Source organism: Carassius gibelio, chromosome B8 (genome assembly GCF_023724105.1).
Source record: "Carassius gibelio isolate Cgi1373 ecotype wild population from Czech Republic chromosome B8, carGib1.2-hapl.c, whole genome shotgun sequence".
Taxonomy (NCBI): Eukaryota; Metazoa; Chordata; class Actinopteri; order Cypriniformes; family Cyprinidae; genus Carassius; species Carassius gibelio.
Window position 1 is genome coordinate 19,059,495 of NC_068403.1, and position 144,179 is coordinate 19,203,673.

Genomic DNA, 144,179 nt, shown 5'->3' on the forward strand with positions numbered 1-144,179 from the left:
TATTGACAGAATTATGCAGAATACTTTTTAAAAGGGTAAATAATTTTTATGGATTCTATACCATTGAAAATGAAATAATTTGATTTAGAAAGCCTCAAAAGTGGCAGGAACATTATTATAGCCAAATATTATATATATTTATATATAATATATTATATAGCATTATTATAGCCAGTAACATATTATAGAAAAATAGCTGTTTTGGCATTGTATTTTAAGCAAACTTTGCAGTTGCTTCAGTGTGAAACACCCTCTTTTAGGTTAAATGCAGTACTTTGATCCCATCCATTCATTATTTGATCATGCTTCAAATGGTAATTATATTTCTGCTAAGGCTGTTCCTTTCTTACATTAAACAGCTGCTTTATGGAGTCTAACCTATTTCGAATGAATGTATGAAAATGCAATTTTTTCTACAGTAGTTCTCCGGGGGTTCATTTTTCTCTTTCTCTCTTTCTCCCCACTCTTTCTGGTCTCCTGACAGCCTCCATCATTCATGTGCCCCGCTCTGAAAGTAATTCTCAGCTATAAAACTCTGTATGATGTGCTGGACTGAAAGCTGCCTCACTGTTCTGCCAACTGTGCCTGAAACCCAGATTAAAATCACTGTTTGACAAATATTTCCATCATAATGTGGCAAAGGAAGCAATAATCTCCTTTCTCTGAAGTCTTGCCATACAAGACTTGGAAAAGGGTTTTTTGGTTGGGTACAGAACTGACTGAATTCACACATCACTCCCTTAAATACTCACACACAGCGCTAATGCCAACTGCTGGGTGTATAAATGTCTCCCAATACTGTACAAATAGTGAAACCGACAGGCAGTAACTGTAAATTTTCTTGCTTTTGTGCCTGAGCCATTCAGACAGAAAGACTCAGCGTCATTTCCTCAATCCTGCGTCCTCTAGTCCAGAGGATGGGAAAAAAGTCATAACTTACTTTCCTTTTGCAAGAAGATATACAGTGAGGATCAAAAGTCAGAAAGTCTGGGATTTACTATCCAATTTAAAACTAAAAATGTAAAATGTTGTGAAATAAAATAAATATTCTGATTCTGAACAATTTCTAGGTCACTGTAAGCATAATTATATAGTAAGAAATGATTATGTATAATAAATTCTTAAAAAATAAAATAAAATAGTTTTACCCACCAATATTCTCCTCACAGTGAACATTTCTTGCTTTTCAAAAGACTTTTGAAAGTCAAAGAGAAGAATTGTTTAGTTTCTGATGTCTGGCATCCAGCTATAAGCAGTTATGACTAGTATAATTGTGTGCGTGTGTGTGTGTATGTGTGTGTGCGTGTGAGTGTGTGTGCGTGTGTGTGTGTGTGTGCGTGTGTGTGCGTGCGTGCGTGCGTGTGTGTGCGTTGGTCCAATTGACCTTCTTGCCAGGCTAAAGAAGTGGGTTGCTTTGCATTCATTCTCATGCCTTCTGTCAAATACACACACTCACCATGCACTGAGACCACATTACTACAACACCTGTACAAACACAGAGGAACAGCCAAACTGGCATCACCACTGTTAAAGAGAAAGTGAGAGAGATGATCAGATGCTCAGAACATACAGAATTTCAAACTGAAAGAAATATATTTTTAGTAACTGACTTGGATAATCTGCCATAAATTCAAGATGAAGCAAATACTATTTTTTTAAACAATTCAATATATCGGATTCTGCAACAGTTAATATTTAAAAATAATTTTGTATAAAAATATTTATGACAGTACACTATGTTTTAGCACATAATTATGCTTAAAGGGGACTATAAACCACCTATATACTCTAATTTGTATATGTATTTCTAGTGGGTAGTTTAACACAGGGGAAAAAAGGTCCTCTAAAACTAGCCATCTCTATTCTTTTGCTATTCTATCTGCTTGTTTTCTTTTGTCACAAGCACACACACACACACACACATACACGCACACACACACGCACGCACGCACGCACGCACACACACACACACACACACATCGCCACATGTACTGTGTTAGGATTACAGCTTGTCATAGCACTTGCATATGATTGCTCTTTTGTTGGTTTTGATTGCTTCTATTGTCATAATTTGTAAGTTGCTATGGATAATAGCATCTGCTAAACGACTAAATGTAAAAGTAATTTCTTTTTATCTTGCTTATATCATAAAAAGTATATTTATATGGAATTTTGTAATTATGAAATATTACTGTAGTGCAGAATATATTGACAGGCATTCATGATGAACTAAAATAAACTTTAATGTAATTTCTATTGAAACTTCTTTGTCATGAATTTATTAGATGTATATGTAATTGAACATTTGTAATGATTTGCAAAGTATTATAATAAAGTACTTTACAGTACATGTGCTTTAATATGCTAGCCATCACATCTAAATAAGCATACTTCTTTAAAGCATGACAAAAGATCTGAAATGCATTTTCATGTAAATACAAAGTTAATGACAAAGTGAACTTCTTATAGTTAAGAAAAATAATTATGTACACTTTTTAAGTGCACTTTTTGTTTTAAGAAACATAATCACATCTCTTTTTGCTTGCATGGCCTTTTATTTAATTAATATTATTTTGTCTGCGGATGCAATTTTTAAAAATATACTTTCAAGAATTGAAGCACACTGCAAGTGCACAACTACGTAAGCACGATTTCTTTTTCACAGGGTATGTTTGTTGTCCTCTGTCAGTTAATGAATACAAACTGTTTAAATATATCAACCATCTGCATAAAAAACTAAGTTGCTGCAGTATGGAAGTAAATGAAGCCATTATATGTGTAAAGATTGATGCCAGCAGTGTGACTGACAGTGGTTTGGGGGAGTCTGTGTCTATGTCATATGTTATGATTCTGAGCGTAAACTCATTTAACAAGCTTTATCATAGTTTTTAAACATGCCTGCTTTAATGCTGACATATTACATTGGCTCTTATTTTTCACTCTCGTACCCCTCACAAGGACTCACTCACTCACAGTGTAAGGCGTCCCGCAGACCATTAGCTTTGAATAACAGTAACCAGTGTGCTTAGATTTGACTCTGTTCCCAAGCTGCAGTAGACTCATAAAGCGCAGCAGCTGTAAATGTACTCAGTTGCACTCCTCGTGGCCGGTGTTTACAATGAAGAGCTTTTCTGATAACCTGCCCTCGGATAATTTTACTTGTTCTCATTAAACTTTAGGCCTGCTTCTATGTCTAGCTCTGACAGTTTTCCGAAGCAGAGTTCAAGGACTTTATCGTGGGAAGCTCATAAAACAAACTCCAGTAAAGTAACTGTATTAAAACGCTTACAGCGAGTGCTTTTAATTAAGGGACTTTTATTTCCAAAACAGAGATTATTGTTGCGTATTGGCCACCGATATATAAAGCCGTACTGTTAAATGATTGTAATGTAACACAGTCCAAAATGTACTTGTAGACTTAAAAACAATGTCATTTGGGATGAAAATATGGCATTATTTCGGTTATTGGTATGTAACTGTTTGTGTTAATTGGCTCTATTCTTATATATAAAATAATATTCATTTAATAACACTGTTAATTGTAGTCTTTCACAAATATCAAGATGAATATGCATTTTTCTTACTGTAAATTAAAAATGCCATCTGTAAAGCATCACATAACATATAATAAATAGGAGAAGTATCAAATTCGGCTGATTTAACGTTCATCTAACTCAGGTTTTATGTGAATTGTGTCAAAGGCTCACACACATTCCTCACCTCTGCTCTGCTCCGCTTTCATTCGCTCTCTATCAGATGAAGTCCCAGCTATAAACGCTTAACCTGAGGTGATATAAAAAGGTTGTGGTCACGTTAATTTGACCGGAGGTCCTCTGACTCAGCGAAACTATGGCCAGAAGCAGGTCTCACTCACCTGTCCAAACAGTCCTTCACATACACAAATAAAGACAGCACAAACAGAGCCGTGTTGGTTAAACTGTGTGCCTGTGGCAAGCTTTAGAAGTGATGTTTTAAAAAAGTGGACCTCTCGACCTCAGAGCTCCAGTACAATCAGCAGTCTCTACCCGTATACAGCTGCTGCTCTCTACCCTCTAAAAGAAGAAAAACACAGCTGAATGAAAGGAGCTGACATGAATTATAGCTAATTCAGGTGAATTGGGCCACTTTTGACATTGAGATGACAATCAATGTCATTTTACCTGAATTCACCACCCCGTAGTGCACAGAAAGTGTGCACCCTCGTGAAAAAGGGACATTTTAGAATCCATTTTAAAAGAAATAATAAAAAAAAAACTATGGAAGAAATAATATATACACTTCATTTAATACACTTATTTATAATGAAATTAAAATGTGTATTATTTATTTATTTATTATTACTATTTTTTTGTCTTGCTGACTATTTAAAATTTGAAACAATTCTAATAACATGCACAAATCCACACATGTAGAGACATGCTAGTAAAAAAAAAAAAAAAAAAACTTTGCTGATTGTAATAAATATGGCTATAGACAGTAAATAAGGAGCAAATGTAATGAATATAACTCTGGCGTTGTGAAAGGCCCATTAATTTCACATAGTTTATGTTAGTGTAGAGACTTATAAGATCTCACAGTGTAACCAATGCTAACAGCTAATGACATGCTAGTTCGAACTAAAACTATGTTTGATTGTAAAAATGACATTGTTACTATACAACACCATTTGTCTATTTTCCCGTTTAAAACATTGGTTTGGCCCACCATCAGTCCTGCTACACTAATAAAATTATTCTGTTCTCACAAATTACAACAAATGTGTCACAGAACAGACAGTGTATATACAATCAGACTGACAGCGGACCCTTAAAAGAGAGTGAAAGAGACCGAGAGAGAAAGCTCTATTTGCTTTGCAGACTCCTACTCAGTTGGGTTTTGAGTATCAGGTGTTGGATCAACAGTAGCAGGCTCACTGCACACCATCACAGCACCGACTCAATTACTCCCTACAGGATTCCTTAGTGGCATTAGAAAATATTTAGAGAGCGAGACAGATTTGTGCGCATGCCACGGTGTGAATGAGAGAGAGAATATATGTCCGAGCATGCATGGACTCATCATAAAACTCTTGACACATTTATAATTTTACATGTTCCACTTTTGATTTGGCTTAACTTATATGTTTTTCAGCAGTGTGTAACCTTTAAGTAGTAGTTGTAGTTCTGTCTATCTATCTATCTATCTATCTATCTATCTATCTATCTATCTATCTATCTATCTATCTATCTATCTATCTATCTATCTATCCATCCATCCATCCATCCATCCATCCATCCATCCATCCATCCATCCATCCAGGCAGGCAGGCAGGCAGGCAGGCAATGAATTTGTGAATGAATTTGCCTCCTGGCTTCAGGTTTTCTGGCAGGTATTGAGTTTAAGGCCAACTATTCTGTAGCATAAGCCTGCGAAATATTCACCATTTTGTTCAGCTTTGCTTATTTTATTTTTCTCAGATGATTTATGAAAATCATGGATTGGTGTAAAGTTTTTGGACTATGCACCCACACATCTTTTTTTCGTAAAACTCTATCACACTGGAAAATGGGAATAATTTATCCTCTATTTCACATACCGCCGAAAAAAAAAAAAAGTCTTATCACAAAGCTCTGACTGTTCTGTTTGAATGCTCCCTCCAACAGAAGCGTGCATACACACAAACAGGCAGGAAAAATGTACAGTGTTTATTTTCTATTGGCTATATCCCTCTTCATGGGTTTTGTCCCAGCTGCTCAGAGCTTGTTTTAGGGAAGTTGTTCGGACTTCGGAGAGCTACAGCAGGAGTTTGATAAATGTGAGAAGCAAGGGTTTGTGGCAAGCTGTCAGTCAAAAAGGGGAAAGCTAAAACAAGCCTCTTTTTATAAAACCGTTTCCATGCAGACCTGCGGGTTTGCGGCCTCCATCAAATTAAGAGGAAATGAACCTAACTTCCTGATGAAATTCTAGCTCGTGTACTTATAAGTGATAATAAACTGTTCATGACGATTAGCAGATTGTATGGTTTGTAGGTGATGAGTTCTTGACTGCCATGTCAACTTCTTTAGAGTAGGGAACTCTCCAAGATGCACTGTAAAAAAAATTGAAAGTTTTGAATAATTATTTCATGATTTCATTTTATATATTTTTGTATTTGAGATTCAACATGATATCTTGATTTTGTAGACTTGCTATATGTTTAATTTATTTATTTATTTTTATCCAGCAACAGGCCATTTCCTCTGCCTCTTCTTATGCTCTAAAGTCACTCAACTTCTACACAGAATTGAAATATCTAATAAAATATTTTATTAATTTGGAAGCAAGGGTTTACAGATCACAATGCAAGCCGGAGAAGTCTCATTTTACGTTCGTCACGATCGCAGATTACAACATCCTGGATCAACGCTGTTTATGGGACATTTTGCTTTGTTTTGTTTGGGTTTAGGAAATATAATAAAATAAATTACATTGAATCACAGTTACAAGTACCCCAGGCACATTGTTTTTCCATTTTTGAAGCATAAATCCCATAAAAACAATGCAAGCTTATGATATTTCACTGTTTCTCTATGGTGCTGAAACCTACAGATGTCCGAGTTCCTCTCCCTGTGCAACTGATACTCAACTGCCATTGGCTAATAGTCTGCGTTTGAGGGGAGGGGCTTACCGATAGGTCAATTTGAGGAAAGGTTAAAGCTCTTTAATAGTAATTGAACAGTTGACTCAAAAGCCATTTCATGGACAGATGTGGGCTATTCTTCACTATTTCTACATCAATTAAGCAGGTAATTGGTCTGGAGTTGATTTGCATTTGGAAGCTGTTGCTATGAACCCACATCATGCACTCGTGAGCTTAGCTAAATACAAAGGACATCCAGGGAGGACAACAGTGGTGGATGATCGGAGAATCTTCTTCATGGTAAAGAAAAAACCCTTTCACAATATCCAACCAAGAGAAGAACACTCTCCAGGAGGTAAAACATGTCACGGTCAAAGTCTACAAACAAGAGAAGACTTCACCAGAGCAAATACAGAGGGTTCATCACAAGGTCTGAGCAGACTTTGTCAAAAACAACTAAAAAAGCCAGATCACTTATGCAAAAGGATTCTTTGGACAGCTGAAATTAAGATAAACCAGTACCAGAATGATGGGAAGAAAAAAGTATGGAAAAGGCTTGGAACAGTTCATGATCCAAAGCATACAAGATCATCTGTGAAATATGTGATGGCATGAGCATGGCTTCCAGTGGCACTGGGTTACTGGTGTTTAGTGATGATGTGACAGAGGACATAAGCACCCGGAATATTCTGAAGTGTAAAGGGACATGCTCTCTCCCCAGATTCAGTCAAATGGAGCAAAATTGATTGGACTGAGCTTCATACAAAAATTTGATGACGATGGGCTGGGGTGCTGTATAAAAATGGTTTTATTTCCTAAGCATTTTATGTTAGATTTTTGTTCAACCACTTGAATTAAAGCTTTAAGTCTGGACTTTCATCTTGACTGTTCATTTTAATTCTATTCTGGTGGCATACAGAGCCAAAATTACGATAATTGTGTAAGTGTCCAAATATATACGCACCTAACAGTGTGTGAGTGTGTGTGTATATATACACAGTTAGGTCCATATATATTCAAATTAAAGCCTATTCACAGTAAAAATTACACAAATTTCTAGATTCAATTTTTGGCATAGATTGCTTTTAATAGCACATTCAACACATTGGGCAGAACAGACTCACTTAATATTAAATATGATCTTATTTGGTGTGAAGGGTTTCATAGAGATCTTAAAAAATTTGAGATGAAAATGTGTGCTCAGTGTGAATGTTCACTGTAGCTTCCTGAAGTCAAGTACCATCTTCTTTGCCTTTGACATTTTAACTCCACTAATTTCAATGAACCATTAACTATTTGCATGGTTGTGCTCTATTAATTAAAAAGTATAATCTCCCATGGGCAGTTGCATTACTCTATGGGAGCGGTTCTGTAGACACTGTCCCACTGGAGGCATTAATCCAGAGAGCCTGCGGGGTATTTGGTTACTCCTCTGAGGCAGCTGGGTCTGGGTGGGGGGCAGCTTGTGGTCTGGTCTGATTCTCTTTGAAAGGGGATAGTGGGTGTTGAACCCTGAGTGGATAAACTGGGATGTGTGGTATAGGTTATGCTACGCTGAACAGACGAGCAGGTCTTAGTATGACTCAGTCAACATCCATTTAACAGACAGACAATCATCAGGGAGCGTGAGAGATGAATATCTGAGGTTAATGGAGTGTCTCAGAGGCCGTGAGGGTTTGAGTGAGTGGCTGCTGAAGGGCTCTACACTAGCGGTTAGCTTGGTAAAGTGGCAGTCAGATGATTGTTGGTTCATATCTCAGTCAGGTTTTAACTGGTGTTATAACTGCTGATGAAGGACCGGAGTCAACTGTTGTTGATGTCTGTCAACAATTGTGCACTCCACAAAATTAGCTGCAGATGTGTTTACTGTAACTGAGCTTTTGGATAGGTTGAATCTGACCTTTAAATGTTGAAGCTTATATAATAGAGAAATTACATATACATACATCAGAATATGATTTTCAAATCTGAGAGGTTGGATGTCTTGCAGTGCTTGTCAAATGGTTTTGCTTTAGGATCTAGATTTTAAATGATTTTAAGTGGCAACCCTACACAGTGCCAAAGGTTTTTAATGTAAAAGAGTAAACAATTGTCTTTGGAGTTGTTTCTTTTCACAATTATGTATTACAATTGCACTTTACATCTCAAAACTTTATGTCATAAGTTGCAGCTACGTTGCTCACAGTTGTGACTTTAGTTCTCGCAGTTGCAAATTTCTTACAAGTATGACTTTATTTCTTGTAACTGAGATTTTTTTTTTTGCAATTGCAAGTTTATTGCACAATTTGGACTTGATTTGACACAACTGCAACTTCATTCCAAGTAACTTCTACTGTATTTTACAACTGCAGACATATTAATTAGTTCTTATAATTATCTTTATTTCTTAATACTACAATCTATATTACAATTGTAACTTTGAATCTTATAATTTGATTTTATATCAATAACAATGTGACTTTATTTTGTCTTTTACACTTATTTATTAAAACAAATTATTTATTTATTGGTATTACTGTATATTATTATTATTATTGGTAGTAGTAGTAGTAGTTGCATTTGACAATGAGACTGTCTGTCTCTCATTAAAATCTCCTAAAAATCAAACACTGAAATGTATTAATACTACCATGAAATGCATAGGATTAAACATGAGCTAAATAGCCTTGTAGGTAGCACGTAATTTTTTATATCTATCCGTGTTAGGCATTTTACTATAAGTAACTTTGCATCTATATTAGAGTTATTAGAGTTTTAGACTGTCTGTTTAATATTTGCTTACCCTTTATTTACTAACACACATTCTACTGACTATAAGTAACTGTGCAAGTATGCATGTCAACTTATTCTACTAAGCACAACCTAATATTCTTTTTTCAAAAATAGTTAGTGGTTGCACTTTATTTTACAGTATGTGCACTTACATGTACATGCAGTGTACTTAAAGTGCATTTACCTAAGAAAGTACTGGTAATATAAGGTAACTAAATGGGGTAGGGTTAGGTTTAGGGATAGGTTCAGTACCTAGTTTTTTTTAATAACATTAATAAGTACATAGAATGTACATCAGGAACCAAACTGTAAATAGTTGTATTTGCAACTTAATGATAGTTATTAGAATGTCTAAAGTTTCTAAACTATCGAAATAAAGTGTAACCAAAGAAATCACAATTTATTTAGTATATATGGTTATTTGCATTTCGCAGTTTGCATTGTTTTGGGTTACAAACCACCCACTGAGAACCACTGTTTAAGTAGAGGCTTTCAGGTGTTTCTCCGTGCCTAATAGCACAACCCCTTGCTGGGAGAGCAAACCGATCTAGAAAGAGCAATGACAGCATGCAGATTGGTTCTTTTCGCCAGTCTGACTCTAGTCCGCTTTGCCTGCCTTAGTCCACAAATCATTCCTTTGGATGACAGGACTCATTCCCTCTGTACAGTATTTGGTCTGGCTACACAGTGGATGTGGAAAATAGCTCTGAGGTGCAGTCTTCCTGGCTTTGCTTGGCTGCTGCTCTCCTGTTTTCCTTGGACACCAGTGTTAAAAGATGAGTTGCCTAAGTCGGGGGCAGCAGAAGACCCAGAAGCCTTTGAGGATCAGACAAGGCTCTATAGCCCATGTGTGGAACGTATAAACAGCCCCTTCAATGTTTACATATGGCACATGACTCTCCCAGCATGCACCTCTTCCTCCCACAGACGGCTCCAATCCAGAGAGGAAGACAAAAAGAAAGGAAAAATAGAGGAGAGAGACAGGACATTCCAGAAGGCTGAAACTGGAGTTCCTGTTATACAGAGAAAGCAAGAGAAGCACTGTGTGACCCTGTCAGTTAGTTAGTGGACATAGTTGGCTGCTATATAAGGGCTTTCCCAAATTATACAGCCAATCTTCTTGACTGGAGATGGAAAATATGGAACCAAAAATTCTAATATTAATAAAAGGAATGAATGGATCTCCAAATTCTATAAATATACCCTTACTGCTTCATTTCCAACAAAGAATGGGATTTTCTAAAGATTAATAGGAAAAGGTAGAACTAATCAGTGCAGTTTGATACTTTTTTGCTCCAAATCATACTTGGTCTAAAGTATACAATGATTGTCGAATTCCACTTGTCAAATAGCGAGACTGATATGCATGTATTAAAAACATCAGTTCACCAATGAACAAAACAACTGAGTGTCTTCGTTGAAGAGTCATTGAATCATTCACTCAACTGATTTGCACAAAAAAGCATTAATTGAGGAACAAAACACAGCTGCACGCTTCTCTGAGACACAACAGTAAATTTGCTTTTACTTGTATTTGTCTACAATAAATTACTATTATCTTTGTTTATTGAACTGTTGTATAAAATCAATGTGGCTGAATGAATCACAGCTGTGAAGTTCAGAACAACAGCACTTTTGCTTGCGTGATATTGCTTAGATATAAGCTCATTTCATGTCAAAACCTTATTCTATGCATTTCATCACAATTATTTCCCAAGGTCTTACAGTACAATGTCTTTTGCAGGCAACATACTCAAACCTGCTAACCTAGAGCTGCCAGAAGCTATTTTAAAGCCAAATACACCAACTGACACATGACCCATTATCAACAATAACACATGAAGTTTATCCAGTCTCCAAATAAGTTTTTGTGTTATTTCAAATGTCTCTCAGTTGGTCTGACTCAATCTATGTAGTTTTTGTCATGTGTGTTCTATTTCAACAGAGCCAATGACAGTTGTGACAGCTGTTTAAAGAAATGGCTGTATGGTGAAATTAGTTTCTAAATGGCAATGAGGTGGCTGCTTTTCACCGACAGAATAGAGCATAACGATGATTCTGTGTACCACACAACTCTACACTCACAATGGAATTCAAATACAAAGTTCATACTGGCACTGGATTCTAAATGGCACCACACCTTTTTTTTTTGCTAAACAACAGAACCATGAAATTAAAAGAACACAATTTCAATTAAAATAATAATTTTATGCTTTTTAGAACATTTCTTTTTTTTACGCACTGCTGTTCAAAAGTTTGAGTCACTATGTTTTTTTAATTAATACTTGTATTCAGCAAGTGATAATTTTACAAAAAAAAAAAACTTATCACAACATAACATGTGTTATGTGTTACAGTGTGTGTTATGCAAGAGTGAGTACATGCCCCATGCATTATGAAATAAATATATAATTTATTTTACAAATGGGGCCCATAAGCTATGCTTAATGTTGCCCTGGCAAGTGGTTGCTTGGTTTTTTCACCATCAGCTTGCAATATTATATTTTGATTCTTAACTACAGACATAGTGTGTATAGCTAACTAGATAAGCTTGAGCCATATTGGCTTATGCACACATAGCTTGATTAGATCATTAGCTTAATAACCTAAGAGTGTGACAACACATTGCTTAGATTGCATAAAACGTGGGCTTTGCCAGACCAGATACACATACTGTAAGACACTACATGTTATGTAATGTGGTCAGTCGACCATATACACATAGCATATAGTGCATTAAGCCATTTTGTAAAAAAGGGCCAAGTCACACACACACATATAGTAAAATGTGGTTTTTAATGGCTCTTCTGAGCAGCAGCTATAGATATGTCTTGGCAGTAGATCTGTTTGTTTGGGTGGATGTCTTGTTTACGGTCATCCCATGCATGGGAATATACGCATTTCTACTGATGCAGCAGCTTGTTTCCTTGCCCTCAGTAGCTTGCATATATTGTCATGTATTGTCCATTTCTTTTGTCCCCTGCTTTGTTTGCTTTTCTGTTTTTCAGGTTCTCTTTGCCTTTTTCCCCAGTGTTTTGCCATCTGCGTATAATTCAGGTCTTCAAATCACAGAGGGAGGAACAGGATCCTCTGACCCTGATTAGCTGTTCAAACTCCTGACCCCCTATCAGTCTGATCTCAGATCAGATATCCAGAGCTCTGAAAGCTGCAAATAAACAGTTGGGCTGCTTCAGTAGGCCCGTGTAAGGAAGCCCCCGTGAGCCATTTGGCTCTCTCTTTACATTCGCTCCGCTCACTGTGGAGTTTAATGGTGTGTTTTTTTAACAGCCTCGATCTTTAAGAGAAAGTTTGGGGCGAGTGGCTGCAAACCGCACAGTGGGAACTTGGTCAGATTCCAGATCTTTCATTTACTATTACTGTAGGTACTTTATGAGCGGGGCTTGTACTGTACATACTGTACAAAATGTCTTTGTGAGAGTGCTTAATGCTGATCTAAGATAATCTGTCTCTTATAGGATCATTTTCAAATAAAATCTGATCCCAATTTCTTGGGCACATGATTCTGCCTCAAAGTGAAAAATAATAAATGAAATCGTGAAGTAAAGTTTAATACAAGAATTTAAAGGGGCGATTGGATCCCCATTTTCCACAATTTGATAGGATTCTTTAGGGTCTTAATGAAAAGTCTATAACATACTCTGGTTAAAAATTGTCAGTGGTAGTGTAAAAAAAACAGCCTTTTTACCCTGTCAAAATCAGCCCCATTTTTTTTTATGTTAGTGTAAAGCCCTATTCAGATGGTAATTGTTTCGCGGGGGACGTAAGTGATTTTCACCATTTACTTTGGGTAGTTGGTGATTTTTATGCCATCCCAGCTGAGTTACCTACTGTTTTTGTACAAACACCAAGGTCGTGTGGTAATTAAATTTGCCGTCCAAAATCCACATCTCTGAGTTTACGAGAAGAAATCGATTCAAAATTCAGTGTTTAAACCCTTTTTGAGCAGTCCCGAACACCATAAGGTAACATTGTACTTCAGTGTAATTTGCATACATATCTAAATTTATTTTTACAGACGTCCATATGAGAAATAATTACCATCAAATTCGGGCTTTAGTCCATGTTGCTGTAAATGCTAATGAGCTCTGCTCATCCCGCCCCTTTCTTCCATAGGGTGAAGAGCAGACTGTAAACTTCAGCTGCAAAACTTGCTAATTAGCACATATTCAGAAAATCGATTAGCGAAAAACCCTTATACCCACTTCTTCTGTAGATGAAGCTGGATCACGAATCATTCGCACGAACATAAACGCATTTAGGCAGATCAGGGAACAGCGCATTCCCTGCTATGTTTTTGGAATACTTATTAATTATTGTGATGTTTTTATCACAGTTTGGACTTTCGTTCTGACGGCACCCATTCACTGCAGAGGATCCATTGAGTAAGTGATGTAATGCCAAATTTCTATTCCGTCACATCAAACAAACTCATCGACATCTTGCATGACCATGGATGACCTTGGATGACCTGAGAGTGGATACATTTTCAGCAAAAAGCCATTTTTCAGATGTATTAGAAGCTCCCACGCCTCCTCTGACATGAGTTTAACAGAACACGCAGATCAACAGAAGAATGTCAAGGTTTGCAAAACCCCATCTGCTATGACTCTAAATTTGTCTTGTGTCTCTCTCCTGCACTCTCACTCTCTTCTTGCTCCTTTTAAAACAGAAACAGTCAATTGTCTGTCTGTCTGGTCTAGATTAAAGAAACATATATGTGCTGAAATATCCCATTGTTACTCCCGACCAAAAAATAAATAAATAAAAAACTCAAATTATATGGGCTTTCATATTTCCCAACAGTCAATTTTTGAGAAGACTGTGAAAGTAGAGTTTGGAAAAATGTGCAAATTCCAATGTTTGCAAAGCTACGTACCCTAAGTAAATCTGTATTACCAATTATGGCAATGTTACAAACTAAAGCAAAATGATTGGATATCTGAATATAAGGAATGCTGGAGTATTACTCTACCTCATCCTGAAACATGTATAACAGGAAAAGACAACATGGAGTCTTTTGCTAAATCTGTGTATTGGAACAAAACCAAGAACAAGCAGAGAGAAAGATTTCTATATTTAAGCCACCATGATGACAGGATGGCTTGAACAGCAACAGCGTCGATCTGTCTGAGCTTAGACCTGGATCTCCCAGACACATGTGGGCTGCTCATGGGAGTCCACATGCTTTAGTGTCCCAACAGTGCTGTAAGATGTTCTTATCTTTGCCTTTATTTGTGCTGAAAGACTCATTATGTGTTTTGAATTGTGGGCCACCTTGATGAATTGTATGAATTCACATACAGTATACACTTTCATTCACCTTTCAAAAAGAGAAGTGGCACAAAAATGGTTGCGGTCTGTGTCCCATTACAACATAGGGTTTAAAGTGTCAACACCTGGAGCTATGGACCACTTCACCTGTATGGAGTCTTTGACTGAGCCAAAGGAACCTTACTTTTAACCTGTCAATGCCCACTCATTATCTTTGGTAGTGCATGTTAACGCTCAAATGGGAATCAAAAGGTTTCTCAAGAGTTTTTTTTTTCAATAAGAGATTTAAATACATCCATTATATGCCTTAATCAATTTGATATTCATCATCAGTTCCTAAAACTGATGTTTTATTCAATTTATTCAACTGTGCTAATAGATGGCTTCTTTTTAACTAAAACGAGAGCATACTTTAGTCTATTTTTATGTACTTATCAGCGATATACTTAAATATATAATTCAGTATACTATACTTGGCTTATACTGAGTAGTACTGCGCATTGGTTGGAAGTGATTTTTTCCAGTGCTATTAATCCACACAGAAACAGATCAACATTTGGCTGAATTTATTAATGAATTTATTTGCAACTATAAGTATGATGTTAAAAAGTTAGTCCACCCAAAAAGGTTTTAATTCTGTCATTTGTTTACTCACTCTCAGTGTATTACAAACCTGTTTTTCGTCTGATAAGTACAAAAGAAGATAATTTGAAGGATGAATAAAGTATATAAAGACAAATATATTAGTTTTTATGTGGACTATCCATGTAATATCACTTAAAAAAAGACTTAGTATTCAGTATTCAGAATGAAAGTATTCAGTATTCAGAATGAAAACTATTGAACTGGTAGTTTATTGAGACTATTCTTCTATGTGTACTGTCATAAATGAATGTAAACCTGGACTAATATTCTAGCTCTATGATCCTGTCAATCATGAGCCAGAACAGCGTCTTCTGAGACAAGACCCTTTGTTTGGTTTTGTATGTTTGCCATCCAGTCCATTATCTAATGGCTCATTACAGCGAGGACATGTAGTCCAGTTTTCACACATCTTTCCTGAGCTCCATCTCTCCAGCGTTTATGTGCTATCTCTCTATCTTGCTTCCTCCCTGTGTGTTCCAGCTGCAGAGCCCTCAGAGGAACCAAGCAAATACTTTCCATACCTCACCACAGCAGAGAAAGAGAGAGAGACTGGTTTTTCTTTAACATCTGGTCTGAACATGATGAGGGGTATTAATGAAATAGACGGATGTCTCTTTGGAGAGAGCTGATGGGGAAAAGGTTTAGCTCAACGGTGAGGATTAACCCCTTGAGTTGAGCTCTGAAATGTCGGTTTATTTCTCTGACTTTTTTTAAAACGTGTACCTACACATTATGAAACAAGGAAAAGAATATGTCTGGCACCAGAATTCAATATAGGGATTCATATGCAAGTTGCTTTGGTGATACAGTGTCTGCAAATACCATATATGCCTAATGAAGTGATCACAGATGCTTTTATTTTAGTGCGTGTGGATGTCAAGTGCACACTGCATCACACAAAGCAGTGTTTCCAAAGCAGGAGTACACACATCTTTTACTATAAGCAAAACAAATTCAGCATTAAAATAAAATATTTCAGTTTTCATAAACAATTTTTGTTTGCAGCATACATAAATTTAATCAAGAAATGAATGACTTGATGTATTGTGCTACTTTTAGAGAAAGAAAATTAAATAATGATGCAAAGCACAGTGGAGTGCATAATTTAACTCACAATATATTACTTTACAGATCTATCACTTTTGGCATCCCGCATATAAACGAGTCTCGACCCACGAGCGCCCGTGCCCCAATCAAGTGTTGCCCCGCGCCATACTTTGCTGCCATGGGTCCTGTGATACTGCAGGTCTCTACTCTACTTTTGAATTAATTATAGAATTTTGTGCATAACATAGATAGATAGATAGATAGATAGATAGATAGATAGATAGATAGATAGATAGAAGATAGATAGATAGATAGATAGATTAAACAAGGGGTTTGCAAGTGTTGGTGACACTTATATTTAGATTATCGATATCATTATAATAATTTCTATTCAAATTTTGCAATAAATTTATATATAATAAAGATTTATTATAAATTATTACTATTATTTCCATCATTTCAAAAACAAATGCTCCATTTCGGCTCTCTGAGAGTAATTTTAATCTTGGCAAGCAAACAATATTGAGCAGTAAAACTGTGCTTCGGGTTCTGCAGTAATGAGGGCTGAAAAACTCCATTGTGGAGCACGGTTTGCTGAAATCAGTAATTTTATTCAGTGGCTGTGAATACATTGGCAGGCTTGCTCACTTTGAACTAATCAAATAAATGACACTTTCAATTCAATCTCAGCGCGATTATGACTTCCCTTTTTAAATGAGGTGTTGGGGGGGTGCTTTTGGAAAATGAAATTAGCTTTAGGTTTTTGGGGCAAGATCAGCCTTGCCAACTTCAGTATAATAACTGTAAGACTATTACTACCTGAAAATGGTTGGTTTTGGCAGCATGTCAGAATGAGGGCAATAAAGAGTTGGTTCGTTTGCCATCGTCCCAACTCCATCCGTGGATTGAGTTTCTGAGCTTTTTACCAGAACTGAACCCAAGACCTGAACACCACCCAGTCCAGATCAGCCAAACAGGACTTGTTCACACAGTTCATGCTCATTCCTCTCACTACCTGCTCTCATCGTGAATCAAAACCACACCTGACCTCATTTCTGGCCTGGCACACACAGTTAAACACTGGTGGGCTTGTAGTTTTTTACAGGTAAGGTGTGCATGGGGCACTGTTTCACAGAGCACTGTGTTTCCTCACAGTAATGCTCGTAATGTTTGATTTCTCATTTCAGAATGTACCTGGTGAGTGAGCAATAAATAACACCCACACATTCATGACACTTCCTGTCTGTCAAAGGAAATGGCTGATTTCTGTTAAGTTTGCATGTTTGTTTAAAAATGGAAGAAAAAAAAACAAGCAACCCAAATCATTCCCATCTGCTCCTAAAATGTTAAAAATGTTGCTTATTGTTCAGTTAAAGGGCTAGTTCAATCATGACAACTCTCAGAAGATTTTCGCATGGTGATGGATATGACGATGGTAATGTATTTGGTCTTGGTGGAATATATCTGCTACTCTGCTTCTGTTGGTTATTGCTGTAGTTGTAGATTACTGCTTCTGCTGCTGCAAGCAAGTACTTGCTACTGCCGATGCATACGGCGATAAGGTGCTGTGAGTATTTAAGACTATAGCGACAAATTTTTAGGGTTTGCCCTTGAATCGTACTAGATGTATGCATGTCCTGTCTATTGAGATCTTCATATGATTGATTTTCAAAAGCAGCATATGTGACGTTCGCTGTGTATGATTTGCGTTCGATTACGTGACAAGTTGAGCTAAAAAATAAAAAAGTCATTTAAAAATCGCAGGTGGTGTTCTGTTGGTGTGCAAATGTATGCTTGTGGCCAACTTTTTCATCTTTTGATTTAATTCCTAGCAAGAAAATAACACTGTAATTGAATGTAAGCTTAATTATCACCAAAGCTCTCTCTGTTTACCATTAGACCATCAGATTATCAGAAGCCAGTCCGGAATTAGTTTTGTGAGGTACATTTCTGTGTAATTGGTGCCTGCAAATTCATTGCTGACAGTGAAGACATACTACTCAATCCTGATCCAATTTTCGGCAACTATAAAGTAGATTAATTTCAGATTCATATTCATATGCAGAGAATCTATCTATCTATCTAGAATTATTATTTTATTTTTTCTAGTGAAAGAAAGTTTTCGCCAAAGTCTGTTTAGCAGGAGTTGTCTGAATGGTGCATTTTTTGCATGACTAGAATAGCTGATGGTAGTTAGACTGAGAATTTTTTGGCAAACAGTGCCAAAAAGTCTGGAAATGGCTTTAGGGAGTTAAGAAGACTAAACACATTTACAGGCATACATCTCCAAGTAGTGCCATTCTGCTTGACAGTGTGTATGTGTGTGTATGTGTGTGTGTGTGTGTGTCTATTAAGTGTGTATTTCAACTCAAGATTGCTCTCATATAATTCAGTATGTATTGAAATGCTAGACTGATTTCCTCAGGATGGACATTTACTGTGGTCTTCATGTTTTATTTGGGGAGTGAGTCCTCCTTCATCTCTCTGAACTTTTATAGCTGCCTGCTATGAAATATAAATATTTCAAAAGACACAAAAGTAAAACAAATCCCGAATAAGGAATGTGTTTCAATGGAGAAGTTTGTGCCTGTGTCTATGGTTGTGCCTTCCACCATCCCTTCATCTGTCTCTCTTTTTCTCTCACTCATTTCTCTCTCCTTTCCAAATTCTGGGCTGCCAGCCAGACACCCTAAAAATAAAGACATGAGAAGAATTTAATCCAGCTCAAGAGACTAAATGAAAGCTGGGTAAAGATTAAAGTCCATTTCCAAACAATAACATCTCTGGAGTTAGACAACAATTCCATTAATCCCACAGACCTGCTGCCTTGTATCTGAGACTGTCCTCAAGTCTCGCTCCCTTCTTCTTCAATGGTTCTGAAAATTGATTTTTTTGTTTGGTTCATATCACTTTACACAGTAGCTGGGCCACTGTGGAATTCACCATGCCAAATGTAATTTCAGCAAGAGAGAGGTCTGTTTGTGTGCAGAGAAGTACAGAGGCACTTCTGTTCTCTGCCTCGGGTGTTCAGTAAAGGGTTTTGAGGGTTTGGGCTCAGGGACTAGCCACTATTCGTTTTCAAAAGATAAAGTATGAAGTGGAAACTGAACATGGGTGATTTGTTTCTATAAGAGCATTAGCATGGCCTCAGCCGCGGTGCAGACATCTCATCTGGTGTAATATGTGACTGAGTGACACCATACATGGACTGAAGCTTGTCAAATGCTATCGGTTAAATATTATAAGAGCAGGAAATGTCATTTAAAGGATATGATACAAAGTCTAAACAGTCTACCTTCTACCATTGAGACCGAGTGATGAACAAACATATCTTTAAACATGAGCTACTTTTTGAGCTACTTGTTTTTCCTTTAAAGTGGTTCTAGTTTTAGATGTATGTTTGGCCTCATGTTTTACTTATCAAAATCTGTGTTTGTAATAAAACCACAGCTTGCTTTCTATCTTTAAAGGAATAGTTCACCCAAAAGTTACAGTTTGCTGAAAATGTACTCCTCTCAGGCCATCCAAGATTTAGATGAGTTTGTATCTTCATTTGAACATATTTGGAAAAAAATTAGCTTTGCATCACTTGCTCACTAATGGATCCTCTGTAGTGAATGGGTGCCGTCAAAATTCGAGTTCAAACAGATGATAAAAAAATATCACAGTAATTCACAAATAATTCACAATTGATCAATTAACATCAGCTCAACATTGCATGTTTGTAATAATCAAACCCATTGCTGGCTCCATCCATAATAGTGCTATCTCCAGTGAAAAAGTTGTCTTATCTGAATCAGGAAAGAAATATACACAGATCAAGCAACATTTACAAATGAAAACAGTTATACACAAATATGATGGTTGATTATGATGAGATGGCAATCGGGGGAAGACACATTTTTTACATTATGAACTTGTACTCTGACCAGAAGCAGTGGTTTAAAGGTAAATCCTTAATGATGTACTCTCATTCTCACGGCACCCATTCACTGCAGAGGGACTGGTGAGCAAATGATGTAATGCTAAAATTCTCCAAATCTGTTCTGATGAAGAAGCAAACTCATCATCTAAGTACATTTCCATATGGTGAACTATTCCTATAATTGTCCTTCGGAAAAAGAAAGTAGTGTGTATTCGTGACTCACACTGTCCTGCCTGTCTGCATATGGAAGCCTAAAAAGCCATGTAAAATGTTACTGAAACACTAACTTGTCAGTGGCATCTAGAGAGGGAGTGTATTCATAAACCTTCACAGCAGGTCAAAGTCATGACGTTTGAGTGAAATGGTAAAACACTGCTCTCTTGTGGACGTTTTCTACTCTAGAATGCAGAACATATTATATTAAGTCATGAAATGGTGCTTGTTTCAAAGGTACGAACACTAGTGAATATAATTCTCTGCTGGATTAGCACTAAGCATTGATTTGATGTTGCTGTAAACTCTCAAAATAATTTGTACAACTGCCTAAAATTAGCTGAAATTGTATTTAAAGTGGGCAGCAGGAGAGATTTGACTATGAAGGACACGTCTGTTTGGTGTTTTCCGAAAACGCAGAGGCTTCACTCAAACAAATTGGTTTTGTTGTGGAATGTTCCTCTTGGTGGGGTTCCAGTCTGCACTTGAAGGCTGTTATAATTTGACTAATCCAGGAGATTATATCTTGGCAAGCAGAAACCCCTCATGTTCTCATAATCAGACACTAACCAAAACAAGATTTCTATTGTGTATACTGAAAAAATAGCTAACATTAACTTAGCATATTAAATAGTTATGAACAGTTATGGTGTCCGGGAATACAGCTCCTTTTAAAGAGTATGTGCAGAGCTTCTAAACACTGAAAACATGCCTAAAATGTGTAAGTTTTATGTGAAAGACTATTATTACGAGAAAGTAAGAAATGTATTATATGAGGTTAAAAAAGGAGTGCTGAAGTTTAAGTTTATGGGAAAAGGGAAATGCAACATTACTGAAATATATAAATATATAATATATATATATATATATATATATATTAATATATGCAAAAGAAATGTATTATATGAGGTTAAAAAAGAGTGCTGAAGTTTGTGTGTGTGTGTGTGTGTGTAATTACAATGTATTTTCATAAATTAACTAGTGATATTTTACTAACGATATAGGGCTAAGCATAAGTAATCTTTTGAATGACTTATGACAGATATTATAAAATGTTTAATTTGCCAGTCAATCTGGTGTCTTTTTTCACTCTTTGTCAACTGTGTGAATATATACATACACACACACACACACACGCATATTTATATTTATATATATATATATATATATATATATATATATATATATATATATATATATATATATATATATATATATATATCATTTCTAACTGAGAACATTAGCTATAAAAACATCATAAATATAATTACATTTGATAATAATAATAATAATAATAATAATAAACGCTTCCTGTCTTTTTCTTTTTGAAAATCTAATTTGCTCAATTCAATACCTAAAAGGTCTGCCTGGAACTGAAATAGAGATTTTTTTGTTTTGTATGATGAATATTAAACTTTTCTAATAACAAAAATAATATATATAATGATATACATTTTCCATTCTCAAATCACATGTTATTTAATTTTCATAGTCATACATAATGACATGTCGCAGACCTGTAAACCAACCGTACGCTAAACGTCATCATGTTTCTATAGTGATGATGATGCTTTGCGTCAAATAGCCTTCATTTCGGTTGACACAATTAACTCGCCATCGACTTTAAATCGCCAGATATCTTTACATCTATGATATGGATAACTCGGCATTAACATTTATATGAAAACAGAGTGACTTGTGTATGTTACGTGCGTTTCACCTGCGCCAGAGGCCCTCAGTTTGTGTGTTTTCCTCAGTATCCCGGCATGCACCGCATTATTTAGTGTTGTATCTCCGGGAGATGTCAGACACAGCCCTCTCTCTCTCTCTCTCTCTCTCTCTGCTCCAGCGAGGAGACAAAACCCAGCCTATCTCTCCTCTCAAAAGCCCGCAAACAGCAGAACCGACCCCATCTCTACCACCAGACACACAGTAACCTCAGCCCATCAATCCGGTAGGTGTCGGCCGCTTCTCTGCGCTTCGCTCCCGGTGTAAAGCGCGCTCAGGGGCGGGTCGCGTCTCGGCTGCACCTGCTCCTGCTCGAGCCGCTGACTGAAACAAACAAGCCATGTTTTCAAAGAAAGCCTACTGCACTGTTTGTTTAAGAAAACAATACTGCCACGTATATTTTAAGTACGCAGTTTAGCACTTGCAGTGATGTAGGTTGTTATTGTTTACTGCTTGTTGCGTATTTTCGGACGGATGAGATCATTAGCCGGTGGCTGATTATTATGACAGTAACTAGACGATTGTGAAGATGGGTGCAAACAGATGACACTGACAAATTCTGGTTGATTGGTTTGGATGTCACGAGAGTTGTTCGAAATGAGTTTTAGAACATTCCTGTTTATTCATCATGATAATAATATAAAAAAAATATAAAACAATCCGCTTTTAAGTCATTATCGATTATTTTTATGATTTTCTTTTATTATTATTGTTATTGATGCGTTAACATTTATTTGCTTCGAATCAGTTATTTGAAAATCCATTCATTTTATCTAGCAGATGCAATATTGTTTTAGGACACGTGCTGTCGTTTCTAAATTGTTCTGAGTAAAAACGCAACACTTTCTCTTGTGTCCCTATCCTTGTAAATGTCTTCTGGTGTAATTATATGAATTTCTAGAATGGTGGTTTGTTGATTGTTGCGCCGTCCGCAATGCAGGTGCTGTTTATGATCCTGCTCATCCCCAGCCATTCTCACGTGCATGTGTTGATGTGCACTGGCCAATCAGATGCTGCCATGAAACTCCCATATTTTATTAATCATGATTTTGTATGGCCTTCGTTTATTTAATAAATGGTTATTTCATAATAGGACCAAAAAGCAGTGATGTTTCTAATAATAACTGATAATCAGTTGCTATTAACCTGCTGCTGTTTTTGTGCCCTGCATAATATGTCATCATACTAGCTTACATCATGCAGGAGTATGTAGTGGGTGTGACTACATACTGAAGCACTGGATATTGGATTTTTCATGTTTGTGTGTGTGTGATGTGATGTGAGTATCAGAACTAGGATATAACAGTGTTTAGAGTCTTCTCTAAAGCTGCAGCTCATTGATTATTAATGCAAGAGAGGGAGAGAGATTTCGGAGGGCAAGAAATAGATCCGTTAAGGGAGAGTTGTGAGCGATAGTACGGGGGAAAAACAACAGAGTTGAGTACTCAGGGGGATTCTTTTGTCTCATGTGGAGCGGGGCGGGGGAGGCCTCACCCTCAGGTCAGATCAGAGCAAATGTCAGCATCAGCACTCTAAAATGTCTACCAGCCCATAGATGACTCCTAAAGGAGGGGTGAGGGAGTGAGTCTTCACGTATGCCTTGGAATATCACTTCTGAAGGATGGTCAATGCTCCCAGCGCCTGTGATTCAACGGTTAATTTACGGTAAGCAGATGGATGCGGGATACAGATGGTGATGGGGTGCACTTTGTTTCTGATGCTCACCTGATGCCCCATCAGATTATATCTTGGCAAGCAGAAACCCCTCATGTTCTCATAATCAGACACTAACCAAAACAAGATTTCTATTGTGTATACTGAAAAAATAGCTAACATTAATTTAGCATATTAAATAGTTATGAACAGTTATGGTGTCCAGGAATACAGCTCCTTTTAAAGGCTATGTGCAGAGCTTCTAAACACTGAAAACATGCCTAAAATGTGTAAGTTTTATGTGAAAGACTATTATTAAGAGAAAGTAAGAAATGTATTATATGAGGTTAAAAAAGAGTGCTGAAGTTTAAGTTTATGGGAAAAGGGAAAGGTAACATTACTGAAATATATAAATATATAATATAAATATATGCCCCATCAGCCTATAAATAAGTGTGTTATTATGATTTGGTTATTATACTAGGGTTATCTTTTGAAATATTGTGTGAATTTACAGACTAGTGTGCGGTAAACAGCAAACAGGATGGCTGTGTGCTAAGATGCCTACAAACCTATAAATACAAAACGCCAACATTTCTTTATTTATTTTTTATGTTTCACACATTATCAATACATGGGCAGATTATAGATTAATAAAGAGTTATTTTCATGCAGTCATGTACTCTTTTGAGCACTTGATTCATGTTTATTACGTTTGATTTTTTAATTTTGAAACAAATAAAACAAAGAAATCCTCTAATGTAAAATAAATTACAAATATGTCAGGTGCTACACTAATTCTAGGCCACTAATCAAAGAAAAATATTTGTGACATTGATCGTGTGTCTCGTACAGATTCTTTCACATGCTGGGGATAATACCTACAGTATGATGTTATGATGTCATGGTGGCTGCTGGGAAGCTCTCTTATTTCAGGAAGTGCTCATGTGATTCACTATAGATGACATCATCAATTGCGGTTGTACCTTAATATTGGTATTGCTCATAGGCATACAAACTCCTTATACGCCTCACTTTTCATTATTCATAAATTATTCATAGCTTTTTCCTGCTCCACAGAGCCTCATAGTCTCTCTCTTTCTGTCTTTAAGTAATGGAGGTCGTCTGTCGGTGTCCTTTATTATGTAGCTGCCGTCTTGAGCATAACCAAACACTTTTTAAAAATCTTTTCAAGCACAGCAGGTTTGACCGTGGCAAAGTCATCCTCACTGTGTGAAAAGTCTGTGTGTGTTGTGCTGTGAAAGAAAGATCAGATTACGCTATTAATGACACCCAACTGATATTATAAGAGGATTGCTTTGGTGTCCACATACAAAATGGTTGAAAAAAATGATTCAGGATGTGTGTATATAAGCCATATGGAGTTTTACTGTGTTTCTGTCAGGATTGTTTACTATGTGAATTAGTATTTTCAGTTTTTGTGGACTATGTGAATTATGTTTTTTCACTTTTTGAATTTTAGTCAGTGTAGTGTGTATGTTTGGGTATAAAAAATGATCGACAAAGTAAAAAATTTTAAAGTCCACTCCAAATGGAGATATCTCATTTAAAAAAATCCCTTTTCAAGAACTAGGACTACAACAAACGGCTCGTTTGGACTTTATGAATTATGAGACTACAGTGTTACCATACATTGATTTATTTGTGGTGCTCGCCATGATATCAAAACTGACCGCCACAAATAGATTTTCTAAAAGGCTTTGACTTCATTGAATAAACATGAGCACTGCACGTTTCAAAATCACAAAACATTTTGTTTTTCTGAAGGCGGGCCTTCATCAAACCCGGGACTGATTGAGCCATTTGTGCCAGGCTGGGGAGAAAGGTATTGTAATAATGTAAATTATGTGAAAAATAATGTGTTTTTCCACCAAGCATTAGAGCATGTTCTAGTACACCCCTAAAAAACCCCATTTAAGGAAATAGAATTAGTAGACAGATTAAGTTCAAATAAATATTTTATATATCTGTTGTAGGTGTTTTTCTTTCTTTTTTTTTCTTAAATATGAATGTCCCATAAATTTTATCATAACCAGAACATATGGGGAATGATTGTTTGAAATTACACCTAGCTTTTGTGACAGTTTTATTGAATTTATATTGTTCAAAAGTTCCAAAGTTTTATACACACTGTTCAATAGTTAATAGCTTTCACCAGCGCAAACCCTCATTTAGCATAAAAAAATAAAGTTAGGATTTATTAAAGACACACAGTGGGAAATTAGCACTGAAATGGCATGGACACAGTTATATTTGCAACTCATTTAATATTTTCCCTCTAGATCTGTAAATTTATGGATTACCTTTGTGTATGAAATGTGATATATAAATAAACTCGCCTTGCCTATGGGAGGAGAGTATTTAAATGAATCACACAACATGATTAACTAAGATTTGCACTTGTCAGTTCACTGGTATTTGTGTCATTATTTAACACCCAAAAAGTATGTCTTAAAGCAGGCGGTAATTTGCGCTGCTCTTGGTAGATGGCGCTGGTCATTATTTAAATGATAGTGTTCCTGTAGCTGGTAGAGCATTGCGTTTTCAAGCGCAAGGTTGGGGGTTCGATTCCCCGGGAATACATGATAGGTAAAAATTGATAGTCTGAATGCACTGTAAGTCGCTTCTGCTAAATGCATAAATTAATTTTTTTAATTTTAATTAACATTTTTAAATGAGATGTAGTGCCTGTGTTCTTTAATGTGTGCATTGTCAGTAAATCACAGACAGAATTTCCCCCTCCCATCTGTGTTTTTATCGAATTGCGCTCTAATGCTAATTTGCCTTGTTTAGTAAATCTGGCCCAAAATAGAAATAGTAATAAATAGTAATTAAAAAAATAATAATCATAAAAAAAAAAAAAAAAGTTTTCTGTTGGTTGTGGTTCTCACTTATTATAATCTCACTCTAAATTGAAAGTGAGTCCTTTCTAAATTCAGAATTTTGCCCAACCCTGTTTGTGGGTAGTGTGTTTCTTTGTTTCTGTAAATCTTAACATTTGCATCTGTATTGCATGATGTACTGTATGAATGAGGAGAAATGGAGATCACAAGAAAAAGAGAAAGGACACATGAGGAAGGACGGCAGTAAGTGAATTAATAAAAGAGCTGGGCAGAGTCTACTGACTGTCTTCTCTGTGAGCTCCCAGAGTGAGCACAGCCTGCCATTACTCATTCATGCTCATAGGCTTTTCATGAGTTCCACTGACTCGTAGTCTACCTTGAACATCTCCTACCCTCTTTTTTATCCACGCTGATCAAATATATGTATATACTGTATATGTTTTGACTTTAGAGCGAATCCAGCCTGCTGCTTTCCCTTCCTTTTGTCGTGTCTGTCTGGTGGAGGGCTGTGGTTAGTCAGAATGAGAGTGTGTTTAAGGCATCTGCTTCTGTCTTCTGTTTGAACACACTACCTTTTTTGGCTGCTCCTTTTTCTTGTTTTAAACTCGATCTTATGAGAAAAACATGACCATGCATTTTTTTGCAAGTCTGAAATAAGTTGCCATATGAATCACTGTCCAGATGAACTGTCCACCGAGTGTCATTAAAAGTGACTGATTTTCTCCTGTAAAGTCTAAAAGTCAGTAGTGTTTTCTGTATAGGATTTTACACAACCAGTAGGAATATTTTGTTTCATAACACTTACCCTAAACATAATCCTTAGATTTTAAATGTAATTTTTTACATTTAAAATTCAAACACTTCTACATCATCACTGCTTGTTTCATTTGGAAACTGCTGCAGTTTGCTCCAGCAGTAACATTTTTCATATTTTATAGCATTACGTTTTTCTGGATGAGAGCAGGAAGCTCATTTTTTTCGTCATATAGCAGAATGAATGTGAAGCATGATTAGCAATGCCGACCCTCAACACACCCGCAAGGCGTTCTCTTATCTCGTGTTTCTCCTTTTTCTTCTATCTTTCTGAATGTCAGATTTATTGTGTTGCATTATCATGATAGGAGGAAGTGCACCCAGAGGAGACAGTCAGCCTAAGTTATCTATTAATAATTTAAACTACATAGGGCTTTATGAGGACCCTTTTACTAAATCAAAGCCTTTCTTAAGAAGTCATGATGGGGAAACTTTCTTTTATCTTCTGGTAGAAGCAGAAAAAAAAATGTTGTTAATGAATAAATTAGCCCATAAGTGAGTATATTTGTAGCTGGGATATGATATATTAGGCTGGTGTTTTTAAAAGGGACATATCATGAGAAATTGAATTTTCCTTGATTTTTAAAATTAGAGACTTGATCAACTTTCAGATCTCAAAACTTCAAACTCAAAACTGCCCGTCTTCAAATGTCTTTTATTTAAACTAAGATTCTCATCAAAATCACATGAACAGAGGATTAATCAGTCAAATACTGTTTTTACTTTAAATGATATTGAAACACATTTCTAAACTTCCCTTCTTGTGAGACAAGACAGAATCAAAGACTAATCACAGAAAATTAATGGCTATATAAAAAGCTAACTATAATGGTGTAATAATAAAAACTCCATAATCATCGGGAAGAAGGAGGCGGGAACCGGCGGTCACTCAAAATGAAACTTTAATAATTCAAAATAAACACAAAACAGTGCATCAGCCCCTCACGGACGACTGATCACAAATGGTTAGATACAAAGGACACTATATAATTGGTTATTAAAATATTGCTCAATTGAATTCACCAGCACATTCATTGCAAAAGACCATGAATATTCAATTTATCACCCAGCCCTACTAAAATTTTATGTGGATCAGAAATCATAAAGAGGAAAAAATGAAATATGTATGATATGACCTCTTTTAAGAGCCCTTTGGGATGGGGGATGATCCCTAAGCAGTACAGGGGTCTGTGGAAAGAAACAAGCCCAGCGTTCACCCTCTTAAATCAATACTCCCACATACAATATCTACAGACTGTCCCTTGTTTCTCTGTCTCATCTGAAACACATTACATAGTTTCTTAGCTCTTTGTCCTCTCAGACAGAGGGACATGGATTCGAGGAAGGGATAGTGATATCCGGAGCAAACAATTGAATTGCAATAAATGTGTTTGTGTAAGTACTGTATGACAGTCTCCTGACCTCGCTATGTGGCTGTGACTCCATTGTAAAGATTTCATGTGTGTAGTTTTATCCAGCACTGACTTCACACGTGCAGTTTTATAGAAGCTTGTCCTGGTTTCACAAACACAGCCACATCTATATTTCGCTGCTGGTGAATTGTGACCTCGTGCCAGTAGGAAGAGTGATTTTTGTGTTATGTTGAATTATTTTTAAGATGTACTACAGAGTAGCAGATATCCTGATGTTGATGTCTCAGAAGAGTTTTAATTAAAGATGCTGTAAGTAATTTTTTTTAATGGAATGACGCTCAGAAATGTCCCTATTACAGTACCTGTCAGATCTGAATTAGATTTGTCCTAAAATATCTTGAAATAATGCACTTGTGTCTGTTGCAGCCCTGAATCTCTAAACTGCAAAAATGTGACTACAGTCAAATTCTCTTTTTAGATATTTTTTTTGTGTGTGTGTGTGTGTCAAACATTATGTGTGTTTCATACAAGAATAATTTTTCTTCTGTTGTACTTGGAAACGATGGAATTTACTTAAGACGGTTTTAGTTTGTGGTTATTAGATCTTATTATTCATAATTATATATACACACAACATTTTCCATCATAATCAGTAATCATGTAATGTAGTAACACTGCTTTAGAAAATTGCATATTTTATCTCAAAAACTTGTTTGTGGTGTTTTATTAGTAGTTTTTTAGTATATAAAAAAATAAGAATATTATTATTTAAAAATTAAGTTATTTTATTTTAATATACTTGTTTAAAAAATTTAATTTTACAATCAACCAGCTATAGTAAAAACAAATTTGATACAGAAATTGAAGACACAAATTTAATTCTAACATTTTTAGTAAATTGCACAAATAAGAAGAAACTACAAGTAACACATTAAATTAACCAAGAAATTTTGAAGTAGAAAAACTGAAATAATAATTTCTTGTGAAACGTCCTCCAATAACCTTGGAGCTAGGTATGTAATAGACTAATGTAACTTTTAGTTATAGTGAGCAATAACTGCCAGAAGGCTGAATAATATTCCATATATCTGACTAGTATGTTCTTTTCTTGTGTTTACAGGTCTCCTGGGCTAGTGTGTGTGCAGGTGTGAGAGAGTGAGTTTAGTTACACATGTGAGTGTGACTGTGTACCATCATCAACATGGCCTCGGTGAGTGTGACCTTGGAGAATCAACTGGACAGCGCACAGAAAAACCTTCTGTTCCTGCAACAAGACCATGCCAACACATTGAAAGGCCTTCATGCTGAGGTCCGCCGCCTACAACAGCACTGCACAGGTACATGCATACGCACGCACACATGCAGATACACTGAGCATCATGTAGTGACTGCCACTTACAGCACAACTGCACTTAAGCTACCATCCATAAACACATACATCATTCATTTGTAAAATTTCTACAGGAAATGAAGCATTGTAATCATGAAAAATGGAGTGTCTAATTTATTTAATGGCTCAAATTCTCATTATAATTGCTTTCTTATGTAAAATATATTTGCTGAGCAATTAAGAAAAATCATTGCCAGTTTTAGTGCATTATTATTATTTTATTTATTATTATTTATATATTTTATATCTAGTATTGTTTTATTTTATTTTTGTATTTTTGCCACTTTTATTCAGAAGCTAATTAATATGTGACTGGAAATGAGAGGATGGATGGGGAGGATGGGATTGGGACTCGAGCTGGATTTGAACACAAGTGCCCTCATGAAATATGCCAAATCATATGTGTTACATGATGACTGTCAGTTTAATGATGTTGACATCTTGAGGTCACTTGTGTTGGCATTATAGTAAATGTCTAGATCAAAAATGAACACAAATCTGTGGCCCTTTGTCAGCGACACATACTGCACATAGAGTTTGTGCAGTCCTGTCAACAGGTCACTTCTCTATGTGAAGTAAAACAGTGCCACAGGGATTATTGTTTAGGATCTCATTTTAGACAGCTCAATCCTCATCTAAATTCTGTTTCAGACGCAATGCAATGCGAGAAAGCAACGCAAATCAGTCACAAACTGGGCTTTTAAAATATATAGTCATGATCATGTCTATTTGCTTTCATTTTTCGTACGTTTCATGTTTCACTAATTTTTGTTAATACAGAAGATCTAGACTACAGAGTGAATGTGCTCTGACTCTTATAGAACTTTTTGCACTGAATGTGAAAATTCGGTGCAATGACGCTTTTGAATTGAAACAATGGATCCCTCTGGGGTTATTGACACTAGGCGCAATCATTTGCTATCGACTGTACGTTGATTTGTTCCCCCGTAGATTTGAGCTAAGATCACGTGCAGCTGCTGTTGCATAAAAAGGCAAGAGGCACTGAAGAAGAGTATTCTGAGAGCGAAGAAGATGCTGAGTTCTTGTTATCGTTGGTATCTTAGAAGAGTTTTCACGTTCAGTGTGAAAAGGCCTTAATGCTGCTTCATTCCAATCTCTATGGTCATTCTTTTCTTAAGTAAATATGAAAACGATGTGCTATATATTAGTGTGTGATTCATTATTTCACAAAACATCACAGCCAAAAAGCAAAACAAAACAAATCATCAAAGCAAAACCACAAAACATAACAAACAAAAAAATAGCAAAGCATAGTAAAAACAAAACCTCGAAACAAAATAGCCAAGCAAAAATGCAAGGTAAAGCAAAACAAAACAAACAAAACAACATGAAATACTGGTCTAATTGTTTGCAGTTCATTGAAGCACAAAACAAAACAAAAACTGTTACATTACATTTATGCATTTAGCAGACGCTTTTATCCAAAGTGACTTAAAGTGCATTCAGGCTATACAATTTTTTTTTATTTTTACCAGTATGTGTGTTCCCTGGGAATCGAACCCACAACCTTTTGCGCTGCTAATGCAATACTCTAACACTGAGTCACAGGAACAGAAAACAAAAACTCAGCAATTAAACTAAGCAATTTGAAGTTTCATGTTGTTTATATTGTCCCTAACTCCAACATGCTCTTTTATCCTTGGTTGACTCTGTTGTGTTATTGTTTCTCTGTTTTTGCTCTCACTCTCATGATCTCCTGTTTCATGTGATGTCTTGTGTCATGCGTTATTCAACTGTTGTCAATGAAGGTAGTGTGATGCTTCATGCTGCCAGCCTAACATTTGATCTCTCTCTCTCTCTCTCTCTCTCTCTCTCTCTCTCTCTCTCACACACTCACACTCCTCGTTCTTCATTCTGTCCACTCCTTCTGTCCTCTCTTTTGTTTCACAGACCTGACATATGAGCTGACAATGCGGAGTTCTGATCCAGGCGGTAAGATTTCTCACGCACTCTTTATATGTGGCTGCATTCACACTCAGAACAAAATGCTCATGCAAGGGGGCTGTGTGTGTGTCAGGTGTTGCTTGGATGCTGTCAAAGTGCTTGTCATCCACACTTTCACCTGTTAAAAGAAGTCTCTTAACAGCCTGGTAGATGCACAGACAGATAGACATGCAAACAGCAGGAGGAAGGCCAATTGGAAACATCCAGAAATGCTGTTATTTTTTGTTTCTTATTTTGTCTGGCACTCTCTTTATTTATCTGCCACGGTATTGGTCCCTCTTTGCAGCAGGTCGTAAATAAAACTTATTTATTTCCCGCAAAGAAAGAGAACTGTGTCCCTCTTTGCCCATATACCACCATGGTTATGCCTTGTAACCTGGCAACCAGCAACCCACCCATTAACCGCGCACACACACACACGCACACACACACACAGAGAGAGAGAGAGAGAGAGAGAGAGAGAGAGACCCCCTGCTGCCCACAGGACTGCCATTTCCCTCTCTCTCCTTTTCAGTTTCACTCTGTTTAATATATGTTGGCCTTTCAGTGTCTGCACACACATACAATGCACTGATAAAACATTTAGGCATCTGAATGCTCAGCTCAGTTCCCACAGACATGCTGTTTCCAGGCAAAACACTGAAGGCTTTGAGACTCTGAAATATTTATTTTGGAGTTGAAATTATTGTATTATTTCACAAAAATAGCTAACAACATTAAAAATTCTATTCAATTATAAAATAACAGAAAGAAAACACCATGACAAGCACTGTTACAATATCACAATATTTGTTTTTAGATTAATATGATTATTCTGCAGATAATATTTCTGCAGTTGACTAGTCCGAGTCAAGTATTCCAGAGGGCTGTGTATAATAAATTAGTTTCACATTTGTTTAGTGTCTATATGGTTGGACAGGCTGTTGTTTGAGTTTGCGCATGTGGCCGATGTGAGCCAGATTCGTGTCTAGCACAGGAAATGAGATTATGAATGACTACACTAATACAGCACTAATGCAAACGGCTAATGCATCATCTGCAACCTGCTGACTACATCCCCACACTCATGTTCCTAACAATAGCCATGACATTTCAGACTAGCGCCACTGCCATACATCAAAACACTTGGTTTTATGTGGAATGACATTCACAAATGACATGAGAGACTTTCAGATGAGAATCACATGTTCCTCTCATTTCAAAGATCAAGCATTGTTCTTAATCCAGCCATCAGATAATAATAGAGATGATTTCTCTTTCTGTCGACTGGAGTTACAGCAGATGGTTCATTCTCATTAAACTACATGTCCGTAACAGATAACTACACCACCGATAATTAGACATCTGTGTTGCCTCTCTACCGTGGCACATTATATGTGACATTGAACCACAAACCCAGTCTTAAATAGCATGGGTATATATCACGGGTATATTTGTAGCGATAGCCAAATTGTGTAGGTCAAAATTATAGATTTTTATTTTATGCCAAAAATCATTAGAATCTTAAGTAAAGATCATGTTTCATTAAGATATTTTGTAAATTTCCTACTGTAAATATATTAAAACTTAAGTTTTGGTTAGTAATACAAACTTGATTTGGACAACTTTTTTTGCACCCTCAGATTCCAGATATTCTAATACTTGTATCTCGGTCAAATTTTCAGTCCTATACCATACAACAATGGCTTATTAATTCAGCTTTCAGATGTATAAATCTTTATTTAAAAAAAATTACCCTTATGACTGGTTTTGTGGTCCAGGGTCAGATATTGTCATTGTGAAGAATGAAGTATACCTATCACAGTTCCACATGTAAGTACTCTTATACTGGAGCTGGCGCTTTGACCTCAGATGACTGTGCTGGAGTGTGTTTTGTGGATGTTTTATCGCTGTCCAACTGGGTTTGTGTGTGAATTTGATGGTGACCTCATTATCTGGTGTGGCCATTTCTAAGTGCTAATGAAGCGGTCAGGGACAGTGAGAGAGAGTGAGTCAGTCTCCAACATGAGCTCATCCTGCATGTCTGTTTTAATAACTATTAGAGAGATCCCACTGAACTGAGACCCTCATTATCTCAGTCTCAGGTGAAGTGTACCGCATAATTCCAATATGTGAATCTGATATCAAAGGATATTTATTTTATTGTGTTTTGTTAAAGTTACCTTTATATGCCTTTTTGTCTATTAAGTTGTTATTTCATGTTATTTGCGTGCACTAATTAAAATTTGCAGCATTTTTCTGATTAATTGGATACAATTTTCAATTATCATTTTTTAAAATTAAATCATTAAATCTAAATCATTTGTTAAATTTCTGATTCTCTAATTTTACTCTCTATATATACTACTATTCTGTTATTTCTTTATTTCTTTTTTCTTTTATTGCTTTGGCAGTTACAAATGTTTACTCTTTTTCTTTTGTCATGCCAGTGAAGCACAATAAATTTAAACTGAGAGAAAGCAAGAAAGTGAGAGAGAGAGAGAGAGAGAGAAAGAGAGAGAAATCTTCCCTTGCGTGCCATTGTTTAGGCTGTTGCAAAGCTGAAGGACAATAATGAGGGACATTGCTATTCCCCCAACCTTCACATCCATTATCAGTGTAACAGGAGATAGGATGTCTGTGTCTGCCCTTCACTCCCTCTCTCTATGAGTGTGTGGAGTCTCTCTCTGAGGTGCCCGTCTCAGCCCCACCCTGTTTGGCTGCTAAATGCAAATTTAACATTCTTAGACATTTATAAGAACAACGTAACCCATGTAAAATAAAAAAAAAATGGTTAATGATGAGGTGATTCTCAGTAAGAGATGGTTCGGAATAATCCATGCAATTACAATTTGTTTATCCTGCTAAATGTATGTAGAAATCAATAATATCTATGCTGAGCTAAGCTAAATGGGCTGTTCCCGTAATACAACAAATGCAGTTTGTCAAAAGCTTAACATCAGATCTTAGGGGAGGAGTGGAGTGTTCCTGTATAGGAAAGGGTTTGATGTTTCATAGCCTTTAGTTCTGCAGGGGTAATTGGTTTATTGATGTGTGATTCACAGGTCACTACTGCCCTCTGCAGGCTAATGCTTTAGTCAGTTTGCAGAATGTCTTTATGTAAACCTATTATTTCAGACATTGTACTTCTTAATAGCTTTATTCCAAAACCTAGTGAAACACTTCTCTTCCTGGATAGACAGCTGCCTTCATGATGATGACGGATGACGAAACTAGTGAAAGATTCTTTAACTCCAGTCCTGGAGGGCAAATGTCCTGCAGACATTAGTAAAATCCCAACTTATCGCACCCGTCTGCAACTTTCAAGTAATTCTGAACACTTTCTAAGCTTATTCTGATGTGTTTTGTTTGTGTTGGATCTAAACTCAGACGTCATATCAATGGATTAAGGTGTTTCTTGGAGGTTATGTAAGACCTTTTTATGTTGTCTGAGATAACCAGCTGGATGTACGTTATCCCTCTTAAAACAATTGCTAAAAGATTAGTTTTTACCATATGTGTTGAAATTAATATTGAAGTCTTCCATTGTTACACACGGTGGTTAAGTGTTTTCAGTCACACGATGGCGCCAGACTGTCAACAATAGCGGAGTGACTCGTTAAGCATGTAAGCAGTACCAGTCAAGATGACTCGTAGTACCCGGATGATCGGTTGTTATCTGGGAATAACATACCGCTGGATGGCTCGATTGACCAATCAGAATCAAGTATTCCACAGAGCCGTATATAAAAAAAAGTACTTTAAAAAATGTTTTTACTTACGCCAGGTGACCTATAAATGAAACCTTTCCATTGCAGTTTTGCTATATATTCTTTTTTCAATTGCCTGAAAAACCTCATAATGCAAGCATAAAAACATCTTTGTAATATATGAGAGTTTTTGTTAAATTGATGCGTTTCCATTAGGTGTATTAGGCAACACTTCCACACCCCTAAACATGCAACACAAAACTAAACTTGATTGGTTGCTCTATATGCCAGTCATATGTCTTTTTGGGTGGTCCTTGGCCATTAAAAGCGGCCAAGATTTTCAGACCTTCTGCCATCAGTCTGAAAGTTTGGCTACGAGAGACTAAACTCAGCAGGACACTGGCCCTCCAAGACAGGAGTTGAGGAGCCCTGGAATAAAATGTATATTTGTGTGTAGCATCCTTTTAAATGTTTGAACCTAACATCTTGTTCCCTCTCAGATGATGGTGAGGCTCGTTGCAGAGAGCTGCACCAGCGCTGTGAGGAGCTGGAGGCTCAGCTCAAGGCTAAAGAGCAGGAGAACACAGAGCTCCTGCGAGACCTGGAGCAGAAGAACGCCATGATCTCTGTGTTGGAGAACACCATCCGTGAGCGGGAGAAGAAGTACCTGGATGAGCTGAAGTTGAAGAGCCATAAGTTGGCTGTGCTGTCTGGAGAGCTGGAGCAGAGAGCCAGCACCATTGCCTACCTCACCTCCCAGCTCCACGCTACCAAAAAACGTCTTCTCGCCGGGGGAGCTGCGGGTATAAGCCCCTCTGTCAGCCCTATTGGCTCTTTCAAACCCACCCCACCCCCCGCTCCAGTGGCTTCAGGAAATGACAAAGACATCCGGCAACCCGAGACACCTCGCAGACGCATGCGCAAAAGTCTTTCGCAGCCGCTGCACTCTGAATACACGGAGCTGTACCGGTTGGGCGCCGCAGATGGCCGTAGGGTGGTCCTGAGGGATTCGGTAGATGCCATGCCAGATCCCACACCATTCCTGCAAGCCAGAGAGCCCGCGGCCCCCTTAGAGTCTCAGCCGGTCCTGCGGGAACGCCCCTCTGTAATCCCGCCCATCGCTTCTTTGGCCACGCCATCAAGCCCCGCCCACATCCCAGTGCCCCCAAGTCCCAAGAATACTCCATCGTGGGAGGGAACCCATTCCCATGCTAACGCGCATATAGGTGTAGCGCATCGGATCCACCACTCGCCCTCAGCAGGTGGGCAGCAGGCGGAAGTGGAGACCCTCGCTGTGGACCAGGTCAGTGGGGAGCAGGTGGTTCGCAAACGCTCAGGTGCAGACAGAACTGTTTAAGACTGACAAATGCGCACCTATACACATCCTAAAACAGATAGTATATAAATGTATAGACGTATTAAGACCAATGAAGTATATGCGGAAATCTTTATGACTGTGAAAATCGACATATCTCCAACAACCTAGTGAAAAAAACATACAGATCACAAACACAATACAGATTTAAACAACTAACGAACACGATAGCACAGCACATCCCTGTTAAATTCTGAACAACACGCCTTGGCAAGTGAACAAGATTTAGGCAAAGACTGTTTTTGCGAGAGTGGGAGAATATGAATGTGTTTTAAAGGGAAGATGGAGAGACTACGGATGGCAGCAAGAGCTTCTGTATGTCATGCTGCTTTTTATGCAACACTGTATAAATGAAAAAAAAAAAGTTAAATACTTTTGTTCATGGTCATTTGAATAATTTCTACATTAGTTGGGAAGGAGAACTGTGAGCATGCCAAATGTTTGTTTTTCTTTCCCATTTGACTTTCAGCGTCTTCTTTGCGCTTTCTGTTCTTCTCATCATCGATATCCCGCTCTGTTTGACTCGAGGTGCAAACACAGGATCATATATTGCCAAATCTCTTCATTGCCTGCCGATTTAATGTTCTAATGCATATTCATATCTAATCATATTTATTCATGAGCACTGCAGCAGTACTGGAAACTCCACTCTCCTTCCCCTTTCATTCCCATATCTACAGGCTAATGTGAACAATCCTGCAGCTCCTTATTAAACACCTACAGAAATCAAAGGTCTCAAAGAGGTCACTTCAGTTTATGATCTTGTTTCCCTTGCTTTTTCTTATCAATAACAATCTACGTATAAAAAATAAGTTGAAGGGATAGTCCACCTTTTTTACGGTCTATGGGGGGTCAGAAACCTCTCGGATTTCATAAAAAATAAATTGATTTGTGTTTAAAAAATGAAATTAAGGTCTAACGGGTTTGAAATGATATAAGGTGAGTAATTAATGACAGAATTTTCTTTTTTTGGTGAACTATCCCTTCAAAGATGTGTTATTAATTGTTTAAGATGATATAATAATAATATAAAAATATAAAATTCCTCCTGCTTGCTTCTAAACAGAATTTTGTGATTATTTAGTGCTCTCTGTTAGGGTTATTTTGCATTTGAATATCATGTCCACATCTGAAAATGCAGTCTAATTTTAGGACCAAAGTAATAGTGAATACCTAGTCATGACAATTTCTCCCTTTTCTGACTAAATCAAACCACATTTCCCCGTATTATCCCTCGCATGGAATGAAAACTGACAAAACGTCAAGTATTTTATGAAGTGTTTTTATTAATTAGCAGTACAAAAATAAACGTACATACTGATAAACAAACTTAGGAAGGTGTACAAGCGAAAGCGATTGAATCTTAATGGTTTAAGACAATCAGCTGCTTGTTAAAGAGCTCGGGGAAGTGAAGTAGAGGGTGCCCGAGCCCTTTAACAAGATTTGCTCTTGTCTCGACACACTTCGTCAAGCTTATTATGGTTTAATGTGATTTTACCATAAGCCTTGTTTTATTTTCAATGTTCGCTGACGTAAATGGCAGGAACAAACAGATTAAATCATTGAGAAGGTTGAAATGGCTCAGTAGAGTACAATCAATGCATGTTTGCATAAGTATCAAGGAAAATAAATTCCATTATTCATATCAACTAATCATGAAAAAACTACATTATTAATTTATAAAAAAAAATCAACAATCTGGAAAACAAAATCTACAGGCTTCTGAGGCATGTGCTTAACTCTCGCTTCAGAAACAAAAAAACTTTGGAAACAGTCGCCAGTCAAGCAAATGCAACCTTGTTTTCTGCTGTCAATTTAACACAAAACTTGGGCAGAGATCATGCACAGAGTTGCTAAATTGCATTTAGTCCATGTTCCATATTTTTATTTTGTTGGATTATTTTTGTATTGAAAGAAGTGACAGATGCAAGAAGGTGCCCAAGATTGACCCATGCCAAGTGGCCCTTATGACAGAAAGTACCCAAATAAGAATGACATCACGAGTCCAAAAACTGTCAGACAGCTATAAATGGGTCTAGAACTGGCAGCATCTGTGTAATATTCCACATCTGTCTCATTGTGTCCTTCGTGTCCATGTCCATGCCCGTGTCCGTGACCGTGTCCGTACCCATGGCCATGACCATATCCCGCACCATAGCCTCCGTATCCTCCATACCCGTGCCCGTACCCATATCCAGGTCGGGCCAAGGAGCTCAAGCCATGTCCGACCAGCATTCCCCCTAGAGCTCCGGCGGCAGCCGCCCCTGCTACCTTCCCAGTGCTGTGTCCCGAGGAGCCTCCGGTGTGAGCTGGTGGGGCACGGTAATGTCCACCGCCTCCTCCCCAGCCTGCGCGACCGGAGCTGCTGCCACCCCATCCTCCACCTCGGCCTCCTCCACGCCCGAAGCCCCCGCCCCGACGCGACTGGACCGCAGGAAACATCATCGTCAGGAGTAACAGGCAGTTCATCAACAACAAGATTTTATATTGGGAGAACATGCTGGAAGATGCTGTGAAAACACAAGGTCAGAGGTTGACTGGATCCATGTCTGGTAACAAAGGGCAGAGCATGCTAACTCTAAACATAGTTCTAGACTTTGACTCATCGGTCCCTATGAGATCTGTCTGATCAGTGGTCACAGAGGACACAGCGGCAGGAGAAAGGATATAGAGAAAGCCAATGTCAAGAAAGAGAAATTAGAGAGGTCTTGTTTTCTAAAATGTCTAAGCTTATATCTGAAAAAAGGTAACCTATTTATTATGTATTCCTGATAGAAAGAAAGAAAATCCTGTTTTTTTTTTTAAACCTATTTTATATAACCTACTTTTGGTTATTGGCTAATTTTAAGGATAAGTTGAATACATTTAAGAGACAATTCTGTTTCTAAAACAAGGGGAAAAAATTACTGAAGATATATCCAAAACAGATCTTTTAAGAATGTTTATGTAAACATTGTTTTCCCCCAAAGTAAAAAAGTGCTAAAGACTGCACACAATGTCCTTTGAGGGAAAAAAAAAGTCTTTATTCAGAGGCCATAAATATACACAAGTGCCCATGCAATGACTAAATGTTTTCAGTGACATCTATCTGTCCGTCTGTCTTTCTATCTGTCCGTCTATTTGTCTGTCAGTCTAAAATTTGGAGTATTTAGGAATGTGTTAATGTTTCTTAAAGTCTGCTCACAAAGACTGCTTTGTGAAACACGATTACAATTTGGTAACACTTTACAATAAGTTTCCATTTGTTAATATTAGTTAACTACATTAGTTAACAAACTAATAATGATAAATACTTAATGTTGATTCCGACATTTACTAATACATTATACAAATCTAAAGTTGTGACTATTAATGTTATTTAATAGACCTGTGCTAACATGGACTAACAATGAACAGCTGTATATTTACTACTTGGTATTAAAGATTAATAAATATTAACAAATTAATAGATTAATAAACAATTTATTTCTCGTAGTTAATGGTAATTGAGTATAGTTAGTTATAATATTAAGTATAGTTATATATATATATAAAGTGTGCGTGTGTGCGTATATAATAAATTTCATTTATATAAAACTTGTATTTATTTATATGAAAGGCAAGACAAAAAAAAATACTCATTAAAAACATTTTATATAATAGAAGTTCTATATTGAACTTGAGATTATAACATACATAGATCTCTATGTACATTATGATCTGAGCAGTACATGATCTTTTCAGAATCTAGGCCTCCAGTCTGGCAGCTTTAGAAAGGTAATCTGGTGTACTTCAGTGTCTGGTTGTCTCTCAAGATTATTCTCACCCCTACACTCACCATTCACAACACAAAGACAACGCTTGTTCTTAAAATCCTTCAATTATAAAGTAAACTTTACCACAAGGTCACTATCACTCTAAGATGACCCTTATAAACAGCACTGGAATTTAAGTAAAAAGCAAATGTTTTATAGACATAGGCTATGTATTAATTCTGCATCAACAGCCTTAGAAAATAGAAATAAACAGTAATACATTATACACCACAATAGCACACACTGGTATTTTCTTTAAATATATTATTAAAATAATAATAACAATAATAATAATAAACTACCAATAATATTATATATATCATATGGTTTAAGTTTCCTTCCTTCAAAAGAGTATGCATTGACTTACATTGAATTAGTATGTGAATGAAATGTTTTTTGGAAGGTTCAGGGTGACTGTCCAAGTGTTGTCCTCCTCTCTGGTGTGCTGAGCTTGAATGGATGAGAGTTTGAGACAGAACTCACACAAGTACACGTACACATCGGCATTAACCGACTGATGCTCGTTCTCTGATTGGTCGAGTGAATGAACCTACGTCGGCTCGTCTCACCGGCACAGGATCAGAACAACGCTCTAATCCATCAACAGGATTAAGACGGTCTGTGGATTTGACAAACGTCTTTAGGCCCAGGGGTCATACTGTGGGCTCGGTCATGTGGTGATTCTGTCTCTCCATGAGCTCAGAGATGCTGGTTAGATAACCCACGAGACGACCTGCAGTCAAATCTGGTGAAGACTACAAAAATACAATCTTGGCCAGTTAAAAGAAAAACAATGGACCCCTTCACGTTTCCGGGGTTCTTAGAAGCAGAAGTCGATAGCCTATAGTTTGGTCCTGAAGTGGTGTATGCAATTTAAAGAAAAACCCAGCGTTTCTGAGGAAAAAAATTATAGAAAGATTAACAAAAGATGTCAAAGTTGCCGTCACTCGCCCAGCTGTAAGAAATACCCACACAGCAGCGTTAACTAGTTTTCTGAAATGTAATGCCAAAGTAATAAAACACAGAATATATTGTTAAAAGGGTACATAAAAACTACTTTTGCTAGATATAACTGTGAAAATACAAATGCAAAACATTTTAATTAGTGATCTTATACACTTTTAAGTTCTCTTGCTAAACTGTAGGATACTACATAGTGTGCATAACCTCAGTTGTTATAAACATAGGCCTATATTTAGCTAGATGTAATGCATCCTAAGTTTGTATTCTACTAGATTTATACTACATATTACGTGTAGGGCACACTGGATGTAGTTCATACAACCGCTGTGATGAAGACTATGTAGTGGGTATTATCATAACATTCTTTGATGACTAGAAAGGATAAAAGGACAGCATTTCTTAAAATTAGAAATCTTTTCACATTATAAATGCATCACTTTTGATTCATGCAGTGCATCCTTGCTGAATAAAAGTTATTTATTTCAAAACTATGAATCTTACTGACCACAAGCAGTAGTCTATTATTCAAAAATATATATAATACTCTTTTTGCTATGCATTTTAATAGTTACACGCACACTGTCAAATAATAGTAATTATCCTCCATAACCTAACATATTAGGGGTGGTGTAAGCGCAGTGGATAAGACGCATGCCTTTGGTGTGAGAGACCCGGGTTCGAATCCACTGTGAAACACCAATGTGTCCCTGAGCAAGACACTTAACCCCTAGTTGCTCCAGAGGCATGCGACCTCTGCCATATATATCAATTGTAAGTCGCTTTGGATAAAATCGTCAGCTAAATGAATAAATGTAAATATTATCTTAATACTGATACACAAGCTCAAACTCATACTACTGCAGTAACAAACATATCTGATAAGTTTTTAAGAAAAATAAAACTTTTTGATGATGACATTTTATTTAAATATAATTATCACCATATTCAAAGTTTTACAATCAGTATAAACACATGCCAGATGAAACATCAGAAGTATGACAACACAGAGGCCAGTCATAGGTGTGAATGAGAGTCTAAACGTAAAAGAAAAATATGAAGCTCTTCTCGACTACAGCCATGCTGTCCTTCCTCTTCAGGTGCCCAAACATGCGTACTAGTATCACTCACACAGTCACACACACACACACACACAGTCACACACAGTCACACACACACACACACACACACACACACACACACACACACACTCACTCACTCACTCACTCACTCAACATTCAGATATTCAGAGACTACAATCTCTTGAGCTGCTTCACTCTGCTTTCAAACAACTTTTGAAATTCAGTCTTTGACTTCGCTTCCCACCATTCTGGTACAGAGATTTAATCACTGTCTAAAAGAGACGTTGGTCTAATGGAGTTATAATCAGACTGTAATGGTACAACAGGTTGGCTCAGACAGCATATATTCTCAATACATCCAACAAGTAAAGTGATCAGTCAGTCGTAACCCTTTTTCATGGGTTAAACCAAACAAATAAACTTAAGTTGTAAGCATTTACTTTGTTACTTTGTGCTTGTCATTGCTCTTTTTTTTATTTTTTTTTTGCTTGTCATTGTCAATTGCTTTTTCCAGTGATCACTGGATGACGAGATTCCCTGGTTTAGTAGAATGTGCTTTTATATTATTGTACCTGCATGTGATTCCTACAGCACCAGAGAAAAATACACAAAGATTGTTTATATAACAGGATGTACCATCCATCTTCACTGGTCATATTAGAGGTTAACAATCATTCAGGACAGATGTGACTGATGAAACTGTGTCTGGAAGTCCACTGATTGATATGAAGAGGGGAATGTGCTCGTCACACACAGGTGGAGCCTTCTGGAAAACACTGGAGCTGCTTCTCAATGATACACCGCAGATACTTGTATCTATTCAGAAAGAGATGCATGGATTATTAAAACACAGAAATGAATTGCAAAAGATTTAGACTCACTTTTAATGCATCATTGATTTGGAGGTCTCTTAAAAGTGAAACTGATATTTTTCACTGCCTGCTGCCTTTGACGTCTCCACTTAGGATAGTCTCTAGTGATGGGCTTGTGACTGTATGTCTTCTTGTGGTGCCATCAGCCAATTAGCATTGTCATGGCATCATTTTCTGTGGTGCTTGAGTCAGCAGTCACATGGTATTTCGGCTCAAAAGACCTGAGCACTCACGAGCCACAATACTGATTTTGGCAGAAACTGAAATGTATTTCATATATAATATATAATAGGTCTTTAAATTTCTTAAATCACAAAAATGTATAGTTGGTAAACTCATTTAATGTTTAAAACACGCAGTCTTGTTGAAAAGAAATAGCCTATATTGAAGGGCTTATGAATAGGTTGACAATCCCAGAGACATTAATATTTTATTAGTATGAAGGTTTATGTAAAAACAAAAAAAATCAGATATGGACTTTATATATTATGATATTGTAAATGAAACTAAATAAAAAAAAAAAAATGCCTTCAATTTCCAAAGTACAGTATTGTGTCTTTGTAGATGACATCGAGTCTTTCCAGTGCATTTGCAAGTTTTACCAGCAGACGTCAACATGTTGAAACAGTTAACAGATTCAGAGCTTCAGAAGCATCATTTCTCCCATCTGCTCATGTAAGGTGGATCATACCTGCTTCTCAGCTTCTGCACCTCCCTGTCCTCCTCTTCCTTCAGTTTGGTAATAAAACTCTGCAGGACAGGCATCTCAAATTTGATGTATTGCGCCACCTAGAGCAGTGGAGAGCAACTGCAGTTAGTTTTGTGTATTTCTTTGTACATTTCAGCATTACCAGTCGTATAATGTTACATTTCTAAGCAGATCAACCCCCCTTCAAACACACACACACTCACTTCATAGGGAATCTCCTCTCCCAGATCCTGCTCCATGAGAAAGATCTTGCAGACGTGCTCACATGGTCCCTGAAGTATTCTCACTACTAACGGGTAGTCCATACGCTTCAGCTGCACGCGCTCTGAAACACATAACACCTTTTGTACATATACAACAAGATTTGAACATTTCCATTACATTGTATAAATATATAAGTTAAATAAGGTTCAAGATTGATCACAATCATGATACAATTGTGTTGTAGGCAATTGCTAAAGAGCTATGCAAAAATCTTAACAGCCACAGAGCATCTCTTTCTCATTAACCACAGGGCAATTTCCCATAAATAATTAAAATGTTCATACCCATCATAGGATTTGAGGTATTATTCATATCTGTAGCACAAACATATTTTATATTATGCTAATATAAGTATTAGCATAAACACTACTTATCAAATATTTCGAATAATTAAATTTATTTAAATGTTTTTGAAAGAAGTATTTTATGGTCATGCAGCTTAACAGTAATACTGAAAAATAATAATACATTTTTATGTAATTTATTCCAGTGCTGAAAACAGTGATATCTTTTTTTCAGCAAAAAAATACACACTTATATAAAAAAAAAATTAAAAATATATTATTCTAAACTTCTGGTAGCAGTATAATAGCTATTATTATTAGTGTATAATACTGATTCTAGTATAATTGCCATGTTGTTCTATGTCCACTAGATAGCGATGCAGTGTTTCACAGTAAAGTGGTTTATTAACTAATTAATAAAAACCAAAAGCAGCTGACCTCCGCTGGCATGGACGAGGTAGAGGGCGAACTCATCTGGGCTGTTCTCGATCTTAAACTTATTCAGTAACACCCGCAGCACCTGTGGCGTGGTCATGCAGCTGTTGATCCGGACGTTAGTCACAGAACCATACGCAGGAGTGAACACAGCCGTCTGAATCAAAGACGAAGAGCAACACGAGATCACATGACTGATGCTCAAACAATCCCACACACAAATGTTTCTTCTCCAGTCACCTTGTGGTTGTAGAAGTGACCGTTGATGGAAAACCTGTGCCTTCTGATTCGCCGCTGGTCGCTGGGAGACCGTCTCCTGCCCCGTCTCAGGACACCAGCATCACTTTTGGTTCTCAGAAGCTGAGCGGAGACGTCACACGCCTCTGCCCGGGGAAAGCAGAAGATGAGGAGGAAGAACTAGTCACAGTTTACAAAATGTGTCTTTTTGAAGTCAGACCTTCTTCTTCTTCTTCGTGGGCTTGTGCTGTGCCATTGCTCGAGTGGTCCTCTGGGGGCGTCACTTCCATCTGAGGTGGAGTTTGAGGAGTCTGATTCTGGCCCTCCTGACTGGAAAACAATTACAGGATTCTTCCAAAAATCTACCTTATATACTGTACTATACACTTTTATTTTATTTTTGCTTACAAAGACTGCATTTATTTATTTAGGATTTTTTGATTAAGAGAGAGTTGAAAAACAACACTTATTTAAATACAAATATATTGTAACATTTTAAATGTCTTTTTGTTTTTGTCACTTTTGATCAATTTAATGCATCGTTCAAAAACCCATGGGTCATTTTAATGTTTAATTAAAAAAGGTCATTAAAGCAACATTTGATCTTGCAACTTTTCATGCTGTAACCCAGAAATATGTTATAGCTGAGCAACATCCGTCTATGTTCAATACTGAACCCTAGAATCGTATTATTAGTCCAAATGATGCCAAAACCGCTTGTTAAGCTAACATAATAACATTGTGTCAGTTTGTCAGCTCTTTGGATCTGTGCACCGACCCTCAGTAGGTGATGAAAGCAATATTAGCATGGGAGCATTCGGATATAAATAGCTCTTTTGAAGTCTCCATTTGGAACCGTGAGGCAAAAATAGACGAGAAGAGATCAAAACCATAAACCGTTAGAAATGTGTGAATTATTTATATCACGACACGTTCAAAACATTTGAGCTGATGGAATGCCAAAAGCATGGTCATCACAAGGATGGAGTTGCTATGGCAACAAACTCAAAGCAGGCTCTCAAAGCAGTGCATATGGTGTCAAGGTTACTTGAGTTTGAAGAACTGGGCGTATGAAATATATCTTGATTTCTCTTATGATGATAATGTTTGTATGCTATGGTTGAGAAGCTAAATAGGTACTAATCAAACTCTGTTTTGTTTAATAGAGTGACATTTAATGTTTGAAAATTCTGCATTCGAGAAAAAAAAACATTTTTATCAGTCTTATATTCAATTCTTTTCAAAAGTTTGTGGCCTGTGAGATGTTTTTTAAAGAAATTAATGATTTTGTTTACATTAAATAGATCAAAAGTGACAGTATAGACATTAATGTTACAGAAGACGTCCATTTCAAATAAAATGAAACCAAATTATTAGAAACCTATTTTTTTAATAATCAAAGACTCATAAAAACAAACTGCATCAAAGTTTCCACAAAATATGAAGCAGTACAACTGTTTCAGCATTGATAATAATCAGAAATGTTTCTCGATCCCCAAATGTTTGTAATATTAGAATGTTTTCTGAGTAACGGCTGCTGAAAATTCAGCTTGCTTCAGAGAAATAAATGATAAGTTAACTTATATTCAGAGAAAATTATATTATATATAGTTATTTTCTATTGTAATAATATTTCACAATATTAGGCCTACTCTTTTTATTTGTATTTTTTAATACAGCCTTGATGAGCAGGAATGATGTCTTTCAAAAACATAATCTTTACAAATCTCAAACTTTTAAAGATAGTGTATATTTACAATCATTTAAAATTGAGTTTTAAGTCTTACAATTAAGTCTTATTTTCCAGTAAAAACATCCTAAAAACAAGGATATATTGGACATGAACTGATTTGGTCAGTGTACGTTCTCTCTTCATCTCACTACTGCATGTACAGGAAGTTAATGAGCTCATTTAAATATATTTGTGTGTTTGCTTCATTGTCTGACCTCTGGTTGTCAAGGTTACACCCTGAGTGCCAGGAGGTAGAGGAGGGAGGAGGTCTGATTCGCTCGTGGTCATCCTGCATCTGAAGCCTGATTGGTCGACGTAAGCCCCATGAGATATTGAGAAGTCCTTCAATGATCAGCTCCTCCTCTTCCTGCAGGCACAATACAGAAAACATACACATGCTGTATACTTATCCTTCAGTTTGTTACCTGACAAAAACCAGTGATGGACCGGAGTCTTACTTTTAGAATAAACAAGGTTGATAAATGATAAATGTAGCATATCTAAATCTGTCAGTAATTTGAGCAAGCTGCATTTACAGACACAAAAGAAGCCCCCCCCCCCAACACGACCCCTCCAGTCACAGACAGTTATTAGTCCCCAGACAATAGTGAATAATTGAGGAAGCACAGAAGGGGTCAAACGCGTCCCCACCTGCCACACGATGAGTGTGAAACTCTCTCTCACCTCTCTGTGGCGTAGCTGCAGGTTCTTTCCTTCATAGTAGAGATTGTAGGTCTTTAAATGAGAGAGAATGCTTCTCCTGAGAAAGAACAATTAATTGTTAAATTTTTTTAAAATAATTTTTAAGAATGCATTTAAAAAGTTGTGAACATTTACATAATGGACTTGAGTGCTTATGTTAATTAATGTGCAATGTGAAAAATAAAGAATGAAATAATAATTTATATATATTTATGTATATATAATAATAATTATTATTATTATTATAACCCACAATAATATGTTATCCTAAAATGTGCCTTTTTCACTTCTGTTCAAAACTGTGAGGGCAGTAAGATTTATTTTATTTTATTTTATTTTTTATTTTTTTATAGAAGTTTCTTATGCACGCCAAGGCTGCATTTATTTAATAAAAAATACAGCAAAAACTGTAATATTGTGAAATATTATTAACATTTAAAATAACTGTGTTCTGTTTATATATATTTTTTAAATTTTAATTTATTCCTGTGTTGGCAAAGCTGAATTTTCAGCAGCTATTACTCAAAAGACATTTTTAAACTAATAAAATGACATATATATATATATTTATTTTTTTGCTCATCAAACCAATAATTGTTATAAATAAATATTGTTTCAGTATTTATCTTGTTATAGTTTTTTATTAGTCAGTAGCTTGTCACTTAATGTAAAGTCTTTCATGTTGACAAATAAAGGATTGATCTTCCTGTCTGGTTTTTATTTTGCTGACTGTACAGAATCAAATGTGAACCTATTATTACAAGACTTTCAGAGCTAACAAGAAGAAAAAAAATGCCAACATTTATTTTGTTCATTTGCTTGAACATCCCAATCCCAGGATGATTTTAACCCTCATGAGCTGGTGTAAGATTTATACTCACTTGCTGATGAATTTGTTTTCTCCAACCCGCACTCCGTCATTCCTGTCATCCATTTTATCCCAGCCACGACTGCATGGAAGGACTCTGGAGAGACGGAGACAGAACAGAGAATGATTCTGCTTCTTGTTTTAACATCAAAGAATGAACGCTTCGGTATGTAGGTCAGCACATGAGGAAAGTCAGAGAACAACAAACCTTTAAAACAAAACAAGTAAACTTTGCATATCTCCCACTGACTAACTCATGTATTTGTGATATCTGTTATCAAGAGACTGATGCTCTGTTCTATATCACATCTGCAAGAAAACTATTCATGAGGATGTGAGACATGGAACACATACTGGAATGAATGAGAGGATTAAAACAGACAAAAACAGTTCATCAGCATATTTAAGGAGCCCATTAAATCACAGTCTAAATGGGTTTTGACTGAGTAAATTTAAATTCAAAAGTTTATCACTTTATAAAATCTTGCCCACCCCCTAATTTTGAACAGTATAGTGAATGTTAATGTACTCTTAAAAATCACTTTAAGCAGATACAGTATTTGCATTTAAATTGATGTCTTTCTCATCTGGGAAAACCATGATTAAATACTGATGTTGCACTGTACAGATTTATGTCCAGTCATGGTCTCTAAACAGAGAATGTCCCGCCTCTTTAAACTTGACAACGCTTTTAACATTTAAACTGGTAAAAGATGCTCAGTCATAATGATGGCCTTTTTAAAAATGCCATTGATTGAAATACAATCAGTGCTGTAGGATAATACTGTCCCTTATGTTTCATTACAGATGAAACTAGAGAAACCAGAGACAGAAGAAACTTTGAATATCATGCCATTCATCCATAAGCATCAGTCCATAGAAACGCTCATACAGGAGCTAAAAAAAAACCCATGAGTGATAAATCCTTAATCAGTCTGAATTATTTAAAAGGAAAACTTGTACATTTTGGTAACAATTTATTTTAAGGTGTCCTTGTTACACGTTATATGTACTTACTATTATAATAACAAATTATGCATAATGACATGCAAGTAACCCAAATCCTTACTCTGACCATATAGTAAGTGCATATAGTTAGTTAATACTACTCAGTACTTAAATATATAATTACACTGTAACAAGGACACCTTAAAATAAAATGTCTCCTGCATTTTCAATGCAAAATGTGTAACGTCATTTTGAATAATGAAGGGTACAGTTAACTATATGACTGACTCTAACGCTCAATGGCTGACACATATACTCCTGTTTGGAGGTTCCCCTGGCACAATAAAAACTGCTCTACTTAAGGCTTCCTTCCTCACCAGCTGGAAAGGCTTTAAAGAAGCTTCCGGAGACAGGGACAGGTGCAGGACAACAGGGCTACTGTTACCCCGCTGTTACAACTACTCAAGATCACGGACTCCACGCGCTTGCTGTTTTATTATGTCTTCTTTAAAACATTTAAACAACTGTCATGCCAACAAAACTTAATATTTAGTAACTTTAATAAAAAGAATCTTTGAAAGATACACGTTCACGCTAAACCGCATGTTAAAGGAACTGAAACTGAGGAAATAGCAATGGCCATCTGCCTAGTTTGTGGTTTCACAACTTTGTACAAGCATGCTAAAAGAACAGGTCACCCAAAATCTGAAGATAAATTCACCCTCATATTCATATAGTCTCAAACCTGTTCTGTGAAACATTAAAGGAGATATCTGGAAGAATGCTGGCAATGAAACCATTTTGTTTCCCACTGACTTCCATTGTATAGACGAAAAATACAATAGGACTCAATGGGATGAGAAACAGCTTGATTACAAAAAAATCTTTAAAATATATATATATTTTATGTGTGTATCAGTAGAAAGATTTGGAACGACATGAGGGTGAGTGGATAGTGAGAGAATGTTCATTTGTGAGTCAACTATCCCTTTAAACACAGAAAGATAACCAAGTGCCCTCTGTATTACATGATAAAATGACATACAAGTTACTTAAAACGACAACCTTCCTGCATTTACTCCTCTCCATCCGAAATACTATAAACCAGCATGTTTGAAATGTCACAAGACACTGATTTAAATCCTGACATTTTCCAGAGCTTGAACAGTATTGCTTCCCATTTACTGTCTCTCTATCTCACAGGATTTCCTGAACTTGATATAAGAAGCTTTAACTGAACGCACATTACCTTCTTTCTCTTGCAAACAGCTCTGCTGATTGGTGGTCTGGTGGTCTTTAAGAGCTAAATCAGTGCTGAACCCATGTGACACGCAGCTTCGCTCTCCTAAACTCTTCTTCTGATTTGCACAGCAGAAACTGACATGAGGCTTCAGACTTCCCCAATGGTGCTTTCACTGCCTCCTCCTCCACCTCCTCTTCCCTTTATCTCCCTGAGTCAGTCTCTCTCAAGTTCACCAATGTCTTTATGCACACTGCCTTTAATCTTACACCTACAAAAGATATATGAACTTTATGAGCACTTACAATCACTTCAGGAGAACTACTTAGTGTATGCATGCATGTAACTCAAGAGTCCAACACACACACACACACACACACACACACACACACACACACACACACACACACACACACACACACACACACACAATACACACAAACAGAGCACAGGTGTCCTACTGAGACCCCAAATTGAAATGGTAATGGCCTCATTCAGTCCCTGACAAAACACCTACACGATTATCCTTTCACAAGATCATTATCCTGCGAGCAAACAATAGGGTCTCTCCCTTGTATGGGTTTGTTTTTTTATCAACACCACCATCTCCTGACCCAGAGCGTACAGTTAAGTATGTGTAGCTGTTAGAGCTTGTGTGTGTGTGTGTGTGTGTGTGTGTGTGTGTGTGGCTACTCCCACATCTTGCATACACACACCACTCGCTGCGCTCAATCAGGAGATGATGAAATATTCAATACCAATCGACCCAGAGCAGCTTATTCTGACATTAATATTTCATATCCCAAATATAGTCCTGCCAGAACTACAGAAGCGCTATTAGTCTCTGATACACATCCAAAAGTCATTGCCAGCCGATAATAGGCATCATATGACAGGCGTTGGTTAGATTATAGGTATCGGTGCCAAACCAATCGGTGCCAATATTGTGCATTTCTTCAAAGTTGATATTTAAAAACACTAATCATTTAATAACACTGTTGTTATCTTAAGCAAATATCTAAATGCATACCCAGTTTTCATACTTCATAATGTTGTTATACAGTAGTAAAGTAAGAAAGTGTATTTAGTCGTAGCATTTAAAATGATTCATTTTTGGTTTTCATTAAATCAATTTTGGAATATTAAATAACATATGTTGGCTCAGTTGGATATATATTTTTAAATAAATTAATAAATTGATCAATAATTTTTATTCTTTACTTTCTATTAATCAAAGAAACCTGATAAAATTGTATCATGGTTTGCATCAAAATATTAAGCAGCACAACTATTTTCAACATTGACAATAATCAGAAATGTTTCTTGAGCATCAAATTAGCATATTCAAAAGATTTCTGAAGGTTCATGTGACACTGAAGACTACAGTATTGGTAATTTAAAAAAATCATCTTTGACATAACATTTAAATATATAAAATACACTGTTATTTTATTAAACCTTTATTTTAATGTTTTACTTGCTATAATATTCCACAATACTACTGTTTATATTGTATTTTTTGGTATCCTTACAAACACAAAATAATAGTGTACAGTAGTACTACACATACTGGCCAAGAAGTAAATCCAAGACATGCTGAAAAAAAGGAAAAAGGGGTGTTAAGAGAAAAAAAAAAAAAGATTTCACAATCTTATCTGAAGTTTTTCTCTTAGACGTTGGTTAGGAAACTATATATAAAGAAAAAACCGCCAGTGTTCCATGCAACATGACCCCACTTCAGTCTGTGAAATGCAGAAGCCATTTTTTTCATGCCTTTCACTGGAACAGCCATCAAACTACTTGAGCATGAGCGATGTATTTTTTCACGCTTACGCAACTGTGCACTCTAGCAGTAAATGTGTCAGGGGAGTCAATGAAAAATGAATGCAAAAGAGCATGAGAACTATTTTTACACTCTTTTGGGCTCATGCGACTATCCAATCTGCTGGTTCTCTTAAAGATCAACTTTGCATCTATAAAAGTGCCTAATTATGAATAATGACATGTTTGTGGAACACAGACGGGCTGGTGGCTTGGCACATGTGTTTCAGTGCTGGGAAGACTGTGGAAGTGGGACAGACATGATGGAAGCGGTGGTTTATCCTGCTTCAGCATCCAAAACTAACCAACTCTTTTCTTTTTTGCATGTTTGCATGTTACTATTTAAGTAATAAATTATATGATGTTTGTTTATGCTATTGTTTGCAATGACCTGAAAACAACCACTGCCACCTTTCCATCCATTTTCTTCCTTCCCATGGCTTGGAAGTTCCTCCCTTGTTGTTCAATTCCAAAGCAACCGCTCAGACCTTCGGTCTTTAAGATCCAGGCCAAGATCTCCGCTTGATTTTTCCTGGCCTACATCCATTCCCTCACCTCCCCCAACCAGCATCTCCTCACAAACACTATAGCTCGGCTATTGTTAAATTGCCAAGGCAACCTGGAAAACACTCGCGAACCAACAACAAGCTTCATCTAACAATGCTGAAAGTCACACGTCTGCTCCCTCTTCCCTTTCTTCTTCCTTCCCTTCGCTCATGTGTTTAGCAGCTTGCACTGAATGCAGTTGCTGGGGTGTTTACTGATGGCTGCTGCTGTGCAACTCTCATGAGTTATGAAGTTATGACAAAGAAGACAAAACACAGCTACTTCAAAATCAGCTGCATGGAAAATGTGACGCCCACATCTGAATGAGATTCTAACTTGCAACTGAGAGACTACGGCTCGTCTGGAAATGAGTGACTTATTTGAAACACTGAAATGACCCACATTCATCAGAACAAATTATTTCTAAATGCAGCAGTCTAGTTTAGAAAAACGGTTTCAATATGAAGAGAAGAAATCAGATTTCTCCCCATGAATTTCATGATGTTTAAACTCTCTGCAGATGTTTCCATGACTCATTCATGCTCAAGCGTGTCACAGGCACCTCCTGAAGGTGTGAGGATCACTATTAAAGTTCACCCAAAAATGCAAAATCTATTAGCATTTACTCACCATTCTGTAATTTCACACTTGAAGATTTGCAAGAACTGCATCATTTGTAGGCACCTAAAAAATACTCTTGTGGATTTATACAACGTTCAGCCTCGGACCCCCGGTCCTCAAATCTGATTGGTCCAGCAGTGCTCCAGGACTGCCGATATTTACAGTAGTCCAACAGAAGTGAGACATTTCACTATTTGTATCACTCTGCTTGTCTGTGTCCTTGTTGACTCACAAAGGTTGATGCTTGGCCTCTTTAGAAGTATTTTCATTGGCAACAAAGAAATATATAAAATAACTATCCAAATTCAGTCTGAATCACAAGTTATCACACTAGAAAATTATTTAGCCCTACTGGAAAGGTCTATATAATATATATACATATATATATATATATATATATTTTTTTTTTTTTTTTTTTTTTTTTTTTGTGGCAAGATCTATTTTATGCCAATCAAGTAAAAATACTGTAAACACAATAAAATAGTGAAATGACATTACAATATAAAATAGCCCAACTGTTTTCTATTTAACATATTTAAAAGTCCAGTTTATTTCTGCTAGGCAGAACTGATTTTTCAGCAGCCATTACTCTTTAGTGTCACATGATCCTTTAGAAATCATTCTAATGTGCGAAAATAGTTGAGCTGCTTAAAGGAAGTGTAGAATCTTGTGTGACGTGTCTTTTCAGTCACTTTTGATCAATTTAATGTGTCTGTGATGAACAAAAGTATGTTTGTATGCATTCACTGTTCTTAAATAAGAGGTATGGACTTCTCCTTTTGTGTTCCACAGAAGAAAGTAAGTCATACTGGTTTGGAACAACATGTGCATAAACAGAATTGACATTTTCCTGGTAAGCTATTTTGGGTAAATCAGACTGGTTATGTAATATAGCCAAATATAATGCCAAAACGAGTCATCTGAGCTCATAGTTCTACTTCCCCATTGCTAACACAGATATCTCACAGGGGACTTAACTCTACAATGTTAAACACTGGCATATTCTTTTGACAAGAGTCCACAGATGCTCTTGTAATCTGAAGCCTGAATATTACATTACATTTCCAGGAGACATTCTTAATGAATTTCAATACACAACTGGTCATCACACATTGTGATAAAAAGTTGCAAACACAAGCCAGCTAAGCATCCAAGTCGGAACAAGTCTTGAGTAACAACCAAGAAAACATGCACGCAAACACCCACCCCTCTCTCGTGGATCTCTGCTCTCCAGATGCCCGATGTCACGATGATCAGATCAGATCAGATCAGATTCTGAATCTTATCTGTGCTTTTACTTCTCGAGACGACATTAAACTGAACAAATCTACCATCAGCGATGTTTCGAACCGATCTAGTGCTTTACGCAGTCCAACTCAAACCGAGCTTGTGCTCGCGTCGGGAACAATCGCAGTTTGAGGAGGAGGAATACCCCATCTGCTGTTACAGACCTCAGATAACGCAGCAGCCAATCAGCGCGCGCGCGCGGACGCCCCTTTGTTCGCGCCGGACAACATATGCGTTCAGCGGGGAATCCCCAAAACAATAGTGCGTTGAAGTATAGGGACATAGTGAATCAAAACATGAGCACAGTTTCTCCCGTTTAATCCTCATCGGTGACATTTGGGACTTCAAAAAAAAAAGGGTTATTTTATACGCGCACACACACACACACACACACACACACACACATACACACATATATAATATATATATATATATATATATATATATATATATATATATATATATATATAATTCGATTCGATTCTGATTCGTGAGTTCTCGATTCCATCAGATTCGATTCTCTTTTTTTTAAAAAAAGAAAACGGATTTAATACAAATGCTAGTGATATTTATATTAAAAAATAAATAAATGACATTGTAAACATCAGTTTACAAATGGTAAATTACTAAAAAGAAATTAAGAGCCATCGACCCGTATATTAAACCTATTTTTTAAAGGCCCTATTTAAAAAATAATAAAAATAATAATAAAAACACAATAATAGCCTATGTACATATAATAGTCATATTAATATTATTATATCCATCCATCCATCCATCCATCCATCCATCCATCCATCCATCATCTTCCGCTTAATCCGGGGCCGGGTCGCGGGGGCAGAGACGCCCAGACTTTCCTCTCCCTAGCCACTTCTTCCAGCTCTTCCGGGGGGACCCCGAGGCGTTCCCAGGCCAGCCGGGAGACATAGTCCCTCCAGCGTGTCCTAGGTCTTCCCCGGGGCCTCCTCCCGATGAGACGTGCCTGGAACACCTCCCTGGGAAGGCGTCCAGGAGGCATCCGAAATAGATGCCCGAGCCACCTCAGCTGGCTCCTCTCGATGTGGAGGAGCAACGGCTCTACTCTGAGCTCCTCCCGAGTGACCGAGCTTCTCACCCTATCTCTAAGGGAGCGCCCAGCCACCCGACGGAGAAAGCTCATTTCGGCCGCCTGTATCCGGGATCTTGTCCTCTCGGTCACGACCCACAGCTCATGACCATAGGTGAGAGTAGGAACGTAGATTGACCGGTAAATCGAGAGCTTTGCCTTACAGCTCAGCTCCTTCTTCACCACGACAGACCGGTACAGCGACCGCATTACTGCAGAAGCTGCACCGATCCGTCTGTCAATCTCACGTTCCATCCTTCCCTCACTCGTGAACAAGACCCCAAGATACCTGAACTCCTCCACTTGAGGCAGGAACTCTCCACCAACCTGAAGTGGGCAATCCACCCTTTTCCGACTGAGAACCATGGCCTCGGACTTGGAGGTGCTGATTCTCATCCCAACCGCTTCACACTCGGCTGCAAACCGTCCCAGTGCACGCTGAAGGTCCTGGTCTGAGGAGGCCAACACGACAACATCATCTGCAAAAGGCAGCGACGAAATCGCATGGTCCCCAAACCGGACACTCTCTGGCCCTTGGCTGCGCCTAGAAATTCTGTCCATAAAAATTATGAACAGAACCGGTGACAAAGGGCAGCCCCTCCGGAGTCCAACATGCACTGGGAACAGGTCTGACTTACTGCCGGCAATGCGAACCAAGCTCTTGCTCCGGTCGTATAGGGACCGAACAGCCTTAAGCAGGGGACCGCCGACCCCATACTCCCAGAGCACCCTCCACAGGATGTCGCGAGGAACACGGTCGAATGCCTTCTCCAAATCCACAAAACACATTATTATTATTATTAATGTTATTATTATATCGTTACGGTTTATTACTTTAAAAACTATTAAATTTATATTAATGTAGGCTTATTATTATAATTGTTCTGTCTCGACGTCTCATTTATTAACATTAATTAATGCATCAACTGCATGAGCAGTATGAGCAGTATACATTCGCATAACATTTATAACCTTAAAACCTACTAAAAATGATAATGATTATGTTGACATGGCATAATGACAACATGATCTTCAAATGTATTAAACGGCAAGATTACCAACAGATGCTGTAAAAGATGTTAATTGTTAGTTCGTGCAACTAATTAAGTATTTAACAAATGAAACCTTATTCTAACTGTCCTGTGGACAAGTACAAACACATTTTGAATAAGACTGATTCACGTTACAAAACTGTGATAAAACAACATAAGCCAAGTGTGGTCACATTAAATCAGATCATATATATAGGCAGTCCAATGAGTAAGAACACATTTGCTCTCTCTGTGGAAAATTTGGGTAAGTGCCACTGAGGGTGAGGATTAGATCACCATGGGTCATCAGGGGTCAGAAAATGAGCAATTCCGTTCTGGGAAAGACTGATATTGTTTTAATCTCTTGTAATCTGCTACCAGCTATGATCTACCCATCTGTCGGGAGTGTAGTTAAAGGGTTCATACAGTAGAAGCAGCAAGAGTTTAGGTACAATGTAAAAAGTACCATACACTTTTTTCATTTCTAAACAGATTTTTAAAAACATTTTAATGTTAGAGAGATTAAAGATTTGTCCCGTAGACTGCTTTACCATGAAACACTTCTTGTAGGTCCATCATATATCATTATTTGCTATATAAACATTGCATCCTCTATTAATAATGGAGGGCACCATTCAGAATATAGGACCACAAAGAAGAGACCTGCTTTTGTTGACAGCATCTCTTCACTTTCTTCTCTCAGAGCCCCGTATGACTGCATTTATTAATTGAGTCTGGTTGAGATATGTGTGCTTAATCACGTTAACTCAGACGGTTACGGTCAACACACACACACACACACACACACGCGATGGGGAAATCAGAGGTGAAGAACTGGCATGTGTAACCTGATATATCTAATGAGTTTACCAGAGCAGACAGAAAAGAGTCCAACATTTTAATGTCACTTAACGCAACAAGTAGACTATAATAATAATAATAAAACAAAAGAAAAAAGATCCTTTCATGCTGACAATTAATTTGAAATGTGATTTTTTTTTTTTTTTTTTTTTAACTGTCTGATCCTGATAACAGTCAAGGATGCAGGAATAGACAACTTAATGTAAACTGATATGTCTGCATGATCATCATTATAATAATAATTTATAAAATGTTAAAAAAACAATATTAATACTTAATAAAACGTAATAAGACTTTTGTTGCAGGGAACCTTGAGGCACACACAAACAAAGAGACAAGAGACATTATTGTTTGCTCAGAAACATCTTATTAAATGTCTTTAGGAACATGGAATAAAACAATTTCTGCTGTTTCTACTAACAGGAGCTGAAATGGCTGGTCCAAGAATATAGCACATTCTGCACTCAATATATATATTTAGATATTCATATATTTATAATAGTCTCAATGCATTGCACTTTCTAAATTTGTACTACTTTTAACATGAACAGGAAGTAATGTTAGAAAAATACAATATGAAAACATCCAAGTTAACAAATATATTCAATCAAACTACAGATTAAAAAAAAAAAAGAAAAAAAAAAAGAGAATGTTTCACTCTTAAATAAAAATGTAACAAATTGGTGCGCTTTGCAGCATGATTTAAGATAAGCATTTTTTCCCAACATCTTTTTTGTCTGTAAAAACATAAAATGATGTACAAAAAAACCCAATAAAAACATATTACAAATTCAGAGAAACTAAGTATATTCTTCAGATATACCCCCTTCAAAATAACTGAAGGGTTGTTTTTCTTTGAATCACATGCCACCATGTTATTAAGACCAATCACAACCTTTAAATCTCAGTGGATACTGAGATTTAGCACAACAGTGTGTGTTTCTAAAACGTTCTTATAGTAAAAACCATATATTAGCATCAATACATGTTGAAGTATTAATTACCAAAGACACGGGTTAAAAATCCTTTTGAAATCACCATTTGCTATATATTTTGACGGATATTTATTCATGTCACTGCCATATAAATGACTGAAATGATTGAAAAGACAAATAAACACCACAGGATGTGAAAGGTCTTCATAAGATGTCATTCTGAATCGAATAACATTTCAATAATCTATTTAAGGATACAAGTTTAGGAGATGAGGACTGACACCAGGGCTGGGATTTAGAGGCAAACTTCACCCTCTTTCTCAGATGCATTTACTTTGGGTTCACAGACAATCATAATCCCACACTTCAGAGTGCTCAATGTTTTATAATAGGATTATTTTAGGAACAAAAAGTGCTACAGTAATGGATTCTTTACAACATACGTTTTGAACTGTAGATCTTATTCTACTCGATTACTGCAGCACTCTGTTCCAAGTGTTCACTAAACATTAAATAAATGACAGCATACAGCACTCAGATCTGGCTTTTAGGTCCCAAATACGGTCACCTCAACATTCTCAAACACATTAGCGATGTGTTCTTTCCTGCTATAATGCACAGAACGTTTTGAAAATGTGTAAGTAAGGCTGAAAACAAAAGTAACAGTTGTAACATTGTGTTACCAAGTGAAATGGTCCTTGCATAATTAGGGTTTTCTGTTAAAAACTTAAAGAAACCAACATCAGGCTGTATTACAGGTCAACTAGAAAGAGAGAGAAACCTCTCAAACATGTTAGTTGGAATGACTCGCAGTGGAAGCACCAGTTATGTTGTAAATATCGAGACTGTGGTAATATAAAACTGAAATTTCTCTTTGCACCATGCTGACAGCATATCAAATCAAACCTTAGAGTGCAGAGCTGCATCTCCCATCTCCTGCTCACAGGCAGCAAAGGATTTGCACAAAGATAGTAGACGTAGTACATATAAATAAATAAATTACAAGTCAACAAAAGAAACTGAATCTGAAGTGGATACAGTACGAAATTCAAAGATACAACCATCAGATAGAGCTCTAAGGGAGATAATCATAAAAGTGAAAGCATAACCACACATTATTAAATCAGGAAGGCCAATGAAGTCTCCTTTCCATGACATGGTCAGAAATTGGTTTCAATGCTGCAACACAAACTGATAAGTGTACATTTAAAAATACTTGTGTGTTGAACATGCTGTTACTGTACAGATTATAGAATGTCTGTAAACCAAAAATGAGAAGTGTGAACTAATAGTTCCAAGCAAATACTAATGATTAGTAACTGATTGTGATAATGCAGTATAATAGGATTTGTACAGTTGGAGAGCCGGTCAATAAATGCCCACTAAATGCCGCCCAACCTCTCTGTGTCCAAAAATAAATCCGCAGTGCTTTTGGGAATCTACACGATTAACCACATTCACTTGAACAGCAGTGAGGAAGTGCCACCAAAAATGTGGCGCCCAAACGGGGGCTCAACAGATTCTGACCAAAAGAAAACCACTTCCCTACGTCTTTCGATGGGACTGCCTGAGTGCAACCATTATCAAGTTTTTCCGTTCCAGTCTTCCTTCTTTTGCAAACCATGCACTGCTATACATTCGTTTTTCTAGTAATTTGAACCTACTGCATAGCTATCCGCCTTCAAAACGCGCTACAATTTCAAGGTGTCATTTAATAAACGCTTCTTACAGCAGAATAGCAGCTAACTAATGACATACCGTAATCGAGATGACTAAAACATGAATTTGTATGACGGAATCATTTTAATTACATTTAAGGCATTGGGACTCACATTTTTCATTTTAACTGGAGTACTTACAAATTTGGAAGCTAGACCCGGACATTGGAAGATAAATTAGGAACAAGCAAACTACATTTTGTGCGTTAATTCAAGCAGTGCAATTCGGACATAAAGCACATTAACCTTGCATCACTTTTAACGATCCTCTCGCTTTGACGGGATCCGGAACTGCGCCATGCATAAAGTGAGATTGAGCATGTTTGTGTTTCTTGTGAATGTGAAGGTGTGTGATAGTGACTTCACTTCAATTCTAACACATCCAGTTATCTACACACAGATGCAGACGGAGCAGTGCAGGCCAAAAAAAGGAACACTGATGTTGGAAATTCGTAAAGGGATTTTTCCTGCTTTCAGTCTCTGTTTTTACTTTCTCCCACACTGAGAGAGATGAACCAGTACAACCTGCATTGCATCCACACGCTGTTGTCATGATGATGCCTTCGGATCAGCTGTGTTAGCAGCTAGGAACCAACTTTAGTGTTGATGACAAACTCAATCAAAAAGGATACGGAGTTTGTAAAGGATTGTAGGATGAAAGGAGTTTATAGCTAGCTTTTTGTTAAGGGACCGGACGGTGGATTTCACTGTCTGGGTGGAATGGAGCGTTGCAACTACCATCTGAAAGCATACTGGTGCTAAACACTATACCCCACTTTCTCCCACTTCTGGCTTTGTTGGCGTGTCGTCCTCTCTTCTGTTATGGCAGCCATGGGTGAGGACGCTCCATTGGTAGCCAGCAAAAGTGGGGCTGATTGGGAGGTACTGGAAAATGCGATGGCGCCGCAGGAAGTCCATACCAAACGGAAGGTCGTAAGACTCCATTCTGTCCCGTTTAGATGTGCTGTTTCCGCGATTCATCTTACGGATGCCCCTTTCCTCCGGGGTGCCTGGAATAGAATAGAAAGAGTTAATGAGAGGAAAAACATGATCAACGAATGTTTATAAACATTTGAAATTAGAATTGCACAATTAATTGAGAATAAAACGGAGGTTACGGTATGGTTGGTGTGACTGTCGCAAAATCGTAAAAAACTGTATTTATTTACACATGAACTGGTTTGTTTATTTTGAAGGAAGAGAGCTACCAAGTGTAAACATGAATTTTCACCAAAGGTTTAATTGGATTGAAAAGAAATAGCGGTTTTCTCCTGATCGATCAGAGTTTTATGAGTGTATTATGAGATTTGCACCTACCAGGAATAGTATTATCCAGCACAAACGCCACTGAACCTCCTACAAACATGGCAGTCGTGAGCAGAACGTTCAGCACTTGATCTATCTGCACTATACCTACAACAGAAGAAAAGATTATGGTTCCACATTAGTCCCCCTCAAGAAGCAATCATCATTCCCCATGTGCTGATTTCTAAACACGTGTTTGTGTATCTACCAGTGACTAGAGGGTTTCCTTTGAGGTAGCTGGGTAGGACCAGGCCAAAGAAGATGGAGAAGCCAAGGACAAACAGATTGCGGGACGAGTTGAGATCCACAAATTGCAGGTTGGAAAGGCCAACAGCAGTGATCATGCCGAAGAGCGTGCAGAACAGCGCCCCCAGAACTGGGTCCGGCAATGATGCGAAGAGAGCGCTGAATTTACCCACCATTCCTAGTAGTAGCATCAGTGCTGCCCCATACTGAATTACCCGCCTGCTGCCCACCTACACAGAGAGAAGAAACCGACCAATCAGAGGACATGATTGCAGATTTTCCTCAAAACTGCTGTATTAAATTGTAACTATAGAACCATTCAAATCAAAGTAGCAGCCTCATGAGTAGCAGTTGCATGTGTAATAAATATATAGTTCCTGTGGGAGTACATGGTCAGCCAGAGCTTATTTTAATAATGCTCACAGGAAACTCAAGAGCTGCTCTCTTCAGTATTGAAGATCTTTAGGGTGCTAATGATCCACTGCAGTGACTGAAGGCCAGTCTAACACATGGACTGCTCTCTGTATGTGCTTTTAACAGCCAGCTCTCTGATGCCAAGCACTGTTAAACCAGTCTATCAGTCAATATGGTGTTTCTTCACTGCAAGCGACTACACAAAAGAAACACCAGAGAGGCCGAATAGGAAAAGATCCTACTTTGGTGATGCCCAGCACTCCAATATTTGGGCTAGAAGATGTGGAGCCATTTCCTGTCCCAAAGACGCCATCGAGAACACAGGAAAGACCCTCCATGAAGATCCCTCTGAGAAAAAGAGATTCCAGTTAGCGCCTCAGGATACCAAACTTATATATTTTGATATGTGCAATTGTGTCCTTGTATTGTACCTGTTAATAGCATGTACAGGTGGAGGCGGGGCACAGGAGAGACGGGCACAGGCGTAATAGTCTCCTATGGACTCTATAATACTGGCCACCACAGCACTCATCATTCCAATCACCCCTGCTGCGGTCACTGTGGGCAACCCCCACTGGACTAAAACACATAACCGTTCACACAAATCATTATGGGTAATCTTATCAGGTTAAGCATACAGAAATTCCTACCCAATGAAGGTTAATTGAATACGGTTTCATTTAATAGCCATTAACAAATAAGTCTCCTTAAACATTACATTCAGTTCACACTTAAAGGTATAATAGATTCATAATTAGTACTTATTACAACACTCACAGGGGTAGGGTATCTTAAACCAGGGAGCGACTGCCAGGATGCCCTGTCGGGCGTCTGTTCGGGCGTAGAACCCATATTTGTCCTTCTCAGGAGGAAACACGTCAGTCACCGTGAAGATGAAACACAGAAACCATGACACAAGGATCGCCATGATGATCTACAGAGACACAGAAAGAGAGATAAACCCAGTTACTTAAAAGAAACTCTTCTCATGCTAAACTCTGATGAGTAACCCAGACATGTTATCCAAGCTCCCTCACTAGCCTTCAACCAGGCAGACAACACTGCAAGCTGAAACTCCCCCACGATTCATCATCAAGGATCAATCTGTGTATTTTGGCTTGGCTCTATCTGCCTCCCACACTCACTTTCATTGCCATGTCATTGTCTGCTGTGCTTCTATTTAAAAACACAGGCCAAAAAGATCTCATCTCTGAAACAGCATGAAAATTACGACTGTCATCAGAGCTAACGGCAGATTACGAGCTGTGCCAAGCTCACGCTGCTGGGAGCGAGAGACACCAGACTGCTAATGATCATGAGAATTCCTTTATGAGAATGTGGATCACTTTGAAAAATTAAAAACATAACACTGATTAAGAAATGGCACAACACATGTCCAACAATTTTACCTGCAGATAGATTTAAAAAGCAACTTTTGCAATTTGAAATTAAAATCACAGATTATCACTTAAACGTAAAAAAAAAAAAAAAAAAAAAAAAAACCCAACCCAAACCATACCAGAAAAGATAATATTTCGATTTTAGCTGCAATGAGGTTCTGTTTTTAATTCAGTTTTTTTTTTTTTTTTTTTATTAACAATGGCAACAAAATAAGCAAGTAAGCAAAAAAGTAAAGAACTATTTTTTTATGGAATGGCACTGAGAAAAATAATAATAATAATAAAATAAAAATGTTCTTCTATTCTAAAATATTCTTATTTAGTCTCCTATGCAACTAGTGTTTTTTTATATTTTTTATTATTTACTACACAAGCAAGTAAATATATGTCTGAATGGAATGGCATATATGCTTATAAACTACACTGAACAAAATTATAAATGCAACACTATTGTTTTTGACCCCATTTATCACGAGCTACACTCAAAGATCTAAGACTATCTATATACACAAAAGACCTATTTCTTTCAGATATTGTTTACAAATCTGTCTAAATCTGTGTTAGTCAGCACTTCTCCTTGGATGAGATAATCCACCCACTGCACAGGTGTGGCATATCAAGATACTGATTAGACAGCATGATTATTGCACAGGTGTGTCTTAGGCTGGCCACAATAAAAGGACACTCTAAAATGTGCAGTTTTACTTTATTGGGGGGTCTGGGGGGTCAGTTCCTGGTGTGATCATAATTTGCCTCACGCAGTGCAACACATCTCCTTCGCACAGAGTTGATCAGGTTGTTGATTGTGGCCTGTGGAATGTTGGTCCACTCCTCTTCAATGGTTGTGCGAAGTTGCTGGATATTGGCAGGAACTGGAACACACTTTCGTATATGCAGATCCAGAGCATCTCAAACATGCTCAATGGGTGACATGGGCATTCAAGAACTGGAATGTTTTCAGCTTCCAGGAATTGTGTACAAATCCTTGCAACATGGGGCCGTGCATTATCATGCTGCAACACGAGGTGATGGTTGTGGATGAATGGTATAACAATGGGCCTCAGGATCTTGTCACGGTATCTCTGTGCATTCAAAATGCCATCAATAAAATGGACCTGTGTTTGATGTCCATAACATACGAATGCCATGGGCCACTTGATCCACAACTTTGACATCAGCAAACCGCTCACCTAAATGACACCATACACACTGCCTGCCATCTGCCCAGTACAGTGAAACCTGGGATTCTTCAAATGTGAGCATTTGCCCACTCAAGTCGGTTACGATGACGAACTGCAGTCAGGTCGAGACCCAGATGAAGACAACGAGCATGCAGATGAGCTTCCCTGAGACAGTTTCTGACAGTTTGTACAGAGATTCTTTGGTTAAGCAAACCAATTGTTGCAGCAGCTGTCCGGGTGGCTGGTCTCAGATGAACTTGGAGGTGAAGATGCTGGATGTGGAGGTCCTGGGCTGGTGTGGTTACATGTGGTCTGTGGTTGTGAGGCCGGTTGGATGGCTTATGGTAGAGAAATTCACTTAAAACTTGCAACATCTGTGGCATTGTGCGGTGTGATAATACTGCACATTTTAGAGTGTCCTTTTATTGTGGCCTAAGACACAACTGTGCAATAATCATGCTGTCTAATCAGATATTGAAATGCCACACCCGTGAGGTGGATGGATTATCTCGGCAAAGGAGAAGTGCTGACTAACACAGATTTAGACAGATTTGTGAACAATATTTAAGAGAAACAGGCCTTTTGTGTACATAGATAAAGTCTTAGAACTTTTGAGTTCAGCTCATGAAAAATTGGGGCACAAACAGAAGTGATGTTTATAAGTTTGTTCAGTGTATATTTATACTACATTTACTATATAGATGCAGTCCGTAACTTTTGCCACTTTAGAGGTTAATAAACAGAACTACATGCATCTTGAAGAACATTAGTATTGGAACACAGTAACTGGGCTTCTCTGCAGCGGTTCCTACCAGAAACAGTCTAAAATAGTCTGAATATAAATTCTTATTATATGTGTAACGTAATGATTCATGATAAGCCAAAAACACGATTTGGAAAATGGATTCCTGTACTCACTAATAATATACATTTTATGTATTTTCTCTCAATTCCTGAATTTAATGAACAGACATGTTTCTCTTGAATTTATCTGGAAACTCACTGGGAACATCTTGAACAGCTGCAGGCGGTAAGACGTCCAACCTTTTTTGGATTTGTAGATGGGGAGCGGCAACTGGATGTTACGTGCATACTGAGAGAACAGGAGCACCAGGAATATGGTTCTGTTTAAAAGAGGGGAGAGAGCGAACATTTTGGCTCCACAGAGCTACAAAATCAGTTATTTACACAAACGTGTGTGTGTGTGTGTGAACTGCACTCACAGCATGGCGATGCCCCAGTGTTTGCCTGCCCTCTCTCCAGCCGCCTGGAAGCCCGAGAGCCCAATGAGAGTGACAGTAGGGGTAATGGTGAGCGGGCCGATGTATTTCAACAGGACACCTGGCAAACCCAAGGCCCCTATGATCACCTCGATTACAGACGAGACTATTATAGCTCCCTGGATCTACAGAGACAAAGAGAAAGGGAGAATGAAGTTGTGCTTAAATCCAATCACATATATTAACTAAAAAAAAAAAAAAAAAAAACATAACATAACACGATAGATAAAAGGATAGTTCATCCAAAAATGAAAATGTATCATTTATTCCTTCACTCTACTGCTGTTCCAAACCCACTTTAGGCACATTAGACTTTGGCTAATCTTCAAAACACAAATAAAGAGATTTTTTATGAAACCTGAGCGGTTTTGCTTCCTCCACTGAAGTACCAGGAAACCAAATTTTCATGTCACACACAGTGAGCGTTTGCAATCTACAGCTATTATTGCTTCAATTTATTCAAAATAGTTATTCAATTTTTAAACAAAGGTTACATATTCAATATTGTATATTTACATAACTCATAATGACACATTTCTCTCTCTTTCTTTCTGCTGTATCTGGTTTTCACTTATCTTTACAGTATATTTACTCTGAACCCAATGTTTTTTCATTGATTTCTGAGCACTAAATAGACATTTATGCACATTGTGATTTGTATGACATTAAAGAGACATGCTGAAACTCATGTAAAACTATTCTAATCAACATTTAAATTAGCTCATATTACCACAGTCAAATTTTAAGATATTAATTAGGTATAAAAATACATTGCAACATTAAATTTTACTGTAAAGATGATTTGTTAACAACCTCTTTTTTTTAACGTCTGCAGTGGTTCTATAGATGTTTTTTTTATTTTTTATGGCAATGCAGAGCCCTATCTGTGATCTCATTTAAGGTCACACAGTTTCATGCGTCAAACCTATTATAACCAATCTGCCTTAACTGGTCACCTCATTTTATTTCATTAATTGTGCATCACTTCACTTATCAATTGTACATCTCATCTCTTTCACCTCTCGTATCCTGGGGTACCAGATGTCTTCTGTGTGTGGCAGCTCTGTGGCATTTAAAAAAGGAAAAGCTGCAGAGAAACAGGACAATCAGGTTAGCTGTTTTAAGTGTGTCTGAGAGGGTACATGAGCGTGTGTGTGCGACATGTACCTGTTGCGTTACATTTCCACTTATCCAGTGAAAGGATGGCTCTTGCAGGGGCGAGAAAAGCAAAAGCACTAGCCTGGAACAGTGGAAGCCTGGAGGCAACACACACACAAAAACACAATCATTCACAAGAACACTCAAACACTGACAACACTCCTGCTCCTTGGAAACATTTATGCGTGGCTGATGAGAAAAGACATGTAATAGTCACCAAGAGGAGCTCTAATGTCAATCTTTTCGTTTATGAATTTGTCTGTAAATCATAAAGACATGAACACTAGTATCCATTTAGTCTCACATAAGCAAACCTTTGATTAAACAATGTTAGATACTAAGGTTTTTTTTTTATTCACTTTCAGGATATTTTTTTTCCAAGAACACTTTGACAAGAAGAGACCACCTGACTGACATGTCCTGTAACACCAGCCATTTTACATGTGGTTTAAGGCAGCAGTTCCCAACTTTTTTGACCCCAAATCCTCTTTGTTCAAAAGCCCTCCTGTCTAAGATGATATGTAATTTCTGTTGTGTAGTAAAAATGCATAAACTCTGAAATATGATAACATATTTGTATTTATTTTCTAATTAAGAGCATGTTACTAAATGCAAATAATTTTAAGCCTTATTCCTGACCTTAGATTTTTCCCACCATGCCACAAAAGGATAATACAAAAGGACGGGAAGAAAATAAATAAATAAATAAATCCTTTGAAGTATGTGTTTATTTCTCATTTATATATTTTGTAAACTTTTTTTAGTTTTATTTTTTTATCAAATGTAAAACAAAATTGAATTAGATAAACATTCCATTGAAGTATGTTTATTTCTAATTTCTAATTTTGTTTTAACATTTTTTTTAAATGTTAAGTCGTGAGTCGTGGGAAGTCGTGGCCTAATGGTTAGAGGGTTGGACTCCCAATCGAAGGGTTGTGAGTTCTAGTCTCGGGCCGGACGGAATTGTGGGTGGGGGGAGTGCATGAACAGTTCTCTCTCCACCTTCAATACCACGACTTAGGTGCCCTTGAGCAAGGCATCGAACCCCCAACTGCTCCCTGGGCGCCGCAGCATAAATGGCTGCCCACTGCTCCGGGTGTGTGCTCACAGTGTGTGTGTGTGTGTGCATTTCGGATGGGTTAAATGCAGAGCACAAATTCTGAGTATGGGTCACCATACTTGGCTGAATGTCACTTCACTTTCACTTTTTATTTTATTATTGTATTGAAATGTAAAAACTAACAATTAGATAAAAAATAAAAATAAATAAATGTCATTGCAATTTGTGTTTACTATTATTTGTCTGTTATTTAATATATTTTATTATACAGTAATATAGTTGCATATAAATGCAACATTCTGATTTGGCCTGAACCCCTCAATCAACTAATTTTAGCCCCTCATATTAAAAAGTTTAGGCACTTCTGCTCCAACCACTAGATGTCTCCACACACACTACTAATATGATCACTGATGTGGGCTTTTAATTCTGATAGTAAAGACAGGTGCTACATGAATAATATTTCCAAATAATAATTCCAAAAATCCCACTGATTTTGTAATTGATTATCTTTGCTTAAGAACACTTGATGCTTTGCAGAACAAAAAAGTGAGGAGGAGGGCCATCATGACCTAACATTGATAATGAACACCGTAACCTCAAAAGAACCATGTTGTACAAAAATACAACAGATGAGCACAGATTATATTTAAATTATTTGATTATGGGAGTTCAGATAAAGGTCAAAACACCAGTTATTCATCCTCTGTTCAGTGGAAATAAACGGTTCAGGTAGATTTAACAGGAATCAGGTCATTCATTTGTTTTCCATTAGTATTAATGATATAGTAATATAGCTTTTGGTGATCATCAAATATGCACACAGACATGCATTAAGGAAAGCGTACATACAGTGACTCAGCACAAAGGTCTAACTCCACTCTTATCTTCTTCCCGTTTTCTCTTTTTTCGTTCACTCACTCAGGTTTCCCTGGAGACAGCTTGTGCCATGAGCCAGTGACGTCAAAACGGAGAGATCACAGACATCATTCGACCCTCTTATAAAAGTGGCCACAAAAGAACACTGAGTGCCAGACACAAAACAGGCAAAGACTAAATGTCTTTATTACATGAGCAGCCTGAAGGATCAGACCTCCACAGACACTCAGCCTCCTGCAATCTACGCCACAGAAGACATCACTGCCACTTGCTAACCTACTGGAGGTTTTGTGTCATATAAAACTGTTACGACAATAGTTGCATTAAATCGCAGTGCAGCAGCAAAACATTAACAGAGGAAACTTAGAGGGAGAAAACAGTTTCCGGAGTTGCTGTGATTGATGATGCTTTAAGACATTGTAGATAAGACATTGACGCAATAGTTATTTTATAAGAGACCAGCATGTACGCATTATTCAAAACCGAGGCGAGGCAACTGAGGTTAATGGTTTGCAAAATATGTAAAAAAACAAACACACAAACAAATGATGCTATAAAATGCTCCAGTCTTCAGTGTCACGTGATCCTTTCTAACATGCTGATTTACTGCTGATTTAGAAACATTTCTTCACTAATGTTGATGACATTTGTGCTTCAAAATATTTCTGTGGAACCATGAAACAGTGTTTTAGAATTCTGTGATGAATAGAAAGTTCTAAAGGACTGCATTTATTTGAAATATATTTTTTGTTGTAACAAATGTATTTGCTTGTGTCATTTTTAATCAGTAATAACTTTTTAATATATATATATTTTTTTACAACATACTATAATAAATACCAAAATAGTTGCTGACTAATATCAAATATACTTTTTACATTTATTTATCATTAGCAGGCGATACTGCACATGATATATGAATTTAAAACTAAAATTACCAATTTGCGATTTCACTTTTTTTTTTACGTTAGTGTGTAATGTTGCTGTTTGAGCATAAACAATATCTGCAAAGTTATGTAGCTGAAAGATCAATGCAAACGGAGATATCTTTTAAAATTCTGGCAGTTTAATGTCTACAAAAACGGCCAGTAGAGACTACAACGCCCCTTATTCCCTGGGTTTGTAGAGTAACAGACCCAGATAAGCCCCGCACTCAGGAAAAGGCAACAAAGGGGGCAATGCCATGCTACCCTGCTTTAGAGAAGAGGAAACTAGACACGTACGTAAAAATCTATTTATATATGAAACGCGATTCATATGCATAATTCATTTTTTTTAAATGAAGCATTAACATGTTAGACTGCACCCCATCAATTCAAGCCTAGGAAGAAAAAAAAAAAACACCCAGTGTCCCAGACACAGTGCACTGTCTGAATTGGAGCACTATAAAGAGCTGAAGGCCTTCATTACTGAGTAATTAAAGAACATGAAGCACAAACACAAAGATCCACCGATGACCACATCTAAAACTGAACTGACCCATTTCTCCAGACCTCCTTGTTACACGAAAGACTGATAGTTCGATTTTGTTCCAACAAAAGCAGATCTCACACCACAAGAAAGCTGTTATGTTCTCTTCCACTTTCCAAATCTTTTTTTTCTCTTTCATAATAAAATGCAGTCAACCTTTTAAAAAGTCATTAAAACAGAGAAATGTTTTTACAGAAATGTCAAGGCTAATGGTCCATATCAGGAAAGTGGCCTTCAAAAACTGTAATTGAAGGAGAGAATATGGCTTAAAGCACCTTGAATACAAGTGCCTGTGTCTTGCAGCCAGTGGAAAAAATAAACTTGGGAACGCCCTTCTTCACAGAACTGAGAAAAATATTTTAATTGACACTAAATCTAGGTTAGGTTACTTTCACTTTCAGCAAGAGGAAAGAGCAAGACAGGGAAAAGGAAATAAGTAAACATTAACAGAGCAAAATAACAGAATGTACTGTAAGGTGGAGGATCAGCTGAAGAGAAGGGAAAAAGAAAAACACCCAACAGCAATATAAAAATATAAATAAAATAATAACAAAAAACATTAAAATATGCCCTATTATGGATTTATTTTTATTAGCTTTCATGCAGTGTGTAACAGCTTTAAGTGGAATGAAAATCTGAAAGTGCACTGTGCATAAAGTTATTATTTCTCAAAAGAAAGAGTCGAGACTGAGACATTGGTTTCACACGTTTTCACACGTTTCCATCTACCTATTTTTAGGTTAACTTTATATTCATATTTATGTTGTCATTATGTTATGACTTTGACATTTTTACATATGAACATTATTATTATTTATTTTAATAGTAATCGGCTGCCCACAGGTTCAAAACGATTGGCATGAAGAATTTATTTCGACAACTGAATAGAATAAATGTTTTATCCGATAAGAAAAAATGTGCATAAACTACGATGGAAAAATATTTACCGAATAAATTTCACCATGCGCATTGCAAAAGTTATATGACTGTTATCAAAGTATTTCCGTATAATTATGGTCTTACATGCGTTCCAAAACAGAAGGCATCCACCTCTTAAAGCAATGACCACATTTATTGTGTTACGTCTGCTCTCGCTGAAGCACAAGTAATTTATTAAATATGAAAAAATGAATTAAAAGTATTATATTACTACTATATGAACAATAACATTTACCATGTTATAACAGTGTAATAACATTTGGTTTTTTTCAGCAGTGTTCCTTTTACATAGTAACAGTTAAAATATTTATTGTAGCCTAAATCTCAGCTTATAACATTAATGTAATTAAATTAAATATAAAACAAACTATTTGTCACTGCCAGGACATTAACGTTTTTATAGAAAATATTTTATAGTTGGTTATAGATAAACAAGTTATGCTCAGAGTCCAGAGCCTCGATTATAATATTATAACAGGCACCTTACTATTAGAGACCTGCACTATCACGGCACCCATAGCGCGGGAAAACACTTGATGCAGGAGAATAGTTAGGGTGTTCTCACACTAGGCAATCTTAACTGTGCCGTAACGCGTTTGACCCCCAAAAGCCCGGTTTGTTTTATTAGTGTGATCGCTCCTGGCTCGGTTGGAAGAAGAGCACGGGCTCAGGTATACATAGATCAGTGAGTGTGAACGTGAACTGCAATGGAGTGCAGATCTTCTGATACGTGCTGCATGATGGCGTGAATATTTCTGAGCGGCAAATATATGATCTGTAAAGCAATATATTGTGAGAGGGATGTGTGTTAACCGACCGAGTCCCATACAACTCAAAATCATAAACCACAAAGTAAAAAAAAAATAGATTCACGCCATTGAAACATTTTTTAAAAGGATCCCAAGCTGTTTCACGTTGAGATCAACATTAGCATATTGCCTGCCCACTTGTTGGTCTTTTCGTGTTGGTCTGAATGAAAATGCCAATTCATTCTTTTCCACTAGGTGCAGCTTTAGGAGCGGCAAAAACAGCTGTTACCCCGGTAACGCTGTACACAAAGCAGCACTGCACTCACAAACGCTGCTTTATCAGGCATTACAGGCATGATGAAATTAAAATGATACCAAGTGGACCAATCGCCACAGAATAGCATCACGCAAAGGAGGGGTTTGGAAAAATTATTCGTTGAGCAAGTAAGGTAAAAAAAAAGCCATCTATTTTTTGAGGGGATTTCCAAAACCAAAATATGAACCTTTCACTACCCATAATAGGGGCACTTTAATGGAACTTTTAAGTGTTATATTCATACTTATGGTTTTCCAATAACTGCAAACTCCATGTTTAACTCTGTGGGGTCATGAAGTCCATGCCCTTGCTTTGACTAACTTACCCAAACCATGAACGAGTGATGCGGTGTTCAACATGATCTATATGTCATGATGTGCTAATATATTTCTTACCCTGTGAATAGTCATTCGTTTTTATGCACAGTTTTGCTGTAAACTTCTCAAAATCACTACATAAATTCAATTACATAGACAAGCCAGTGAGAAAGCTGAGAAACTCAGCGGTCTTTACTGTGGTCAGAATGTTCTAGATGTTATCCTCTTCTCTACCATATTTTCTGGAAGTGAACAAAAGTAGAGGCAAGTAGAAGCAGTACTTGCTGAACTTAAATGCCCTTGCAAACTAAGCCTGAATCTTATATTCAGAAAGCAATCAATAAAACCACCCACAGAAAACAACATACTGTGTGCACAATAAAAGTGAACACAACAGATGGGTTTCTGCCACATTCTGAACTATTTTATATGTTTTATCAGAATAACGGATTCTGAGAAAAAAGTTAAATAAGGTGTAAGTAAACTGTTAAGCTTACTTGTAAATCAATTAAACTCCACTGACAGTGGAGCACTGCATGAGATTCACCACGCAGGCTGGATGTGAGCCTGTATCTAGCATTGTCTCCATGGCACAATGTGTCTGGAACACATTCTAAACCTTGCTTTAACATACACACACTTACCGGCAGCCAAGGGTGGTCTGCAGCAGGGTGGTGATGCCCACACAAAAGAAAATGGTGCCAATCAGCTGACTGGTTGCCCATTGGTCAAATCCCACACACATGGCTTCAGCAAGCAGGAAGGGCACTGCGATAGTTCCACTGAAGCAGGTAAGATAGTGCTGAGGAAGAATGGTGTGGAAAGAAAACAAGAAAAAAATATTTTTATCTCTGTAAAGGAGGAAACCAAATCTCTAGTCTGCTTCAATGTCAAGAGTCACTGCTGTAAATTCTAGGGTCAATGCTTCAAGTTGTGTGTCAGGGCTTTGAAGCAGTCACCTTCAACTTTCAGCAGTGAAACTAGACTTTAAAGTCTAGGGTCTCTGCTATAAATCCAAGGTCACTGCAATAACTTTGAGGCTCATTATTTTAAAATCCAGGATTCACTGCTGTTGACCACTGCCTCAAACTCGATCAATGCTATAAAGTTGAATGTCATTGATGTAAAACTGAGTGTTACTCTTTCCAAGACAGGATTCACAGCAGTGAAAGTTGAGGGACACCATTTTAAAGTCTAGGGTCACTGCTGTAAAGTCAAGGGTCACTGCTACAAACTCGATGGTCACTGCTGTAAAGTTGAGTGTAACTGTTTCCAAGTCAAGGTTTCACTGCTGTTAAGTTAAGAGCCACTGCTTTAGACTTGATGGTCAATGCTGTTAAGAGGAGTGTCACTGATGTAAAGTTGAGAATTACCGTTTTCACACCAACATTCACAGAAGTGAAAGTTGAGGCCCACTGTTGTACAGTTGAGGGTCACTGCTTCAAAGTTTAGTTTCACTGCTGTAAAGTCTGGATTTGTAAGTCTAGGATTCATTGCTGTAAATTCGAGGGTCACTGCTGTAAAGTTGAGTGTTACTGCTTCCAAGTCAAGGATTCACTGCTGTAAAGTGTAATGGCCACTGCTTCAAACCTGATGGTCAATGCTGTAAAGATGAGTGTCACTGCTGTAAAGTTGAATGCCATTGATGTAAAGTTGAGTGATATTGTTTCCAAGCCAGTGTTCACAGCAGTGAAAGTTGAGGGCCACTGTTTTAAAGTCGGGGGTCACTGCTGTAAAGTCTAGATTTCTAAGTCTAGGATTCATTGCTGTGAATTCGATTGTCACTGCTGTAAAGTTAAGCGTTATGGCTTACAAGTCAAGGTTTCACTGATGTAAAGTAAAGGACCGCTGTTTCAAACTCGGGCATTACTGCTGTAAATTCTAGATCTAGTCACTGCTATAAACTCTTAGTTTGATTCATTATTGATAAATGAGTATCTTAAACATCCGGGGCCCAGGATGTTCCAGTCAGTATGTCCACGTGTGGCTGTGCATGTGTTTGTACCTGTAAACCTAGGAACACACACAGGTACCAAGGCGGTGTGTCCTCTATGGTGTAGATCATGTCCATTCTCCTGGCATCTATGCTGTCTGTACTGTCCACAGTCTCTGATATGGAGCACTGAAGGGGAGAGGAAACACAAGACACATGGGATTCAGGTTCTCTGCTGTTCCTATGGTAACCAACCTCTATTACAGAGAAGTTGAGTGAGAGCTGCACGCTATAAACGGCATCAGCACACGCAAACAGCAAAACCGCTCACAATTCAAACGGCATCAGCAGGAAATCAGTTCCTCTATATGCAATTATCCCAAAATGAACTCAAACTCCAAACTGATAGAAGGCGTTACTATAAGAGTTATTCTGTTACATCTTAAATATGTTGTAATGGAAAATACGTACTTGTTTTAACAGTTTGACTAATTAAAACGGTGCAAGGATACAGTACAGCCATAAAAGTCTTCTTCTCTGTGTCTTTCAAAGTTTTATTGGGAGATGCAACAGTTATTTGTTACAACAACTCACTACCAGCAAAATAATTCACATTTCTGACAAATATTAGTGGGAACAAAGAAACAGGGAGACTATTATTACCGCTGTATTAGAGGCAAACATTGAGGAAATTCCACTGGTTGTTGTGACCTCCCAAATCCCGTTCTCTCAGTGGGGGAAAAGTGCCGAGTCATAATGACTGAGCTATTACAGAATGGGGCTTAACATGGATAAGCATGACTGGTACGAGCAGCCCCTTGATTAAAGGTGAAGTGTGTCATTTCTAATAGTACCAAAAGCATTACAAAAATCTCACTTTGTCCTCAGTCTGGCTGTCTTTTGCATAAATGGCCATGAGTTGCGTGTCCTCTGCGTCCTGATCTCCGGGGGTCTGCATGACACCATTAACCACCTTTCAAATACACAGAAATGTGCAAACATCACATATTTACAATAAAAAAATAAATAAAACAAATACAGGCGACACTACTTGCAAACTCTTCTAATGTCATGACAAAGGATAAAAGTGAATGCGGACATCTTAATCTTCCAGAAGCTTTGCTTTGGTTCTCTTTGGCACCTCTTATGCCAGGATTTCAGTGACAAGCGCATACAGTGGTTTTACCTTACATCTCATGATATTACATCCCCTCACTGGCAAAACATATCAGTCCACTAAAGTTCACCAGGGCGCTCAGAGGCAGTGTTATGCAGATACAGTAAGTGACCACACTCATGTAGGGAAGAGTTCACCAGAACAAGGATTACATGAGGTTTAGCTCTAAAGTAGTGGAGTTTTTGGTGGTTTCTGATTACATCATACTAGACAAAAGATTTAGATGGCAACAATATGGTCTTTCCAGTAACCTCAAGCAATTATTATATACAGAAATTATTCAACAAGGGGACTAGAAAAGAATATGCGTCACCAATGATTCATCGTCAATTTAAAAGAATGATATAATACACATAAACGTTACAAGACGTGGTTTGTTATGTAATTGCGTTTAAGGGAGTGTTTGGCATGACTAAGGGAAACCGGAGTCTTGACACCTCTTTTTAAATGAGTGAACAGATCAAGTTACAGAGAGCAGACCATAATGAATTGACTGATAAAGGGACACTTCGGTGAAAAAAAGATAATCTCTTACAGCATGTCTCTAATCTCTTGACATGCTTTGTTTAAATATGCATGCTTGGCAACAAAAACACTATCAAAAGCAGCAGCAGCAGCTTATAGGTTGTTCGGTTTGTTTCACTTAAACAAAAAACTTCCCTCCAGTGGTGAGAATGCGAACATGAGGGGCTCACGTTACAAACAAACAGACTTTATAATTAAATTAGTAAAGTATTGAAATATATTATTTGTTAAAATTGGGAATTATTTAAATGTATATTTAAGCATTTATGAATGGTAATGTTTATAATGTTTACAATGTTAATTTATAAAGAGATTATTCTTCGCTGTTAATTCATGCCTGTTCATAATACATTAATTAATGTAAATTTATACTACAACTTGAAATGTTGAAGTATTTAAAATGTATTATATTAAAATGGATAGTCCAAGCTATTGGATTGGTCAAAGGCTAAACAAGCCTACATTTATTTATTTTTTTATTTAGAGTTATTGTTCAAATGGAATGTTTTCCTGTGATGGTAAATCTGAATTTTCAGCATCATTACTCCAGTCCACAGTGTCACGTGATCCTTCAGAAATCACTCTAATATGCTGCTCAAGAAACATTTCTTTATTATTATCAATGTTGAAAACAGATGTGCTGCTAACTATTTTTGTGGAAACTGTGACATTTTAATTTAGAAATCTTCCATCAAAAGAACAGCATTTATTTATACCATCATGAATGTCTGTCCTGTCACATATATATATATATATATATATATATATATATATATATATATATATATATATATATAGAGAGAGAGAGAGAGAGAGAGAGAGAGAGAGAGAGAATTTAATGTGTCCTTGATTAAATAAATCCTAAACATTTGAAAAGTATTTGTATTTACAACCCTAGTGTGAAGTGTCACCATTATATTTATGACGTGTGTGTGTGTCTTCAAAATAAACCTTATGTATACCATGTTTGCCATTCCTTGTAGCTTACTGAGCTTAGAAAACTGAAAATTCCGAAAATCCAGCTTTTAAATTGCACATATTTAAAAGTTGCAATTTGCTCATTCTGTAATAATAACAGTCACTGTAATAACAGGCTAGAAGGCATTGTTTCTGACCCTATGATTAGCATCATTCCACACAGACAAACAGACACTCACTGGGATGGGGTAGAAGTGTGCACTGTGTTTGTTCTCCTCCTCATATTTGCCAGGCTCTGTGGCGGAGTCCATGGATTTGGGGGCGGTGTTTTTACCAACACCCATTCCTCCCTTCTGCTCCTCTGCCTCCTCCTCCTCCTCCTCCTCTCCCTCGGTCTCTGTTCCTCTCCTCCACTCGCTCTCACGCTCCGGTAGAAACACTGCTGCTCTGGCTGTCAGCACACTCTCATGCTCCTCTGACTGGTCAGCCAGGTCATCTGGGGTCAGAAAACAGAGCAGTGTTGTTCATGAATGAATAATGAAATGAAAGTGCTCATCTGAAGATAATCTGAAAAAGAAAACCATAATCACTATAGTCAAAACCAATAAAATCACCTAAAAATCATCCCTTAGTTTTTTGTTAAATAAAAACTGAGTCCTTCACACTCATTATATGGAGGCAAAGGCAGAATGAACTGATTAATAAGTTATGCAACATGCAATGAAATAGAAACTTCAAGCAAATCCAGATCTGAGACCATTAATCAAATGAATAACGGTTTACACACTTTGGAGTGTGGTTTTGGACTCAAACAACCACTTATATAACAATGATGTGTGATCAAACATCTACATTTATGGACACAAGCAAAAGAGTCTTAAAAAAAAAAAAAAAAAAGTAAAATGAGGTAAAAAATAAAGTGTAAGGATGAAAAATGGGGGGGGGGGGGGGGGGTAGGATGATGAAGATGGGATGGGTGAGATGGAAAACAGAAGCGATAGAAAGACAGCAAGTGACTGGTGAAGGTTAGTATGCTTTATCAGAGGACACTGTTGATTTTGGCAACCATCAAGTCCTGTTTACTTTTCTTGTGGCCTCGGGCCAGCAACCTCCCTAGTAATGACCGTGATTAGATGCGTCAGTGCACCACCAACGGCTGTATCCCCCACCCCCATATCACCCATGATCCTACAGCAGCCTTGAACTCCAGGACAATCACATCTGCTTGGTATCTAAAAGCCATCTGGGTCCACAAACGCCCCTAAGTGCTACACATGCCATGCCAGACTCCTACATGTGTCCAAACTAGCCACAGTCACAAAACCTCAAGATATTTTGACATTAAATTGGTTGACTTGGATGTAAAGCAGATATTCAGTACAATGTTAACAGATAATTAGATTATAATAGATAAGTATTATTATCAGTTATTGTAGTTTTGCATCCAACATAGTTAGGAGTACGGCAGGGTGTTTTATTACATTTTATTTCCTCATTCATTCATTCAACCACTATTTTAAACACCTAAAACACCCTGGATTAACGCTTGATTGCTCCGTTGTCTTCCAATTCATTAAAACCAAAATGGAACTTTAATTTCATTCTCATAATTGAAAATCACAACATTGCCATTATGTCCAATTTATGAAGATAACTCACGCTAACTGATGCTAACGTGCTCCAGTTATTATAGTGTTAGGGACAAGATGGTGAAAAACTGTTTAATGATAACAACACAATATTTAACATTAATAATGGGTTTAGAAATGATTCTTTGAATTGCCTTCACAAAAATTTGTAATCAAAAGTCTTGTTTACATTTTAACGTGACATTATATTGGTTCTTATTTGGAAAGCAGGTGTCCTAGTGCAGCTGGGGACAGTAAAGAAATGAGTACCTAGTTCCCACATCACTCCCACCAATCAGGTCGGCCGGAAGCATCTGTGTGGGAGGGGTTAAACTGGGAGAAGAGAAGGATAGAGAGGGTGGAAGAGAGAAAGACAGAAGAAAAGAGGTAGAGAGGGGGAAAAGGAATGAGGGTTGACAAAAAGAAAAGATAGAGGGGACAGATATTAATTAGCAGCCAAAATACAAATCACAAGCCATTTTGCCACAAACACGTCCATTTGATTATTCAAAGAATGTTGTTCAATTAGCATGTTGGTATTTTGAATGTGTTTGCCTATGAGCAAATCCAAGCCTAACACTTCACAAGCTTAAGCAAATATCCTCAGTTTAAAACAAGCATGCAGCTGATGCACAAACAATAATTTGTACTCATCCTCGTAGTCGTTTAAACAGGGAATGAACTTTGGCACAGGGTTGTGGGTATTTCCCATCATTTTACTAGTTCTCATAGACAATGAAATCAAGTTATTATTCTGAAAACTTTCACAGACAGAATCAGTGAGTCATCACTACCACATCTTCCCTTTTCAAGAGAACTCAATTAGTATGGAGGACCTGGATCAGCTGTGAAATCGGTGTGGGTTTTTTTTCTTTTCTTTTTTCTTTTTAACTAAACTGATTGGAGTTTCTCACAAAAATGTACTGAATAACAGTTAAAGAGCCACACAGATGGGAAATCAAAAATTACCTGTATTACAGTGTATGATGTAGCGGTCCATCAGTGTAAACAATGTGCAAAGTAATTAAACCAAAAAGTACAAAAGATTTATAAAGTTATTGGCTTCTAAAGTAAGGAGTCGACTCTGAATCGCTGAAACGAGTCGTTATAGATTTGCATAATAATCTCCACCTACCGTGTTGGGAGAAACGGAACTCTGACCTGCCCCACCCCCACACAGACGCTCTGGTTGGTGTGAGAGCATCATGTCGAGCATCTCCGAATCACAACGCGAAGTATGATTATGAAGTTATGTGTTTGTTTTTTCCCCGAGCGTCTTATCAGTATGTGTGCTGTCTGCAGCCTTTCTCTGTGCTGATCTTCATTTACAAACACGTCATTAAAATGAAGTGTAACAAGTGCTGCTAACAGATATTCTGTGATAAAGTAATCCATATGAAAACGCGATGTCCGTTTTTCACGTCTCCCTTCATTATATCTAATGTGACAACGCCCCCGCGCTGAACGTGCTATTCAGATTCAAACTGAAGCGTGCGGCTTGAATACGCCCACACAGAAGAAAAAGCAGCGAGACTGTTCAAGTTTTTCATTTTACTGTTTGCTTCGCGATGAGAGGAATAAGACATAATTCATCCCGAAAAGATGCTAACACACTGTTTACCGTGAAGTTGTGTGCGGAACAACCAATCAAAACTGACTATGTTTGTTGACCAATCAGAACACAGTATGCTATCGAAAGGTGGGGTTTAAGGAAACTGAATATTTTGAACAGCTTCGCGCGAACCGTTTGGGGATCTCTGAGAATTGAGGTAATTTTAAAATGATATTTTGACAAAATGACAATGTTTTTTAACCTTGGATGGATTTAAACCTATTGTACAGGACTTATAAACAGTGATAGGAAGCTTAGAATTTTCATGGCTCTTTTATATAACTGCATATGAAGACCCAATCTCAAACAACACCTTATGGACCTCCTCAATGCAAATCTACTCTTTGCCACATGGACTTATGGGTAAAATAGTGTCCTCTGCACAGCTGTTGTGAAGTAGACGCTCGGGCATCCTTCTGAAACTGAAACATTTTCTTAAAATAATTCCACTGATCAACAGTGTTTGTGTCTGCCTGTGGGCATGTAGACAAACAAAGTGAGCTGTCAGTTTCTCTCAACACTCAGCTTTACAGCTGTTAGTCATGACCCCTCAGGTATAATACATGTCCTCCTAATGTTATCATCAGTCCAAAACACAGAAGGACGGTCCGTCCACAGATACTGCTGTCACACACGGTTTGTCTGAGCGGATTTAGTCATGATTTCAAACGGAAGACAATCCATTTGATTACATGACAGGCAGGGAGCTAAACAACAAATCCAACAACTCAAATTTCACAAACAAGGCATCCACGCAGATCTGGCAAGAGCCTGAGTGGAAAAAAATAAAATAATTCAGGGCCACAAAAATATTTGGCTAACTGGGGTGAGCTGTGTTTATAATATCAATACTGGACTTCAGAATAGAAACCTTAAACCTGGAGATCATCATCTCACCGGGAAACCATTATAACTGGAGCAAGACTAAACCACCAACCAGCTTCAGGGGCACATGAGGAGGAGAAACTTGAGCTGCTTTAAAGATCGTGAAGAGGAGACCCACTTTTATTGTGGGAAGAAAGGTCCAGACAGAATGTTTTGTTATATTCCCACAACACTGTCTGTTGTTGTACTGGTGACTAGCATGTGAAGCACATCACATTTCATTTTGGTCACCTTTAATGATCCCATTATCTCAAAATCTAAGCTTACTGATGTCCAAAAGGTTAAACCTAGACATCAAACCTCTTCCAAAGCTAATTTACAGACAAAACGCACTGAGCCCATTTCTGCTGCAGCCTTTATGATGAAACATCTGATAGTCAGGCGTTTGGTCCTGAAGGCCACTGAGACAGATGGACAGAATATGACAGTTCACTGCCTACACATTTAGCAACATTGTGAACGTTAAAAGTTTCACTTGTCTCATATGGGAATTCAGATGTGTCAAACTCAGTCCCAAAGACAATTCATAAATAGTATGTGTGACTTAAATGTCCAGATACTTTTTTGGGCCACTGTATATTTTTCTGAGAAGCCAACAAACAGTATGTGCAACACAAAACATTTGGGGTCACTAAGATCCATACATTTTGTTATGTTCACCAAAGCTGCATTTATTTGTTTAAAAATACAGTAAAAACAGATTCAAATTTAATAGATCTGTTCTATATTTTAATATTTTTTACATGTAATTTTTTCCTTTTATGGCAAAACTGCATTTCCAGCAGTCCTGATGAGTAGATGGTTAAACAAACAGCAATTATTTGAAATACAAATATTTTAAAACTAATTATAAAAGAAGTAGAGACTATAATGTTGCTGTTGTTTTCCCCCCAAAGCTCAACCATCAAATGTTGATGGAACTGAAACCAGAGCTGGTCTAACAATCAGCCCAGAGACTTGATGGAATGAACTAGTTCTCTGTCATTAGCTTGTGTAGAGGAACTTGTCAAACGTGACAAATAAAACTCAGCAGATTTTACATACATTGCCAAACTTCCTCTTAAGTCTTGCTAAGATCATGCTGAATAATGTGACTTATACCCTTCCCTGAGTCAAAGGTTTTAAAATTAGGCTCCAAGAAGCCCCTAAGTATCCACAAGAGGGTGCTACAGAGAGAAAATAAAAATCTTACAAAACATATACGTATTAACAGTAAGAAATATGATTTGCAAGGTACATACAAATAGTCAATATACACTTTGCATATTCCAAGGGAGTTGTTACTGCTACTGTTGTCTCACTGACTGGTTGTCTGGCAGTACGGGCAGCTTTCGGTTTTTAATATCTATTGGGAAAATCACAGTACAAATAATTCTGGCTTCAACTGGAAAGGTTTCTGTAATATAATCTCAGGTAGAAAAAAAAAAAAAAACATTATGTACTAAAATTATAACTGTACCTTAATGTAATATAAATAAATATTCTCCAAATAATATTTGTATAATATGTTCTGTTTTTGCGTCATTGTAATATTGTTCATAAGTAAAACAAGAAACTATTTATACAACATTTAACATACAACATTTAACAACAAACATTAAAACAATAGTTTTCTTCAGAATTGTTCACATTCACTCATTTCAGTGTCGTTACGTTTAACTAATAGTTATCGGTAATTAAAATTTAAATAGAATACAATTTAAATATTAGATGAAAATGTAATTGTAACAACAATTTATGTTGTAAAACAAACTGAAATCAGCATAAGTAGGCTAGTTAAATTATGAAAACAAAAATAAACAAAATATGAATGACAAATGCACGATGACAAAATGACTAAGACATTAAATTAAAAAGTGACCAATTCAAAGAGGTAATACATTTTGTAATAGTATATAAACAATGAATAACACTTATATTTATTGTTCTTTGCCAATAATAAAAGTCATAATTTGCCCTCATTCATCATTCTTGATTAACAATGAATCTGTATAAACGATTATATAAATTACTTTATATTTATTGGTCTTGCTATTATGAAGTAAAACAAAACAAAACCCTGCCCTGAGTCATTATTCTCCATGCTCGGTTCCCCCCAGAAAGAGGCGACCTTTCCACATCCATGACAACACATTCTTCCTTCCCAGCTAATTCACTCAAATATGCCGTTTAATTAGCCCTCGCAGTGGTGAGGGGAGATTAGTGACAATAGCCCAGCAATACAGGAGCCTGACACCACAGGACAGTCAAATTCCTTTAGAAATGAACATACTGTATCCACTGGCTCTCTTGGACGCACATCAATTAAACACAAAGGGAACCCACGGGAAAGAAGGGGGCACTGACTCAACGGGGGGATCTGGGGAGCTTTGGTCAGCAGAACAGTGAGGCCTTGAATCTAGTCTGCCCCAGATTTACTGCAGAACAGCAACAGAAATTTATAGAGGTGTGTATCAAATAAAAGATCTCAAGAGATATGGCGTAAGAACAGGCAGACTGAAGTCAAAAAACAGAAATCTGAACTTCACTAAATGATACTTTATAGGAATAGTACTAGAAATGTACTCACTCTCAGTCCATCTAAGATGTATATGAGTTCATATCCTCATTGAACTTTAGCATTACATTACTTTCACACCAGTGGATCCTCTGCAATGAATGGGTGCCGTCAGAATGAGAGTCCAAGCAGCTGATAAAAACATCACAATACAACATTACAAACATCTTATGAAGAAACAGCAGTGTGTCTATAATAAACAAACCTCAAAGACTAACTTGAAATCCTCTATCCACTATTTCTTTCTCCAGTACAAAAAAAATAAAATAATCTTAAACAAGAGAGAAATATGCACAGATTCCAAACTAATATTGGCTTTAAAAGTTAAAATGGATTAATGGATTAGTTTCTTACAAACTCACAACTTTTCACTTCACAAGATGACTGATGGTTGGAAGTCGTGTGGATTATTGTGATGTTTTTAGCAGCTGTTTTGGATTCTAATGGCACCCATTCACTGCAGAAGATCCACTGGTGAGCAAGTGATGTAATGCTATATTTCAGGTAAACTTTAGCTAAACAAATTTTTATTTTTGGGGGAAGTTGAACTGTGGAGGAGAGAGCTTAAAAAATAAATATGATGAGTAAACTCTATAGACTGAATCAAACAGGTTATAGATCACTCTGACTAAAGAGACACTTACAAAAGCCACTATCTCGTGACAACAACAAAAGAGGCACCATCAAGGACATCGTCAGCCAAATTTTAAAAGACATGCAGTCAAGGTCTTGTGACCTGGGTTATCTGCTTTCGATGTAGTTTTTTAAGGTCAACCACACATGAAATTCAAAGCAAATCACTCAAATGTGCATCGCACACTGAAGCAAAAAGCGTTTCCCATATATAGCTAAATCAGCAAAATAAATGCCTAAATGCTGTTGTTTCAACATTATGGCAGGCCAAGGGTCATTCTAAAAAAATGTTGAGTTGGTCATACAAAATTCAAGTTCAAGTTATGAATGTAGTGCAATTATTGCCTATAAAAGCTGATGGCAAGTATTTAACATCATGATGACTTCATTATCATTTGATGTGTTGAAAAACCACCAGTGATCATTTCTCATAAAATATTCATTTTATGATAGTAGCAAATAATTGTTTGATAATGTGTAAAAAAAATAATATATAGCCAAATCATGTTATTCCTTCGTTAAATACTAGGTTATGATTTTCATATCTGAAAAGGTCAAGGGACATGTTTGTCACTCTATACTGACAATGACCCAAAAGCAAGAGGAGGCAGGAATTGACTGTGGGAACATTCTTGTTAAGGGTCACATCCAGAACAGATTCCCACACAACTTACTTCAAAGTACACTTCACTTCTAAGGGGTGTCACAAATGATGTGCGCTCTTGTGCATTTTTGTGAGGTGCTATAGTACATATGTAAAGTATGCACATAAAGTATAAAATTGCAACGGTCACAAATGTACTAGTCCTTCATGTCAAAAGTAGTGTGAGCACTTGGAGTATGTCAGAAATGGAACAGGACATCAGTTTACTGTTACACCGGGTTAGTTGAAAGCTCAAACCTGTTTTGCCCTTAAATGTCATTAATGGTCACACACTTCTGCCCTTTGCTAAAGAACATATTGTTTCAAGCGATCTTTGTCTCAACCTTGATTTGGCAGTTATTAAGAGCCCGGACTCATCTTATTATGAAAACAGAAAAAAAAGAAAGGAGGAAAATGACACAAAATCCCCTGTTAAATGGAGTTAAATCTACAAACTGCCTTATGGGATGTGAGAAACTGAAAGGGTGAGGTTTCTCGGATGAGAATCCAAATGACATCTTCACAATTTGCATTACCGCAAACCAATAGGTTTTGAATTATGGAAGTACCATAATGATCATTTACTGAAAGAGGCCAATAGATGCAATTTATGTGTTGTAGATAAATACAACTTTAGAAACTACAACTACAGAAAATCTTTAAAAGGAATAACTCATCTTTTTCGCCAGCACTTAACCAACTAATACTAGCACTTACCTTTTCTTGTCTATCATATTCTTGAAAAAAAAAAAAAAAAAACCTAGCTACGTGTTCTGTACTAGAATAACTTAGACTTGTCATGACACTTGAATCTGTTGCTATTCTCTTGTTGGTCTGCTAAATGTAAATGTAAATGAATAGCTAACAAAACATGAAAAATCTGTCACCATTTACTCACCTTCACGAAGTTCCAACCCAGTGTAACTTTTTCTTCTGTAGAAAAACAAAAGATAATTTGAGAAATGGCCATATAAGTTACAAAAACTGTCTAGCTACCAAAATTCTTCAAAACATAATATTTTATATTCCACAGAGGTAAATAAACCATACAGGTTTGGAATAACATGAGGGGGAAATTTTTTATATATAATTTATTTACATTTTTGGGGTGAATTAAATACAATACAGATAACAAAAAAAGAAGCAATTATGGCGTCACTTTGGTGAAATTTTGAATCCTAATGTAAATCTCAGGGCTGGGCTATTTCACGATTTAAGTTTAATATCAGCATAATATTTTTTTATGAGTTTTGTTTTGAACTGCTATGCGAATTCACTGCTGCCAATCTAGAAAAAAAAAAAAAAAGATCAACTGCAAAGATTCTTATTTAACCCTGTACATGCTCATTCTGTAAATGATAAGAAACGCCTTACAACCCAAATGTTTTCTCAAGAAAAATGGAAAGAGACAGAAAAAGTGAACATAGAATCAGAAATGGTCTGAAAAAGACTGAAATAGCATAAGCGTGAACGAGAGTGATGACACTTTTTTTCCATTTTGTGACCGAGAAAAAGAAAGAGTCAGAAAAAGAGGAAGAAAACCTTCAATACTCTCTTTTTCCCAGTGGTGTTAGATAAGGTTTTGTGACTGTCAGCCTGCTGGTTTGTTAACACGCTCTCTCAGCTTCACCATTTAATTACGCTGTTCTCACTTTACTTAGCTAAGCTCTGAGAAATCGATCCAGTTTGTAATTTGTAAAAAAAAAAAAAAAAACACTTCTGGCCATGATTGGATTGTCAAGAGCAACTTGTGCTGACAAATGCAGATTCAAACGAACACAAAAGCAAGAGGAAAACAAAAAAAGAGCCCTCCATGCACAAAAGCTAATTAAAACACATTTATTAATCTATCATAGATGAGAAATACAACTATTAGGATCCACTGCCTTTAACTTCTCTGTACAATATTTAGGCAAGTCTAAACCAAGCATTTGAGCAAAGCATTCCACTCAAAAGAGTCTTCTGCTGTTTGACAGCCTGTGCTACGAAATACAGCTGCCACAATCCAGTCTGTGTTCCTCTGAGCTACATCTGTTTATCTAAACTGTTTATGCAATCCTGGATGTCTTTCAGTTTATATAACATTAAAATGACTGGCTCAAACGGAGCAGAATCAATTCTGTACTCAGAGACATTCGTTATCTAAAGCAAATGGGATCAAACTGCCCACTTATATAAAAATAAAATAAAAATACACTGGTGAAATATGTCATTATTGGCATATAGGTGGAGATGTCTCTGACCAGACAAATCCCAAAAGTCATAGTTCATACAACATCACATGAATGGACATTTCAGGCATCATTTACTAAAATACCCAAACACACTTACACTGCGATTGACTCAAATAATAAGCAAATATCAAAGAACAGACAAAACAAATGAATCAGACAGATGGAGAGCATAGGTTGGCTGCAGATGGCCTTTATTCGATCTATGCATAACTAAGTAGGTTGGAGAGGGCATGCTTTGCCATTAATACTGCAGTATTCTCTTAAAGTTTGATCAAATGATTTCCATGACATCTCCAGTCATGATTACTGGGTAAATTCATTTCATAGAGATTGCGGAGGAAAATGTTAATTTGTATGTCAGGTAGCAGGTTTCTATATTAACTACTGAACATTTTTGCACATGTAGGAGGAAAAGCTTATGGAAGATTTTGCTCTAGGATTAACATTTTGTTGAACACATTTTTCAGAGCTGAGCAATATTATAAACACACGCTACTGCTCATAACTACTGCTTATCTTTGCAAGGTCATGTTAACTTGATCAAAAGTGACAGTGAAGACATTTATAATGTTAGAAAATATTTATTTTTCAAATAAATGCTTTTCTTTTGAAGTGTATATTCATTCCACACACACAAAATTAAGCAGCATAGCTCTTCTCAACATTCAGAAATGAAATAAATGTTTCTTAAGAAACAAATCAGCATACTAGGAATGATTTCTGAAGGATCATGTGACACAGAAGACTAGAGTTAACCTAGAAACTTTTACCAGCCCACATCACTTACTACCAATTTCCTGAGACACCATTTACTGTTGCGAAATCATGCAACGGAAAACATGCACCAATTACCAAAACCATTCATTGTTTGTGCATCAATAAATATCATAAGTGTCCATGTTGCATCACATGAGTCACGGATGATGACGTCAGTCAATGGACCGACATGAACCTGCTCACATGCTTCACCCTTTGTCACCTCTTCTATCACATTATTACTAACCTTGACATGCTTTTAATAGATAATCAAAACGAGTATACTTTTATTTAAATCAACTAAGATAAGAATGTTTCATATTTAAACTATCGTATCCTGATACATGTCTCCCTGCTTTTAATGGAGACACCATGTACCTGCTACTGTGCTGCGTTTAGTTTAATCAAACGTGACATTTTAACACATTCTTGTAATATTAACCCTTAATTAAGGGATGAAAAGCATCAAGCATGGGCGCAGCATGTAAAAGAGAGAGAGTTTAACTCGCTGCCACTGGTAGTTATTATAAGACTACAAAATCAAGTCTTACACACACATAAAACAAACACGAAAACTGTAAATGATCATACAACAATAATCTTTAATAAGCAACCCAGTTAGAAGCCAGCATCGCATCTCTAGGAATGAAATCCTGAGATGTTGATGGGATGCGACTAGGACATTTTATTAATCATTATTAAAATAATTACGCCAAGGTGATATTAAGAAAGTTTATATTTACAATTACAATACACCACGACTTGTGTTATAAAACACACCGAGTCGTTAGTTCTCACCTTTCTGGGATGAAACAAATCGTTTTCCTCTTCTGTAATTTCCCCTTGTGTTCTGTCGTTGGTACCTTTAGCAGCACTGAGTGTCCTACTTGACCACTACCGAGGGCAAATACAGAAACAGCGGCTTTCTCTGTGAAAACACCTTCGGCAGGACAGAGTCTTCTGACTAGACTGGGTTATATGATGAGCAGGAGACGAGAGGAGCGATGTTTCCCTAATATATAGCAACACACGGACATACACACAGCACACGGGGCACTGTGGTATTTCAACGCATGCTCAAAACAAACTCTGACGTCGGAACGCTGATAAACCCCGCCTTCTGGTGATTTTCGGCCAATAGAATTGTTCACATGCTTTGACGCAACGTCCCAGTCATCTCTCTTGCCGGTGTCGTTTCTGACCATGTGATTTCACAAGCCCGCTCAATACAGCCTCTTCACACGCCCCCTATCGCCTCACAGGACTCCCATTTCCTCCGATGTGCTGCTTTAACAGTAAAAATGGCGCCGCCAGTCTGTTTTCTTTTACCGTCTATGGTTTTGAATCTCTCTCTCTCTTTTTTTTTTTTTTTTTTAGTATTGAACAGACATATTTACAACACATAATATACAAATAACAACCCAAAAGTTAGAGGTTGAGGAAAGAGACCTCAAATATATGTACAAATATTTAAATTAATTAAAAACACATTCAAAACAATTTACAAATAAATAATAATATTTTAAATACAAAGCTTTTTAGGCGCTCTCAGTGCGTTTCTCGGCGCCCCCTTCCGGTCTTCAGGCGGTACTGCGCGCCATTACTTAATTGACCTGCATTCAGTAACCGCTGCATAATGACATGAAATAACATTTAAATATAGCCTTGTTTTTCAATATCATCATTACCAAATATCATTACAAAACAAATTATACATACAGTGAGGTCGCTGAGTGACAGTTATTGTTCTTCAACAGAGGGCCATTGAAGACACAGAAGAAGCAGTGTTTGTTGTGGAAATGTTTTAGGGGTTTTGCTAAGCTCTCAATGAAGGGTTTAAGATCGAGCAGAACACCACTGACTCGACAGATCACTGAACAGTTGAACACAGGCTTACAACAGCAGCACTGAATAAACAAACTTGCAGTCGTTTTTATTATGTTGTTTAATTTTATTATTGGTGGTAACGAACACGGACAGGACCATCACTGGTGGGGTGCAGGCATGTTTTATTTGATTTAATTTATGTATTTATTTATTTATTGTATAAATTAATTATATCCCAGACAGCAAGCAGTTTCTGCCCAGATCCAGTCCGAATGGATTTCACGCGGACCAGATGTGGGCCAGATCTGGGCCAACACTATAATGCTGTCTGGGATATGTTTATATGTGCATGTGTGTGTGTGTTTCTGTTTGCGCACATCTTTCCCAAAATTCCAGATATCGGGTCGAGTCAGGAAATGTTGAGACCGTGGTTGAGACTCTGTCGAGTTCCGAATCGATGCCTGATCACACTTGATCGGCACATCACATCACAGACAGACAGAGCCGCAGAAGCGAATCCCTCTGTCTTTCCAGTTATGTTTGTGTTAGTGTGGATGTCACAATCCCCACACAAGAACAGAGGACAGGTGGATCCAAATGTAGTAAGCCTTTATTAGGGTAATCCAAATCGTAATCCAGTCCAGGCAGGGGTCAAAACCAAAGTGGCAAATCAAACATAAACATCCACAAAACAAACGGGCAAGAACAGGACTTAGAAGTGGCGTGATAACTACAAGGACTGGTAACACAAACTAAAACAGACAGGGTATATATATACACAGGGAAATGAAGATGCTAATGGGGAACAGACTGTGTGCAATGATTAATGAACAGGGATAGCTGAGTGCAATGAGGAGACAGGGATAGTGGGGAATGAGGACATCTAGTGGTTACCCAGGGAACACAAACCAGACTCTGTGACAGTGGAGGTAAGTGGTGATAAACAAAAGACTAAGCTACCTGTGCCCATCCTTTCACTGCATGATTCAGTTTATGAAAATGCATTTAGAATCATCACAGAAGTCAAAGTGGGTGGGGGGGTCATTTCATATAGCTAATCAGTATCACGCGAAGACTGACGTTTTTTTTCACCAAAAACCGCATGATTACATGTATGAATGTATATATATATATATATATATATATATACACACACACAGTACAGACCAAATGTTTGGAAATATTACTATTTTTAATGTTTTTGAAAGAAGTTCCTTCTGCTGATCAAGCCTGCATTTATTTGATCAAAAATACAGAAAAAAACGTAACATTGTGAAATATTATTCCAACTTAAAATAATAGTTTTCTATTAGAATATACTTTTAAAAAATAATTTATTCCTGTGATGCAAAGCTGAATTTTCAGCATCATTACTCCAGCCTTCAGTGTCACATGTAACATCCAGTCTATCACATGATCCTTTAGAAATCATTCTAATATTCTGATTTATTATGAGTGTTGGAAACAGTTCTGCTGTCTAATATATTTGATGAATAAAATGTTAAAAAGAACTGCATTTGTTCAAAATAAATTTTTATTTAATGATATATATTCTAATAATACATTTTCTTTACTATCACTTTTTATCAATTTAACACATCCTTGCTGAACAAAAGTATTGATTTTATAAAAATACTGACCCCAAATTACTGACCAGTAGTGTATATTGTTATTACAAAATATTTATATTTTAAAAACAGCTTCTTCTTCTTTTTTTTTTTTTTACTTTAATTCATCAAAGTATCCTAAAAAGTATCACATGTTCTGAAAAAATATTAAGCAGCAGAACTGTTTCCAACTTTGATAATGAATCATCATATTATAATGATTTCTAAAGGATCATGTGATAATGATCCTAAAAATTCAGCGTTACATCACAGAAATAAATGATCATTTAAAGTATAATACATTTAAAAACAATTATTTTAAATTGTAATAATATATCACAATATTACATTTTTTTCCCTGTATTTTTGATCAAATAAATGCAGGCTTGATGAGCAGAAGAAACTTCTTTCAAAAACATAAAAAATAGTAATGTTTCCAAACTTTTGGTCTGTACTGTGTATATATATATATATATATATATATATAAAATAACAATTTGAGTCTCTGAGCAACATGAAGCTGTTTTGTTCCTGAATGTATCAACAATTAAAATGACTCGGTTCAATCGCAATGACTCACTTATTAACAGTGACTTGCTGCCACCTGCTGGCAGTTTTCAGTTTCACATCTTTTTTTAAATACAATTTCTAATATCAGTATTCAAGGTTGTGTTTAAAATATCAAAACAGTATTAATGCATTTGTATATGCATATATATATTTTTTATCAATAACGCATACCCCCTGATATATTCAGCGTCTGAGCCCCTGCACGTCCCTGATAGGGGCTCGCGCAGGGCCTGAGCTGAGGTTTGTGGGCCATGTTTGACATTGTTTAATTTGTATGTTCTTCTCTCTTATATTCCCCATTTTTTTTTTTTTTTTTTTTTTACAAATCACACCCTGCTTATAATCATACATTCACATGATGACACAGGACAACAACATACGTCGATTGCCTATTCCTTAATTTATTTATCTGCACTTAAACTAAAAATGGCATAAATCAATAAATGTATTTCTGGTCAGATATGCACACAGGAAGTGAAGTCACTCCTTGAAATAGAAGCAGGTGAGAGGCAGACCTGAACAGATGGGAGAAATAATCCCATTTAGCTGTAGTGCTTTCATAATACACGAACAAGTACTAGACAACATTGACTTCACTTCTTCCTGCTTATTTAAGAGCTCATGTCCTGGATCAGTAGCTAATCTAATGCTAATTGATGGATGTAGGTTAGTGGGTCTATGGGCCTCAGTCAGATTTTACATGGGTTAATACTTTGTTCTTTTACCTGACATTTCCAGGAATCACATAGAAGCTGTGATAAGATAGACATCTGAGATGGAAGATGTCATGGGAAATGTGAAGATAAACAACAACCAATAGAAAAGATACTTGAGAGTAAGGTGGAAAGTACAGAGAGTAGAAAAGATTGTATTCCCTAGTCAGCCACCCAAAGCAAACAGAATGGAGACATGTCTCCAGCATGAATCAGATCACACACAGGCTTCTATAAACATAGCAAATGGGGATAAGAATTTCTGTAAGGACGTGATATTCTGTGTAAAAACATTCACAGTCATACCCACAGATATTTAGTTTCAGATCACCGTCTTAAGGTGCATATCTTTTCATGTTTGCTTGGGTGCAGTTTCCATTATTGTTATGGATTTAACTGTCTTATAATAACTGGCACCTTTCTGATCTCTATTCACACACACACACACACACACACACGTTTGTTTTTGTGAAAAATGGGGACATCCCATAGGCGTAATGGTTTTTATACTGTACAAACTGTATATTCTATGGCCCTACACCAACCCTACACCTAACCCTAACCCTCACAGGAAACTTTGTGCATTTTTACTTTCTCAAAAAAAAAAAAAAAAAAAAATTCTGTATGATTTATAAGCGTTTTGAAAAATTGGGACATGGGTTATGTCCTCATAAGTCTCCCTCTCCTTGTAATATCTGTGTCATACCCATGTCGTTATACAGAGTTGTGTCCTGATATGTCACAAAAACAAGAGCACACACACACACACACACACACACACACACACACACACACACACACACACACACACACACACACACACACACACACACACACACACACACACACACACACACACACAGTTCATTTAAGAGTGGCCTGCAAGCAAAGCACTTGCTGTCAATCAGTGACTCTCAATGTCAAACTTCCAGCATGACATGTAAACATCTTTATTTTTTTTTTTATAAAATTGTAGATTCTTTTAAAATATAATTTTTTCATTTAATATTATATTTTCAGTAATATCAGTAATACTAACAATTTATTATTTTAAATACTTTTAAGCAGTGTTATTTTTAGTTTTTGTTAATATTTTAAATTCATTTCTTTTTCTTTTTCATTTTAATTTTAAAGTTTTACATTTAAAAAAAATGATTACTTAGTTTGCTCCAGTCTTCTGGTTTAGAACCACTGTTGATAACCACTGAAAAGTAATGCATTACTTTACCAGTTACTTAGAAAATTATTCCGTTTACATTACTTGTACATAGTGTCACTAACATTAACAGAAACACACTGGTTTTGATCAAGAGTAGTGCATCTTTTATTCATCGGATCTACATTAAACTGTTCCAACCAAATAAACAAAGAATAAATAAATAAATAAATAAGAGCTTTTAGGTAATTTAGATGTTGCTACTGAAAGTGAATTGAAAACAGACTTTTAATTAACTTTGAATCTTTAACTTCACCTTCATCATAGTATTTGTTCCTTCATAGATGAGAAATAGTTTCCCAGCATCCCCAAATAAAAGCTATCCATATTCCTGATAATAACAAGGAGATTCCCACGGTTGCACATTGTGTACTGTACTTAATGAAATAATATGTAACCTTTACAAACCATGGCCAAAAGCAAAAAATAAATATAAACATATGGTACAGTATATATCTCAGTCTGTTTCAAAAAAAAAAAAAAAAAAAAAAAAAAAAAAAAAAAAAAAAAAAAAATATATATATATATATATATATATATATATATATATATATATATATATATATATATATATATATATATATATCCATATATATATCCATATATATCCATATATATCCAAATTAATATTATTATTATTATTTTTTAATGAGCATAATAATAAAACTTTTAAACCACAATTTTAATAACCAGGACATGTCCGTTCATGCCCAAACCCTGCATTCCATTAGACATCTCCTGACAAATAAATACATTCCTGAAAATAAAACACTTACTTCTCTACTTCTAAAATGCCTACACTGTAAATATAACTTTGAATATACCCCATTTCTGTGCAAGAATCAAACACGACCAAACAAATCATCCTGGCCCCACTGATATGTGCAATACAGCTTTGAGCAGAACTTATAAACACTGGTACACTAACTTCACGCATACAGTTGCTTTAGTTTGCTTACAGTCTTCTGTGGGTTACTGGCTTACAAGGAAGAAAATGTACAACTTAGTCAGTCTCCATGCAAGAAAATCACAATTATCTCACATATTTGGACAGGCATGCTTCAGGCCGGTTTTAATCACATTAATTCTGTTCTTTTGGTGAGTAGTCTCTGGTGTGCTTCAAATCGTCATTGGTGCTAGACGCTCCTTTGGGTCCCTTGAAATCCATAGTTACTGTACTCTCCTTCAAACTATGGTATCTGGAAGGTTGAGACTGAGTCTTGTAATGTCCCTCATTCGTAAGGCAGAAGAAAGCAGTCCAGAGCGGTGATGGTTTTTATATGGACGTCAGAGAGCCCATTGGAATCCATCAACCAGTGATACAAAACGTGGCTTTGTTACTTAATTTATTGATTCGGTTCAGAAAGTTCCACCACATGGTTGCCAGTATTTAGCAACTAGAAGGATCCCGGCCGTCCAGGCTTTTCTTTTTAAAAGCAGTCCTGCTGTGAAGCACACACTGTGATGCCATACTGTAGGCTATGTGTTGGTCTATAGGATTCTACGGAGTGCAGCAGGCATGGGAGTAGTGCTACAGGACAAGACAGAGAGTGACTGCTGTGCTAGTTTGGTATATAGACATGTGGAGAGAACTGGATTGGGACATTGAGGGCTGTTTTAGCTTTAGATCACTCCACTCCTGTCCTAAATCACATTTTCAAAAAGCTGCATGGAGTTCATGATGTTTTCGTCCTGGAAAGCAGAAGAGGAATCAGTTATGACCGTTTGAAATAGTCGGCATCAACCTTAACCTTAGTTATCATTCGCATAGTTATCAATTCTCATTCACTCAGTCATTGTTTTATGAAAATTCACATTTGAAATTATTGTAATAAATTATGGATTTACAAACTATTTAAATTTAGTTTTGCATTGAATACAATGTGATTATTTTAAAATGGGTGTACATTTTATGTAATTTTTTACTGTTTATTTCTGTTTATGTAATTTGGACATTTATTTAAACGTGATCATTTCCATAAAAACTGTTTCACAAACTATTTGAATATTTTTGCACTGAATTAAATGTAATGATTTACAGAAGAATGATTTTAAGAGCAGTTGATGTAAAGGTTTGTATTGTGTTTATTTATGGTTTTACAAACTATTGACTTTTTTATTTAATTAAATGGGATAATTAACATAAAAATAGTTATATAATGTATTTAAGACTTTGCATTAATCTAAAGGTGATACATATGCATTTTATGAGCAATTCTTGTAAATTTTCACATCAAACATTAAAACTTTTTTTTTTTTTACTATTCTTGAAATTTAACATTGAATTGAATATGACAATTTAAAGAATGTTGCTTACAAACAATATATATACATTTTACATTTAACTGAATGCAATCATTTATTTAAGAATGTCGTTTCAAACCATTTACACCGACATTTGTGAGTAAACACTGATTTCAACTTACTTTCTGACAGGTCTCAATAAACTCCTCAATAGTGACCACACCATCTCGATTTCTGTCCATTTTCTATAAGAAAATGCAGTAAGTGTAGAAGATACTCTGGTATGATTGTTTTTATGTCTTTATATAAATGTGCTTTCCACTGATACCTGGAAGAACTTTTCCACATGTTCAGATGGAGCTTCATCTCGCACACTGGGGTAAGTGTACCTGCCCATCATGTCATAGATTGACTTCATGATTAACAGCATCTCCTACACACACACACACACACACACGTCACTTATTACTATTTGAGTCTGCTTTACTAAAGAATCAGTGAAGAAGCCTCTGGTGCATTAGAACATAAAAGTTTAAGAAGAACCTCTTTAGTGATGTATCCATCCTTGTTGATGTCATAAAGGTTGAAAGCCCAATTGAGCTTTTCAGTGACAGATCCTCTCAACAACACAGACAGACCAATCACAAAGTCCTGTCATAGAGAGCAATGAAGACAATGAAAAAAATGAGGGTGATAACAAAAAAAAAAGCTGTGATTAAGGATATTCTCACCTCAAAACGAATTGAGCCATTTCTATCGAGATCAAACGCATTAAACAAGAAGTGCGCATATGTGGTGGCATCTGAGGAGAAAAATAAAAAAAACAGACTAATTAGTCCAATTAGCCCCAAATCACAACTCGTGCAAAACCAATAAACATATTTACTGGTTTAGTGAAAAAAAAAAAAAAAAAAACATGTATTTACCCCCTTGGGGAAAGAACTGAGAGTAGATGGTCTTGAAAGTTTCCTCATCAACCAAACCACTTGGGCACTCCTTAAATGGAAAGAGAGGCACATCTAATTAAACATTTCATTACACAGATAATGGACTAATTCTCACTGTGCCAGATCGGCAGCTCATGAACGCTTTAAATAAGTGAAATGTGCTAATTTTCTGTCCTATATAGTACACACCTGCTGAAACAAACAGAAAGAACAACATCTCCAACCCCAAAGCTCCTCATTAAAGATAAACTGTATCCCTTTTTTTAATGAATAATTAAAATACTACCAATGTTTTGCAATTGGGTTGAGTTTTCACCTGGTGGACAATAAAATGGTTGAAAATTAAATGAAATTTAATGTCCAACGTAAAGCTTTTATTTTTTATAACAATCTTTTAAAATTATAGCAAAAGTACCAAAATCTTACTATGCAACACAGTCTCGATATTTGACCCACCGCAAAAAAAGAAAGAAAACAACTGAGCACAAACATTAACTCAACTTGAATCCTTATTTGTCCACTCTCTTCAACAGATACTCACGTTTTTGAAGCCCCTATAAAGGGACTGCAGCTCCTTCTTGGTGAATTTGGTCTGAGCCTGCAGCTGCTCCAGACCCTCGGGCTGATGTCGCACCGTGGACAGCTCCAGCTCACTGTCACTGCTGTCTATGGGAGAGAAAGAGCAGAAAAAGAGAGAGGAAGAGGGGGAAGGGGTCAGGAACGGGGTGAGTTGATGGCATGCAGGACGGGATGGGGTGTGAGAGCATTTCAAAGGGGGAGACAGCAGTTGCGAGGAGAGAAAGAGGAAGAAAAAGGGGAGTAAAAGCAAAAGAGTTAGCATTAAAGTCAAAGATGTGCAGAAAGAGGAAAGAGAAAGAAATGGAGGTTTGATAGACAGGGTGACTCTTTCTTTTTCAATGTGAATGACTCATTTTAGGGTTTCCTTACTGTTCAGACATTATAATTGGTGGAATTGAGCTAGTATAGTCAATCACATAATGAAGAAAGCATGCCACAAAAAGAAAAGAGACTAAACTAGACAGGTGCTTACACTCACCGTCTTTACAAAAACAGAAAAAAAGTGAGAAAGGGAGGAACGAGAAGGACAGAAAGGGTCAGAGAGAGTGAAAGGAGAAAGAGAGAGAAATGGTCAAGTCCAAAAATCCCACAAAAAACAGAGCAATCACTAAAAATAAAAATAAAATAAAGGTAGACAAGTTTTGTACTTTGGCAAGTACTAAAATTATTAAAGCTATGACAAAAGCACAAAACAAAATGACTAAAACTTACATTAAAAGTTCAATGGAAAATATAAAAATAATTGAAAGTGTGAATAAATACTATAATTGTATATAAATAATGTAAAAGAAGAGCTAATAACCATGTGAAGCTTCAGGGAACAAAAGTTACCTATTTCTAAACCGACATTGAAAGCTTAAAGAACCCCCAAAAAATCTGGAATCCAGCGGGAATGCTGTTGATTGTTACACACGGAAAAATAAACAACTAAACGAAACTGGTTTTCCAGTAAAGAAAAAGAAATACACAAACATCCTTAATTAAACAAAATTGTGTTTAAGAAGCAAAAACTGTATATGACAATAAGATAAAATTTGTATTAATAAAATAAATAATTAAAATTCAATTTCATTAAAACTTTTAAACTTCAATCTAACAAACTTTAGTGGGTTTTATGCTCATAACAAGAAAAACAAATAGTTATATTGGAAAAAAAATACAACAACTAAATTCAGCATACATTTTCTGAATATTAAATACAAATTTGCCCCCCAAATAAATGTATTTTATTTTAAGGAAGATTAGATATTTGGACTGAAATGCCACGGATCAGATCCTGTCCAAAACAGCAAATACAGTGTTAAGCTCATGTAAATATAAGACAAGTAGGCTACAACATCTATAAACAACATTTTTAAGCAACCCCTGGAATGATGTTTGCTAGTTTCCCTCTCTTTCTCTCACCTGTCTCAGTTATGTCTATGAGTCCAAGCAGATGCATGAGTTTGAGAAACATGATGACCAGGCAGACGATGCCCACCGTCTGTAACCCCTCTGTCTCCCATCTCACACTCATCCTGACACACTGTCCCTCAACGCGTCTCCTTCTTCCAACTCAGCCCAGTTTTAGACTGTTAATTCCACAAGCTTCATAATTGAAACATAAGTATCCTAGAAAGCCGATAACGTAATTGAGGTAGAAAGATGGGCTGATTTCGAGAAACATCTGTTACACTTTTCAAAAAAATAAAAAAATAAACAAAAACCTGGAAAAAACTCCAGAAAAACATCTTATGTTTTTATCATCTTGTCTTAGCCTTATGTCTAAAATGACTTTGGTAACTCTCCTCTCTCATTCCTCTATTCTTCTCACATCTATTTAAAAAGTTCACTCTGACACAACTTTCAAAGGGAATTGAGAAAACTCCCACTCAGGAGACAAGGTTGTCCCAATTAGATTTAGACACAACTTGACATGATGATAAAAGACAGACACCTTGTCCCACCTGAGTCAATGCAGCAAAATCATTTTGTAGTACATACATTTTGGTCCTCAGGAATACAGTTCATATCAAGCTTCCCTAATGGAAGTACAAAGTTTTTATGCCTTTGATTGGTCTGGAATGGACATTTAATATTTAAAGTTGTTGGAACTGATGCACGATCATAAGGTGCCCTAAATCCTGCTTCCCTTGTCTTGTGAACCAGTTTCCCACGACTAATTGTTCTCTCTGTATTTCAGCCTTTGTGATATGACGTGATCTACAGAGACTGTTCTTCATTTATCCTCCTACTGGCAGCATTGTTATTCAGTGCTCTCTTGCCAAGAGTGATCCTTTAGATTTTGTCATGCAGACCAGATTTATGACAGCCAAAACCATTAGCACCGAAGAACTGAAGAGTTTCCAAAGGGGATTGATACTAATGATGCTTACAAAAGGATGACTGATGTTTACAGTTTACATAAACAGCACAAATGCATTTTACAGGCCAAAGTTTAATACATCTTTAGTATTAGAGAGCAAATATGATCCAAATGGGTCTTGAACTTGGACCCTGAAGTGCCAATAAGTATGCAAATAAAAAAAAAAATAATAATTCACAAAGGAAAATGATTTTAACAAAAAAAGGTATTTTGTCTGTAAAAATGCATTTTAATTATAATAATAATGAATTGATATACACTACTGATCAAAAGATTGGGGTCTATAGGATTTAAAAAAAAAATAGTTTTGAAAGAAGTCTCTTCTGTTCACCAAGGCTTCATTTATTTGATAAAAAAATCCAGTAAAAATAGTAATACTGTGAAATTGTATTCTAATTTAAAATAGCTGTCTTCTGTCTGAAAAATATTATTTATTTCTGTGTTGCAAAGCTGAATTTTCAGCATCTTTACTCCAGTCTTCAGTGTCACAGGCTCTTTCAGAAATCATTTGAATCTGCTGATTTGCTGCTCAAGAAACTATTTTATTATATACAGTTGTGCCACTTAATATTTTTGTGTAAACAGTGACAACATTTATTTATTTTTCTTTCATTTTTCATTTTGATTCTCTAATTAATAGAAAGTTCAAAGGACGCATTTATTTGAAATAGATGTCATATATAACATCATAAATGTCATTTTTGACCAATTTAGAACCAGAATTTCTAATCATGCCAACCAGCCAAAACTTCACTCATTGGTTCCTCCCTGGTTTGAGATCATAAAGAAACATCTCCCTCTGGTGGCTGATGCTTCACGTCTGCGGTGCACCACAGTAGACAATTTGCATTAAACTATGAGCAGAAACATGCAAGTTGAACAAAATAATAGTTGACAGGTCAAATTCTTCTCATGAAACAAAGCCGGCGCGTATTGATCATTACGCAAGCTTCCCTTCAAAAGTAATACTTAAGCGTCTCTGATTACGTATTAGATTCACAAAAGCAGAAGCCCAAAATAAACTTCACCCTCCTGAAATACACCTCTCAGGAATAGATAGAGATGTAGTAAGTGATGCCACTGAGCTAAAAATAGCCCCCTGCTGATCCGCTGGGTGGTCCGGCTCATGGGCCAGTACTGGAAGAAGATTTACGTGTAGATTACAGGAGGCTCTCAGACACTTCCAGATGATCAAGTATTTGTTTGATAACTGATGGTTATAAAAGCTGATGTGTTATGCCTATACTGTTAGCACCTATACCATATAGCCTTGTTGAAAAAAAAAAAAAAAAAACTGCGTTAACCAACCTTTAAAACTGCTGGTCTTACATGGTTTTATCTGGTCTACCTTGATTTCCCAGTCTGACAGCTCAAGTCAGAGCATCATAAAAATACACAAACCAGTCCAGCCAAACATGTGACCCTGAACCACAAAACAAGTCAAGGGTCAATTTTTTGAAATTGAGATTTATACATAATATGAAAGCTGATAATAAATAAATAAGCTTTCCACTGATGTATGGTTTGTTAGGAAATGTGACAATATTTGGCCGAGATACAATTATTTTAAAATCTGGAATCTTGAGTGTGCAAAAAAATCGCCTTTAAAATTGTCCAAATGAAGTACTTAGCAATGCAAATTACTAATCAAATATTAAGTTTTGATATATTTATGGTAAGAAATTTACAAAATATCTTCATGGAACATGATCTTTCCTTAATATCCTAGTGATTTCTGGCATAAAAGAAAAGTGTATATGTTCCACTCAAAGTGCATTGATTTGTGTGAGATTGAATTTAAGTTGTATTTATTTACAGAGGTATATGACATCACACTTGTCTGTCTGTGAAGACGCTGTGCAGCGCAAACCCACGAATTAATGTTCTGAAGTGAAGTGAAACTTCTCAATTATCTTAGCTAACAGAGTGTGTTAAAAATGTAAAAGATTGGATGGCAAATAATTTTCTCCAATTAAATTCGGATAAGACAGAGATATTAATTATTGGACCAAAAAACACTACACAGAATCTTGTAGATTACAATCTGCAACTAGATGGATGTACTGTTACTTCCTCTACAGTCAGAAATCTGGGTGTTATATTAGACAGCAATTTGTCTTTTGAAAATCATATTTCCAATGTTACAAAAACTGCATTCTTCCATCTTAGAAACATTGCCAAGCTATGAAAAATGTTATCTGTTTCTGATGCAGAAAAGCTAGTTCATGCATTCATGACCTCTAGACTGGACTATTGTAATGCACTTCTAGGTGGTTGTCCTGCTTCGTCAATAAACAAGCTACAGGTAGTCCAAAATGCAGCAGCTAGAGTCCTTACCAGGTCAAGAAAATATGATCATATTACCCCAATTTTACAGTCTCTGCACTGGCTACCTATTAAGTTCCGTATCAGTTACAAATTATCATTACTTACCTATAAGGCCCTAAATGGTTTAGCTCCTGCGTACCTAACTAGCCTTCTACCATGCTACAACCCATCAGGCACCCTAAGGTCACAAAACGCTGGACTTTTGGTCGTTCCTAGGATAGCAAAGTCCACTAAAGGAGGTAGAGCTTTCTCACATTTGGCTCCCAAACTCTGGAATAGCCTTCCTGATAATGTTCAGGGTTCAGACACACTCTTTCGCTCAAACGCATCTCTTTCGCCAAGCATTCGAATAATGTATCTCTTAAATTGTGTGTGTAGTTACGTCTGATCAAATGTGCATTTTTATTCATTAGCTTGGGTTAAACTAATTTTAGTTTGTTGGATCAGCAGCTATGCTAATGATGTCTCTATTTTGTTTCTATGTTTTTCTATGCTGACCCTCATAGGACCTCAGATGATGCTAACCCTGAATCAACAAACAGAACTAACAATTATTGCTACAAGTGTGACTGAATCATATAATTATTAATTAATGATATTAATAATGTTCATCGTCTAGCTGACCACGTCTTGTATTCATTTATTTTTTTCTAAAAATCCTGTCAAACGTGCACAAACTGACAGGCACCACCATAAGCTACTACTAAATATTGTAGAAACATAGTTTTCTGTAAAGATGCTTTGTAACGATTTGTATTGTAAAAAGTGCTATACAAATAAACTTGAATTGAATTGAAAAGTAAACGACAACAGATTTTCCCTGCTCAGGGAGTAGGGAGCAATGAACATTGTAGGTGCGTTCCATTCGACAGGGTCCCTACACAGTGTTCACTGCTCCCTACTCCCTGAGCACGGTATATCAGTTGAAGTGGACTTCACTGACAATAACCGCTCATTTGGAACGCCCTGTAAACGTAATCAAAGAAAGTCACCGATGGGGTCGCACAGATTATGATATAAATATATAAGACTACATTCATATTTTAATTTTTATTTACAATCAATCACATTTAAAATATGTACACTATACAATAAAAAAATCATTGAGTACTATATAATGAAAAACATATGTTTATTATACACTTTAATTGACAATTGCTGCTATTACTTGACTATTAACAGAATTGAAGCCCTGCTGTCTTGCAAATATGAAAATAACTTTTATTTGGTTAACTGTATAGCCTATATGTGTTTTTAATAAATGCTCATATAATTGCATAGCAGTCTTGTGCGCCTTCTTCCCGCGCACAGCCGTATAGTAAACACTGAGGTAAATAAAGTAAAATAAAGAAAAATGGCAGAGCCTCGTCTGCTTCTAGTCACTTTTACATTATCATACCTTTTTACAATCCGTAATGAATTTGAACGAAGACAGCGAAGACTGCCGTTCTGACTGGTGATGACGTGCTGCGCGCAATGACAGTTGGGGAATAATCGCTCTCCACTTCCTGTGAAGTGATGTATCGATGTTCCCTTATTCCCTGTGCCGTGCCCAGTGCCCTTCGAACTGAACATGTTCGCTCCCTTCGGATTGGAATCTCACTTAAGATGGCAGAATACTCTGTGAAGTCCACTTCGCTGTACACTTACGGTCGAACGGAACGCACCTTGTGTAGGGACCATGTTAATGGCAACACAGTTCATGCACGGAGCTCACTTCTCACTTCTAACGAGCTGATTATCTGAATCAGGTGTGTTAACAAAGAGAGACCCACAAAATATGCAGAGCTGGGGTGTGTGAGGACTGGAATTGACAACCCCTGGTATTGTCATTATAATCCGTAATTACTGTATGTCCCCACTGGATGCAACAAATGCCTCGTTTATAATGAGTTTTAACCTTTTCAGTGGTGAAATTGGTCGCTTTTATTTTGTTCTTCCTTTTTTATTTAAAATATTCACAAACTTGCATATCAAGTCATGAACAATCTGATATTCCTTTTCACAAATATGTGTAAATGAGTGTGTTTTGTCATTTAAAAACCATTCTAAATTATCATGATTGTGATCTGTAATGTGAGATGGGTGCTGCCATGTTTGTTCATCCTGCAGTTCAGAGTCAGACAGTCCTGTCAGTCGGATTTGCAGCACGTGAATTCATAAGTTTCTCCTGAAATACAAGTAACAAGTGGCCGGTGAACTGAGTGAAGAATAAAGTGAACTTTATAGTTACTTACACAATGCGTACCTGAAATTAATAAAACACATCGACAAATAAAATTTGAATGGATTGTTATTGTTGCTTCCATAGACATGTATATTTTTCAAACTGCAAATGTAATTTTTTTACCAGTACTTCTGTGTATTTAAATGTATGAAACCTAAAATATACATTATGTAATTAAGAACACGGCATAGTTGTGATAATATGAAAAGAGCATTCCACATCTCTCTCTGGCTTAGTGCCAGCTAAAGCGCAAAGGCACAGTTTGAATTTGACAGTTATGGGACGTCACTAAACGTTCTAAAACCCATATGTGGGACCGTACTGCTCAAAGGGTTAATATTGTTGTCTCTGCGCTTATGGACACATGACATCACAGTATAGTAAGGGGCGTGACATTTCCATCACACACTTGAGATATTTCGGCCAATCACAATGCACTGGATAGCTGGCCAATCACAGCATACCTCACTTTTCAGACCGATGAGCTTTGTAAAAATCAATGCATTTCAGAAAGGCGGGGCATAGAGAACAGATAAACAATACTGTACAGTATGTGGGAAATAATGTGTTTTTTTTTTTAACTTAAACTGCATAAACACATTTCATTACACCAAATACACAAAACTTGCTTAAACCAGCAAAACTATCTGCCAATGTGCACAAAGTGACTTCAGAAACTTCCAACTCCAAAGGAAGTCCTTTGTACATCAACTCCTTTTTGGTTGATGTACGCAATGGACGCTGTGTTGTCCTTTTGGACCAGCACGTGCTTGCCTTGAACGACCTTTGAGATGATTCTAGGCAAGGCACACTGATAACAACTCTAGGCAATTGATGCGTCAATGCAGCTGCAGGCCCATCCAAAACCCTGAGACTTTATGCCTGTTGTACATGACCTCCCAGCCCATGGTGGAGACATCCATGTGAACCACAGCATGCCTGGAGATCTGCTCTAGGGGCACCCCTGCCCGGAGGAATGCAAGATCTGACCACGGGGTGAGGGTTTGGTGACAGGCCGGTGTAACTTGGACCCGGTGAGTGCCACGCTTCCACGCCCACCTTAGGATTTTGCCATGAAGCCAGAGCTGGAGCAGCCTTATATGTAACAGGCCAAGCAGTGTAAGTGCCGCTGCAGCCGCCATATGCCCCAGGAGCCTCTGAAAAGGTTTCAGTAGGAACGCTGTCCTGACCTTGGATATATTCAAAAAGACTAGCACCAACCGCACACGTTCCTCTGTGAGGCACGCCATCTGTTCAACTGAATCCAACTCCATACCGAAAAATAGATCCTCTGCATCAGGGAGAGTTTGCTCTTTTCCCCATTGACCAGGAGGCCCAACAGGCTGAGGTGCCAGAGCACCAGGTGAGTCAACCATCTAGATAGTAGAGGATGCAAACACCCTGCTCTCGGAGGGGAGCAAGATCCACCTCTGCGACTTTTGTGAAGACACAGGGAGACAGGGACAGCCCGAAGAGCATGACCTTATACTGACATGCCTGTCCTTTGAATGAAAACTGCAGAAATGGTCTGTGGTGTGGAAGGAGTGACACATGAAAGTATGCTTCCTTCAGGTCAATCACTGCAAACCAAACTCGGAGACGGACACACCCTTAGATACTTTTCTGCATCAACATCTTGAACAGTAGCCGATGAAGGGCCCGGTTCAAAAGTCTCAAATCCAAGATTGGCCGTAATCCACCACCTTTCTTGGGTACAATGAAGTAAGGGCTGTTAAACCCTGACCTCATATCGGCTGGAGGGACCAGTTCTATCGCGTCCTTCACCAGTAGGAATGTGATCTCTACCCGCAGAACAGGGGCATTAGATGCTTTCACTGTAGTGAAGAAGATACCACTGAACTTGGGGGGACACTGAGCAAACTGAGAAACAGAGCAGCCACCTTGAGAAACCAGTCATCCCGCCTCGAGGGCTCGGACGTGGTGGAGATTTCCACTCGAACCCTGCCCTCTCAGCAGCCCGGGAAAGCATAGCTGTCATCTCTCCATCTGATTCAGGCTTTGCCACCGTCCCATAGGGTGGCAGCACAGTCGAGTCTTTATCGGACAGCTCTCCCTCTGATGCTGAGTTCAACAAATGGTTGGGGGGAGACCCACTGGAGACCGCTGTTAAGCTCTTTAAAGAAGGCCACCCGCGCTACTGCTGGAAGTGGTTCTCTTCTGTTGGCCGCCAGAACGAGCCCCAGATTGTGGTAGCAGCAACTGAACTCCGAAGGTAGCGGAGCCTGGTTTGCAGCTCTGAGATGTTCATCTTCCTGCAGTGGAAACACTTCTCAGACTCATCCACGAAGGCCATCTCAGCGTGCTTGATGCCCAGACACGTGAGGCAGCGATCGTGACCATCATTTGTTGCCAGGTAACGACTGCACATGAATGGGTGAAACCATCGTCTTTACAAAGATGCACCCGTGAAGCTCTTTTAGAGAAATTTGCTCTTTAGGAAATGCTCTTTTAGTGCTGATGCTCACAGGGGAATTGGCCGCTTGCAACACGACAGGGGGTAGTGCAGCCTGAAGTGTGCAACCAACTCGACTTTGGAATGACCACCACTGAAGTGCTTTCTCGCCAACACACAAAGATTCCGAGAGCATGTTGAACTCATAGTTTACAGCAGACACAGTTGAGCAGAACGTGTCAGTGAGCAGTGGCAGCTGGATACAATAATTACTTGTCAATGTGTACGTGACGAGTGGGGCGGGGCCGAGAGACGTGGGAACAAAGTGAGGCCGGAGGAGTGATTGGAGATGAGTGACACCTGCTCGACCCAAAAGTCTCGAGTCCCACGGAGGAGATGGAAGGATATAAAACAGGAATCGACAACAGTGACGGACGAGAGAGGACCAGGCCTGGGCTTTATTTGTGTTTTGTGTTTATTTCGAATTATTAAAATGTTATCTGATTGTCCACCGGTTCACGCCTCCTTCTTCCCGTAGTTATGGAGTTTTTATATTACAGTGTACTGGCTCATTCAGTTTACACTCTAAGTAGAGTGGTCTATCGAAGCAATATCACAATTCATCATCACCGATGTGACATCGCGAGTGACAAAATGAAAGGGAACTAACACATTTTTATAATGCTTCATAGAAAAAATACTTAATACCTTAAGTAATTTTGCTTGTAAAATAAACTGACTTAAATCATATTAGATATAATATATCTATACTAGAAAACAAGACAAATATTTTAATAACGATAATTAAGAAAACCTAAGATATAACCTAAGACCAGACCCTAAAACCAAAATAATGATTGAAAAAATATGCTTGACTCTATGAAGTTTTATTTTTATCAGTATACTGATAAGACTGCATTGTTTATGTTTAAGCACATCTCAATAATGCCATTTTTTTTTCACTTGTGCTTTGAATGAAGAAAATGACCAATCACCTCTGTTCCTGAAAGTCAAACAGAATATCAAGACCATGGAAAACTGAACAAAAATACAACCAGATTAATCAAGTAAAAATATGAATATACAAAACAGCACACAGATGCCAAGTATTCCACATTGTCGCAGGCCAATTGTCACGAATCTTAATGTCTATATAGTAAGTAATTTGAGAAAACAAAGATGTGACATGACACTGGGCACGTCCACCAGACCACAGACAAAGTGTGAAGAACAATGAAGAAAATAAAAATATTTCCAATCACAAGTTTGTGACTCCACAGGAAGTGCATCTGTATGAAGGTGCTGACTCTGATCTGTGCTATCAGAAATAATTGGCGGATATGATCTTGTAATGAAATGAGGGGTGAGAGGGAAATGGACAATGCCCTTCAGGACCCAGTACAAAGACCAGCGGACCCATTTTTAGGAAGCCGTAAAGAAAGCCTGTTCAATACAGCATACATAATGAATGAAGGGTAATGTTAGACTGGGTTTTGATTCAAAGAGAGAAAGTGTGTGAGTGAGAAAAGAAGAGAGTGAATGCAGTATTTCTGACACCAATAAAACGTTTTCAGTAAGTTTGAGGGAAAAGAAAATCTGGATGCACTGTTTGTTCAAAACAAATCACATACTAGCACAAAGCATAAACCTAAACAATAAAAAAATGTCTTATAACATTTAATCAGCGATTTAAGTAGCTATACAGTAATTCCATTAACTTTTTAAAAATCAAATTCAAGATTTTGGATTCAAATTTTAACAAATAAATTTTGCAGTACATAAACGCTTCATACTTTCTCACACCAATGACTTCCAAAACTCACAAGCATCTAAAACCCAACAGGAACCGTGTATTAATGCCTTCAAATGTATTGTAAAAGCACAATACCGTTCCTTCACGTGAACACAAACATCACAACATTACTAGAGAACAATCATCAGATTTATTATCTCTTTCTTCAAGATGTAACTGACGCAACCCTGGCCCCATGGGCCCCATTGGTCAAGCATATCACCATGACAACAAAGGGGAGGACCTCAGTTCTAGAATGCTCCTTACCTTCAAGTGACATAGGCTCCAGAATGCCGAACTGTTTGAGAACTGCCACGAACAGAATGATCACCACTCCGATGGCAAACAGCTCCATTCCCTGAATACCCATGACTGTGGTGATTTACGGCTCTTGGCACGCGAAATTCTAGAATTACTGGAAGTGTTAATGTGCTAGTGTGTGTACTAACACGGGACAAAGCCAACTGGCCGATACAGCATGGCACCAGATGCAGTGTGTCTCAAAAAGAAAGATTAATTTCATTAGCTCCTTTAGAAGAATATTTCAAAGGAAAATCAGGGGATATTTTTGTCAGAATGTCAAAGCTAGCAGTGTGCATGGGAAAAAAGAGTCCGGTCTAGTTACACTTATTTTGGAGAAGGGAAGAGGAGTCAGTGTTTCCATGTTAGGTCATTCTTCTTGAAAGCCCCATCACATAAATAAAGAGCTGGATTGCAGTTCTTGTACACAGTCCAGATGTGTAAAAGCCATCCTGGGCCGCAAATGTTATTTGCAAGCATCAACAACAGACAAGAGCATTTCAAACTCCGCTGTGAAGAAGTGCTGTGGCGACGCTGCTATATTCAAGATTGGTGATCCAAAGGTGTACGCTTCTGTGTGAGACAGAAGGCACAAGAGAAGGGAAATTCATTCAGTGGATTCATATGTGGAATTAAGACTTGGAAGCAACCGACACACTGCACGGATTTTGCTGTTAAAATGATCATATTTCATTTCAAGTCCTAAGTGCCTTTTAAATCCGGGTTTTGTTGATGTTGACACAGAAATTTGAGACTAATGGGCAGCCTAGTGCCTCAAACTGGAATAATTTGTCCAAGTAAAAGTAATACTTAGTTATACAGTATTCAGGATCAACATCTGGCACTGCCTCGGTCACTGCGACAATCACTGAGGTGGCATCTCGAATCCTGCTCCAAAGCGGTCGAAGGCCTTCAGGTTGGTGCAAATCTGCAAAGAAGCTACAAGGTACTTCCTGTGGCAGTGGCAAATATACATCAGTCCTTCGCAGATCGGGTGAATCCGTCTCGAAGTGGCCAAGATCCCCTTGAAGTTTTCAAGTGTTGGACCCCATCGAATCTTTCAAATGCCTCATTAAGTTCAGCGATACGTCTTGGGAGTGGTCCTGAAGAATGCGGTTTCTCGTCTGCCGTTCTGCCGTCAGTCAAGAGCCCTCATCTTTTCCCTCGTCTGTTTCATCAGCGTCAGCATCAAGTGCTTTTGTCTCTTCTTTCAACTTGTACTGTACAGTTCACGTTCTTCCTCCCTCCTTCCCTCCCTCCCTCCCTCCCTCTCTCCCTTGCTTCTCTTGCCCTCTCTTGTCCCGTAATAATCTGCAGTGGGCAGTTTATCTTCACCTCTCTGTCCATCCCACCCCTCCTTCTGTATCTCTTCCTTTCTTCTCATCTATGACCACTCCATCCCTTCTTTTATTCATCACTCACTTTCCAAGCCTCACTACGCCTGACTGCAAAGTCAGACCCTTGCGAGAACTGGTCCTTTTTCCCTGACCACAATCCCTCTCTCTCTTTTCCTTCCTTCCTTTCAGCCTGGGGACTTGGGGAAAAGCCACATTTCCAAAAAGGGCTGAAGGCAGGAGGGAGGGAGAGATACTAGGGATATCAGATTCCAGGGACGCCCTCTCCTACCGATTTCCCAGCGTCCATCCACCCACATATCTGTTCCATCTGAAGCACTTTCTTTCTCTTCTTCCTGATGCAAGGCAAGGCCTCTGCATGGACTGTACTGGGACAAACAGAGGAGATAACATTAGCTTACGGGTTTTCCTGTTTATAGTTTAGCGAGAGGAGAAAAGAGAGAGCTATAATAGCTCAGTTAGATAAAGGAATCAATAAAGTCTTAATGGTAGCTTTAAGTCAACCAAACACAAGGTGAGATCAAACTCTGTTTCTACTGCCAGCATCCGCTCATCTTCTTTCACCCCCCTCCCCCCACTCCTTTTTCTAGTTAAAAGATAATAAATGTCAGAGAAGAAAACAGGAACTGAAAAAAGAAAAGTGATGCTACAGTGTAGATATTTGAAATGTAATGGTAATCTTTGGGGAAAATCTGAATTTTTGAAATGTCATACTTAAAAGAATAATACACTTCAAGATGAAAGGCACTCTCCAGAAGATAAAAAACGTAATTACAAAAAAACCCAATTTTTTTCCTACTATTATGATGGCTGCAGTGCCTCAATTTCACCATTATAATGCATGCTCTGACTATGCTGTTGTATTTATGGCTAGTATCAGTGCTTGTTGTGTATAGGAATTAATGTTGAGCTTTTAGGAGAATGGGGCAGGTTCCAGTAATGCCATTAGAAGATGAACACTTCTTAATAGGAACTCAAGCACAAAGCTTTTGCTGACAAGACACTATGGACTAACATAACTCACTGAACCTGAACACAGGCATCAGAAAAACAATGGTACAATCTGAAAGCTGGGCATAGATTCTTGGAAAAGAGCACAGATTTTCTTTTAAAATGTAATTTTAACAAATCCGTCCTTCTCTTTTCATTTCATGTGTTAAAACCGGGTGTTTTTCAGAATATTGATCTGATGCACTCCCGATGACAAACAGAAAAAATTTGGAAGTGTCCATCAGTGCTGCAATATTCATTTACAGCAAACTGAAATAGTAATACTATGGAGGAATAGTCTAGCAAAACGATCCCTCAATGTATGCAAACACAGTACTTCCCCTCTAACATGTTCAGTAACTCTGCACGAACAGAAATGAAACCTGATACATGGCAGACGGTCCTCTATCTAATACATAAGCACTCTTGAGGCCAACACGGCCCTGCTCTTGGAGTCCTCAAACCCGACAGAAGTGCTCTCTCTGTCTCTTCCTCTCTTTTAATGAGGTGTGATGGATTGACTTTTTAATGATAAAAACATCCTGGAATGTAATGACAAAATTACTTTTACAACAAAAGAAACAAACAATGCTAGGGGATCCGGGATGGCATTCCATTGATCAGAGATGACTAATTAGTTCTGATTAGCCAAGGATTTATCCATTTTCCAGTGAAGTTTAAACGTAACTGAGAGTAAGCCTACTCATCAAATAACCATCAATAATAGGCACAGATGGAATCTGTAGACTTTTTTCTTTGTACTATACATTTTTTTTGTGCTGGGAATATCTGTATAAATACTATATCAATACCTTGCTTTAAAAACAATCAGTACAATTTTGAACTGAATTCTAAAAGAGACAGGAAGCCAATGAAGAAAAGCTAAAATTGGAGTCATATGATTAATTATTATTATTATTATTTATTTATTTTTTTGCACCAGTTAACAGTCTGGCCACTGCATTTTGGACCATCTGCAAATACTGTATGCTAGTGTAGATTGGAGAGTTCCAAGGCATATAAAGAATTACATTAGTCCAACCGTGATAATTTTTTCCTTGAAAGGAAAGTGTGGATTTAAGTCTAAAGAAATTATTCTAAATTGACAGTAGCCATTTTAAACAACTGAGCTAATCTTCTTTTCAAGACAAAGCTCAGAGTCAAAGATAACACCAATTTTTTTTTGCATTTGACTCAACATATGGAGTAAGAATGTCAAAGTAACAGGCTATAGTGTTTTGGAGGGACCAAAATAATCACCTCAGTTTTTCATATTGTTTAGCTGAAGGAAATTTAGTCCAGCATTTAATGTACTTAAAACAATCCACGAGAGTCTGCAGGGAATGTCTAGATTTTAATGGAACTTACAGTTCAAATTTAACAATTAAACTTTAAACTTCAAAACTTCAGTTAAACTTTTCAAACTTTACAGTTTTAACTTAATCACCAGCATGAAATGAATATAAATATATATATATATATATATATATATATATATATATATATATATATATATATATATATATATATATATATATATATATTTCCTAATTATATTACCAAGTGGAACCATGTACATGTTAAAAAGTCATAGTCCCAGAATGGACCCCTGAGGAACCCAACAAAGGAAAGAAGAAGATGATGATTTTACAAAGCAGACATAATGCAGAAAGAAAGTTAGAAGATTTATAGGTTAAATTATCAATTAGGACTAGTTAAGTTTCATTCGTATACGTATATAAAAAGAAAAGAAAATGAAAATAAAGTTATTTTGTGTTAATCTTATTTCCTTTTAGGTCCCAAGAAAAAGATGAACAACATCTTAGATAACTGAACACTTGTTTTCCTGATTTCCTATCCACAAAAGCCAACTGTAGTTCAGATAACTGTAAATGTCCTACAAGGCCCTCTGTTGGACAAGACACATTACTGCGCAAACCTTTTGGCAAGGATCAATGTTTGTTGTTTTTTGTTGGTAATAAAATACAGTGACTTGTGTACTATTAGTATTGGTGAAGTAACTTTACACTGTCATATTTCTATCTTACTGAGACTTACTGAGATTCAAAAGTAGTCATGACAGTTAGTCTTTGAAGAAAAAAAAACTAACTATTTATCTTTGTATCTACTGAATCTCTGTAGGTCTGATTCTTGTCTGAACTCAGTAAGAAGGAGTGCTCTTTATGTTTGAGGCGGGGTCTCTTTCTGCCCGAAAGTGAAAATACATCCTGAAGCTCTTATAGCAGTAAGGAGCTTTGTCAGCATTACTCAGATTTCCTGCTGTAAGAAGTGAGTAGCCATTATTCTTGCTCAATAATTGATTGATTGGCTGATGTTTTTATTTATTTAAATATCTGCCAATGAAGCTGTTGTCCTAAAGTATGAAATGCTACATGTACGCCTCACTTTATCAGTGGTTTGAATATGATGATAGACTTGCATTGCAGACTTCCGTATAAGTGCGTAAAATTGCTAAATATCTAAAGCGTTTAACACAAAGGATATCTCTTTAATGAACATTCCAAAATGCAAATTCTGTTCTTAACTCACCCTCATTTAATTACAAATTAAAGTGATTTTTATTGCGTATTAAAAAAGAAAGGCTTTTTTTTTCTCAAGAAAGTCTTAAAGGTTTGGAACAAAATGAAGATTAACGAATAATGAAAAATAATGCATTTTTGGGTGATTTATTTCTTTTTAGTGCTAGCAATCAATTTGTTGTTCTCAAAACATTATTATTACTTGAAAAGCTCTGTGTTTCATTTTTGTTTATCCTTTTTTTTCCATATCTGCTGCCTTTTCACAAGTGGTTGGGGCCACAGATGCACCAGCATTTTACCTCTCATGGAACCAAACTTCATCTGCACCCATTTTTTTTGTAACACGTATGTTTATATTTACACATTCTCAGCTCAAAATACTTCATAGTCATTCTGCAGTATTTTCAGTACTACAGTCTTGAGAAATAACACTTGCATACAGTGGAGATGTTAATGCGCTGTGTGAAAACATACAGTGGCATACAGAAGTCAGAGAACACTTGTATTTTGCATGTTTTGGTAATTTAACACATTTAAATTATTGTCTGTTTTCGGCAAACAGTCTAAATTTATGAAATTAATTTCTGAATTTCTTAAACTTTATTCAAAGTTTATTGACAAATCAGAGCTGCGTGATCTCCACAAATTTGCGTGAATCCTGATACTTTGAGATAATCCAAAGAGAATTTTCAGCTTCAATGGAAATATAAAAAAATCTAAGCATCTGGTCACATGATCAGTGTCACAAGACCTAGAAATAGGGCAGAATAAGAAGTACTTCTTGTTCATTTTACAATTTTTTTTAATTTTTTTTTTTTATTTATAAATATCCCAACTGTTTGTTTAGAAACATAAATGGCTTTTTTTTGGACCACACTATGGGGTATGAGGTTAAAATCACGAGCGGCAATGCTAATCAGTTTTATCCTTTATTTTCAGAATGGATCAGTTATATGTTATATAGCATCTGTGCTATTATTGTGTTGGTGTTTTTGTTCCATTGCTTTCATGGATTCTCCAAGAGATACAGGCAAAACCGTAAAACAGGTAAAATATAATTAATACTAATAATAATACATAATAATTACAATTATTAATTTCCTTGTTTAAACAGAAAATAGTAACTGCTCTTTTGAATAGGTAAAATCACACCGGAGGTGGGTGATGCTTTAAATCAAGGCAGCGGACCAGAAAACATAAAGGCAAATACATCATCTTTATCTTCAAAAGACACTGATGTGAGTAAGATTCTGTAAAATTGATCAGTTCTCTTGTGTTTAGGATGAGCACCAGTCATCGTCAGCAGAACAAGAATACACCAATGTCAGGATGAGCTCGGTCTACCAGAGCCTGATCCCCTCTGCTACTGAGAGACTGTCAGTCTATGAGACTCTTGATCAAGCGAGGACTCAATTTGCAGACATTAATGAGACTTTTGAGTGATGGTATAATCACTGTAATGCACAGACTGGCAAACTTAATATAAAGCGTCTTTACCTACTATTGACTTGCATTTAATCATTTAAATACAATGCAGTTATTGTGTTTGTACACTACATTGTATATTTAAAAAATACTCTTCTGTAATTACATGTGAACATAATTTCTGTAGTAACATCTGTATATCATACTGCTGACCCTATAATTAAACCCACCCTTAAACCAAACCAAACCATCAAACTTGTCCCTAACCTTAACCGTGTGCCACCTCAACAGCAGCAAAATTATTTGCAATATAATATGAATGCAAAAAGCACTTTGAACCAAATAATTCATTTTATATAGTACATAGTACTTAAAGACAGCTAATATTAAGTGGGGACTGCATACTCATATGGCTCATTGCTTCTGTAAAATATACAACAAAAGATTATCAATCTTCAACAAATGTATCATTAATAAATATAGGAATAAACTGCCATATAGGATCCAATATATAATGTGTCTACCCACATGTGTTTAAATTAATTTAACATTTTACTGCTATTTGAATTTAACTCATCAAATCAAAATTTAGAGTCAGAATGGATAGTTTTATTGCTAAAATGTGTACATGGACATACAGTGTTTGACTATTGACAATTTTAGATGCATTATTTAATGCATTATGTATTATGCAAATAATTCAAGTAAATGCTAAATTAAAGTATTAAATTGACAGCCTAGTTATAAACCATACATTCATTTTCCAAAAACCTGAGAAATCTATGCTGGCTTTATTTTTTTATTTGATTATTTTTGCTATATTTTACATAATTCATAGTTTACTTAATTTTTCTCAGTTCATTCTCTCAATTATGTTTAGCTCAAAAAACGATATGCAAAACAAAATAAAATAAAAATGTCGTCCAAAATATTGTTCTATTTAACATAATCAACTTGAAATTATAAACATACAATGAATGGATGATGAAAACAAACTTTTACTGTTTTCTAATTTTACTGTAAAAGTAATGCTTTAATAAATCCACCTTAAGCCAAACTGAGCATGCCAAATTAAAGTGACAAAACACAGCCAGCTGACAGACAGAGTGTTGTTCTGATGCGTGTTACCTGAGCGATGATAGCGAGCCGTACTGTGACGACAATCAGCCAGGAAGCTGGGTCTCGAGAAACGCCGACGCGCTTCTAAAGAGAGCGTAGCCATCACGCTCCCCATTTTAGACTGCTACAGAAACCACACCAAACGTCAACCACAGTGATCATGAACCACCTTTTCCCCAAGAAAGCAGATGACAACTTCTGTGTGTGTATGAGTGTGTCAAAAAGCACATTGAGCAGTCTGTTTGGTGACTATGGGTCAGACATCCAGATACAGATACATGTGAGAGAGAAATGCACTTCAAAGATCCAGCGCTACGATGACCTTTCACTTAAAACACAGCACACACTCTCTCTCCTGTGGCCTATGTTTGAAAGTTTTCTCCTCTCACACCGTGACCACCTCACTGAGGTGGAAGTATTAATATGAGCATATGAATAAAACAGGTGTGCTGCAAAACCCCTTCGTTGAGAACAGACCAAAGGATCTTTAAAAACGTGCATAGGCTGTTTTTTTTAGACCCTGTTTACTGTACTGTACAAAGTACAGTATGTATGTACAATTTAGGACAGTGATACTGCTACACAATTATTGTCCGAGTAATTATTTTAACATTTCATGGAATCAAGTTATATTTATTTATTACAAATGAAATGTATAATTTTCTAGTCTTGTATATTTTAAATATTATCAATTAAATATATAAAATTCAATAGTACCCATGTTTTTGTTGTTGTTGTTCACCAAGGCTGTCTCTATTTAATAAAAAATACAGCAAAAACACTAATTCCGTGAAATTGTTTTACTGTCACTTCTGATTTGTTTAAAGCATGACTGCTAAATACATAAATAACTTTTAAAAAATATCTTCTCTAATCTCACTGACCCCAAACATTGAAAGCCTTGGCTTCAGTCGTGTGTAGTGTAATGAACTGCTCTGTCCACTGGGAGGCACTAGTGCATGACTGTTGTGATACTTGCATGACAGTTGCATATTGCGTCCTGGTTGTTTGACCTGGCTGAAGGCCACTGAAACATGAGACAACAGATTGAGTCGATCTGACTATTTGAGGGACATATACATGCTTAATTAGCAAGACTTATGATCATATTCGGTTGCTTAACCTGAACTGCTCCTGCTGAGACTGCAAGATAAAAAAAAAAAAAACCTGCAACCAGTCAAGAGACTATTTCAAACAGACATTTGCAGATATATTGCAAATCTATTTGACAGTGTAAAGTTTTTCCTGAGATTTTTCATGGTCAAGACCATATGTGGAGCTCAAGGACACCATTGTGGAAGATTTGTAAAATGTGTGTTTATCCACTATTTTATGAAGGTTAAAAGCATTCAGTTCCATTTTCACACATTTCACCTTGTCTGAAAGCATCCCACCGTTTTCTGTAGATTTTCAACCCAAACTCAGAGCAGAAATGGCTAGATTCTGTCAGGGCCTGGAAATGATTCATTCCCTCCTGACCCTGGGGTTCACATCTCGATATGACCGTGCAAGTGGAATTGAAATAGACTCAGCCTCTCTGTGTCTGTGGTGTAAATCAGTACACACAGTGGAGAACATGTTAAGACAATCATGTTTAGCTTAACAAACCAATAGGTGCACACAGGTGCACACAGAAGGACCTCTACTGCCCAGAAAGACAGCAGAGACCAGGACAACTAGAGCCCCAGATACAGATCCCCTGTAAAGACCTTGTCTCAGAGGACACCAGGACAAGACCACAAGAAACAGATGATTCTTCTGCACAATCTGACTTTGCTGCAGCCTGGAATTGAAATACTGGTTTCGTCCGGTCAGAGAAGGACTGACCCCCAACTGAGCCTGGTTTCGCTCAAGGTTTTTTTCTCCATTCTGTCACCGATGGAGTTTCGGTTCCTTGCCGCTGTCACCTCTGGCTTGCTTAGTTGGGGTCACTTCATCTACAGTGATATCCTTGACTTGATTGCAAATAAATGAACTCCCTAGATGAACTGCCTTTAACTATCATTTTGCATTATTGACACACTGTTTTCCTAATGAATGTTGTTCAGTTGCTTTGACACAATGTATTTTGTTTAAAGCGCTATATAAATAAAGGTGACTTGACTTGACTTGAGTTTGGTGGAGAATTCAAAAGAGGGACAAACAAATCAATGATAAAGTTGAAAGGGGTTTTTAAACATTTAACCATTTTACATGTGCATGGCATTTTGGAGCTTGACAGTCATGGTCGCCATCCTTTTTCATTGGAAAAGAGCAACGTGAACATTTTTCCTAATATATCTTTTTACAGAAGAAAAAAAGGAACAGGCCAAGGGTGAGTAAGTTTGAGTGGTGTCAAAGGAAAAGACATCTGTCATTTGACCAGCAGTGACACAGAACAACGTCCCGGTTCGTGGTGAAAGTTAAAGCGCTCCTGTTACACACACAAACTACTATGTTTAGACATTTGGCTTCCACTTTCTTTTAAAGTGTCCTTGTTACACGTTACATGTGCTTACTGTTATAATAGCAATAATAATAATACATTTTGCATAATTACATACAAGTAACCTTAAACAAAACCCCTAATCCTAACACTACTCATATAGTAAGTACATGTAATTGATTAATATTGCTCAGTTCTTAAATGTATAATTTACACTGTAACAAGGACACCTTAAAATAAAGTGGAACCAACATTTGTTATTGGAAAAAAATGACAAAAACACAGATTCAGCACTGTCTCAGTTCTCACCTATTTGAAATTGAATATTTACAAAACTTCCCATGTGCAGAAACTTCATAAAAGTCAGTATTAGAGAATGAGGAGTACGATCATTTGAAAAGAATGGAGAGAGACAGAGCAATGTAGCAAAGCAAAGTAAGTACCTTGGGCGAAAGAGCCGGTGACCAAGCCGTAAAAGCAGCTCAGCATACTCGCCAGCTCCCTCTGACACTCATTCTTACAGTCCTTCACTGCATCCATGTCTTCAGTAATGTCTCTCGAATGTTTTAAATGCTGACTGAACAGTCAATATCAAACTACTGTGGAAAAGTCCATTCAAATTTCACCAGCACACAGACCAATCTCTAAAAACATCCCTTCAAAAGCAAAACTCTGGCTCTTGCTTTGTCCTCAGACTTCCTCCGCAATTAGGAAAGAGTTTCCAGATCACAAGTTTTAGTCAGTAAAAATAAAATTCATATTCATGAATATTCAGATGAGGGGTATTATGCTGCTGTGATTGTCAAATTAGACTTGATCAATTTCTTTCTCAAAGAAGAAACAAAACCATACCGACGTCCTCAGCCTGCTGGAGGGTTTTGCTGCTCAGTGCAGAAAAGTCTCAATGTGACCCAATGTAGAACACACTGCTGATTTGTTATCTGGATAACATTACACCTCCCAATCCAGCCGTGGACAGTAATCCAAACCAAACAGCCAGTGAGGTCCTCAAAGTCCTGACAGAGCTCTGCTGTATATATCTGAACATATCCTGACTGCCTAGGAATTAAAGCTATGAACAGGAAGTAGTGCTGATCTGAGAGAAAGAGAGAGAGAGAGAGAGAGAGGGAGAGTAAAAGAGAATGACAAGTAGAATGCTCTAATTTCACAGGATGCACGTACAGTATGCTGTACAGTCACAAGACATCAAATAATCTCCTAATTAAAGGAATAGTTTACCCGAAAATGTGCATTTCCTGAAAATTTGCTCACTCTTAGGCCATCCAAGATGTAGATGAGTTTGTTTCATCATTGGAATAGATTTTGAGAAATTTAGCATTGCATCACTTGCTCACCAATGGATGCCAGTGAATGGGTGCCATCAGAATGAGAGTCCAAACAGCTGATAAAACCATCACAATAAAACACACCACTCCAGTCCATTTTGTGATGTGAAAAGCTGTGTGTTTGTAAGAAACAAATCCATCATTATGGCATTTTAATTTTAAACCGTCGCCTCTGGCCAACAAACATCCATCTCCTGTTTTCCTCACACATAAGAATCCACCAACATATTTTGGACTGTTTACATTTGTTACCGGTGCTTAATCTTTGCATATTTCTCTCCTGATTCAGATGAGACAACTTTTTCACTGGAGAAAGCAATATTATGGATAGAGTCCATTAACGTCTAAATTATGGATCTGTTTCTTACAAACATGCAGCTTTTCACTTCACAGGATGTGAAGTGATGGACTAAAATCATACGGCACCCATTCAGCTGCAGAGGATCTATTGGTGAGCAAGTGATGTAATGCTAAATTTCGCCAAAATCTGTTTCGGTTTATTTACAATGGAGGGAGAGGGAAGAATAACATTAGCATTAAGCTACATAACACACTTAATGAGATTAATATACATTTTTACTCAAAACTCACTTTAAACCACCAACGAGTTTCTGAAACATATGCTAGTTATATCATTTTATAATCGGCTAATCGCTGCACCTGCTTAGCATTTCTTGTGTAAACATCCTTTTAGGTGCAGCGATTAACAAGAAAATGTGTTATGTAGCTTGATGCTAATGTTATCTTCGCTCTCCCTCTGTTGTAAATAAACAGCGGCATCAGCGTACGCGTGAGGAAGAATGCACTCCAGACAGTCATGAATATGCTGAACCATTTACCAGGATGTGAATTAAGGGTAATAATGCTGAAAATAATGTCCATTTAAGATGACATGAGGGTGAATTTGTGGGTGAACTGTCCCTTTAACCCACCCCAGACCTCACTAAATTTCAAACCCAGGCTACAGACATGATTTGAACACTAAAATTGTATAAATTAAAATAGGTTTAAAGCCTAACAAACTTGAATCTTTCTTTAATATTTTCCAGTTTAAAGATCTGATGAATAGACATTCATACATTTTTAAGTCGTTCGTTAAGCAGCAAAATAGTTTTTAGGGCCCCTGTAAATATATAGGGCCACTAGCCTAGATCTGAGACACGTTTTATCCTGCGTCTCTTCTTTCACTCTTCCTATAGCCCTCTCTAATTTCTCCATTTGCAAGCCAATCTCTGATTTCCTGACCCTGCCTAGAGTGCCACTTTCTTTTAATGGTGCCACAAACTGTTTCACTGTCTCTTTCAACACTCTTATAGGTAATTCTCAGAGCTCTGAAATCAATATAGCATAATGACAGATGCTTATTATGTAGACACCACAGCTACTTTGTTGAAAAACAATTAATTAAAAATGTATAAACATTCATAAAAGCATTGTGTTTTCTAATATAGTGCATGCAACATGACTAAATGCATTTGTTTCACATGACCAAATGCATTACTGTAGATCAATTTGTTTCCCCACATAACCACTAGACGGCACCAGCTGAGCATTCATTTTGCCTTTAGTGTGGAATTATAAAAAAATAAAAGATACATAAAAGACACCCTTGCATTTATATCATGATTTGATGACTCATTGGTAGAAATTAATAACATATTTTACTTACACCTTTTTTTTTTTACAATTTTGACAGTATTATATATTATAAATTTCTATTTTTGCAGAAAGTTTTTCGAATGTTTATTAACATACAATGTCTAAGAAATAAACATTTATGATTACGCCAGACTAGAGTTCTTTGTTCTTATTTCATTCAGGACATTTTTCACTTGGAGCCTGAAAAACATCCAAATAAATGTTAATGCAGAAATTAAAAACGCACTCAACAAAAAATAGGTGCATTAAAGTCATTTTATATTAGACATTATATGTTCACATTAAACAGATCACAGTTATAAATAATATTTAAATATACAACATATATAAACTGTATAAATAAAAACCCTACTGCCATAAAAATCAGCTCTAGATTAATGTAGCCATCATGAAATGTAGCACATCCTAACCTGAACTGGAAGTATTACTGTAGAAACTATAGACTACTGTTCTGCACTCAATGCTGACAGTGTAAATCAAAACAAAGTTTGGACAAGCAGTGCCTTCTAGAAGTTTGACTTTACCCTATATTTTGACACAATCTTATTAATGACTCACAGAGGGCTAGTTTACGTGAACAGAGTGGCAACACAGATCGATCAAAACCAAATTAACCTGAATCTGTTCCCTGTGCCACGATCAACAGAAACTTCTGCTGAGCTCTGATTGATCGATGTCACCCTCTGGAGGTCAAGACCCAGCATCTGTTGTTACAAGCTGCTCAGGAGCGCATTTACTGATGGATATGCTGTGATTTAGAAGTTAGAGGATGTCATGTACAGTATATTGCATGTTTTTGCATATATTCTCTGTTGGTGACCAAATAAAAAAACACCATTAGATAGAAGTTTCATTAAAGTGGTTAATGTGGTTAAAGCTTTGTGTGAAGAACAGACTTTACAATACATATATATATATATATATATTTCTTTACATCAGACCCAGCTCTCCTCAGCATGTTTATAATAGTTCATGAGACAAGTATTGATTCATGAACGAATCTTTCTTTTGAGTCAAATCTTTCGTTTGATTCGGGTAACACAAACTAGTCTGGGCAGCGTTTCCCAAAAGCATTGTAAGCATCAATAGACCTCAGAGACCAGTGGTGACATTGGTTTCTGTGATATTTTTTGGCTCATAAAGCTTTTGAGAAATACAGCCCTGAATTATTTGTTCACAGATCAGATTGATATGGTTCTTGAGTTCACAGTTGCAGCAGTCCTCGAGTTATTAGCTCACTGGAGGGTGCGATTTCTAATGAATAATAGAGACATTCTGGTTTCTTCATCACTGAAAGCTATCATTTGACTTTTAGTGAAAGAGTTGTAAAAACACTTTCAGTTTCTTTCATTCCACTTTTCTCAGTTGACAGACTTATATCTTAGCCATGTACATTTCTCTTTCAAATTGGATTAAATTTCTGGTTCTTTGCAAGTGAAGTAATGCTACCAGATGCTTTGTCCTGCTATTTACCAACTGGTCGGTTAAGATTTCGAAATTAGTTGTTTGCATAAACATTGTTGCACTTTTGCATGCCAACTTTACTTATAATATTTTAGCTGGGATGTAATTATCAAGGATTTAATAGCAAGCACAAGTTACAGAAGGAACCTGAAAAAATGTTTTTGCACAGCCAGAGGAGTGAAACTGCAAATGCTATTTAATGTATGTTTCTCCATTAACTGCATCTCAAGCCAAGACTCATTTCAAACAGCCACTTTCAAGCCATTTCAGCATCAGCCAGAATATAAACCACATATAAACTAATCACGAGAACAGCAATCGCATAAAAAGGACACCATAATAACAATTCCAACTGTCAAACGCCAAGATGAACAGGAGAGTCCATTACAGACAATCTTCATTATGCTCTGAGGGAACTGGACCGTCAGATATGCAGAAATTCCTCATCAGCAGGTCTTACTAAAACCTCATTTTCTCCTGTGCCCTTTCCACCACTTCTCCGTCTTACCTTGCTCCTTGGGTCCGGTGCTGGCGATGATCCACTTGACCAGGCAGCACCTCATGAGGGCTTTCCGTGTGAATCGAGGCCTCTGCCATTTGCCACTCTCCTTCTGTCGGTCTGTGCCAGGCTCCAACCCATTGGCATCGCCCAGCAGACTGCCATCCACCACCTTGCCATCCTCCTGGGAGAGAGAAACAGACAAGGACAAAGAGCTGGTTTCTTCTCACTCAGCTAATACAATCCTGCTAGATGTGTGCTTGTGTTAAATCAAGGGGTTGTGAATATGACATGTAAACCGATGGTTTTGCTCTGTTCAGAGGACAGATTCTGTACATGACATCCCTCAAACAACAAAACAAATAAACAGAAGTTCCTACAGATTTTCATTTTCTAAAGAAAGAACAAAACAAAAAACAATGCTTATGAGGCATCGAAATAATAGCATTGAGGAGTAGGCAAGATTTTATACAACTTTGTGAGGAATAGATTGCTAAACAGATGCAAATATGCAAAGGCAAATATTCAGTATGCATGAAGATGAAGAAAGTTTCTTTCTTCTGCTAAACATAAAACATGATATTCTTAAGAATGTTGGTATCCAAACAGTTTTGGTTATTACTGACTTAAATGGTTAAAAACAGTGAGACATTAATTTAAATATCTTCTTTTATGTTCGGCAGAAGAAAAAAGTCATACAGTTTCGGAAAGTTTGTGAGTCAGTGATAACAGTGCAATGTTGAAGTAACACATTTTTATGTATTTTAAACCTTAAACGCAATATATATTTATTTTCAGGAGGCTGCCATGCTGTTGCAAAGGAGATGTGCATAAATTATGTTTACATCAGTCTATGCATCTAAAATTAGCTTTTATAGTCCTCGGGTTGTTTATTTCGGGAAAAAAGCACAATACGTCACACAAAATGATAAATTATCATGCGGCATGTTGCACATATGGAAAACATAGAAAGATTTCCTATTAACCTCTGAATCTAAACCTTAGCTTGCCGCCAAAATACTAAAACCATATGAAAAATATAATGTGCCCTTCCATCAGACACACTGACGTCATAACAGAGCACTGGCAGATTATGACATCATCAGAAATTATGTCATCAAATGATCTGTCATTAGAGATTATACACTCTTTCTTAGAATCCCATTATTGTCACGTCATAAGAACTAGGAGTTCTTATTATAAATTAAAAATGAGATATAGGGAGTTTTAACATCTGAGACTGTTATATGACTGGAATAAAATGGTATGTTGATTTAAATGTTTTCTCTAACAATGACGAAACTCTATCATAGCAATCATAATTCCTACCAAAAATACCTGTTATTATCACAGTAAAACTGGTCACTTGGCACTAGCAACAATCATCATAAAGTTAGTTGATTTCATTTGAATTTATTTATTTATTTATTTGTATAGAATAAATAGTAACAATAAATGCACTACTAACTATGGTATTTTGGCAGAATGTATAGTTACACTATAGTTTGATTTATGTCTCCTTCTTTCACAACATTCCTCCATTTCATTTTTCGATTAATACTAACTCCAACCAAGATTCATTTCAGCATCTCAACAAGTAATGAAAACCAGTTGTTTCTGAAGCCATATCAGTATTGCTTTGAACAGCGATTTCATAAAGCGTATTATTGGTTCACATGGTCGTGGTTAACACCATGATTACATTTCCAGAAGAAATATCTTGTGACAGTCCCAAAACATGCTTGAGTGCAAAATAGCTTTCTACTGAACGATAAGGTTAACAAATGCATCTTTCAAGCGGACCATTTTCTGCACAGTGTTGTTACTTGTTTATCTAGGATTGGACATTCAGAAATGAATCACACACAACAATACAGGGAGAATGTTAAATCACGGTTGCAACAGATCTTAACTATTAATCACATACTCTCCACACTCGCTGACATTTCCACTGTTGAAGAAATTGCCTTATGTCTTGTTTTTTTTTTAAAAACTAGCGTTGTTTTCTCTCACATTGTGGGTGCTGTGTGAAGATGTCTTATGTTGTTATTAAGAGCGACTCATTCCTTTAAGCTTGCACTCTGTAGGCGCTGCTCACTCTTATTGATAATTTTTGCAAAGTTGAGAGGAACAAATGCATTGCTGATTTTTTTGTCATATTTGGCCACTCAGTTACACTGAGATCCACTGAGTTCCACTGTTGGCCACTAGAGATTATGTTTTAGAAATATATTATTTACACAAATGCATTGATTCACTTCAGAAGGCCTTTATTAAACACCAGGAGCTGTGTGGAGTACTTTTTATGATGGATGGATGCACTTTATTTTGCTTCAAAATCTCAACCCCGATTCACTTCCATTATAAAGCTTGGAAGAGCCAGGACATTTTTTTTGTATAACTTTGATTTCATCTGAAAGAAGAAAGTCGTATCCACCTAGGATGGCTTGAGGGTGAGTAAATCTTGGGGCAATTTTCAGTTTTGGGTGAACTATCCCTTTAAGAGAAATAACGCTGAATGAGAACTGCATTAAATACATTTAAAAAACAAATTACCGTCAAACTAAATTCTAAGTATTTAAATACTGTAAGATCAATCAGCATCACTCTGTAGTATCTTGTTGCAATACTGTAACTGTGATCAGGCAGCAAAGGGAAGTAGCCCCTGTAGGACGTCCCCTTATCTGTCATGACTCAAAGGTAATGTTCTCTCAAGGACTCTCTCATGGTAGATAAAATTGTGGGCCCTCAGTACCGCCGGCCCTGGCTCTGAACAATGCATACAATACATAACCATTATCACACTGTTCTGCAGCAGTAAGCTATTTTCTGTGAATGTGCAAGAAATCTGATTCATTAGCTGCTACTGTATATAAGTAGAAGCTGAAGAATACAGTAAACCAGTTATGATCACAAAAATACATTAACATAATAAGAAATATCAGTCTGCAATATAAATAAATATTTTGTATAGGTAAAATAACTATAACATTGAAATTAATCAATTATAAGCAAATCATCATATATAATTTCTGACAGGATCATGTGACACTGAATGAAATTTGCTATCAAAGGAATAAATTACATACTTTACAATAGAAAACAATCACTCTTAATTTCAAGAATATTTTACAACATTACTGTTTTTTGAACAAATAAATGCAGCCTTTGGGAGCATAAGAGACATAGAAAATTATTAAAAAGTCTTACGAACCCTAAACTTTTGAGGATGGTCACATTTTACATAATAGCAGAGTAAACTGAATTATACAGCAATATGCACCACTTGCATTCTCCACCAAAGAACAATTCTCACGGCAGAATAGTGACCGGAAGGGCCTGCAATTGGGTTATGTAATACTGAACACACTGTTTAATTCCCAGGTGACCTTTGATAGGTGATGAAAGAAAGCAAGTGAGAAGAAATACGGACATCTGAACAAATGAATGGGAAAATGTGGCATTTCAAAGCCCCTGTGAGTTATTTCAGCTCATTGCAGGATCACCTGTATTGAAACCAACAAAACCTGGACTGGAGCAAACACATGTATGGAATGGATAAATAAAATGACCATAAATGTAATTTGGTGGTGGAAGTGGTTCCGGATTATTCCAGTCCAGTTTAACCCCAGCCTCTAGTGATTACCTCATGATGAAACAGCTGTCACCATCACGCTTTAAAAACCAGCACGGGTCTTGTTTACTAAAGGAATGCCCCGACACATACTGTACTTCACCTCGTTCCTGCACAGTAGAGCGCCGCTCATTCTTCTTTCGGCACTCAATTATTCAGACTCTAAATATATAAAAACCCCATCAATAAAAGATCGGCAGAGTGCAAGAGAGCAGGAAATGGTAAGACAAAAGCCTCTTCACATGCACACACAAGAGCATGGCAGGTAGATGTTGGAGAGCTGCCTCGCTCTTCATAAACTCACAAAGAAGGCCGTCATCATCCTGAGAGGGCTCTTATAGAGATAAAGCTGAGCTAAATACCAGGTGAGAGAGAGACTGTCAAAGAAAATGACACATCAGTCAGCTGCTGTGGTGAGACGCTGGAAAAGAGGGGCTGTTCAATCATGACAGAGAGCGTAATCGGCTAAATTAAAAATGGAAGAGCCGCTGCTCTCGCCACATTAAAACTGTCGTCGGGATTAATGACTGGGTTACTGATAGAAATGGCAAATTAGGTATTAGAACGACTTTAAATTAGAATAAAGAGACACATTGGCATCATATTTGTTCTGCTGAATTAAAGCATAATACTATTCAGACCTTTCCCTTCTGGTGAGAAAGCCAATCTAACAGACAACATACAAACGTGCCAACTTTTTAAAATATGTTCTTTCTTTTGCAACGTTGCACACTAGAGCTTGTTGAAATAACCCAAATTCCTCAATATCAGTATTTACAGAATGTTTGGGGTAAGTAAAATTCCTCATTCAGATCAAAACAGTAAAAACTGTCATTTTGGTGAATAATATTACAATTTAACTCTTATAAAGGCATAATATATTCCTGTGATGGTAAAGCGCAATTTTCAGCATCACTGATCCAGTCTTCAGTGTCACATGATTATTCAGAAATTATTCAAATATGCTGATTTACAGCTCAAGACATTAACTTATTATCATTGTTTAAAACACTCTTCGGATTTCTTTGATGAATAACAAAGTAAAAAAAAAAACATTATTTATAAAGAAAAAATATTTTTTTACATTATAAACACACGCATACACACACGTGCTTTTTTTTCTATGTCTATAAGTGTCTAGGAATCAAACATTTAAAGGTAGTAAAAGCAAAACAATTTTAATAGTTTCTGACCATGAAAAGAAGGATGAAAGTTAGATAGTTTCATTTTAGATTCACTAAAATTTCAATAAATGAACAGCAATATTTATATAAACAATATTAATATTTACTAAAAAATTTAAAGAAACACTTTAAGACTGTGATGAGGCAAAAATATTAAAGCTTTGAGTCTGATTGATTCATGGAAATGAATCTCTCATAGGATCAAAAAAAATAAATAAACAAATAAATAAAAAATTCTGACGGCAGGCTTTGGGAAACCTAATTATTCAAAAATAGTGTGCATTAAAATTACTGAATATATTTCTGAATACTGAAAAGCCGCCCGGTCAGTGCCTTGTAATGGTTATTATTATGCTTTTGCAACATTTTGCTACCACACAGTCATGCAAATAAAGCTCATTTAAATTTGACAGGAGACAAATTGTCAAGAGAAGCGAACACATAATAAAAATGTGTGGGCCATTCAGAGCTTTTAGTAGCTCTATCCGCTCAGTTCATTTTTTCCCAAACCTTCCCATGATGCCTCAGCCGTGGGATAATCGTAATACTACTTTCCAATGATAATCTCTCTCGATCCCTCTAATTGACCCAACACTGTCTGCCTTGCTCTTCATCTCCCCACGCACACACACACACACACACACACACACACACACACACACACACTATTCAGTTCACACTCACTGTGAAGCACAGGCATGTGTATGGGTACATGCTTAGACACAACCACATGCACACTTTAATACCACACCGAATTATTTATTGATCTAGCAGCATTTGTGGGTGCCGTCGACCACCTGAAACTGACGGATTTCAGAACATGCCCCATTGCTACAGGAGGACGAGATGAAGGAAGCAGGAGAGGAGGATACATTTTTTTTAGTGGGGAGGCAAATAGAGTAGTGTAAACGTTCTGACCAAACACTCCCACCATGCTGAGATATAAATAGAAAAGGAGAGACAGAGTGAGAGAAAGAGAGAGAGGAGCAGCAGAACAGATAGAGAGTATAACATACTGTAAGGGGAAGAAATCCACCACTGGATTTTAGATACATTGACGCCAATAAGCATAATGAGCACAGAAAAAAACAATAAAAGAAAGGGAAGACAGAGTGGAGGAGTGAAGAAAACAGATGAAGGGGAAATGAGGGAGAGAATGGAGGGTTATTGAACAATACAGAGATAATATAAGACCATTTTGGACGGGGAGAAATTTGCATAGATATTTCTGTGCATTTCATCGGGGAGGGAGAGAAAGAAAAATACATAGTGAAAAAAGGAAAGTAGAGGGAGAAAAAGAGAGGAATAAGAAAGTAAGAGCAACAGTGAGTGGAAAGATTAAATGACACAGGTGAAGGAATAAAATAAATTCACAAATGCATCAAAAGCTAATTTAATGCAGACTAAAGCAAACAAAAAGGCAATGTGTTAAGTTCACTATGCACTTTACTATATTGTGCCCTTATTTGAGAAAATTCATCTTGTTTCTATTTGTTAATTCTTACCTCTTGTGTAAAAAAAAAAAAGGGAAACCAAAATGAGAAGAAAAAAAATCATACAGGCATTTTTGACTTACCTAATTAGCAACAACCTAACAACATCCAAGTGACCACAGCAACACATACGGCATTACTCAGAGCACAATCTCATATATTTCAGAGACTAGATAAAGGAGTTTTTAAAGGATTAGTTAACTTCAAGAATAAAAACGTCCTGATGGTCAGCTCACCTCATGTCATCCAAGATGTCTTTCCTTCTTCAGGTGACAAGAGATTAAGGTTTTTGGGGAAAACATTCCAGGCTTTTTCTCTATATAGTGGATTCAATGGCGGCTAATGGGTTGAAGGTCTAAATTGCAGTTTCAGTGTAGCTTCAGAGGGCTCTACATGATCCCAGCCGAGGAATATGATTGGCTATTAAAAAAATGAATAATAATAATTCTATATACTTTTTAACCACAAATGCTCATCTTGCAGTAGCTTGACTTTGCACGATGAAAAGGAAACGTGTGACATAGACGGAAGTACACAAAGAGTTTGCAAAATAAATGTGCAAAGAAAGGCAAACACCTTTTTAAAAAAGTTAAACAACAATGTCAGACAATTTTGAAGTTAGAGGAGAACATGAGATAATAATAATAATAATAATACCTTTTATTTTCAAGACACTCAAGGACATCATACAATAAAACAAAACTTAAAATGTAAGCATTATAAAAACACATTAAACAAGCAAATCATGAATTCAAAACAAATACATTTTTTATTTGAACATTCGTATGAAGTTCTTCACCCTACACTAACTTTTTGAACTGAAATAACAATAAAGTAATCTCGGATGACTTTTCCAACGCTATTGCACAATGTGTAAAGTTGTGGATGCACATCCCAGAGCTAGTGCAAGATGAGAATTAACTCTAAATTAAAAAGTATAGAAGTATATAAGATAAGATAATTATTCTTCAACTGGGATCATGTAGAGCCCTTTGAAGATGCACTGAAACTGCAGTTTGGACCTTCAACCAGTTGGGTGCTATTTAGTCCAGTACATGGAGAAAAATCCTGCAATGTTTTCCTCCAAAACTTTAATTACTTTTTGATTTAAGAAAAAGAGACATCAACATCTTAGAAGACATGTGGCTGAATTTCTAATTCTGGTAGTAAACTAACTCCACTCCACCACCTTAATGGTTGAGTAAAGAACCTTTAACAGCTATGGAAAACTTTTCATTGGACAAAAGGTTCTTTATAGTCATAAATATTCTTTAGATTATAAAGTATTCTTCGCACTAATAAGAAGAAGGTTCTTTTTGGAAACTCAATTTAGCTTGTTCTTGATTGACATCATTTCAGTTCATGAAAAATATCAACAGCAAATTGTTGAGTAATGGTGGCATATTTTGATATTTTACCATATTTGGCAGCATTTGTTCAATGAAATGCTCTTTTGCACTCAAATGCTGTTTGCTCTCACTACAATGAACCAAAAACATGAGTCAGTGCATGGGCGTGAACAAAAACATTCTCTTAATAGATTCATTCAAGAGCTCTAATTCGTTCATAAACAAAACAACATTAATAGCACTGGCTGGAAACCACCCACAACAACCTACCAACATGGCTGCAAGTTGTACACCTCATCTCATTTTCTCATTTCATCCTTTATACTTTTACTCAACAACTCCACACACATTCCAATCACTCTTTCATTCAACATATTTACAAAAACACAAAACATGTCCTTGTTTAGCATTTAATGCCAGGGAAGCAGACATAGGCACGACCGTATAATTAAAGCCCGAGGGAGACCCTTTTATTCAGAGGAAAGGGAAGATTCCTGCATTAGATCAGGTACAGAGTCACCATTAAAAAACATGAACTAAAGAACCTCAGAATCCCACACACAAATACACAGACACATTTAAAAACACTGTTTCTGTAGCTCAGACAGTAAAGCATGGCTCTGGCAACACCAAGGCCAAGGGTTTGATTCCCAGGGAATACCTTGGAGGCAAATCTTTTAGTAAAAGCAAAAGATGCAATCCACCACAAACTGTATGTTTAGAATACGGGAACTGAATATTGTGCAGTATATACAGTACAGCCTACTACTTCTAAAATATATATAAATAAATAGTATGTGAATGCATTATGAATGCATGGTTGATAATTCTGATTCAGTTACACTGAAAATGGAAGGTGAAGTCGAGCGAATGACATTGTCAACTACTGTTGTTTACTGCACATTTTTGCATATGTATAAGGTCTTTAGGGTATTGTTAGCACACAAAACATTAGCATACTGTGCACACTGCAAAAATAGTAAAAGTAGTACGCTATTCTGAGCTAAAACTTAAGACAGTTCTCTTTAACCTTCTGTTGTAACCAGTGCTTAGTATTGACCACATATAGATTAAATGCTGGGTCAATCTACATAATTAATGAGAGTGGAGCCACATATGTGCTGGGAAGGACGACCCACTGGAGAAGACCGTGTGCTCCATTAAAACACCATCAAACATGCATAATGTTCTCTGCTCTTGAGTCTGCTTCCATGAGCAGAACGACAGTTAAGTCTAAGAGCATGCAAGATGTTTCCTTTTCCTTTCTCTGATGATATAATCAATTACTACATTTGTATCATCAGCGTTCCTTGATCCGACATTGTTGTATAGAAGGAAATGGTACCGTTACGAAAGCAAAAGTTTAAATCTACATTCATTCGTTTTCTACAAAGAGAAATTGATTGACCTACGATACAAACCATGATTCCTTTTTTTTCACCACATTTAATATCCAATTTCCTAGTGGAAAAACTACATTTCCCATAGTTCTGAAGAGCTCTCATCAATCAGACAGGTCGCTGTTACCATGGAAACGCCCACCCACAACTATGAAGCACTGTGTGACCATGTACACACTGTAGCTGTATTCGGTTGTCATCTGACCTTTTGGAGCTTAATCTTGTTCTATACACACAGTTGAGTAATTTACAGGAGTGACAACCGCATTGTTCAAGGTGGATTAACTGCCAAAACAATTCAGGCTTTGAAAACCGCCTTTACAAAATGATATGCAGTGTGTATGGATTCAAACTGAACAACTAGTTGTTTATGATGTCTTTATGTGTATCTTTCTTTTCTAAATTTAAATGTAGTGTCACTCCTATAACTTTATAGTTCGTAGGACCTGAGTTTCCTTATGTTCTTACACTGAAATAGTCAAAAACACAAGGTTTAGAGAAGCTGAATTTCTTTCAACTTGAGTGATGCATTTTTAGAACAGTGTCATATGCAAGACAATGCAAAAGACGTCTATTTAGCATTTATGTTTACATAGCAAAACAGTGGGAAAACCTCTGCAGTGGGTACACAAAATGCGAGACACTGGGTAGTCACGTGAAAAAAGCAAGGACTAGAGATGCTTTAACTTTTAACTTGACACAGTCTTCTAAAAACATTGTGCTCATGCACACAACACAGCAAAATGCCACAAGACATGAGCACAATGGTCAAACACATCCATCTAGCACAAGTCACATAGAAACCTAAATGAATAACAGGGCAGGGAAACAGAAAAACTTCCCAAAAGGTATAGAGGTGCATTGAACTTATTTTATCCGGAGTGCTGCATTTTCAGAAACCTGTGAGAATGAGCATAAGACGCAAGATGCAAGTTCAACCGTCCAACACAAGTTTACCAATAAAATCAGAGCACTGGAACACAAACATGAGAAACAGGGAACTAAAAAAATAAAATAAAATAAAAATAAAAAAAGCTTGAGGTCTAGAGTCTTCTTAAAGGTGAACTTCTTTTAACGGAACCATTGTATTTTTAGGACGTCGTGTCTTGTGCAAGACATAGAAAAAGTCGAGAGCTTAATGGCCAAACACATCTGTCTAGTCTATGTATTGTACACAATGGAAAAGCAGCACAGTGGATTGCACAACGTGTTTCATGTGAATAGATCCTTACTTTAGCAGTACTATATTATGTCTGGATGAATAAGTGGGTGGTCACTGTTGCCTTTCAGATGACATTACAGTAAAATGTAAGCTCAAATGTTATCATGCGTGGTGAACCTGATGCTTGAGCATGTGGAATTAATGGTCACGACAATCTCCTTCCATCAAACATGTCCTTGAGAGGAAACTCTAGCCCTTGAGTAACCAAGTGACTTTGTTTTTTTTTTGTATTTGTAATACAAAAAACCTAATGATGGACAGAGGAGGGCAAAGAATAGCAGAGTGGGGAGATAACAAAAGATAGCTCTACTCTGCCAGGCTTTATAAGTCATAGTGCTGTATCTTGTAATATAAGGTCGGCTTTTATGTTCCGCCTTAACGCACCACAGCCCCTTCGACTCAAGACAAGCCTAAAGGCTTCGGTCTTTCAAAGGGCTGTTATGACTTCCACCTTAAACACTAAGAAGGAGTGAGAGAGAGAGAAAGTGAGGAAGGGATGCTGCTAGATGAATCAATTATTCAGTACAAGTCAAGGGCTCTGTGATGTACAGTAAGTGCTTCTTCAGATCACGCATGAGATATTCACCACCCTCCACATAAACATGCTCAACTAACTAAACAACAACAAACTATTACTCCAACTGTTATATAAGAGCTTGCTAACAATTTTTAAGGATTCAAGTGATCAAGGGATAAAACCACATACGGACTGGTTATTAATCATCAATATGAGATTTTTAATCTCACTGCCTGTATGTACGCGACACCAAACAAGCAAGATAACTAGCTAATATTCAGAAGAACATACCAGTGTGGTTTCATTTTAAGTAAGGCTCAAAAACAATAAGTTAATATTGGGTAGCTTAAATTTTAGACATAATATTGCCTTACCCCAAAAACAGAAATAGTGGCAAACATTCACAGCATGTATCCCAGCAATCAGAAGGTATTACTGTCCAAATGATTTCAAGCTTTTGAACAAATCATTGAGTGAATGATTCAATTACTCATTCATAGAACTTGTTTCGTTTCTGAAAGATTCAGCATTTTTGAAAGAATTGGTTAAGTGAATGATTAAATGACTCGTGATATATCGGTTTAATTTTTTAATTTTTTATGATTGAGCATTTTTGAATCACTTTACTGACATGTTGCCACCTATTGGCATAACAATGTATCTTGCTCAAAGATTCACAAAAAAATAAAAAGTCTCAGTGCTGTTGGACTAAATATCAGCAATATTGACTATAATGTAATTAAGAATTTTAATATTACTGAAACTCAAAAAATTTGCATTTGAACAACAAATCGCAAATTATTGATATTGATTTAATGAATCTATTTGCAGACCTATTACATTTATTCAGTTGCTTAAGTTTGTTTATTGGTTGTCTAAAAAAAAATTATTTCCAGATATTGTGGATTAGTGTTAAACGGCTCGAGCTGGCATGAGTATCAGCCAAGTTTTTCTTCAAATGAGCTAAAAAGTAGCCTGCCTCATAAATCAGTCTATTACTAGTCACTTTGATTGGCATCTAGTCCTGACTTGTTGCAGCTCTAAATGATGGGCCCTCAAGCTCCAGAATGAGTCCCACAGACATGTAGGAGTTTATTTTTAGCTGAGACCACCCTGTGCACATTCTCCCCTGAGACAGAGAGACAAAGAGAAAGATCCCGCAATCAGCTCACACACACCTGCTGCTCCGCGATCCCTGCCATCAGTCTCTGTACTGTAAATGATACACTACGCTCATCTTCTTTGTGCAGAGATGAACTCACACTCACGAAATAAAGCTGAAAGTAACACATAATCTTTCCATCTTCCGCGATCTATTTCCCTCTCCTTTATTCCTCCTGATACCTGCTCCAACTCCATCTGCCTTTCCCACTCAATATCTTTTGCTGTCAATCTCTCCCTTCCCAGACTCACTTCCTGTCCTCCCACGCCTGATGCCAGATACCATATCTCTTCATCTTACCCTCCTTGCTCCTCTTCACTCGTTTCTGTATTGTTTTTCCTAAAAACAACCTCCCTATCTCTTTTTCTGCACACAATTTCCCCGGTTCCTTTCTCTGACTCTCTGTTCTCTCTGTACCCAGGATCTGTTACCACATAAGAGTGACACAGTGTTTCTCTAAATATCAAATGCAGAATGTGAGTTTTGCCGTGTTACATCCAGTCTCTTATTTAATCCCTCTGATCTACCACAAGCATGCTGCTCCATCAATCGTCCCAGCTCAGGACCACCCAAACCCTATAATGTATATAAAAATTAAAGCACAAAATCTCCTTTCTGAGATTAAACATTTAATAGTCAAATCTTCAAGGGAAAAGCACTTATAAGTAGAATCAGTTTCCCAGAAAAAAACAATGGTGGAATTTTGGATTTCGAATGGTTTTAGCAACCTGTAAAATCCCCTTACGAAACATCCGCTCTGTTATTTAGCACAAGTTTATTTCAATCCGTCTCCGTCCTTCAGGATTAGACCAAATTAATTGACACGGAAAGCCTCTAAATCCTGATGGTGGACTTGGAATCTCAGAAGACCTTATCCTAATTGATCGCCGATTGACTGGATTGAGAGATGTCTGGCATTGTTTTGTCGGCCTAAATGAGAGACTGATTGAAAAGTTGGACGGAAAACAGAGAAAACAGACTTTGCTGTTCCCAAGGTGAAGATTTAGAGACACACAGATGGGTACGAAGGGACAGAAAAGGGATTGATTTCAAAGCTTCCTCTCCTCTTTCATGAAACGTTCGGATGCATCTGCGTGCCCCTGCCTCCGGAGAAATGCCTCGTCCGTGATTCCACACAAAGGGAGTAATGCCCTTTTCAGAGAGGATCCATCTTGACGTTCCTCCGCTCATGTAATAGTGGACGAGCATGTCTACAGTAACCCTTATTAGTCAGCAGGAGGGGAGTTGTGTAGCTTTGGTGCGTGAAGGTGCTGGGATGCTATTTGTGGCTGTGTGTCTCTGTGGCGGCGAAGTGAGGAAAAAGAGAAAGCGCATGCTTCTCTGTGCTTTATGGAGCTGGTGCATCTGTGAGTGGGTGGATGGCAGCTCCATATGCATGTCTGGGTAGGAATGCAGGTCTTCTAGGGGAGCATATCTATTTATTACAGTGTATGTGTGAGCGTGTGAATGAGTGTGTGTCGCTGCAGGGAACAGTTGGGGGCAGTGAAAGCAATTGTTCTGGGCAGTGTACCTTGTTTGTATGCACAAATGGCTCCAAGCGATTTCATCCATTTGTGCATGCATAAGTCCTCCAGCATTTTCACTTCAATGTCTTTAGAGAGCCACAATATATCAGTACTAAATGGACTTAAGTAGATTATTTATTTATTTATCATATTGGCTATTGTTGGATAATTAATTATATACTGTATAGAGTTGTTTTTCGTAGTTTTACATATAGATTACATTTGCCATCATAAGACTCACATAAAGAGATAGTTCACCCAAAAATAAAAATTTGTTCATATAGGGCAGTCATGCATAATGGTTAGAGAAGAGGACTTGTAACCCAAAGTGTGTGTGTTTGAGTCTCAGGTCTGGCAGTGATTGTAGGTGGAGGGAAATTGCATTCTTTTGGACTGTAAATGTTTTTGCCTGAGGATTATATGTGTCTATATATATATATATATATATATATATATATATGTGTGTGTGTGTGTGTGTGTGGAAATATATACATATTTACATGCATTAAGAATCTACATAAACATGCATGAAACAAAATATGTTTATTGGTTTGAACTCCATGCATATTTGATGCAAAGCAAATGGTGCCTCTCTGAGGAACACTGTTTATTGAATGGTACACTTTTAAAAAACCTGTTTCAATAATGCTTTTGGCATGCTGTCTTTGCCCAGCTGTACGCGCAGGTCTGTTGATAATGGGTCTACAGGGACAGGTTAGAGTCAATGGAGAACACGCACCATTTCTCATCTACTTCTAACAGCCGGCAGGTCGATCCTCCTACATTAAAAGACAACAGATGAAGGAGATTTTGCTTTAACGTGAAAACACAACACATTTTTATTTGTTTGATCTGAGTACAGTAGCATATTTATCATAATTAGTGACACATGGCTGATGAATCTTATATCATACATCTCCAGGCCTTGTGTCATGTCTGTGCCACCATCTGGGCTAGGAAAGAAGCATTTTATAATGTGGTTGTAATATTAATTTGTTCAATTATTGAGCATCTACCGTGTTTATTTGCCATGTGCATGTTCTGTGTGTAAAATAGCCCTATAATATCATCATTAATATCAAGTAACAGTGTGTTGCATCTTTACTGTATCTCACTGCTCATACACTGAAAACACCAACATTAATTCAGGAAGCCCTCTGGCCTATACTGCACTCGCTGATACTAAGTTTAGTATTCCATCTACATTCTTCCAGTTTATGTTTCTTTTTTAATCCAGGGTGGCATGTATCACTGTTCCAGGTTCTAAGCTTACACTGACTTAAAATTCAGACCCACAGACTGATTAAAACTCAGAGAAGCGAGTCCAGACAGCACACTGCAGCCAGCCAATTCAGTTACAAGTGAAGCAGGCCAAAATAAAGTTCTCTTTCAGTTTAATCAAAGGACTACAACGTGGCTCGAAAGCTTCATGTTCCTCAAACAGCACCTAAGCAATCTTATTCACTGTTGCTAGCTCATGACACATGTGCTCGCTTGTAAACAGAGGGGAAAGCACTGACCTGACACCGAACACTTTCAATCATGTTCATCAGAGGATAAATGAGCCCTGCCAGTGTCGGTAGCGCCAGCTCTGGTTCACAGCGGCTCTGTTCTGTTCCCCTTTCCAGGCATTTCCTTCCCCTTTCACTTTAGCAGTAATATGGATTACACACCACCCCAAATTATTTATTATTCAGCTTCTCACTCACCTGGACCCTATTGAGACCAGGCCTCTGTGCAGTTGTGTGTGTGAGGGGACATTGAATTGCCCTTAATGAAAGAACCTAATCTATACTAATTGATTTGGTGTGAATGGCTGAAGAATGGGGTTTGGTTTCTATGTGCCAGTAACTGAGGGCAACATGGCCCTGACATACAATTTGATGACATCTATGGACACAGATGAAAGATGTTTTGATTATCGATATTAAAATTAAAACAGTCTTTATAGAGCAGAAACAATCTGAAGAATCCCTCTCTCACAAAGCCCAATGTCATATTTTTAAGCAAATGACAGTTCACATAAAAAATGAAAATATTCTGAATTGGTGTCACAGTAGTTTCTGTCATTATGTCAAACTGCCGTTAAGCCAGCAAGTCTGAACATATGCAACCGCAAGAAAGATTAGAGAGCAGCGCTGTTGAAAATGATGTCTGTCAGACCAGGGGTTTTCAGCCATTTAGATGACACTGAAACCCAAATGTGAGGAACCCCATTCTGGAGTTTATACAGTGAAAAATTATATTTATGAATAAAAATTTGTCAAATATTTAGTTTGTATTATATTACATAATATTGTATTACAATATTATTTGTATTACTTTTATTTATTTAGATATATTTGTTAACTCCACCCCAACCTTGTCCAAAATGTTCCATAAATACCTTAACACTAATTGTGGCCCCATGATGGACCCTGGGCCCCAGTTTAAAAATCCCTGTTTTAGATTATGATCTGTGCTGTGATAGATGAGTTTTGACAACTGTTATAATTCAGAGAAAACAAACTGTTTAAATCAAATCAGTTAAAACTGAAGCTATTCTCTCTGTTCCAGGGTTGGTAATTACTGCATTTGGCAATTTCATAATTTCTGCGCATTATATGATTTTGTTGTATTTAAAACAGCATCATGATCATTCTTCAAAACCACATCTCTCTCTCTCTCTCTCTCTCTCTCTCTCTCTCTCTGTGTCTGCATGTTAATTAAAACAAGTTTAATTATTTGCCAGTGGGGTAAGTAAAATCTTAAAACGAGAGCATTTTACTTACCCCACTGGCAGATAATTGTACCTATATAAAGCAAAAAATACTTTTTTTTTCACCCTGGAGGCTAGCATTAAATGCATTTTTTTGGACATTTTAACTAGAAACAAGAAAACAATATTAATATGAGCATTTTTTATGAGGGTTGTTTTTAGGCAGGCGGTTGCCCAGAGTGGCATCATCTGAGTGTGCACCAACATTGGGAGAAGTCAATGTCAGAATGCAGTTTTTACCAAAGAGAAATTTACAACCTAGATTTTGAAGACCTTCACCACTTAAATGTCTACAAATGGGACTGCAAAAGAAGAAATAAAGTCAAAATGGTGAAAGTGAGGTGCCAAGTATGGTGACCCATACTCAGAATTTGTGCTCTGCATTTAACCCATCCAAAGTGCACACACACACAGAGCAGTGAACACACACACACTGTGCACACACACACACACACACACACGGAGCAGTGGGCAGCCATTTATGCAGCAGCACCCAGGGAGCAGTTGGGGGTTCGGTGCCTTGCTCAAGAGCACCTCAGTCGTGGTATTGTTGGCCCGAGACTCAAACCCACAACCCTAGGGTTAGGAACCAAACTCTCTAACCACTAGGCCACAACTTCCCCCTGGTTGGTTTGGGACAATCTAATCTAATAATTGTTATTTTTGGGTGGACTATCTCAAGTCTGAAGTATTGAAGAAATCAAGACAGAAACAAAAAATGTAGGAGTAATTTATTTAGAAAATGAGTGAAAACTACCCGATGACTCCCACTTAATGCATGAATATTTTGCCATTTCTGCCCCCTTCAGAAACAAATCAGTTGTCTCAAAACAAAGCATACTACTCATTATCATCAGAAAACAATGACAAATCTAGTGTTTACATGTTAGATCAAAGCTCTCAGGAAGCGCACTGGACTGCTTCCTGGAGTATAACAGAATTTAATCCGCACAATTATTTCAAAGCTGACATAAACAAATGATTGTACCTCTAAAATGTCAAACCTTTCATGCGGTGAGTGAGAAGGATTCTCACAGCTAGAAGCCATCATACACCACAAGGTTCAGAACTCATCAGTTTGAAACCCTCTGACTCACAAACATGAGTCAACAGCATGAAGCCATCCGTTCATCATATTAGATAATCCTTGAGGTCCAAAGCAAAATCTGCACATCATCCCAATCATTAAAAGAAAAACAAACTGGATTTCGGTTTCGGAGAACGCTCAAAACATTCGGTGTGCTTAGATTCCCCAAACCAACAGGACATGAAATCGAGGGGGAAAAAGGGGGAAAATAAATCAAATCTGGGAATAAGCCTCTTATCTATAGAGGCTTGCGCGCAATTCTCTCTAAATTTACGCGACCTCAGTCGACCCAGTCGTATGTTTTTGCACAACTTTTCATTCCTCTAACTCCCCGTGTTTTCCCCTCTTCACTAAAAGAGCATGTCATTTCCATCTGAAGAGATTTTTCACCCGTGAGAATTAGACTACATTGCAGGGGCACTCAGCGGCTTTGAAGCGCGCACGCGAGAAGCATCTCTATTAGAAGTCTACAAGTGCGGTGGAGAGTCAGTCATCATAACCGATAGAATAATGATAAATTGAAGCCTATATAATAATACACATTATTTGCGATCCAACTTAAACGAACGCGATGACTGACACCGCGACCTGACGCGCTCTGGGGACGCGCGAGGCGAGCTACAGTTCCAGTGAATTATATAACTATCAGCTCGGCGAGTGATCGTATCGGAAAATAAAAATATTATAAATGCAAGCAGATTTATATATATATATATAAATGAAATATATAAATATTATTTATTAATTAAATATATCCTATATTATTCCTACTTGCCGCTTGATGCCACATTGTTAGTTTATTTATTTATTGTTTTAAAGACAGCCGTTGGGGATATAGGTATGATCGATTCCTCACCTGCATTGTGTTCTTGTGATGAATCCTCCTCAAGCGCGGAGGAGAAATGTCGTTCTTCCACTCTACAGGAGCAGCAGCTTCACCGCGCTGATCTGTCAAGTGGAATGTGAGGGAATGCCCAAGCTTCTCTCTCTCTTCTCTTCTCTTTTGCTGTGCGCGCGCCCGTGTATGTGTGTTTTAGTTAAAGAGGGTGATTTGAGCACCCAGACAGATTGGATGAAATGTGTCTATGGATTCATGCATTTGAAGTAATTTATTATATTGGCAGATTAATAAGAAGGAAACATTTAAACCTCCGATGGAAGATTAGGATGCAAATTGAGTACTGTAGGTCCACGTTCAGACCAAAAGTGACAATAAAACGACCTACAGTGTTGCTGTAGCTCGAATAGTAGCACATGGTAGAAACGGTTAGGTCATGGGTTCGATTCC

General features: G+C 37.1%; 5 protein-coding genes and 1 long non-coding RNA gene across 19 annotated transcripts; 2 read left to right on the forward strand and 4 right to left on the reverse strand.

Annotated features, from left to right (window-relative positions):
* The first annotated feature begins 22,252 nt into the window (after positions 1-22,252).
* Positions 22,253-38,073, forward strand: LOC127963821 (coiled-coil domain-containing protein 92). Of its 5 annotated transcripts, none has more exons than XM_052563893.1 (6): positions 22,254-22,446; positions 23,769-23,885; positions 25,662-25,719; positions 30,044-30,260; positions 32,225-32,266; positions 36,468-38,073. In XM_052563893.1, exons 4-6 carry the CDS (start codon positions 30,125-30,127, stop codon positions 37,322-37,324), a joined length of 1,035 nt encoding a protein of 344 aa, XP_052419853.1. In that variant the 5' UTR covers positions 22,254-22,446; positions 23,769-23,885; positions 25,662-25,719; positions 30,044-30,124; the 3' UTR covers positions 37,325-38,073. The 5 variants fall into 5 exon arrangements, with proteins under 5 accessions (XP_052419854.1, XP_052419853.1, XP_052419852.1 ...); XM_052563892.1 differs by having other exon boundaries at positions 23,776-23,885; XM_052563894.1 differs by lacking the exon at positions 25,662-25,719 and having other exon boundaries at positions 22,253-22,446; positions 23,776-23,885.
* A 535-nt stretch (positions 38,074-38,608) lies between these two features.
* On the reverse strand, positions 38,609-41,663 carry LOC127963823 (uncharacterized). Its single transcript, XM_052563897.1, has 2 exons — positions 41,504-41,663; positions 38,609-39,852 (listed from the first exon to the last, which is right to left on the reverse strand). The coding sequence occupies exon 2, from the start codon at positions 39,839-39,841 to the stop codon at positions 39,308-39,310; it is 534 nt and encodes a 177-aa protein (XP_052419857.1). The 5' UTR covers positions 39,842-39,852; positions 41,504-41,663; the 3' UTR covers positions 38,609-39,307.
* A 1,338-nt stretch (positions 41,664-43,001) lies between these two features.
* Positions 43,002-55,893, reverse strand: LOC127963822 (ras association domain-containing protein 2-like). 2 transcript variants are annotated; one of them, XM_052563896.1, is made up of 11 exons: positions 55,664-55,893; positions 51,479-51,740; positions 49,295-49,378; positions 48,396-48,471; positions 47,927-48,078; positions 46,200-46,309; positions 45,983-46,125; positions 45,746-45,899; positions 44,963-45,084; positions 44,742-44,839; positions 43,002-43,994 (listed from the first exon to the last, which is right to left on the reverse strand). In XM_052563896.1, exons 3-11 carry the CDS (start codon positions 49,345-49,347, stop codon positions 43,925-43,927), a joined length of 978 nt encoding a protein of 325 aa, XP_052419856.1. In that variant the 5' UTR covers positions 49,348-49,378; positions 51,479-51,740; positions 55,664-55,893; the 3' UTR covers positions 43,002-43,924. The 2 variants fall into 2 exon arrangements, with proteins under 2 accessions (XP_052419856.1, XP_052419855.1); XM_052563895.1 differs by lacking the exon at positions 51,479-51,740 and having other exon boundaries at positions 55,664-55,892.
* Positions 55,894-58,764: 2,871 nt separating this feature from the next.
* Positions 58,765-90,688, reverse strand: LOC127963682 (solute carrier family 23 member 2). 6 transcript variants are annotated; one of them, XM_052563718.1, is made up of 18 exons: positions 90,408-90,688; positions 87,518-87,552; positions 85,356-85,475; positions 80,560-80,622; positions 78,901-79,157; positions 76,919-77,014; positions 76,114-76,230; positions 74,753-74,910; positions 68,388-68,476; positions 68,240-68,307; positions 67,164-67,345; positions 66,944-67,064; positions 64,137-64,293; positions 63,791-63,938; positions 63,602-63,707; positions 62,908-63,175; positions 62,712-62,807; positions 58,765-62,404 (listed from the first exon to the last, which is right to left on the reverse strand). In XM_052563718.1, exons 4-18 carry the CDS (start codon positions 80,570-80,572, stop codon positions 62,160-62,162), a joined length of 2,121 nt encoding a protein of 706 aa, XP_052419678.1. In that variant the 5' UTR covers positions 80,573-80,622; positions 85,356-85,475; positions 87,518-87,552; positions 90,408-90,688; the 3' UTR covers positions 58,765-62,159. The 6 variants fall into 6 exon arrangements, with proteins under 6 accessions (XP_052419678.1, XP_052419677.1, XP_052419682.1 ...); XM_052563717.1 differs by lacking the exon at positions 85,356-85,475; XM_052563722.1 differs by lacking the exon at positions 80,560-80,622.
* Positions 90,689-96,145: 5,457 nt separating this feature from the next.
* Positions 96,146-111,966, reverse strand: LOC127963689 (calsenilin-like). 4 transcript variants are annotated; one of them, XM_052563735.1, is made up of 8 exons: positions 110,705-111,966; positions 99,275-99,399; positions 98,713-98,782; positions 98,518-98,588; positions 98,330-98,437; positions 98,115-98,219; positions 97,969-98,031; positions 96,146-97,234 (listed from the first exon to the last, which is right to left on the reverse strand). In XM_052563735.1, exons 1-8 carry the CDS (start codon positions 110,805-110,807, stop codon positions 97,187-97,189), a joined length of 693 nt encoding a protein of 230 aa, XP_052419695.1. In that variant the 5' UTR covers positions 110,808-111,966; the 3' UTR covers positions 96,146-97,186. The 4 variants fall into 4 exon arrangements, with proteins under 4 accessions (XP_052419695.1, XP_052419692.1, XP_052419694.1 ...); XM_052563732.1 differs by having other exon boundaries at positions 99,275-99,793; positions 110,705-111,964; XM_052563734.1 differs by lacking the exon at positions 110,705-111,966 and adding an exon at positions 100,717-101,100.
* Positions 111,967-115,226: 3,260 nt separating this feature from the next.
* On the forward strand, positions 115,227-117,898 carry LOC127963694 (uncharacterized). The gene is made up of 4 exons (XR_008154881.1): positions 115,227-115,371; positions 115,890-115,967; positions 116,562-116,669; positions 116,763-117,898. It is a non-coding gene; the product is annotated as an uncharacterized LOC127963694 (long non-coding RNA).
* The last annotated feature ends 26,281 nt before the right edge of the window (positions 117,899-144,179 follow it).

Bases quoted from the DNA above. Each gene is read 5' to 3' on its own strand.
- LOC127963821 (XM_052563894.1), top strand. From the start codon at position 30,125: ATGGCCTCGGTGAGTGTGACCTTGGAGAATCAACTGGACAGCGCACAG. The intron at 30,261-32,224 runs GTACATGCATAC...TTTGTTTCACAG, and splicing joins CCTACAACAGCACTGCACAG to ACCTGACATATGAGCTGACA. The intron at 32,267-36,467 runs GTAAGATTTCTC...GTTCCCTCTCAG, and splicing joins GCGGAGTTCTGATCCAGGCG to ATGATGGTGAGGCTCGTTGC.
- LOC127963823 (XM_052563897.1), bottom strand. From the start codon at position 39,841: ATGTTCTCCCAATATAAAATCTTGTTGTTGATGAACTGCCTGTTACTC.
- LOC127963822 (XM_052563896.1), bottom strand. From the start codon at position 49,347: ATGGATGACAGGAATGACGGAGTGCGGGTTGGAGAAAACAAATTCATC. The intron at 48,472-49,294 runs GTGAGTATAAAT...GTTCTTTCTCAG, and splicing joins GAAAACAAATTCATCAGCAA to GAGAAGCATTCTCTCTCATT. The intron at 43,995-44,741 runs GTATGATCCACC...CTTTCTGAATAG, and splicing joins GTGCAGAAGCTGAGAAGCAG to ATACAAGTATCTGCGGTGTA.
- LOC127963682 (XM_052563719.1), bottom strand. The intron at 67,065-67,163 runs GTGAGTGCAGTT...TCTTTTAAACAG, and splicing joins CACTGGGGCATCGCCATGCT to AACCATATTCCTGGTGCTCC. The intron at 63,708-63,790 runs GTACAATACAAG...TCTTTTTCTCAG, and splicing joins CCTGTACATGCTATTAACAG to AGGGATCTTCATGGAGGGTC.
- LOC127963689 (XM_052563732.1), bottom strand. From the start codon at position 99,574: ATGCTAACTCTTTTGCTTTTACTCCCCTTTTTCTTCCTCTTTCTCTCC. The intron at 98,438-98,517 runs GTGAGAATATCC...TCTCTATGACAG, and splicing joins ATGGCTCAATTCGTTTTGAG to GACTTTGTGATTGGTCTGTC. The intron at 98,032-98,114 runs GTATCAGTGGAA...ATTTTCTTATAG, and splicing joins ATGTGGAAAAGTTCTTCCAG to AAAATGGACAGAAATCGAGA.